At 33.8% G+C, this 144,179-nt stretch overlaps 8 protein-coding genes, 3 long non-coding RNA genes and 2 pseudogenes across 17 annotated transcripts; 12 read left to right on the top strand and 1 right to left on the bottom strand.

The window, feature by feature from the left end:
* The first annotated feature begins 1,460 nt into the window (after positions 1–1,460).
* LOC146924341 (ethylene-responsive transcription factor 3-like) lies at positions 1,461–2,557 on the top strand. The gene is made up of 2 exons (XM_085709380.1): positions 1,461–1,563; positions 1,685–2,557. Exon 2 carries the CDS (start codon positions 1,687–1,689, stop codon positions 2,494–2,496), a length of 810 nt encoding a protein of 269 aa, XP_085565506.1. The 5' UTR covers positions 1,461–1,563; positions 1,685–1,686; the 3' UTR covers positions 2,497–2,557.
* Positions 2,558–11,591: 9,034 nt separating this feature from the next.
* LOC146924340 (ethylene-responsive transcription factor 3-like) lies at positions 11,592–13,014 on the top strand. The gene is made up of 2 exons (XM_085709379.1): positions 11,592–11,715; positions 11,824–13,014. Exon 2 carries the CDS (start codon positions 11,826–11,828, stop codon positions 12,669–12,671), a length of 846 nt encoding a protein of 281 aa, XP_085565505.1. The 5' UTR covers positions 11,592–11,715; positions 11,824–11,825; the 3' UTR covers positions 12,672–13,014.
* A 21,220-nt stretch (positions 13,015–34,234) lies between these two features.
* Positions 34,235–35,213, top strand: LOC146924339 (SKP1-like protein 1B). The gene is made up of 2 exons (XM_085709378.1): positions 34,235–34,493; positions 34,767–35,213. The coding sequence occupies exons 1-2, from the start codon at positions 34,350–34,352 to the stop codon at positions 35,091–35,093; spliced, it is 471 nt and encodes a 156-aa protein (XP_085565504.1). The 5' UTR covers positions 34,235–34,349; the 3' UTR covers positions 35,094–35,213.
* A 3,936-nt stretch (positions 35,214–39,149) lies between these two features.
* Positions 39,150–98,993, top strand: LOC146924335 (E3 ubiquitin-protein ligase BRE1-like 2). 6 transcript variants are annotated; one of them, XM_085709370.1, is made up of 20 exons: positions 39,150–39,212; positions 39,346–39,463; positions 44,126–44,287; positions 44,467–44,554; positions 44,637–44,867; positions 45,001–45,168; positions 49,144–49,337; positions 92,841–92,924; positions 93,038–93,157; positions 93,318–93,504; positions 93,588–93,748; positions 94,304–94,375; positions 94,710–94,786; positions 95,446–95,637; positions 96,094–96,166; positions 96,265–96,351; positions 97,015–97,152; positions 97,266–97,468; positions 98,117–98,279; positions 98,720–98,993. In XM_085709370.1, exons 2-20 carry the CDS (start codon positions 39,353–39,355, stop codon positions 98,855–98,857), a joined length of 2,649 nt encoding a protein of 882 aa, XP_085565496.1. In that variant the 5' UTR covers positions 39,150–39,212; positions 39,346–39,352; the 3' UTR covers positions 98,858–98,993. The 6 variants fall into 6 exon arrangements, with proteins under 6 accessions (XP_085565496.1, XP_085565498.1, XP_085565494.1 ...); XM_085709372.1 differs by lacking the exons at positions 92,841–92,924; positions 93,038–93,157; positions 93,318–93,504; positions 93,588–93,748 and adding exons at positions 49,419–49,502; positions 49,615–49,734; positions 49,870–50,056; positions 50,140–50,300; XM_085709368.1 differs by having other exon boundaries at positions 39,150–39,216.
* Positions 40,165–43,202, bottom strand: LOC146924338 (uncharacterized). The gene is made up of 3 exons (XR_015010101.1): positions 43,068–43,202; positions 42,366–42,429; positions 40,165–40,382 (listed from the first exon to the last, which is right to left on the bottom strand). It is a non-coding gene; the product is annotated as an uncharacterized LOC146924338 (long non-coding RNA).
* Positions 79,473–81,042, top strand: LOC146924337 (uncharacterized). Its single transcript, XR_015010099.1, has 3 exons — positions 79,473–79,655; positions 80,553–80,666; positions 80,904–81,042. It is a non-coding gene; the product is annotated as an uncharacterized LOC146924337 (long non-coding RNA).
* LOC146924336 (uncharacterized) lies at positions 87,839–90,257 on the top strand. Its single transcript, XR_015010100.1, has 3 exons — positions 87,839–87,972; positions 89,345–89,516; positions 90,092–90,257. It is a non-coding gene; the product is annotated as an uncharacterized LOC146924336 (long non-coding RNA).
* Positions 98,994–100,354: 1,361 nt separating the features above from the next.
* LOC146924334 (triacylglycerol lipase-like protein) lies at positions 100,355–105,793 on the top strand. The gene is made up of 5 exons (XM_085709377.1): positions 100,355–100,716; positions 100,796–100,868; positions 101,873–101,937; positions 102,033–102,145; positions 105,291–105,793. Exons 1-5 carry the CDS (start codon positions 100,600–100,602, stop codon positions 105,559–105,561), a joined length of 639 nt encoding a protein of 212 aa, XP_085565503.1. The 5' UTR covers positions 100,355–100,599; the 3' UTR covers positions 105,562–105,793.
* A 3,439-nt stretch (positions 105,794–109,232) lies between these two features.
* Positions 109,233–112,490, top strand: LOC146924333 (triacylglycerol lipase 2-like). 2 transcript variants are annotated; one of them, XM_085709376.1, is made up of 10 exons: positions 109,233–109,303; positions 109,527–109,591; positions 109,748–109,849; positions 110,074–110,214; positions 110,601–110,711; positions 110,796–110,939; positions 111,051–111,091; positions 111,505–111,584; positions 111,694–111,789; positions 112,029–112,490. In XM_085709376.1, exons 3-10 carry the CDS (start codon positions 109,778–109,780, stop codon positions 112,343–112,345), a joined length of 1,002 nt encoding a protein of 333 aa, XP_085565502.1. In that variant the 5' UTR covers positions 109,233–109,303; positions 109,527–109,591; positions 109,748–109,777; the 3' UTR covers positions 112,346–112,490. The 2 variants fall into 2 exon arrangements, with proteins under 2 accessions (XP_085565502.1, XP_085565501.1); XM_085709375.1 differs by having other exon boundaries at positions 109,278–109,591.
* Positions 112,491–115,150: 2,660 nt separating this feature from the next.
* On the top strand, positions 115,151–120,386 carry PDIL2-2 (PDI-like 2-2). The gene is made up of 9 exons (XM_085709367.1): positions 115,151–115,329; positions 116,688–116,846; positions 117,691–117,804; positions 118,143–118,306; positions 118,421–118,520; positions 118,852–119,028; positions 119,118–119,263; positions 119,650–119,796; positions 119,886–120,386. The coding sequence occupies exons 1-9, from the start codon at positions 115,207–115,209 to the stop codon at positions 120,061–120,063; spliced, it is 1,308 nt and encodes a 435-aa protein (XP_085565493.1). The 5' UTR covers positions 115,151–115,206; the 3' UTR covers positions 120,064–120,386.
* Positions 120,387–121,732: 1,346 nt separating this feature from the next.
* Positions 121,733–123,334, top strand: LOC146924331 (epi-neemfruitin B synthase L1AT-like). Its single transcript, XM_085709366.1, has one exon. It carries the CDS (start codon positions 121,824–121,826, stop codon positions 123,177–123,179), a length of 1,356 nt encoding a protein of 451 aa, XP_085565492.1. The 5' UTR covers positions 121,733–121,823; the 3' UTR covers positions 123,180–123,334.
* Positions 123,335–139,212: 15,878 nt separating this feature from the next.
* Positions 139,213–140,488, top strand: LOC146924330 (akuammiline synthase 1-like; annotated as a pseudogene).
* Positions 140,489–143,307: 2,819 nt separating this feature from the next.
* Positions 143,308–144,179, top strand: part of LOC146924329 (akuammiline synthase 1-like) — a 1,833-nt pseudogene continuing 961 nt past the window's right edge.

Below are 144,179 nucleotides of genomic sequence, written 5' to 3'. Positions count from 1 at the left end.
TTATATTGTATGTAGTCTAAAAATACATTTGACTGATTTATATTTAAAATTCATGAAAGTATTTAATAATTTTTAGTAAATAATAATTTGTATAACTATCGATTCAAAGATTAATTGAAAAGAGACATAGGAGTGTGTTCCTTCTCAAGGTAACAAATTCGATTATCTCTGATGTTAATTTGGTTGAACTATTTTAACTTCTTAAAAAAAGATTAATTGAAGAGTTTTTTAATTGAAAAGCCAAAGAAACTGAATTAAATTGATAAGAGTTTATTTCCGACACAAAAAGTTTACAAAATATAAATCAATCAAAATACACATTTCACGAGAATTACATCACCGCATCCAAAAACAAGGAAACACAACTTTAAAAGAGTAAGATGCAGAAACCTCGCGAAGAGTCGCGATATAATATAAAGTTAAACGACTTTCCACCGACAACTTATAACACGTAATCTCTTTAACTTTTATCATTAAAATCTAATTGACAAATTTGTTTTTATTTAAAAAAGCATATAAATATCTTAAAAAATTAAATTCACAAAATCTGAATACCAATTTTACCCTTCCCTCCCGAAAATAAATGGATAAACATGTAAAAAAACGAGATTCAAAGCTTTTGACAAAGGGTATTAAATGATATATAATTATTGTCTTTTTTAAAAAAAATATTCTCATTTCGATTTGGAATATAAGTAAAAATTAAATTGTATTTAGTCTAAAACTACATTTGACTGATTTATATTTAAAATCCGAAAAAGTATTTAATAATTTTTATAACTATTGATTCAAAGATTTATTGAAAAGAGACATAGGAGTTTGTTCCTTCTCAAGGTAACAGGTTCGATTATCTCTGATGTCAATTTGGTTGGCTAGTTTAACTTCTTATAAAAAAGTTTAATTGAAGAGTTTTTTAATTCAACAGCCAAAGAAACTGAATTAAATTGATAAGACCTTATTTCCGACACAAAAAGTTTACAAAACATAATATAATCAAAATAGATTGTTCACGAGAATTACATTACCACAACCAAAAACATGGAAACACAACTTTAAAAGAGCAAAATGCATAAACCTCGCAAAGAGTCCCAATTTAATATAAAGTATAACGACTTTCCACCGACAACATATATCACGTAATCTATTTAATTGAAAAGTCGCGGTTTAGTATAAAGCATAACAACTTTACACCGACCACGATTATTAGGTAACTTCTTTAATTTTTATCATTAAATTCAAATAGACAAATTTGTTTTTATTTAAAAAAAATAGATAAATATGTTAAAATAATAAATTCACAAAATTTAAATACCAATTTTACCCTTCTCTTCCTAAAACAAATGGATAAACATGTAAAAAATTAAAATCATTAATTCTAAATACCCATGTTACCCCGACCCTCTTATATGGTAACTGACCATCAACGGTTATATAAGAGTCATTTGGGACAGGTAGAAATCACATCAAAGAAACCAACTGGGTCCCTAAAACAAAAAACACTCTAATTTTGGGAGAGAGAAAAAAGTTGTTTTTTTTTTTTGTGCTGTCAAAGGAGAAATAAAGGTATGGTGAAGAAAATTTTTGTTTCAGAATCAATTATTCATTATTCATATTTTCAATTCTCAAATAAATAAAAACTTAATTTTTTCTTCTTCTTCTTTTTTTTTTTTTTTTTTTTTTAAAGCGATGGTTCGAGTGAAAAGAAGAGATTATAGGCCGAGGAAAATCGTAAATTTCTCGACATCGACGGAGGTGAAAGAAATCCGTTACCGAGGAGTAAGGAGGCGACCATGGGGTCGATTTGCTGCTGAGATTCGAGATCCCTGGAGGAAAATTCGAGTCTGGTTGGGGACTTTTGATACCGCTGAAGAAGCCGCGCATGCTTATGATTCAGCTGCGATTAGATTTCGCGCTTCGAAGGCGAAAACTAATTTCCCTATCCCTGAACATATCCTTGCGGCGGCGGCTGAGACTGCAGCTGCGGCCGCTCAAAATCCTCAGCCTCCGGTTGCTGCTGTTGATAACCGTCAGGCTGAGGTTTTGAAATTTGTTGAGCCTGAGGTTGTTCAGGTTAATTGGCCTACTTCCAGCGGTATGAGTAGTACTGTTGAGTCTTTTAGTGGGCCTAGGATTGTTCAGGTTGTTGGTTCTTCCTCTTCTTCTGCTGTTTCCAGGGTTCCTACTGTTGCTGTTGGTGCTGCTGGGGCTCGTGCTGGTGAAGATTTTCATAGTGGCTGTGATTCATCTACATCTGTTGTTGATGACGAAAATTGTGTTATTCTCCGTTCTCCTGCTGCTTCAGTGAGGAAGCCTCCGGTCCAGGCTCATGCTCCGGCCCAGGCTGATGTTCATGCTCCAGCTCAGGTTCCGGTTCAGATTCCAGCTCAGGTTCAGGTTCCGGCTCAGGCTGAGGCTCAGGTTCAAGCTCGGGTGTTTGCTATCGATCTGAATTTACCTCCACCGATGGATGATGAAGAACATTTATTGTATCTTTAGTTCTCATTCTTCCGTCGAATAATATTCTCATCCATAATAAAAATAGTCAATTCGAGAATGATCTATAAAAATCAAATATGTCCTCAAGGATCACATTAATGGGAAATAACACAATATAACAAACCAATATGCAGTGGGATTAAAATTCCTCCAACTTGTTCAAAAAAAAAAAAAATTCCTCCAACTTGCAAAACTCTACTAGGAGCAACAACAAATATATATCAGTAATTGTAAACAAATAAAACACTCATGAGAAAACTGTTATTTTAACGTGGAAAATCGCACAATGCAAAGGGTAAAATTCATAGGTTATTCAAACCTCAGAAATAGATTTGATATAATCAAATAAAGACACAAGAGAGTCTCAGTGTGATGCAAAAATCTTACAAATGAGAACAAGAAAAATGAAAAATACCCAAATCAGTTACTTTAGTGTGAAGCCAATATCTCTCTGCTCATACTTCTTATTGTCGAGCTGGACCGTGAAAATGAAAAACCAGGTATTACGAACCGGCTCTCCAACAGTGAGATGATCCAACGATTAACGAATCTACAATCAATATTTTACTGTGACAGGTTTGAGAAAAATGGGTTTTGCTTTTGATGTCCTTTTCTTTCTTAGGTGGTTACTTTTCTCACCCAAAAAAAAAAAAAAAACACTCTCCTGACAACCCTAATATAATATGACTCTTCTCCACTTGTATAGAGATATGAACTACAAATTTTGAGTCTTCCTCCACATTGGAAGGGAGCACACTATCGATCGAACACACATCAGTCTGGTAGATCATTAAGATTAAGATTATGTTGATAGATATTACAATTATAATAATGTTGCATAGTATTGAAAAATAGGGCATGGCCACCAGTGTTATGTTATGTGATAAGTGAAGGATGATTTAACATGGATAGTTTACGTCTTGTTGTTAGATATTATGATTAAGTTTTTCTTTTTTTTTAAATTCATGTGTACAAAATTATGGCAATTAGAGGATGGAATGAATTTACATTTAGTTGTATGTTGATGATCTTAGCATTTTTTTTTAAGTCTACATTGCATTTGTTTTTTAATGGCATATACATATATGAAAAGGAGAAATCTCTTACAAGTGTACAAACATTTATAAATCATGAATACAACTACTAAGTCAAGTAATAACAAATTCAATGGAGCTCTCCCACAAAAAAACAAGAGTAAAAACTGAAAGTCTGAAACAACGTCAAAAAACCATCTAACCTCCTATCAGGATCAACCAACCCCAGTCGAACAGGAGGAAGACTAAGAACAAACCCTACGGTGCATTGTTATTGAGTATTGCAATTATGGTGTTATTGAGTATTGCAATTATGTTATAATATCTTATGGACTTATTTGGGGTAAGAATGAACCAGGTTATTAGTATCTTAAGATATGTTGCTCGTACTTGATATAATCTAGTTGCATCTCAATTTCAATAGAAAAAAAAATGAATTCAATCACTGCATCTCGATTTTGGATTCATTCTTATAATATCTTAAGATGTGTTTTGTGTATCTATTTTGTATTCGGAGATGAATCCCAACACTGATCTCGATTCATTGCAGCATATACATTACGATTTATAATAAGAGTTTATTTAAGATTTGGAAAATATACTAGGTCATTAATCATGTTGAGAATATGGTCATAATTTAGTTTTTTCAATTAACAACCTTTTAGATTTGGTTTTGTTGCTTCAAAGATCATTCGCATATACATTATTGACACAATGAATTCTCGCATACATTTGATCATAAAACTACAAATTTAGTAAGACTGATAAAACTACAAATTTGATGATAATTACAATGAGATTCTTACTCAAAATACAGTATCGACACAATGAATCACTCGCATTCATTTTAGCAAAGACTTGAAGTACAAATTTGAAGCAAAATAAGAATAAAGGTAAAATCAAAGTAACATAACATGCAAAACATCATCACACCATCAACAGAGTTAGATCTCAAATCGAACAGTGATGGAGGGACTAAAAACAAGTCATGGTGGTGGCTTCCGAGGAGGACTTGGAGGTTGATTACGTAAATGAGATCATCATCATATGGCCAAGATTGAGAGGGCGCCTCGATGATGTGGAGGATGGTCGACTTGAGTGAGACTTACAATGATTGTTTCCCCTTCATCTTCTTCAACCAATTTGCAACGAAGCCATGTTGACCAACACCGAAAAAGCAGGAGAACATGAAAAGTAGCAAGGCTACCACCTGCAGAGAATAAATAGTTTTATTAATAACTTTTTCAGATAAATCTATTACTCTAATAACTTTCATTAACAACCACAATTTTTGTAAAATACTCTTATATTAAAGGACGGAGGGAGTATGGAGTAGTATAGTGGTTTAAACAAGGATTTCATTAGTAGTTTGAAAATGTCAAGCTTTCATAAATTTTTAAATGTTATCTTGCCATGTAGTCCGTTCCCGTTGAGATTATGAAGCTTCATCAGAAAATATTAGATAAAATGTACTTGTCAATATTTCCTTTGTATAAGTATGAAGATGAAGATATTACTCAACAAGGAAAATAAACAAACAAAATTAGGCCATTAAATTGTAATCTTTGTTTTAAGTCTACAACTTGTTTTTTTACAATCATCCATTTCAAAGGTTACATAGTATAGGAAGCATATGATTAAGTGCGTTTGTTTTGGCGTTAAAAAAACTTCAGATTTTTTTTTAAATTCTCTACAAAAAAACTCTGGATTCTTTTAAAAAAAATCAACAACATTATGCTTAGGATTGTTATCAGAGATAATATAAATTGACAACAAGATCTTCAATAGATTGAGGGGTGTTAAAAAAATGATCATTGTGCCTTTACATGGAATACTTTGCAGCTAGCTTTGATTCTTGCTATTTTGTGAAAGTAGAGGGTGTTCCTATCGCCATCTTTGAATTTATGGACCCTTGAAATTTCCTTCCAAAACTGATATTGAATGGTAGAGCATAGTCTAACTGAAATTGAGCTTGTACTTCTATATCCTTACCAGATCCTCTCTAGCATTTTCTGGCTTTGTCAGCAAAGTTTTCATATTGAATATTTTTATTACCAGATCCTCTTCCAAAGGGTTGTCAACTTTGAATAAAGATCATGAGATGTGATAGGCTTGTCACCTTTTATTCAAAATCCAGCGAACTCAAAGATTAAATTTGAAATCTTCCACTCCTTTCAATCTTGACAAATGGTTTCAAAAGATCGCGAGGATGTCACAAGCATTCACAAGAGCTTGTGCAAAGGTGCGAGTGGTTGTGCGGTTGGCAGTAGGCGGAGCATAAGGCGGCAGAGAGGCCAAAAAAGACCATGGCACAATGATGGCCATGGTTACTTGCGCTCCAAGAAAATCAATAAAACCATGGTTTCAGAATTCAAAGGATAATACATCAGCCACCATTAATGACCGTATATATGAGGAAAACTAAAGATATAATCATATCTCATCACCACAGGTGTCAAAACGAGCTACCCAACCTATTTATTGCTGGTGCTTTCCCTCAAGAAAAAAAAACCTATTTATTGTCAGTGCTAACGGGCTTCAGGCTTTATCAAAGCCGACAAAAAAAAACCTATTTAATGTAGGCTCTAAAATTACTATCCAAGTCCGGCCATGTAAAGGCTACGTGCTTAATAGATCAGTCCATATTTATTTTCATTTTTGGAAACAATATTAAAAGTCCTACAAAAGTTCTTATAAGCATTATTTTTTCAATATAAAAAATAAAAATAAAATAAAAGAGTATAAAAAAATGAATGTTTTTGGTGGCGCAACCCCATTCAAATTTACCAATCTTACGGTCTTTTCAAGTTTTACGATTTATAAAAACTTGAAAAAAAATTTAAAATAATACTCATTTCAGTTTTATATATAAGTAAAATGTATTTAGTCTAAAATTAAGCTACATACATTTGAGTGTTTTATATTTAAATTAAAATCATAGAAAGTATTAGATAATTGTTATTAATTAATAATTTTTATATTTCAAATCTTAATTGAACTGAGACCTATGAGTGTGCTCATTCTCAAGGTCAGGGGTTCGATTATCTTCGATGTGAATTTAGCTAGACTAGTTTAACTTCTTAAAAAAGATTAATAGAAGAGTTTTTTAATGGAAAAGCCAAAGAAATTAAATTAAAAATACATAGTTCACGAGAATTACATCACCGCAACCAAAGATACGGAAACACATCTTTAAAAGAGCAAAATGCAAGAACCTCATAAGGAGTCGTGATTTAATGTAAAGTAAAACAACTTTAAACCGACAACGTATATCACGTAATCTTTTGATTTTTATCATTAAAATCAAATAAACAAATATGTTTTTTATTTAAAAAATAGATAAATATGTTAAAAAATTAAATTCAAAAAATTTGAATTCCAATTTTACCCTTCCCTTCCGAAAATGAATGGATAGACATGTAAAAAAAGTGATTCAAAACTTTTGACAAAGGGTATTAGATGAAATTTAGTTATTAATTTTTTTTCAAAATAATACTCATTTCGGTTTTCAATATAAGTAAAATGTATTTAGACTAGAGCTACATACAATTGACTGTTTTATATTTAACATCCGAGAAAGTATTACATAATTTTTATAACTATTGATACAAAGATAAATGGAACTGGGACCTAGTGTGTTCTTTCTCAAGGTTAAGGGTTCGATTATCTCCGATGTCAATTTAGCAGGACTAGTTTAATTTCTTAAAAAAAAAAAGATTAATTGAATAGTTTTTTAATAGAAAAGTCAAAGAAACTAAAACAAAAAGTTGACATATTTATATGGACTAAAAACATATTTAACCCTTAAATTAATAAGACCCTTTTATCGACACAAGAAGTTCACAAAACATAAGTCAATCAAAATACGCGGTTCACGAGAATTACATCACTCAACCAGAAACAAGGGAACACAACTTTAAAAGAGTAAAATGCATAAACCTCTCGAAGAGTCACGATGTAATATAAAGTTAAAAGACTTTACACCGACAACATAAAGAGTAAAATGCATAAACCTCTCGAAGAGTCGCGATGTAATATAAAGTCAAAAGACTTTACACCGACAACATATATCACGTAATCTCTTTAAATTTTATCATAAAAATCAAATAGACAAAAAACAATTATTTAAAAAAATAGATAAATATTTTAAAAAATTAAATTCTCAAAATTTAATAAATAAGACCTTATTTTGACACAAGAACTTCACAAAACATAAGCCAATCAAAAAACACAATTTACGAGAATTACATCACTCTACCAAAGACAAGGAAACACAACTTCAAAAGAGCAAAATGCAATCCTCATTAGGAGATGTGATTTAATATAAAGTAAAATGACTTTACACCGACAACGTATATCTCATAACCTCTTTTACTTTTATCATTGAAATCAAATAGACAAATATGTTTTTATTTTAAAAAATAGATTAATATGTTAAAAAGTTAAATTCACAACATTTGAATACCAATTTTACCCTTTCCTTCCGAAAACAAATGGATAGACATGTAAAAAAAGTGATTCAAAGCTTTTGACAAAGGGTATTAAATAATATTTATTTATTAATTTATTTTTAAAATAATACTATTTCGGTTTTAAATATAAGTAAAATGTATTTAGGCTAAAGCTACATCCATTTGACTGTTTTATAAAAAAAATTTGCTAAAATTGTTTTATGCTTAAAATCTGAGAAAGTATTAAATAATTTTTATAACTATTGATTCGAAGATTAATGGAACTAGGACCTACTGTGTTCTTTCTCAAGGTTACGGATTCGATTATCTCTGATGTCAATTTGGTGGAACTAGTTTAATTTCTTAAAAAAAAAGATTAATTGAAGAGTTTTTTTTATTGGAAAAGCCAAAAAAAAAACTGAATTAAATTGATAAGACCTTATTTCCGACAAAAGAAGTTCACAAAACATAAGCCAATCAAAATACACAATTGATGATAATTACATCACTGCAACCAAAGGCAAGGAAACACAACTTCAAAAGAGCAAAATGCAAACCTCATAAGGAGATGCGATTTAATATAAATTAAAACGACTTTACAACGACAACGTATATCATGTAACTTCTTTAACTTTTATCATTAAAATCAAATACACAAATATGTTTTTATTTAATAAAAAATAGATAAATAAGTTAAAAAATTAAATTCACAAAATTTTAATACCAATTTTACCTTGCCTTTCGAAAATAAATGGATAGACATGTATAAAAAAGGTGATTCAAAGCTTTTGACAAAGCGTATTAAATGATATTTAGTTATTATCTTTTTTCAAAAATAATACTATTTCGGTTTTAAATATAAGTAAAATGAATTCAGTCTAAAGCTACAAACATTTAATTGTTTTATATTTAAAATACGAGAAAGTATTAAATAATTTTGACAACTATTGATTCGAAGATTAATGGAACTGGGACCTAGTGTGTTCTTTCTCAAGGTCACGGGTTCGATTATCTCCGATGTTAATTTGGCAGGACTAATTTAACTTTTTAAAAAAAGAAAATTTGAAGAGTTTTTTTTTATTGGAAAAGCCAATAAAATGAATATAATTGATAAGACCTTATTTTCGATACAAGAAGTTCACAGAACATAAGCCAATCAAAATACACAATTCATGATAATTACATCACTGCAACCAAAGAGAAGGAAACACAACTTCAAAAGAGCAAAATGCAAGAACCTCATAAGGAGTTGCGATTTAATATAATGTAAAACGACTTTGCACCAAAAATGTATATCACATAAGTAAAACGACTTTGCACCGACACCATATATTACGTAACTTCTTTAATTTTCATCATTAAAATCAAATAGACAAATGTTTTTTATTTAAAAAATTAGATAAATATGTTAAAAGATTATATTCACAAAATTTAATTACTAATTTTACCCTTCATGTCCGTAAATAAAAGTGATTCAAAGCTTTTGATATAGGGTATTAAATCGCTCAAAAAAAATATAAGGTATTAAATGATATTTAGTTATTAATTTTTTTTAAATAATACTCATTTCGGTTTTAAAAATAAGTTAAAAGATTTCAGTTTTAAAAATAAGTTAAAAGTAAAATATATTTTTTTGTGGTGGCCAGGGTTTGAACCCTTAATTTTTTTTAAATAATACTCATTTCGGTTTTAAAAATAAGTTAAAAGATTTCGGTTTTAAAAATAAGTTAAAAGTAAAATATATTTTTTTGTGGTGGCCGGGGTTTGAACCCCGGACCTTGTGTATATTATAAATTATCCCTACCAACTGAGTCAAGCTCACGAAGACAAAGTAAAATATATTTAGTCAAACATTAAGTCTTTTTGGCTACATCTTCCTTTGTTAAAAAAAAACAAAAAACTACATACATTTGACTGTTTTATATTTAAAATCCAAGAAAGTATTAAATAATTTTTATTACAATTGATTCAAAGATTAGTTGAACTGAGACCTAGGAGTGTGTTCCTTATCAAGGTCACGAGTTTGATTATCTCATATGTCAATTTGGCTGGACTAGTTTCATTTCTTAGAAAAAAGATTAATTGAAGTGTTTTTTTAATAAGAAAAGCCAAAGAAACTGAATTAAATTGATAAGACTTTATTTCCGACACAAGAAGTTCACAAAAACATAAGTCAATCAAATTACACAGTTTACGAGAATTACATCACTGCAACCAAAGACAAGGAAACACAACTTCAAAAGAGCAAAATGCAAGAACCTCATAAGGAGTCGCTATTTAATATAAAGTAAAACGACTTTACACAAATAATGTGTATCACGTAATCTTTTTTATTTTTATCATTAAAATTGAAAGGAGAAATATTTTTTATTTTAAAAAAAGGTAAACATGTTAAAAAATTAAATTTACAAAATTTGAATACCAATGTTACCCTTCCCTTCTGAAAACAAATGGATAAACATGTTAAAAAAAAGTGATTCAAAGCTTTTGATAAAGGGTATTAAATAATATTTAGTTATTAATTTATGGGTTAAATATGTTTTTAGTCCTTACATTTTGTGCTCCTTTGAAGAATAGTCCCTATATTTTATTAAATGTTTTTAAAATCCTCACATTTTATCTCAGTTATCAAAATTAGTCCCTGCTGTTAATTCTCTAACGGAATGTTGATGTGACAGTTAGTGAGTCCCAATTATTTTAAGGTTAAATATGTTTTTGGTCCCTACATTTTGCGTGACTTTGAAAAATAGTCCTTGCATTTCAATAAATGTTTTTAAAATCCCAAAAATAATAAGGACTATTCTTCAAAGGGGCGCAAAATGTAAGGACTGAAAACATATTTAACCATTAATTTATTAAAAAATAATATTCATTTTGGTTTTAAATATAAGTAATAAGTAAAATATATTTAGTCTAAAATTTAGCTACATACATTTGACTGTTTTATATTTTAAATCCGAGAAAGAATTAAATAATTTTTATTAAATAATAATAATTTTTATAACTATTGATTTTTTTCTTTCAAAAAAAAAAAAAAACTATTGATTCAAAGATTAATTGAACTAAGACCTAGGAATGTGCTCCTTCTCAAGGTCACAAGTTCGATTATTTTAGATATCAATTTGACTATAATAGTTTAACATCTTAAAAAAAGATTAATTGAAGAGTTTTTTTAATGGAAAAGGCAAAGAAACTGAAATTGATAAGACCTTATTTCCGACGCACGTAGTTCACAAAACATAAGCCAATAAAAATACACGGTTCACGTGAATTACATCACTACAACCAAAGACAAGGAAACACAACTTGGAAAGACCAAAATGCAAAAACCTTATACCGAGTCGCGATTTAATATAAAGTTAAACGATTTTAGACCGACAACATATATTACGTAAGTCAAACGACTTTCCACCGACACCATATATCACGTAACTTCTTTAATTTTTATCATTAAAATCAAATAGACAAATTTGTTTTTATTTAAAAGAAATAGATAAATATGTTAAAATGTTAAATTCACAAAATTTAAATACCCATTTTACCCCTACCCTCTTATATGGTAACTGACCATCCACGGTTATATAAGAGTCATTTGGGACAGGTTGAAATCACATCAAAAAAACAAATTGGGTCCCTAAACCAAAAAACTCTCTAATTTTGTGAGAAGAAAAAAAAAAAATTGTTTTTTTTTTGTGCTGTTTTTTGTTGTGCTGTCAAGAGAGAGAAAAAAGGAGGTATGGTGAAGAAAATCTGTTTCAGAATCGATTATTCATACTTTCAATTCTCAAGTTCAAAAAATAAAAAAACTTAATCTTATTTAATTTTTTGATTTTTTTGTGCAGCTATGGTTCGAGTGAAAGGAAGAGATTACATGCCGAGAAAAAAAATTGTAAATTTACCAGTGGTTGCTCGCTACGCCGCGGGATCTACGGCGGTGAGAAAATCAGAAGCGGCAGACCCGATGAAGAGCTCTGTTACCGCGGCGGTTAAAGAAATCCGTTACCGCGGCGTACGGAAGCGACCATGGGGTCGATTCGCTGCTGAGATTAGAGATCCCTGGAAGAAAACCCGGATCTGGTTGGGAACTTATGATACGGCTGAACAAGCCGCACAAGCATATGATACAGCCGCGATTAAATTTCGCGCTTCGAAGGCGAAAACTAATTTCCCTATTCCTGAACATATCCTTGCGGCCGCGGCTGAGACAGCAGCCGCGGCCGCTCAAAATCCTCAGCCTCCGGTTGCTGTTGATAACCGTCCGGCTGAGGTTTTGAAATTTGTTGAGCCTGAGGTTGTTCAGGTTAATTGGACTACTTCAAGTAGTACTGTTGAGTCTATTAGTGGGCCTAGGATTGTTCAGGTTGTTGGTTCTTCGTCTTCTTCTGCTGTTTCCAGGGTTTCTGCTGTTGGTGGTGGTGTTGGTGGAGTTGCTCAAGCTGTTGGTGCTGCTGGTGCTCGTGCTGGTGAAGATTTTCACAGTGGTTGTGATTCATCTTCATCTGTTGTTGATGACGACGAAGATTGTGTTATTCTAAGTTCTTCTTCTGCTGCTTCAGTGAGGAAGCCTCCGGTCCAGGCTCTTGCTCCGGCCCAGTCTCAGGTTCAGGCTCAGGTGTTTGCTATTGATCTGAATTTACCTCCTCCAATGGATGATGAAGAAGTGATCCGCGTCACTACCCTGTGTCTCTGACTTCCCGCTGCTGCCTGTGGACCAATCTGCTGAAGAGATGTTTTTTATGTTTTAATTTTATGAATGTAGTTTATTGAGGCTGGAAAAAATAAGAGAACTTTACATTGTTAGATTATTAAGATTATGATGATAGATTGACATCATTATGAGTATGATTATGAGTATGATTATGATGATGATGTTGTTGTAGTAGATTATTACAATTGAAATAGAGCATGGCCATTTTGTTATGTGATAAATGATAAAGTTGATAATCAACTTGGATGGTTATATCTTTGTTGTTGTAACTTTATGTGAATCCTGTCATGTAACATTGAAATGGAATGGCATATTTGATCTGAAATCTTGTTAGTGTTCTTTCTCTGTTATCTCTTTCTTTTATATCTCTGGTGTAATTAGTAATACCTACACCAACTACTAAAACCAAACACATTTGTATTCTCGGGTTGAGGCTCTGTAGCTTGCTTCAAGCACTCAGATATCAACAAATTGTTTTTCCCTATCTCTCTAAACATTTTAGGATAAACTTCACAACACTCAGATAAATGTGTTTGGTTTTAGTAGTTGGTGTAGGTATATTTGATCTGAAATCTTGTTAGTGTTCTTTCTCTGTTATCTCTTTCTTTTATACAAATGTGTTTACTAATTACCTGTGTACAAAAATTATGGCAAACAGATGATAGAATGAATTTATACAAATTACCTATACTCTGCTTGTTGATCTTAATATTTGTTTAATCTACATTGCATTCTCAGTGAGTGTTGTAATTCTGTTATGATACATGTTACCTGTACTTGTATAATCTAGCTGTATCTAGTTTTGAATCAAAAATGAATTCAATCATTGTACATTGTTTTGTGAATCTATTCTGGATTTAGAGATGAATTGCAACACTGATATTTGATTCATTGCAGTGTGTATTCTTATGATTTAGAATAAGATTTGATTTAAGATTTGGAAAATATACTAGCTCATTAACCATGTTTCAGATCTGAATTCACAATTTAGTTTTTTATTAGCTTTTTAGATTTGGTTTTGTTCCTGCAAAATCTTTGATGAGTGTTTAAAGGGTCGTTTCTTCTTTGTACATCATCATGGAAAATGGATACATCCATAGATATGACATTGGATATGGTAATCTATTCAGCCTTAGTTTGTGTTATTCAAAAAATTTAGTCTTTGTTTATTGCTGCTGTCGAGTCTCGGATCACTATTGCTGGCAATGTAGAGAAACTGGATAGGATAAAGGTTAATTGAATTAAAGTAGGAGACACACTCCCTCAAATCTATGCAAAATATCCTAAACTTAATTGTTGTTTAATACCATTTTATGTCCAAATACCTCAACATTTTAGTTTGCATTTTTAAGAAAATCGCTTGCAAATGCTTCTCTCCTAATAAAATGCAGGTTCTATTCCACTCAATAAGATAGTCTGTGGTAGAAAGTGAGTATTCGTAATACATCAAGTTTGAGAAGCTATCATCATACTTAATTGAAAATGAGTATGTCAAATGTACTTTGTTTAAATATGGACCAAATACATTTGATATTTTACTTTTTTTAAGACAGCAAATAATTGTTTTGGTTGAATTAAATTGATAAGACCTTATTTCTGATACAAGTAGTTCGCAAAACATAAGGCTCTGTTTGGATTAGTGGTCTAGGATGGAATGGGATGGGATGGGATGGGATGGAATGGGATGATATTCCATTGTTTGGATTTTTTAAGAATGGATGGAATGGGATGGAACATGATGGGATCTATACCATTCCATTCCATCATCTCCTCTTATTTTTCTTACCCTCCAATTTGGGAGGTATTGGATGGAATCACTCATTATACTTAGTTTATTACTAATATATCCTTTCAATTTTTCAGATTTCTATAATTCGTTGCTATCTATCGCCTTTCTATTGACCTGCACATAACACACTCTTCCCACACTTGTATCATCGATTTACCTTTATTGATTGACGGCACTGGAGTTTTTAGCATAATAAACTAATGAAAACAAGATTGATGACACTAAACCACTGCATAAAAACAAGATTTTTCAATTGCTACTTTTTCGTTTGTTAAAAATCTATGCACGTAAATTGATAGATAAAAAATACAGGGTTATCAGCTGCTTTTATAATTAAGCAAGTTACATTACTTTTTATTGATAAAAAATAATTTATATAATATTAACAATTTTATGTTGTATTTATCTATTTAAAATAAGGGTAAAATAAAGAATAACAAGTTATAATTCACTGTATTCTCTCAATTTTAATGTTAATAGCTGAAGGGAGAAGAAATTTAATATAAGGTAAAAATATTAATTTTAATAAAAGATAATATGATTTAATTCTACATAATATTGTTTTTTAAACAGGGGTAAAAATGGAATAAAAAAATTATAACTCATTCCATTCCGTTCACTTTCCAAACAGTGGAACAAGTAATTTGTTCCGCTCCATCGTATAATACCCAAACAATGGAATGAAATATTTATTCCATTCCATTCCATTCCGCTCCATTCCGTTCTATTCCATTCCGCTTCGCTCCGTTCTGTTCCGTCAATCCAAACAGAGCCTAAGCAAATTAAAATACACGGTTCACGAGAATTACATCACTACAACTAAAGATAACGAAACACAACTTCAGAAGAGCAAAATGCAAGAACCTCATAACGAGTAGTGATTTAATATAAAGTTAAACGACTTTACACCGACAACATATATCATATAAGTAAAACGACTTTGCGCCGACACCATATATCATGTAACTTCTTTAATTTTTATCATTAAAATCAAGTAGACAAATATTTTTTTTATTTAAAAAAGTGGATATATGTTAAAAAATTAAATTCGTAAAATTTGAATACCAATTTTACCATTCCCTTCCAAAAACAAATGGATAAACATGTAAAAAAAAAGTGATTCAAAGCTTTTGATAAAGGGTATTAAATGATATTAGTTATTAATTTTTTAAAAATAATACTCATTTCAGTTTTAAATATAAGTAAAAAGTAAAATGGATTTAGTCTAAAATTAAGCTACACACATTTGACTGTTTTATATTTAAAATCCGAGAAAGTATTAAATAATTTTTATTACTATTGATTCAAAGATTAATTAAACTAGGACATAGGAGTGTGCTCTTTCTCAAGGTCGCGGGTTTGATTATCTCATATGTCAATTTGGCTGGACTATTTTTTATTATTTTTTGGTCTAGTAGCCTAGTGGCTAGAACTCACACAATTAAATGTGGAGAAGTGAGATGTCCGGGGTTCGAACCCCTGCCGTTGCATAAATTATGCAATGTCCCTACCAACTGAGCTAAACTCACGGGGACTGGCTGAACTTGCTTAACTTCTTAGGAAAAAATATTAATTGAAGTGTTTTTTTAATGGAAAAACCGAAGAAACTGAATTAAATTAATAAGACCTTATTTCCGACATAGGAAGTTCACAAAACATAAGCCAATCAAAATACACAGTTTACGAGAATTACATCACCGCAATCAAAGACAAGGAAACACAACTTCAAAAGAGCAAAATGCAAGAACCTCATAACGAGTCGCAATTTAATATAAAGTTAAACGACTTGACACCGACAACATATATCACGTAAGTAAACCGACTTTGCACCAACACCATATATCACGTATCTTCTTTAATTTTTATCATTTGTTGTGGCTTAACTCATTAAAAAACTCATATATCACGTAACTTCTTTAATTTTTAGTTTTGGTGGCTAAAAGCAAATCGTTCAAATTTTGTCTTTTCTTATCATTTGTGGTGGCTTAACCCATTATCATGTTTGGTTATTCATTTGTAACGAGGTTGTTTTTAACCTTTTTCTTGGTTTCTTTTTTTGTGATGTAAATTGATACTCTTTAGCTAGTTTTTTTGGCACTTCTTGAGTTGAAATTTCCAGATTTTCAGTAATATATTCCATTTTACCTTCTTAAAAAAAAAAATTAGACTTCAACTATGACTTAAAATTTCTGCTAATTTTCATTTAAACTTTTTTCCATCAGAATTGTTCTTCTAATTTGTACTTACATTTTTTAACAGTGTGTCGATCTTATATTATTTATAGAATTTATACTCTTCATAGATCCGTTAGTATAGGTAACTAAATTTTGTTTTAAAAAAAAAAACAATTCTTCAAATACATATCATTAATTAGTTTTTTTTATTAAAAAAAAGTAAGTGTGAGTAGATAAGAAAAGGTATAATTGACAAATTGTATAATTGAAAGATCAAAACAACAGTTAAATATGAAGACAAAATAAGCATCAAACGGTACTTAAAAAGAAACCAGTGGATGCAATTGCTACCGTTTCGTAAACGGTGTCAACATTCATAATATAGATTAAACTATAAATTTCTACTTTGCAGAAAATCTTTTTGAATTAATAGGGTAATTAGTTGAAATGAATCTTCTAAATCATTTTTTAAATAGTACTCCTATGTTCCATTTTAACAATCAATAATAGAAATAACGCAAAACAAATCAAAGAATTAATATATGAAAATTTATATTCTAGCTCAAAACATGTCCATAATAGAAAAGCAAAAGTTACATTACAACTATCAATATTAAGCCACATGAAGAATGGCTAAACAACGCAAAAAATATCAAGTACCGTAAACCCATAATAACTTAGTAGATTCATCAACAATTGATTCAAATCATGCTTGAAGTTTTTGTTCTTTGATTTAATCCACAACTAAACTTGAATTTTGACACTATCACTAATTTTCTTTCCACGAAATCCAAGCAGAAACCAATGCGACTCTTGTTAAATGAATGAAGTACATGAATTGGTAAGCTGTAAGCATGCATAAGTACTTGAAAAGCCTAACTAGCTCAACACACCATTCCATACACTCCTAATAAAATCAAATTCAAACCATTGATGTTGATCAACACTCCTCCTTTACCCTAACTGCATAAGCATAAAAGAGATTCCGTATTAATAATGTCACATGGAGCCAAATTATCCTCATGAAAAGTCTATTCTTTAACAAATTAAACGCCAAATAAATAAGGTCACATCTAAGGAACTACTTTATTCCACTCTAAGTTATTGAAAGCCACTGCATCCTCGGTCACATTTTGAGGTAGCATATGATAAACTCATTTGAGTGAGCTTTGAAGAATGAAAGAAAGCAAATCGATAGAGACGACAAGACAAATTTAAGTAAAACAAGACGATCATCCATTGATAAGTTGTGATTTCGTCCAAGCAGAAGGCCACTTCTTAATCCTTTCATTAAGAGGAAACCAAAATTAACTATTAGTATTGCATTAACCTGCTTAAAATGATGAATAAATTAGTACAATTTTTTCCTTCAAAAGCGACAAATTTAAAAATGAACCGAGATAGTTTTTGGTTAAAGGGGAGGAAGCACCACATGTGTGCTTTATTCCGAAAGGAGCATTATGAATACTTGTTTTTTCTTATTTATGAGAAAACATTACATTTATGTTCTTATTATTTTGAAGAAGCCAACAACTTTTTGTTTATAATCGATGAGGATTTTTTTTTATTTTTTGAGGGGATATAATCGATGAGGATTTTTTTTATTTTTTGAGGGGATATAATCGATGAGGATGTGAATGTGATTCATATTTCACGAAAAATTATATTTTCTTTTTTAAGAATGTGGTCTAGCTCTGAAAAGTATAAGATCCAATTCACCTAAATTTGTATTTCTAAAAACACTTTTTGAAAAGAATAATAAAATAAGAGAAATGCAAGCGACAAACATTTTAATATACACTTTTCAACACACTTTTTTTGATTAGTTAAAATTCACATAGGTCCCACCAAATTTATATGGGTCCCACATGATTTGGTGGGACCCATGTGAATTTTAACCAATCAAAGAGAGTGCGTTGAAAAGTGTGTATTGCTAACATTCCTCATAAAATAATAATAATTTTTAAAAGAATAAAAATGTTAGAAAGATATTGAAATGGGATTCTTCTCTCTGTTGGCATGGATGGATATTGTTATCTTTCCCTTTTATCTCTTAATAACCAAAAGAATCCAACTTTGTAACAATGGTATAACGGAATATCCTTCCACATACTGGTCGATATATTTTTAAAACAAATACACATATATCTGAGAATAAAAACAAGAAAGACCCAACAAAAATGAACCTACTTGTTAAAAATATACTAACAAGACCAGGGAAACAATAGAAAGAAAAAAAAATATCACAATTGTGTCAAGAAAAGGAAGCATATTTCCATTAATATTTTTGCAAGAACTTCTACATTTATATATGCAGTTCTCTCATCACCTTATTTCAAAAAAAAAAAAAAAAAATTTGTACATCTTGCTATAGCTTTAACTGCTCTAACTTGATTTTTTTTTCTTTCTTTTCAATAGATACGTATTAAAAAACATGGTTAAGGTGGACTTTAAAGTAGTATCTATCTATTAATCACAACTTTGATCGCATCTCTAGCTAGTGTCACACACATTATATTTTTTTTTTTTTTTTACATAGCTTGTTACAACATTTTTACAATTGTATATATTCACCCACAAAAACACATTTATACATGAAATATATTATCTTTATCTTTAGTGATCCAGTAGATAAGAAGGTGGGGAACGGGAAGAAAACGAGCTTTTGGACACATAGATGCATGGATTGGAGCTTCCCCTCTATCTGTGAGGTTCTCAAGGCTTTTTTTTCCTTGTCCTCCTATCGAAGTTGTTGTGTAGCATATATGGGTGGGGTGGACGGGGGACAATGGAGATGGGAGTTGGTGTGGTGAAGGCGATTGTTTTCTTGGGAGAAAGAGCGAATTCAAGTTTTGTTGGAGGAGTTCGGTAATGTTCAGTTGTCGAATTTGGAAGATTAGTGGTGTTGGAAACCGGATCCAAAGGGTCTGTTTTCCGTGAGAGCTACCTATATTCATGTGGCTAGACTCCAAGGGGTAATGTAATTTTTTCCCGGGTAGAGGAGTTGGTGGTTAAAAGGTTGTGGTGCAGCCCGACGCCGTTGGTGTTTTCGTGGCAATATGGCAATGTGCATTGTGCAATAATCTGTTGAGAGGAGGGATCATTCTAACATATGGCAATGTGCATTGTGGTCTTTGTGAAGGTAACTATGAGTTAACTTCTCATCTTTTTCTTCGCTGTGACTTTACAATGGAGGTTTGGAAACAAGTTTTTCGGTGGCTACGTCTATTCTTGATAATTCCATTGAACATCTCGTTGTTATTGGCTATCTTACTTAATTCAGACAATAACAAAGCGGTGTGAAATTTGATTTGACATGCAACAATTTGGATATTAGAGAGCAGTGGAAATGGTAAAAAAAAAATTAGAATAATTTAAGTTCATCAGAGGAAGCTATTAATAAGATTAAGGTGTTATCGTGGTGGTTCCTTGTTATGATGCTCATGTTTATTTTAGGAGTGGATTTGGAATCCTAACACTTTGTTTTGCTTTGTTAGGTGGTTGTGTGATTATGGTTGAGGATCTATAGGTTGTCCCTTTCTCCCGTTTTCTGGTGTGTTGTGTAACTGTGCTTGCACAATGTTGTACTTTGGTTCACCTCTAGCACTTCTTACGCTGGTGTGTAATGGTGTTTGATTAATAATATTTGCAATTTAAAAATAAAAAAAAAAGTGTCACACCATATGTTGTTTTTCATATAGCTTGGTAAAATAATTCTACAATTGTTTTCACCCACATGAAAGCATTTATACATCAACAAATATACAGGGGGATGAATTACTTAACTGGTTTGAATTAAGGAATAAATAGTAGGCTTAATTGTACTTTTGCACCCTATATTTTGCCAATTGTGAGATTTTACACCTCATACTTTTAAATGAACGATTTTGCACCCTCTCTTTTACCCCCCTTTCTAGTTTCATGGCCCCTGTTTCAGTGCTGATGTGTCCCATTTTAATGATGTGTCATCAATTAATAAGTCCATGTGTGTAAATTGAATTTTTAAAACAAAAAAAAAATTAATTGGAAAAGGGAGTCACGTTGTCTCTCCCATATTGTGAGAATTGAAAGTGAGGGGTGGAGAGAATGCTTTGTTCTCTCTCCACCGTAGCAACCCCAATTCTGTCGCAACTATCATCTTCCGGCAGCCGTAACAACTTTCCCAACCCCAATTCTGTGGCAACTGTGATGCGTTTCATCGTTTTCGTCGCTTCAGTTTCAACTTGGATTCAGTGTTTGATTTGGTAATCACCTTGCTTTAGATTTTTCGGTTCTGGTTTTCCGGTGGTTTAATCCCGTTATCTGTCACTCGCTGATTCTGATTCTATCTGCTTCGGATCACTGCCTCTGTTTACCATGATTTGTCCATGGAAATTTATTCCACCGCCATTGGCAGCGACGTCAGAATCAACTACCACTAGGCAGAAATCTTTTGCTCATGCAGTTTCAAATACTTGTGATTTACATCTGTGTCAGTTGCCACAAAGATCTATTAAGGGAGATTCGGTGAGCATTCATATCTCTCAAGCAGAATATGAATTACGGAATGGATAAATAGGAATCCATGGTGAAATCTCTGATCGCCATCTTCTTCCTCTTTGCTTCGTTTTTGTTCCTCGTTTTTTGTCCTCTGGTATCGCGGAATCATCTTCTTCCTCTTTGCTTAAATGTTTGATCAGTTTGATAACTATGTAAACGAGATGAAATAAAAACAGGATGAAATGGTTTAGATGATTAGGGTTTCGTTTGGGAGGAGAAGAACAGAAGGTGATTTGCGATGAGAAGCCATGGAAGAAGATCAGACGTCTTAGAGAATTAGGGATTTCTGATTTGGGGGATGTGGTTGGAAATTTATGAGGGTTAATTAGAAGGGGCACGTGACCTTTTTCCTGAAAACCGTTTATTTAATTTTTTTATTTTTAAAAAAAATCAATTTACACACATGGACTTGATTAATTGATGACATGTCATCAAAATGGGACACATCAGCACTGAAACACATGAGGGACCATGAAACCAGAAAAGGGGTAAAAGAAAGGGTGCAAAATCGCACAATTGGCAAAATATAGGGTGCAAAAATGCAATTAAGCCTAAATAGTAATATAAACAATATTCGCGTGAAGGTTGCGGAGGGTAGTTCTAAAGTCTCAGCAGAATAGAGAAATGATATTTGTACAACTTTTTGACAACTTTCTCTCTCATACTCACATTATCTTCTTATTCTCTCTCTTCACTTTTCCCTCTCTATTATTTTTGACCAATCAAAAGAGAGAAAATCAAAGTTGTCATAAAAGTTGTACTAAAGAGTTGTACATATATCACTACTCTAGCAGATATAAGTAGTATGTATGAATTCTAGATGAGATGTTGGTTAAGATCGACTAATGATAAGCTTCATTCTCTCTCTCTCTCTCTCTCTCTCTCTCTCTCTCTCTCTCTCTCTCTCTCTCTCTCTCTCTATATATATATATATATATATATATATTTTTTTTTTTTTATTTTTTTTTTTTTGAAAATATAAAGCTTCATTCTTTATGGTGGTTGAAATCAAAATACGTCACATTCGATTTTGATTACAATTATTGGAGGTTTCACCATTTTGTCTCTACCTCCACCCCCGTCAACATGTATCATTTGACAATTTGACTCTAACCATATTTTGTTTTGATATTTAAATTATAGGACTTTTTTGTTCAAATTAAATCAATTGAAATCGATATGAGAAACCGATCTTTTTTTTTTTGAAGAAATTAATCTAACCCACTCAAATTAGTACAGAAGAGAATCAAACATGAGACCTTAAGAAGAACATACTCCAAGGTACCAAGTCAACACCAACATATCAACCTAAGGAAAAACCGTTCATTACTTGCATGTTCAAACACGTGCACAAAGTACTAACATAATTTTTTTTTAAAGGAAAAGTACTAACATAAATATAACTATGACTTTATTTTTATACATGTTTTATGTAAAAGAAATTACATTGCCAACAAAATATGGTGGCATTTCACATGGGAAGGTATAAAATGTTCCCACCATGGGAAAATTTCACTTTAATCATTAGATTAATTGAAGACCACAATTTTATCATACACTTCCAGCATTAGATTATTTCTTTTACACCTTCCACCACCCTTTTCTCTCCTTCCTCCCCACCACCAGCAACATCAAACAACCTATAAAAATTCCATAAGCTGTAAAAATTGATCTTATCCTTCTTGAATAAAAAATCAAGAGACCCATCCGGTGGTGATTACATTTAATTCAATTTGTTAAACTATTACATGCTTATGTGTTGGTCTCACTCGTGTCCAATGTGTGCTTCTGTGTTGGTGCTTTGTAGGAGAGAGATGACTAAATCACTGTATATAAAAGGTTTGAAGGATTGGTATATAGATTGAGTATTAGAAGTGAACACTTGTTGAAATACAGTACTAGAGTTTCTATTTTTGTTGCTATTTGATACTCATTAGTCATTATAGTTAATTTTCACAAGAGCCTTTGCTTGCTAATATAGAGCCATTACCAATTCGCGTCTAAGTCACAAATCTACTTGACTGGTTAGAAACACAGCAGGACACAGACATTTTTGTTGCTCGGAATAGAAGAAAAAATCTGGTGGTGTGTTTGATGTTGCTGGTGGTGGGGAGGAAGGAGAGAGAAGGGTGGTGGAAGGTGTAAAAGAAATAATCTAGTATTGGAAGTGTATGATAAAATTGTGTTCTCAAATTAATCTAATGGTTAAAGTAAACTTTCCCATGGTGGGAACATTTTATACCTTCCCATGTGAAATGCCACCACAAAATATAACTAATTATACTCTGGTCACTATTATAAGCAAAAAACTACTTTTTAAGTTCATTGAATGAAGGATGTATGTGATCATTAATATAGGCCGTATACATCATTTATTTAATGAACCTAAAAAGTAGGTTTTTTTGCTTATAATAGTGACTAGAGGGAGTATGTCGCTATATTTAAAAAATAGAAGTGTTGTAAATACGATTGTAATGGTCTATAATACAATTTACCAATTGGTAAAAAAAAAAAAAAAAACTTAACCATGGTCAAGATTGAGAGAATAAATTAAGCATTAAAGTTGGAATTCTTCTCATCGCTTAATAGAATTTATTGAAAACTAAATTTGTCTATCGGTACACAAGTCTTAACTCAATTGACAAAAATGTTGGAATTGTTAAGTTGAACACCGGAGGCTTGAATCTCGAATTCTCCACTTGTTTTTTTTTTTTTTTTTTTGAAACGGCAAAAATTTTATTAGCCAACAAGCCCGTGCGAGAAGCACTAATAAGCTTGGGTGGGAAAAAAAATACAAACAAGGGGAAATCGGTTGCCATACAATCCGTGGCTCGAACAAAAACCCCTTAAAAAACCACCCGAACACAAGAAAACAAACCCAAGAGTAATGACGCAGAAATATACGAATGACAGCCACATGCATACCCCTGCGTCACCACCAATTTCTACCACCCACCCAACAACAAAAACCAACCAAAACTGCCGCTGAATGAACAAACCGAACCTCCAGAACAGCACTGCAGAAAATTCCAGCAACAAAACCCAGCTTACCTGAACCGCACAGAAGCAGGAAAGTAGCAGACCAGCAAGAGCAAACCTACATTGGCAACAGCAAACAAAGGCAGCAACAGAGCACAAGACCACAAGCCACGAAACCAACATGAAAAGGGCAGCACTCAGATCACAAAAACCATGACAGTACACTGACCAACAAAACGCAGAACACCAGCCGGCCGAGGAACACATCCGAAAAAGCTACTCCCCAATGTACGCCTTATCATCTCATCAAACAATCAAAGGGACTCCATTCCCACTCGTAAAACAAACAAACCGGTCCTTTGAATCTTCCCAATAACCATCTCCAAGACAAAACCTTGATCTCATCTACCACTTCATCCCACCTAGTGACACCGTCATTAAAAATACAATCATTCCTCGCTTTCCACATAGCCCAAATTGCCGCTTGCCAAATCATTCTCAAGCCCTTTCGGATTTTTTTGTGCATCACGCCACCGCTCCAACACTCCCAATGAATCACCAAGTTCGGAGGCATTATAAAAATGAAATTCAACCATTCCATTAATTTAAGCCAAATTTTCCTAGCAACCTCACAATGAAGGAAAATATGTGAAGTTGTTTCGGGCATCAAACCACACCAAACACAATTGGAGCCAATATCCGGAGGCAAACAATGTCTAATTTCCAAGTTCACCCTAGTTGGAATTCGGTCTAAAAGTGCCTTCCAAACTAAGGCGGACACTTTGGAAGGAACTCCGGACTTCCAAATATTACAAAAAACACGTTTCTCCTCCTCCGACATCGAACTTTCATCCCTCCCACCCCCTTCCAACTTGCCATACATGGATTTCACCGTAAAGACCTCTTCCTCCTCCAATTTCCACCTCCACCTATCCTCCACATTACTCCTCACAAAACCCTCCAAATCACCCAACAAATTGTTAAGAAGATCCTCTTCCCATACAAACAATCGGCGTCTCCAACTAAAAACCCACCTCCCTCCGTCTTCATTCTCCTCCCACAACTCATTAACCCTTGCCTCTTGTTGATTAGAGATAGAGAAAAGTCTATTGAATTTAATCATAAAGGAAGTATTTCCCCTCCACGCATCCCTCCAAAAATGAGTACTAGCCCCATCCCCTACATTCCTATCTATCTCTTCATTAAACCAATCTTCCTCCCCTTTTTTATCTAAATTCACAATGTCCTTCCACCACTTTGAGGCATTAATTGGGCACAAATCCTCACCGACACCCATCTTAGTACCAACCCTCCTCCCATACCGCTCCTCAAGCACCTCCTTCCAAAGAGCCTTGTCCTCATTCAATAACCTCCACCTCCATATAGCTAGTAAACTTAAATTCATCAAACGCACATCCTTGACCCCAAGGCCTCCAAACTCCTTCGGTTGGCACACCTTACTCCACTTAACCCAATTAATTTTCCTACCACCCTCCACACCTCCCCAAAGGAACTCTCTTTGAATACGAACAACCTTCTTCCACACTTTAACCAGCATTTTAAAGAACGAGACATGGAAAATAGGAATAGCATTCAAAACGGAATTAAGAAGCACAATTCTCCCTCCAAGACTAATATACTTATTACCCCATGAATTCAACTTTTTCGCTAGATACTCCAAAAGGGGGTCCCAAGTTGCCACTCTACCCGGATTACCTCCTACCGGCAAACCCAAATACCGAAACGGAAAGCTCCCTTGACTACAATTCAAAAAGTTGCACGCCATGTCCATGAAATCCACATCCACATTGATTCCCATTAAACAACTTTTATAAAAATTCACCTTCAATACGGAGACCATTTCAAACCCTCTAAGCACGGCTTTCAAGGTCCATAAATTTTGAACCGATGCCTTCCCCATACAAATAGTATCATCGGCGTATTGAAGGTGAGAATACTCCTTCCCATCCTCCTTCATTTTGAACCCTTGGAACAAATTTAAACGAACAACATTCCGCATCAATCCACTAAAGCCTTCCGCCACCAAAAGGAAGAGGAACGGAGCTAAGGGATCCCCTTGTTTAAGACCTCTATGAATATTGATTTCTTTCGTTGGGCTTCCATTGACAAGAATAGACATACTACCTCCACACACACATGCCTTTATCCAAGCTATCCACTTAGGACACAAACCTACCCTCTTCATCATATAAACCAAGAATCCCCAATCCACCGAATCGTACGCCTTCTCAAAATCAACTTTAAGAATCAAACATTCCTTTTTAAATTTTCTAGCAAAGTCCACAATTTCATTAATAACCATCACCCCGTCCACCAAATTCCTCCCTTTAAGAAATGCCGATTGATTTGAGGAGATAATAGGATTCATCACCTTTGCCAACCACCTCGCCAAAACCTTAGCCAAAAGCTTATAAAGACACCCTAGGAGTGATATAGGCCGAAAATCCTTCACTTCTAAGGGAGAATTGACTTTCGGAATCAAGGCCACAAAGTAAGCCAACATCGCCTTAGGGATAACCTCATTCCCATGAAATTGATCGAACATGATCCTAACCTCCCCTTTTAACAAATACCAAATTTTTTTAACAAAAGCGAAATTAAATCCATCCGGGCCCGGGCTTTTGTCACCATCACTATCTTTGATCACATCCTCAATTTCTTCAAGAGAGAAAGGCGCCACCAATCCCACATTATCCTCCTCACTAACCCTCTCAAACGGCACCCCATCTAATTTCGGTCTCTCCCACGGAGAATCCGCAACATGATTAGTAAAGTACTCCACCACAACCCTTCTAATCTCCATCGGAGATTGCACCCACTCCTCTCCCTCCCTAAGAGCCTTAATAGAGTTCCTACTTTTCCTCAAATTAACACACTTATGGAAATACTTGGAATTAGTATCCCCTTCCTTAAGCCATTTGGATCTCGCTCTTTGTGCCATATTAGAGTCTTTAGCTTTTAAAAGTCTCCAAAGATCCCGAAACAAATTTTTCCGTAAATCCACCTCTTCATCACCCAACCCTATTTCCTCCCCTTTAATATCCAAGTCAAGAATGTCTTCCACAACCTTTCTCACCCTACCCTCCATATCACCATACACTCCATAGTGCCAATCCTTAAGAGTGAGTTTCAAATCTTTTAATTTTTCTTTCAAAACAAAACTCATCCAACCTTGTCGATGTGACCCTCTCCAAGCCTCCTCCACCACCCTTTTAAGATCATTATTTTCCATCCAATAGTTATTAAAACGGAAAGGTCTCGGTCCCCAATCCCACCCGGCTTCTTTAAGAACAAGCGGACAATGGTCGGAGACATCTCTAGGGAGCACCCAAAGTGAGGAGTCTCCCCACAACTCCCCCCACTCTTCGGAAATAAGCACCCTATCAATACGACTCATCGCTCTCCCATTCGGATGATACCACGTGAAGCGCCTTCCCAACACATTCAAATCCTCCATCTCAGTTTCCCTCACAAAAGAATTAAAAAGAATTATCTCTTCCCGTTGAGTGGAAGATTGCACCTCATTGATACCTCTTCGTTCATCACTACAACTTACCGAATTAAAATCCCCAAGAAAACACCAAGCCCCCTCCCCCATCGTCCTTCTTAACTCCACGAGCCTCTCCCATAACCTTCTCTTAGCCGGTAAATCACACTTGGAATAAACATTAACTATATAGCATTTATGCTTCAACACCCCCCACTCTAAGCACACTCCTACATAACCTTCTCCAACAAAAATAGAATTAGTGTTATTATTAATATTGCTCCAAATAGATAGAATACCTCCGCTATTGCCTTCGGAAGGAAGAAACACCCAATCGCAATCCACCCCTCCCCAAAGCTTGTGACAAAAAGACGCCGTGATATCCTCCATCTTTGTCTCTTGAATAGCCAAGAATTCCACCTTGTTGTTACGGACCAACTCTTTAATCTTACTCCTCTTTGAAGCACCCCCCAACCCTCTAATATTAAAGGTTGTAATAATCATTAGTTAACCGTTCTCCTCTCCCGAAAAGCCTTCTTATCAACATCTCGCACCTCCAAATTTTCCAACCTATCCTTATTTGCACCTTCCGAAGTAGTGAAAGAAACACCTAACTCATTTTGAATACCAAAAAGAGATGACGCCTCCACCTTCTTCAAAGGGTCGACTCCTTTCACTTGCGACGGTGTTTCCGGAACTAGAGTGCCTTCTTCATCATCAAGAATTAATCTAAGCCCCGACGCCGGAGACGCCACAATTCCGGGCTCCCTACCACTGTACTCTTGTTCACAATAAGAAGAAGTTGAGCTAGCCTTTTGATTTTTCTTCCCCTTCCCTCTACTTCCCCTAACCAATTCCGCCATGTGGATCATTGAAGAATTCCCCACAAGAGGTGCTTTCCCCCCACCTTGTTTCTTCTTAAGTCTACTTTTAGCCTTCTGCATCACTTTTCTATCTTGCTCCTCCTGTAAATCCCCCACAGAATCACTAAAATCGGAAAGGTCGGAATCCTCCACCGCAAACCGGACATGGCTGTTTACTCTTCCCACCTCCTTAGACTTAAACCCCTCAGAAACAGCAACTTCAGCTGAAGCTTCCACAACTATATCCACTAGAGGCCCATTATCCAAATTAGACCCAATAAATGGTGGGTCCCGTTCCTTCAAAGCTGCAGAACTGGTCCCCACCACTGGAACCTCCTCACGCGCGCTAACTTTACCATCTGACCCCACCCGCGCGTTTCCGTCACACGCCTGACTAGCCTCCACCAACCCCACCACCAGGTTTCCCCCACGCGCCCCAACCACACTCCTTGTACCCTCATCTGTCCCCAACTCCCTTTGACCCACGTGATCATCAAATATTACAGGAGGATTTGGTGATAAAAGCAACTCCTTTTCCTCCAATAGCTGGCCTACCTCATGTCCAGCATCCCCTTGTTCCACGTGTATCTCCAAGATTGGTTCAATTTGAAAATTTTCCCCCAATTGAGGCTCAATGTGGTGACCCACTTGAGAGGTCTTTTCTGCATCCCCCAATTGTCCCTGCAGCGTTATTGGTTGACAATGAAGTACTGGCCCAGCAAAATTTTCATTCCGTACAGACACTCCATGCCTAGGACTTACTTCAGCATCTTCTTCCCAAAACTCAGGTATGAGACCACCATGTCTGTCCCTCTGAGAAGATGCTACGGACCCCTCCTCCCAACCAGCATCCTCGTCCTTCCTCAGAACCACCACCGGCTCCACCTCTTCCATCACCCAAACATCAAAAACAGACCCCATAACCTCCATCCTCAACTGTTCATTAATAAAACTTAATCTAGAAGTATTGACACAAATTCTTGCCAAGTCCAGTCTAGTACAAGTGATTGTTTCCTCATCAAAGTCAACAAAATCTCCAAAAAGAGCTCCCAACTGTTTAAAACATTTTTCATCCCACACATGCAATGGCAAACCAAACACTCTGAGCCAGACTTTCCTCTTTTTCATGACATAGGATGGAGACCAACGAGTAACTTCAGAGAACAACCCTCTCCACCAGGAATCATTCCTCCTAATAGCGTCGTCCACCCCCTGAGGGTCTGAAGCTTTCAAAAGAACCATATTTGCTCCCAACGAGGAAACTTCAACATGTTTCATCCCACCCATCAACAAACCATTCTGCACTTGTTTAGGTTCTCTTTGAAAGGCTAGCACCGCCACAAAACAAGTCTCAAGCACCTTCAACCTCTCCTCCGACGGCCAAACCACCACCCTCCGACGAACCACCGGCAACACTCCTGGGCCCTGCTGCACCGCCTGTTTGAAAGATCTGTCTTTGGATACCACTGCCGCGCTGCCTCCTACAACTTCCTTCCTAACCGGAGCCACTTCTGACCTCTTGACCTCTCTCCCAAACCTGGCTATGTTAACCACCAGCTTTGTATTCCCCATCCAAACCTCCCTCAGCCTATTGCCTAGCTCCTCCACATCCCTTACATCTAGGAACTTGACAAAATCAAACCTTCGACCCCTTCTATCACATTTCAGAGGAACGTACACTTCATCAACGTTACCAAAGCGCAGGAAAATCGTCCACAGCACTGAAACCTTAAAGCCTTCTGGTAGATTAGTAAAGAAGAAAGAAACCATAGGTTGCTCTCGGTGGTGAACAACACGTCTCTTCTCTTTGCCTAAATCCCCTCTCTCATTTGTGACCCTAGTTGTCCCATTCCCCCCCTTACTTTCTCTCTCTACGTTACTCTCACTCTCTCTCGAATTCTCCACTTGTGTGTGTGAGTTTTCAATTCTTATTGTCATTTTGTCTATCTAAAAAGATAATCTATCAACACATAACAAAACTTACATGACAATAGTGAAAACATTATTTTGCTATCTTATAATTAGTAATGAATGTTTATGAATATTCTTTATTATAAGGTTGTTTATCGAGAAAGCTATAAAAATTAATCACAATTAATTGTTTTTATAAAAAAGAATCACAATTAGTTGTTAAGATTACAAATAATATCTTGTTTTATTTTTAATTTTACTAAATTGCTTCAATTAATGAAAAACTTTATAAGCAACATGGTATAATGTTAATATAACTTTGACCTTTTTTCCTGCCTTTTGGGCGGTAAGAATAATTAACGTATTTTGCCTCGTAATCCCCACCTCGATGTAAATCATGGCTTATAAATACCATACCCTTATGTTCCAATTTTCACAACACAATTTTTCTTTCCCAATTTACCATCATGTTTTCTTTCGCACTTCTTTTCTCAACATGGGAAACTTTGCCCTTGCACCATGAATTTCCTGCAAGGGTTTCTATCTTGACGGTGAATAGCCTTTCAAGGCTTAATATTCCTTATTACCTCCATTTTGAATTTTGGTTGATACCAGAGGAGGAAGCACTTATCCTCCAAACATGTGTAGGTTATAACCCAAGTTTTCCTTCAACACTCATGTTGAATTAAGGCAGTTAAGGAAACACAGTGGTTATTCATGAGGAGGTGGAAATTGGATCTCTACTCTTTCTTGTGTTTGATTTGAAGTATTAATCTGCATGTGTTGCAGTTCATCATAGTTAGCACAAGCATTCTTTCCTCATAACTCTCACATTGATGAAATTTCTCGAGTCTATATTGCACACATAGAAAATCTAATCTAGGATCACACTTGTTTGGATGGTGGAGCTTTTCCTTCCTTTTTAGGGGCTTCAAGAGCATTCTACCATATAACTTCGTTGTTGAAGATATCTTTTTACCTTTTAACTTATGATTATAGTTTGTTGAGGCTGGAAAAAAAATAAGAACTTTACTATTTTAGATTAATAAGAATAAGATTATGATAGTTTATTTGTTCAAAAAAAAGATTATGATAGTTTATTATGATTATGTTGATGTTGTAAATCATTGAATAATAGGGAATGGGCCATCTATATTATGTGATAAGTGAAGGTTTATTCAACTTGGATGGTTTGTCTTTCTTGTCGTAAGTTTATTTCCTGCCATATAGCATTGAAATGGCATTGGACCTTATTTGATCCGATGAGTAATGTTAGCAACATTCTCTTTTTAACACTCTATCTAATACTCACATTTTTATTGGTTTAAATCATTGTGGGTCTACACGTTGAAAATTGAACCCTCACAAAATGGTGAAACATACAATGATTTCATCTAATAAATGAGTAAGTGCATATTGTGTTAAAAAATGAGTGTTTCTAGCATTCTTCTTGATCTGATTGTTATAGTGGTTTTCTTCTTCAATATCTTTTAAGTTTTTTTTTTCTTTTTCAATTTCTTGTGTACAAAGGCTATGGCAATCAAATGATAGAATAAATTTACATTATGGCAATTAGATTTTTTTTTTTGAGTGGGCAATTAGATGATAGGATAAATTTACATTTTACTTATACTATGCCCGTTGATCTTTGTATTTGTTTAGTCTACGTTGCATTGCCATTGAGTGTTGCAATTAATTTTGTTATGATATCTTATGGATTTTGAGGTAAGAATGAACCATGCTATTAGTGCATGTTACTTTTTTTTTTGGGATAAAATTAGTGCATGTTACTTGTACTCGGATATAATATATTTTTATATTTATTCAACGCATAAATGAATACAGTCACTGAAAATTATTCTCTGGATCTATTTTGGATTCATAGATGAATCGCAATACTGAATCTTGATTCATTGCAGTATATATCTTACGATTTATAATAGTATTTGATTTGAAAAATACACTAGGTTTTTTTTTTTTTGAAGGAAGGTTATTAATCATGTTTTGAATATGGATTCACGATATAGTTTTCCATTTAATGAATAACAACTTTTTATATTTGGTTTTTCTCCTGCAAAATCGTTGATGTGCATATAAATGATTTGATATTTAGAGCATGGTCACTTCTTTGGATATTATCATGTAAAAGGGATACATCTATAGATTTGATATTATATATAATCTAATCAAGCATGTTATTCAAAAAAATATAGTCTTCGTTTATTGATAGTTTCTATTCTCGAATGAAACTATCGCTCGGAATGTCGATAGATTAGATAGAGGTTATGAATAGGATTAAGGACTATGAAACACAATCATTTTTAGGATTAGGCGTGTCACATGTGTCACATTGTTCGACATCTGTGTGACACTCGTATCGTACGTGTCAGACAACTCAGATAAATGTCCCAAATGACTTATATTTTTTCTTTGGTTCAAAACTCTTTGAAAACTTCTCAGAACACATCTCAAAAGGTTAATGATGTATTGAAACAATGTTAATCAATGAGAGTTTTTTTCTTTTTTTAAAGATATTAAATTTGATTATAACATTTTCAGTTTTTCTCATAGTGGACAGATAAACAAAGGTCAACTATTATTGTATCGTGTTTTATAACTATTTTTAATGTAAAAAATTATTCAATTAGATGCATATATACTTTGATTCTCAACTTAGATCTTTTATTAATAATATTAATATTTTATTTAATTATAGTAAATGAATGTGTTTGTATAGCTATGTTGGTTTCCTATGTTTCTTACATTTGTATAGCTATTAAAAATACCTTCATTTATGTTAAGAGTTATAAATGTGCACTACGTTAGGTTTGAAAAGTTGAGGAATGCTAACAACACTCACTTTTCAACACTCTTTATAACACTCACTCTTTTATTGAATGAAATCAATGTATGTCCCACCACTTTGTGTGGGTTCAATTTGCAAAGTGTAGTCATAATAATTTAAACCAATAAGAAAGTGAGTATTAGAGAGAGTGTTGCTAGCATTACTCTTAAAAGGTTATCGTCATCCTCTTTTTGGCCTTAATTATAATAAAAATCGTCAAATGCATTTAGTTTAAATATAGACCAAATACATTTGACCTTTTACTTATATTTTAAACTGAAAAGAGTAATTGTTTTGGTTGATTTCTTTTGACTAGAAATATACATTCTTCTAGACCCCAAAAAAAAAAAATACATATTTTTATAGACAAATTTATTTAAATGTGTAATTGAAAGAATGAAAAAGTCAACCTAAAATATCATATCACATTTTTTTTAGGGAATATCATATCACATTTATATATTGTTAAAGAATACAATTAAAATAACATGAAAACTCAATTGATTTGGTCGGGTGGTGTTGGCATAAAACCATGAAGTGTGCTCCTCTCAAGATCTCAGGTTTGATTATCTAATGTCAACTTTGATGGACTAGTTTGACTTCTTAAAAAAAATGAAGTGTTACTTGAAAATGACTTAAATGGGAACCAATGTTATCTACTTTTATATTTCTTTTCTTCTCTTATATCAATTATTTGTATGTCCTCGTGAGTTTAGCTCAGTTGGTAGGGACAATGCATAAAATATGCAAGGTTCGAAGTTCAAACCCCGACCACCACCAAAAAAATTATTTGTATCACATTGTTGCCAGCTAAGCGCATTACTTTGGTCAATTGAACCTAGACTATTAATCTCAAAAACAAACAAAAATATCCTCATACCATATTTGTTGGCTTTGATTTATATAATTTTGTAGAATAAAAATATTAGTAGTTGTTTAATTATTGGAATGAGATATTATATAATTTCAATCCACTCACTCTATTTTCAAACTCAAGAAAATAAATTTAGAGTTTAGAATTTTTATCTTTTGAAAAGGGGAAGAACGAAATCATGTCATCGACGAGGAAGATCACCCTGAAGAGTTCCGACGGCGAGACCTTTGAAATCGACGAGGCAGTGGCATTAGAATCACAAACGATCAAACTTTTAATCGAGGATGATTGTGTCGACTATGGTGGAATCCCTCTTTCAAATGTACTCCCTCCGTTCCTTTTTAAGTGTCACTTTTGGAGAAATTTTTTGTTCCTATTTAACTGTCACTTTCAAAGTTCAATGCAACAATAAATGTTGTTTTACCAACATTACCCTTAGTTATTTATTGTGGAGAGAGAAATATATAAAATAAGATATTAAATGACTAAGGCTATTATAGTAAAAGTATAGATTATTGTATAAGAAAAAGTAACATTTATTGAGTGTCTTGGTTTGTGTAAAATGTTAAAAAGTGACACTTAAAAAGGAACGGAGGGAGTAACTAGCAACATCTTGGCAAAGGTTATCGAGTATTGTAAAAAGCATGTGGAAGTTGGGAGTTCCGAAGAAAAACTCTTGAAGGATGATCTCAGGGCTTGGGAAAGTGAATTTGTCAAGGTTGATCAAGATACACTCCTTGATCTGATCTCAGCTGCAAACTATTTGAACATCAAGAGCTTGTTAGATCTTACATGTAAGACGGTAGGAGAGATGATGAAGAAAACGACACCGGAGGAGATTCTCAAGACTTTCAGTAGTGCTAATGATTATAGTCCTAAGGAAGAAGATGATGTCCATTTGGAAAATCAATGGGCTTTATAACGATTGTAAAATAAATCAGTCAATTTAATATCTAGCATCTTAATGGTTGGTTTGGCACCACCTGCCATCAAATACACCTTGTACTTGCATTGTTATATCAATATAGTTTTATTTTCTTTACTTTTTTATATTCTCTTTATTTTCTTGACGATTGAGTAGTTTTTCTAAGTCTTGAGATCATGGAAAGTAGTCTTATGAAAAAAATTCCAAAAATCCCTATTTTCATTCTTTTACTTAGGAAATCTAATCCCCTAATTTAACCCTATTGATTTTCAAATAGAATTATGGTGTGGTTGTTAGAACTTGGCTGACCACGTTAGATTTGGTTTAAGCACAACAAGGTCTAACAATCATTTATAGATATTATCAACGAAGGAACGATAGTTGGAGTTGATAATTAGAAGATTGAAAGATCCTAGACGCCATAATTCACTAAAATCTTAGGAAACCTTCTGATAAATGAAAATGAAGGTAGGTTGATGGAAATATAAGGTTAAACAAAATGTTTGAATCATGAGAATAAACTAAGACTTATTGGAATGTAAAAATGGATATTTAGACTTAATTGTCCTTGTCAATTAAGTTAGATATGATAATAGGTAACCTTATTGATGAGGAAATTCTTTATAACTAGAGATAGAGTAAATGAAACAATAGAGAATATCTCATACTTAGGTGTATATATTTCTGAGGTAAAAGGAAGAGATATGACTTGGATCGTTCATTATTACGATAAACTCTAATGATTATGACGCACTTTCCCTCATTGCATATTTTCATAACAAACATCACATTGTTTTCTAATCATCTTGCATCCTTTATAAAAATACAAAAAGAAAGTCTTTATTTGCATACTTAGGAGAGAAAAATGCCACCTTTAGATTCACAAGACCCTGTGGGATCAGTTCTTTATTGCAACGATAAAATCGTGCACTTGCATGATATCAAAGGTGAAATTTGTCAAAATTTGGGAACTTCTTAAAATAGAGATAATATTCTTTTCCACGATTTGGGGTCTCTGGCTTGCTCCTTGATCATAAATATAGGTGTTGCATCATGTACTGGTTTGATTCTTGGGTGTTGGATTTGTTTCTGACGACGACGTTGTTCATCGTGAACTTCGCTTTTTGTCATCTGTTCGTTTGTTGTTTCCAACATGGGTTATTGTCTTTGATATCTCCCTCAGTGTGTTTCTTTGGTTTCTCAACAGTGGTGGTTGGAGCTGCCGTCACTAATGGTGCTACTTTTGATGGATCTATATCCAATCCTCTCATGGCCTTCCTCGACCAGTCATGGCTCGTAGTGGTTGTTTCAGTTTTGATAGTTTCCGTTTTCCTTATACTGGTGGTGGGTGTGTGATTTCTGGTTCCCTCCACCACACCAATTGACTTGGATTGTGTTGGCTAGAAATGGTTGTTATAGCTTGTTGTTATTTTGTGGATCTGTTATCATGATAGTGGTTGGGTTCACTATCAGCTTTCAAGGGTTCGAGTTTGTTTGGACTTGTCTTTAGTTTGTTGCTAGTGATCATTTGTGGACATATGAATGAGAATGCGGATTTGCCGGATTGTACATGTGGTGTGTGTGTGTGTTTGCATGTTGGTTCTTAATCCTTTTTGTGTTAGTCTATGAAATCTTCGGGTTGTTTAATATGTTTATGTTTGTTGCTTGTTTTGTGTCATGTTTTATGTTCCCCAATATTTTGTACTTTCTTTTTTATTTTAATTTATACAGGGTGTGCAAATGATTCCCCATCTACCCCCATTTTCCAAAAAAAAAAAAAAAAACAATGAATACACATCAAAACTTACATGCCAAACGATAGTAAATTAGAAAAAAAATTAAGAAAGACATTTTCTTGCGATCTTATAATTAGTCAGTAGTTGTGAGTGTTTTTTAATATACTTTACTATAATATTTATTCATTAAACTATAAAAATGAATCACAATTTATTGTTAAGAAAACAATTTGAATCAAAAAATATGTTGTTTGAATATTTAGAAAAACAATTTAAACCGATAAAGACTTCATCTACATGTTGATTTAGCACATTGATTTGGCCAATTGCAATCAATTCTTTTTTAATATAATTTATTTATTTAGAAAGCTAAAAAAGTAAACGACAATTAATTTTTAATATGAAAAAAATTAAAATTTAATAAAACTTAATCAAAATTAACTAGTAAGATTATAAATGAATCATATCCGAATTTATTTTAATTAAACCCTTTTTTGACCGGTTATAAACAAATAAATAAAAATTACTTGTATTGAAGATTGGTTGATTAATGATAATAGTTAACTTTGTTTCGGTCAAAAAATAAAAATAAAAATTACTTATTTTTTGGTCAGACATAGTAAAAAGTAAATCCTTATTTTGACCAAAGAAATACTGAAAAGGGATTTAGTTTTTTTATTTACATTTTGGGTCAAAAAAGGTTTTTTTTTATCAACACATAAAAGGGAAGTTTTTTTTTTGACTAAAGGAATTTTTTTTGAAATGTTTTTTATTTGTTGCAAAAACAAGTAATTACCAAATGAATTTGTTTTTGAAAGGTTGAATAATTTTTTTTTTTTTTTACTCATTATTCTTTTTCTCTGTTGATATAATATGTCTCATAATTATCTAAATCGTTGGCTAAGCACATCAGTTTGATGCATTAAATTAGTTTTTTTATATAATTTATTCTAAGATTTATTTATTTAGAAAGCTAAAATATAAATCAAAATTAATTATCTATGATAAAAGAATTAAATTAAAATTATATAAAAAGAATCATAATTGGTCGTTAAGATTAGAAACATTAATATTTTGTCAAAAAAAAGTAAAATAGAAACGATACCTACAATAGAGTTGTTTTTTGACAAGAACCTACAATTGAGTTACTTTTTTAGTTTTCCCTTATTTAGTTGAAAAAATTAAAATTAAAATGTAATAAAAGAAAATCAAAATTATCTGATAAGATTATGAATGATATCTTTTTTTTGTTTTCCGATTATAAATGATATCTAATTTTATTTTAATTATATTTTTTGACCAATAAATAAATAAATAAACAAAGTTTTTATTTTTTAGGCAAAAATAATAAAAAGTAAATCCTTATTTTTGACTAAAGAAATATTGAAAAGGGATTTTGATTTTTTATTTATTTTTTTGTCAAAAAAGGATTTTTTTTTTTAACAACACATAAATGGGAAGTTGTTATTTATTTTTTTGACTAAAAGAAAAAAAAAATTGACTAAAGGAAATTTTCATTGACTTTTTCTATTTTCCCTTATATTTTGTATTTACTTTTCTATTCTTTTTTTATTATTATCTCGAGCTTTTTGAGATTCAAATGGACGATAAACTCTCGTTAATAATTTTAATGAAGTTGAATCTCCAAACTCGAATTCAAACTCGAGACTTTGATTAAATTAGAACATATCTGTGTCATTTTATCTAAGTATTCTTGGGTATTTACTAATTACATGAATATGCCCGGTAAACATAACTCAATTAGTAGTCGGAAGGACAATAGTATTATACAGAGGTTGAGGTTGAAACTCCGAACTCCCCACTTCTCCACATTTAAAATGTGTGAGCCCCAACTAGTAGATCATTTGATCAAAAAAAAAAAAAATTCAATTAATATATTACATTAGTGTACAATTATTTTATAGATGCATCCAATGACGCACGTTTTCATATTCATAATTGACTGGTTTCTTCAAAAAAAAAAAATCATTAGTTGACCGATAATACATCATTGAACGCATGTAAAATAATTGTACACCGACACATGATGCTTTATAAACTTGAGTTTAATTGTGGTAGATTGATGGTCTAAAATAGTTTTGCAGACACAACTAATCAAAACATTTAGAATCGTCACATCAATTAATGATTTTAATTTATGAGGGATGACAATTCAGAATGTTTTGATTGGTTGTGCGTGCAAAACTATTTTGGATTGTCAGTCATTAGTATTAATTATCCTACTTTACATTTTACACTGACGGTGTATAAATGAAATCATACCTCATATAAATGGTTACAATGTAACTGAAATTTGAAAACTTCAAAAATTTAGACAAGTGTGTATCAGAATCCAGAAGCTAGATTCTACAGTGAAAGAGTTGGTGCTTATTTTCTACTCTGTTTTCTCTTTCTCATTCTCCATTTCACGTTCTTCTTTTCGAACTCAACACCTCTCACAATTCTTCATCTTCCTAATGCTCCTTTTCGTTCATTTTTCTTCAAATTTTCAGAATCGAAATGGAAAATTCAGATCACGACGAACCAGACAAGAAGAAGCCTCATCTTCTCACTCCCGTTTCTTCCCGCGTCTCACGAAATTCAAGCAACCATTCTCCTAACAGTAAAAATGTAAACTTTTTTTTAATCTTTTTTTTTGTTATTAATTGTTATTTAATCTTGTTTTGTTATTGATTAATCATGTTATGAATTGGGTTATTGATTAATTGATTATATTGTTTTGAATTTTGTTGTTAATTGGATTTTTAGAGCTGATTGGTTTTGTGGGCACCTGCTGAATTGGGTTTTTAGTTCATTGTGAGTTGAATTTTTGGTAAAAAATTGATTTTTGAAAGAAGGGGTGAGGTGGGGTGGTTATTTGGTTTTGTTTAGTTAAGCGCTTATAGTGTAAGTGCTTATCATATAAGTAAAACTACTGTTCATATAAATATAGTTTGTTTTTATAAGACACTCTGATAAGTAGGGGTGTGCAAAGTTAAAACCAAACCAAAACCAAAACCAAAACCAAATATTGGTTTTGGTTTTGTTCCTGAAACCACTTCACTAAAAACTGGTTTTTAAGTACAACCAGTTTGGATATGGTTCAGAACTGGTTCAGAACCGGTTTGAAACTAGTTTGTCAGAAAAACCAGTTTTTTATTCAAACCAGTTTTTTTATTCAAAATCCGGTTTTAATCTAGTTTCCAAAAAAAACTAGTTTTCCATTTTTTTTTTCAAATTCTAAATTTCATTCAATAACATATATCTACTTCAAAAAGAATCAAACTGGTTTTAAAACTAGTTTTCCACAAGTTTTGTAAGTCACGACAAAATCAATTCAATCATTGTACACCAATAATAGTTACAATCATCCAAAAAACTAAATAAATCTTGCGAATTGTGATGCAATCATCCACCAAGAAAGCTAAAAACAAATAGAAATGCAATCATCCATCCTAAACCAAGACTCTTAACATCATTGGCAGTGTCAAATTCTGGAATTGTTTTGCAATAGTTGGACTCATTCCAAACAAGTAGCTACCAAACCCACCTACACAAAAAAATCAACAAAGGCAGTAGAGTTGGTCTAAGCTTGCAGTCACCTTTTGTTTAAATTGAATTGCCATTTTCTGCAAGCCTGAGACAAAAAATTCAAAGAAAACTAAGGATGAGGACACAAATGTGATTACAAACCTCAATATAAATGTGTTCATAAACTTAAATATATACCATGTCACAAGCAAATCCTATAATTTATACAGGAGTAAAACAACATAGCAAGAAAAGACAAGGCATACATTTTTATGATCAAATTTAATCTATTCACTATTGTTTCTTTCTTACTGGGTTCTCTCTAGTTAATTACACTTGTTCTGGTATACAAATAAACCATAGTTGTCAAAGCGGAAACGCGGCGCGGCGCGGCCACCCCAAAAATTGACGCGGCGCGGTATGCGGGCGCGACGCGGGGGCTATTACATGACGCGGAGCACTAATATATTTAATACTAAAATACTATAATGTTGATTTTAGTATTAATATAGATGAAAAATTAAAGATTATTAATTCATTTTCACTAATAATTAGTTTATTTTCAATTTTAATAAAAACTTAATTGATTTTTAGTATTAATATAAACGAAAAATATACTTAATATTAACATTTAGTATATTTTTATGAGCTTATTCATAATTAGTATTATTACACATTGTTACTTATTTAAATTAATTGATATTTTTTAAAAGAGAAACATAACTAATTTTTTGGTCTAACACAAAGAAAGAAAAAAAGGGGGTAAAGAAAAAGACTGTTGTTAAATGGGTAAAGAAGTCCAAATCACAAAAAGATTGGGCCTAGCCCAATACCCTACTATAAAACAAAATAATAAAACCTAACTTTCTCCTCTTTCTCTAGCTGCCGCCAGCCATTCTCTGTTCTTCTTCATCTTTCATTTCTTCTCATTGTAGCTGCCGCCATACCTCCTTCTTCTCCAACCATTCTCTGTTCATCATCATCTTTCATTTCTTCTCATTCTTATTTCATTCCGATTCAGATCCAGCAGTTCCGATCTCAGATCCAGCAGATCCGATCTCAGATCCGGCTTTTTCCGACCTCAGATCCGGCTTTTTCGACCCTGAAAAGTGCTTTTAGTGAAAAGCGGCCGCCTTGACCCGCTTTTGGTCCGCCCCGCTCCACCGGATTGCGGCCGCGAAACCCGCTTTCTCCAAACGCGCTGCGCGGTGGCGTTGTGACGCGGCAGTTCATTTTTGGCCGCTCCGCGCCGCGATAGCGCCGGGAGCGGCCGCTTTTGACAACAGAGAAATAAACTATTGGTAACCTTGATATAGCTTCATTATCAGTATACACAAACAAACAGAAGCAAAACAATGGCCAGATACTTGACCAAAACGTCATCATAACATCATATGCAGGAAACTACAAAATGATGCACAAAAACATACATACATTTTAGACATCAAATCCAAAACACATAGAACTCTCTATCAACCAGCAACATTCACTTAACAGCCACCAATTAACAAAACAATCAGTAATAAGAGAAGATCCATAACAAACCTAATAAGAGTTACACCTGTAATCAAACATTCAATTAATTTCTCTAAGTTCATAGTTTGCACTGAGTAAGAGTTACACCTGTAATCAACATTCAAACCTAAATGGCCCTATCTTAAAGGCTACAACTTAAAGTTTTTTTCATGAATAGCAGCATTATATCCTAGGCAATGATCAGAATCTGAATCTGAATTCAAAACATAAAAAGAAAAAAGAGCATGGCATGAAACATAATTTATTATATAACACAACTTGTGGCATGCACTTATAAACAGACCTCAGACCACATTCAGAGTACAAACTTACAACTGAAAATCAAACTAGCTAGATCAAAAGAGTGACAAGATTCTCACACTCAGAATCAAGCTTGTTTTAACAGAAAGTAAAAAAATAAACAAACAAAAGAGAAAATAATTACAACAATAAGTATCTCTGAAATAATATTGGATGGGAGAAATACCTTCAATCATCATCAAGCCTCAAAGAAGCCGAATGACCATCAAAATTTAATTGAGAAAGAATATCTGCAAAACACAAACATTTCATTACGTATAACAAACTAGAAACATATCAGAACTAATTTGCTATCTTAAATAATTCAAGTGCTAAATTAGTGATCAATTTTTTATAGTTGCATATAGAGATGAAGTTCAGAGTAAACATATATATGCAGCCCTCAATTACAGGAATTCCACCATCAAGTTAACAACAAATGAACCAACAACATGATGAGTTTCACCAATTTAAAGCCAATTTTATCAAGTTAACAAGTTAACAACATGATGAGTTTCATCAAGTTAACAACAAATCACACTATATTTAAAGCCAATTTTATGTTGAGCTGTTTCATAATCCAGCAGAATTATCAAGCTTTACATTTACAATTCAACACATTCTTAAAACCATTTGAATGAAAAACCTAAAAAACACATAAATCAAATCATTGATTTCTAATCAGAATCTCACAAATGACAACAACACAAACAAGCAGATTTCTAAGATCCATCAAATTAATCCCTAAATAAGTGACAAAACAAAAACTAAACCAAATTAATCACATCACACTAGATTTGGGAATAGCAAATAATTGAAATCTCATGCAAAAACAAAACCCTAGATTTTCATCTAAAATCAAAGGCCAAAGTGAAAATCAGCGGTGTACCTGGAAGACAGCAGAGGAAGGAGAGATGGGAGAGTAAGAGGATTGAACACTACCGGTGGAATAAACAGCGATAGCAGCTTGAACGAGTAAGAGGATCTCGAAGGTAGATTCAGCGGAGGCTTCGATGTCGCCGGAGTGTTGCTTTGCGGTCCATTCGCCGCCGGTTTTGTATGAGAAATCAAGTTTCCGGCGGAGTGTTGATTTCCGTTGAACACGTTTGAGATTTGGGAATTGGGAAAAGAGAAAGAAAATGGAAATGAAATGGTTAAAACTGGATCCGAATTTTAACCGGGTTGGATATCCAACCCGGTTAAAATGGGTTGGTTGGTAACCCATTTACAAAAATCCAGATATTTTAAAATGGACTGGATATGGTTATGGGTTTGGGCCTAAAACTGGTTGATATGCACACCCCTACTGATAAGCTTATGGAAATAAGCTGAAAATTTTGATTTTTAAAATAAGGGGGTGGTGGGGTGGCTGTTTGATCCTGCTTAGTGTTCACTAACTAGGGTTTTGTTTGGATACACTACTTAATTAACCGCTTATAGTATAAATGGTTATTATATAAGTCAAACTGTTTTTCATATAAACTATAAGTTGTTTTCATAAGATATTCTGGTGAGCTTATGAAAATAAGCTGAAAACATTTTATGGACATATTGTTAGTTGTTTCTGTAAGTTCGTTTAAATGGTTTTTGCAAGTGTTTATGCTAGAAGATAGGTTTAAATAAGTCGATCCAAACAGGCTTTAGGGTCAGGGATGTGAAGAGTAGAAAGGATACAGTATGTTATTATGTATGCTACTTGTTGCGTGCTTAATATTTTTGAAAGGGGACGTTTTTTCATGTCAATGAAAATCCTTTATTTTTAAAACGTGGTATATGTTTTTCTGAAACGGGAAAAGATATGTATGGGCAAGGGTTTTTCGTAAGTTCTCTCAAAAGTTTTAAAACAGACTGGCTGTATCAGTGTGTGGTTGCAGCAAGTAATTTTTTAACAATGACTTCTTTATATGTTTTACTTACTTACGCAATAACTCGAGATGCTTCCTCCAGGCTGATGCAGGTGTCTTACAGCTCCAGAATCAGCAGCTTGTTCAGCAGACAGAAGTCCAGAAACAGGCTATACAAGATCTTGAAGAAAAAACTAAAGAATTAAATGAAAGACAAAATTCGCACGATGACATATTAATTGCAATCAACCAACACTGGGATCAGGTTATTGTTTATTATCATGCTCCTGTTTTTGTCAATTCTTCTCTCTATTCATTTTGTTATTTCCTCTTTCAAATGTAAATGGCCATTAGTAGTGCATGTTCTGGTGACCCAGTTGGCTAGATAATTTTGTCATATTCTTGAACGATGTGCACATTGGTTTGACTTATTTTCTTTTGTAGCTGGTTGATGATATGGCTCTTCTCGGGATACAAGCTGGGAGAGGAAAAGATTCTTTGAAAACTTTGGATTACCTTGATAATCCTGAAGGTACTTTAACACACACACACACAACAAGTTCTTTTATGTAGTATTAAGGAAAAACAATAGACTGACTTTACTTTCTTTCTAGGTTCCTTTCCTTCGTGTCCTCCGGATGATCTACTTCTATGTAGATTAATCCAGAAAGATTCTGTGGAGGGAGGCAGTAATGACGAGATTACTAATTACGTTGAGGAAGCCCTTGCTTTGCGTCGGTTATCTACTAGGGAGTTGTTGAAACTCATTCAAGATACTGTTGATATTCATATGGAAAGAATTGAGGATATAGGTCAGGTCTTACACGAAGATTTATCCACGGAAGGTATAATACATATGAGATACTATGCAATGATTGTATTGAATTGATAGTTTTCTACCATATATCATAGATATTGTATTGCTTAAGGAAATATGTATAATTGATTTTTTGTTTTTACTTATACTTGGGTCTGTAGATGTTATTATCAAAATGTCTAAGATTGATGATATGACGAAAAAGGAGGCCGACAATTTTCGTGAAGTGATTGATACTCTCCATGCAAAACACAAGGAGTATACTGTTGGTATCCAGAATTATATAGACGAGTGCTCACGAGATCAATCTGACATAAAACAACTTACAGGTATTTGAAATGTTACTTTTTTCCTTTATTGTTTTAACCACTTCAGTTATTATGAAGTTTAGAATAACTCGGTATGAATTTAAAAGATATTGATTATCATATAATGTGGGTTTTAAATGGTAGCATGGTTTAGTAAAAGGAAGGTTTCCTGTTGTTTAATTATAGTTGTTAGTTATAACTATAAGTGACAATATTATATATGGTGTATGTGTAAATCTACAATTTGATCCTTAAGAGATTTTTTTTGAACATCAATTTGGATGATTTTTGGTAACTACATGACATCAATTTGGCCTGTGTAAGTAGTGACTTTTTAAAATATCATCCGACCAAATTTATATAATAATCTTTTGAGGGCCAGATTGGATGTTTTGAAAATCTTTCGAGTATCAAAATGGGGTTTACCATAAAATTATGTTGGGGCATCTCTGGCTGCTATAATTGTACAAAGAACTTCTTCGGCACAATGTTCATTTCTTGTTATTTTGATGTTAAAATAATATGGAAGGATCTCATGAAATTAATATTTTCGTATCTTAAAACAAAGGTGATCTCTGAGGATTGATTTTCATAATTCCTTATATTTCATGATCTGTTTCCTCATTTAATCAGGACTGAGAATCCAGTTAAAGTATAAATAAGGATTGGTAGTTTGTCTCTTGTAAATCTCATATCAAGTAAAATTTAATTTTAGGGCATTTATTATCTCTTTTTTCTCCATGTTTAGATGAAAAGAAAAGGGACAATTAGAGAAGCTAGTTAGAATATATTCAATAGTTGGAGCAATTAGAGATTTTGGTTAATTTGAGGGCATATCAGTTAGATAATTGGAAGTATGTTTGAAATTTATGTAACTGTGCAAAAAACATCACATACTCAAATTATCTAGATAAGTTTTTGTAAAACACCTATCACATAGTAGGTGAGAAAGAAAGTGAGAATAGCCTTCCCCCTCAATTTCGCTCTTAGTGAAACTACTTTTTCACAAATTGATACAACTTCAAGAGCTACATCTTTCCATCATCCCAATTTTTTTTTAGATAAAGCTATGATCATCACACGTAACACAACTTTGATACCTTTTCTCCATAAACATGCAATACTGTAAGAAACTAGGAGATTCAAACATAGACACTTCATATCTAAATAGATAAAATGTGATACGCAGACCAGTCTCTTATTTGGCATTTTCCATCTTAATTTCCAAACCATTCCTATCAATAATACATTTCCACACCTGTAGCTTGTAGCTTGAGCTCATCGGTCCTAGTTAGAATTGTCAAGGATACAACTTGCATTATCACCAAACTCCAATTTCAAATTCAGTTCCTTCTCCCATTTTGACGTAAATCAGCCTTGCCAGCCTAAAACTGTATTTAAAATGAATATGTAAAAGAAGGAAAAAAAATCGTTGTTAACATGAGGTGACTGCCAATATTTTATATCGATCCAATTCAGCGATCCAATGTTAACAATGAACATCAATGGGAAATAGGATGTAAAAATTCTACAATAGGGAAGAAGAAAGTAACAATTAAAATTGCAATATTATAAAAATTTTGATACAATTTTAAACAAGTTTTATGTAAAACAATTTTATGTCAGGGAGCATATGTGAACTTGCCGTGACGTTTTTGATCCCCTGGGTTATCCCATGTGAGCGTCTGCAGTTATGAGGCATATGAATATCGAACTCCTAGGCATGATAATGTGATCATAGGGCTGTCCACGATTGATGATATTTTCGCTGCAGTTGTATTTTGCAATGGTTCGATAATTGACGATGCACATGTTTCCATTGGCAAACTCTGTTTGGGACTGTTACTGCATACTGCTATTCTATTTTGAGCATTCTAGTCACTTTCCGCATCACTTGTTTCTGCATAGTTTACACTTTGATTGAAATTTCTAAAATTGTATGTCATCTTCTTGGGATTGTTATCATTGGAATGTTTTATAAATTTGATCAAACAATGTCAATCTAATGTACTGATATAGAGGTGAGTGTCACGTCTATTTTGAATACATTATGTTGACGTTGTTTGACAAAATTTCTGAAACTTCTAGTGATAACCACCCAACAAGACAACATACAATATTACAACTCGCAGTCAAAATTTAAACTATGCAAAAACAAATGGTCCAGGAAGCGACTCAAATGTTGAAAATATAATAATAGAATGCGCTCTACCAGCAACTTAGCTAGGAAATGGTTGTGGAAGAGGTAAAGGAAGAGAAAGAAGGTCTAATAGACTGAACGAGCATCTGGAACAGAAGAGAAAACGAGGCAGTGATCCCAAGGTGGGGATATCGGGGTAGACAACACCCAATTTTTCGTAGACCAAGAAATCTACAAAACGCTGAATACATTAATCAAACAAGTAACAATCACAAACAGAGTTTGCCAATGGAAAAGTCCATTGTCAGTTGTCGAACCAGTGCAAAAAACAAGTGCAATAGAAAATCATTTATCGCGGTCAACCCTACAATCACATCATTTTGCCCAGTAGTTTGACATCCATATGCCTACAAAATTGCATGATGCTCGCTTGGGATAATCCTGAGGAACAAAAACGCAACCCCACGTTAACATATGTTCCCAAACATTGGATCGCTGAATTGAATCCATATAAAATATTGGCGAAGTCTCCAAAGGTTAATGATGATTTTTTTTTTCTTCTTTTATAATTGGTTGCTTATACTTTTCCTTCTTTTATTGTCTACACTGTTAAAGAGGATTTTTCTCTAGTTGAGAGTTACATTAATACTTCTTGGGTACATATTTGTAAGACTTATTGTCATTATTTATACAGGTTTGAAATTGAATTCATCACTCTTACTGAGTTGAGGATGACTCTGATTTTAGGATAGAATATTTTATTATTTTCTTTCTTCTGTACTTATCGCCGTAGTAGTGTGTGATTATGAAGATAAATTTTACTTCCTCTTTTTCTGATTATAATTTAGCATTTTTGTGTATAGCTGTATCAAAGCTTGTGCTTTCAAATCACCAGACACAATATTCAGTTTATCCATAGTTCTAATTTCCATGTATTTATAATTGTAATTTTTTATTTGGAAAATTATGGAACTGAATTTTGTTGTATGGAAATATATAATGTAGGAGTTAATTTGATTTTGAAATCCTTTAGATTTTAACTTTTTATTAAATAAAAATCTAAGCAAATTTGGTTAATTTGAATTGATTTGATTTTCAAATCTGAAGTTTTTTATGATGAGTTCCAAACATAATTTATGTATAAAATCAAATTAACTACAATTTTAAATATTCCAACATAAACCATGCAGTAATTTGAATATTTAGGCAAATAGGCTAATGCACAATTAAATTGTTTTTATGATATTTATCTGATTTTTCGACGAAGGGAATCATAATGAAAGCTATTGGGAGATATAATATAATGCAAAAGTAACATTGGCCTCAGTGGTGGACACAGTTTTGGAGTCGTATGCCGAGTAAGGAGAGAGAGTGCTACTGAAATTTTCTGTAATTAAGATTATCAACCCTTAAAAAAGTAAATTTGCAAGAGTTACAAGGAGTAAAATTAGTTTGGTTAATTAGGAAAACAGTGTTTTAAAAAATAGACGGAACTGGCCGGTTTGTTTGATCTTGGTTACATTGCAGTCTGGTTGAACCTCGATTGGTTTGACCAATTTTTTTATTTTCATTTTTGTATGCACTTCATTTATTTTTTCAATACTTTCTTATTTATCTATTTGTCTTTTGATTCAACCATGAATAAACTGATTGAACCAAGTGAACCAATTACCTTGAGGTTTCGCCGGTTCAACATCCACTCCGGTTTATAAAACATCGGAATAGATATGACCAGAGGTAACACATATTTATGCACAAATATTTTTCTATGATTCTAGAGATCTTATTGGCTCTTATAAATTTGGTTGATGGCTTTAAAATAATTGTCTCTTGAGAGTTTATTTTTTTTATTAAAGGAGAGTTTGACAAAATCGTGGCCGAACTTGAAGAGAGTAGAAGAAAACTAGTCAGTCTGAAAATGCAAAAGGATGCAGCTATGGGAATGAATTCCTCCAATGCTGATGCAGTGAACGGAAAATTGACTCCTGAGAAGCCTGCAGAGAGAGCTATGGGTTTGTCCGAGTTGAAGAATTCAATTGAAGAAGCGAAGGTTTTATTTTTTTGATTTCTTCCCTTCTGTCATTCATTTGTCGATTCTCTGTCTAAGATTTATGCTTGGCTGATATCATAGATAGTGAATACTGATCGTCTTTCTGAGCTTCAAGATTCACGGGAAGAAAATCAAATATTGACAAAGCAATTTGAGGAACTTCAGGTTTGTAAATTTGAACTATCTGCATCGGTTTTGTCATTATTTCTTCAGTAATTGAGATGCATTGACCCAGGGTTCCATCTAAAAGTATCTTTTCATGTATGTTTATTTCCAGAATGAACTAAATGATGATAAGTATGTATGCACTTCCCGAGTATACTCTTTGGCAAAGGATCAACTTCAACATTGGATTGCTGAATTGGATAGATTTAAATCATTGACAGAGTCTCTGCAGGTTAACAGTGATTTCTTCTTTGATAATTGTTTTTTTTTTTTTTGTGTTAACAGTGATTTCTTGTTTCTTCTTTGATAATTTTTATTTTTTTTGGTTGCTTCCCCTTTTACATATTCTTTTCAAATAAAATTTTAGGCTAGCAGGACTAACGTTGCAAAACGGGAGAAGGAATTAAATTCTAAATTGGAGTCTGCGGTTAATGCAAGGCATATCCATGACATTTCTGACTCTAGGACTGATGAGCTCAAGATTCAGTTGCAAAAGTGTATTAATGAAAGGAATGATCTTGAAATCAAGATGGAAGAGGCCAAACAAGATACTGGTCTGTGTATCATATTTTCTCTATTTAGATTTGCTGTGTGTATGTTTGGATCTCCTCATTTCTTACAATATTAAATGTTTCAGGGAGAAAAGATATCAAAGCTGAGTTTGGTGTGATGTCTTCAGCCTTATCTAAAGAAATGGGGATGATGGAAACACAGTTGAAGCGATGGAAAGATGCAGCTCATGAAGCTGTATCATTGCGTGCGAATGCACATTCGCTAAGAGAGAAATTGAGTGGGAAGGTTATTCACACAAACTGCCATTTCATTTTCTTTCTCACCTTCTTTGTGATAAGTCTTTTACAGAAAGTTATCTAGATAATTTGAGTCTGCAATGATCTTGTTTAGTTACTTTTTCATAGTATAGAGGTTGGAAGCGCAAGTCTTATAAGCTGTCTTAATTATTGTTAATTTTTAAGAAATTGTTCACTCAAATGATAGTAGTTTGGAAAAAGTCACAATAAATGTTAGTGGCATCAAAGCCTATCTAAGATTTGTCCCCCCCCCCCCCCCCCCCCCCCCCCGCTATCGGGTCGCTCTAACCACACACTAGATGTCCAGTCCTGTGTGTGTTTGAGAGTCTCACGTTGGATGCGATTTGGTCTGAAAACATATTTATAATTGGTGGGAAGTCATCACTCATCACCTTACAAGCCGGTTTTGTAAGGGTTGAGTTAATTTTGAAGTTACCTACTAAACTGGAATTCATTTTGTCGATTTACACCTCTTTGAATTTAACGACTTCACAAATTATGGCTGCTGGATTATACTGCCAGAGGTTATAGGCGTGTTCTTGTCCTTGAGTTAATACTATTTAAGCATTAAGGTTTATTGATTCCTTTGTGTTGAAGCAGACAAGCGAACTCAAGAGCCTTGCAAACAAATGTGCTGAACAGGATTCGGAAATAAAGTCGTCAAAAGCAGTGGGAAGTTCCTTTATATGTAGGTATTTAGTTCTTCAACGCCTCTTATATTTTACCTTCTAAATTTTAGAGCATGTCTCTGACTAAATCAGATTTGATTTCATTGTTTTTCTTTTCCTTTGTTAGTTGTGTTTTGCATGTGTGTCTGCAACTATACTTTCCATGATTCTCAAACATTATCTGCATTCTGATTTTAGAGGCCTTCAAGATTGTCTCTAATTTCAAACAACTCATTAAGGTGTTTTGTTACAGATTGAAAAGTTACAGGAGGAGAATCAGGAGTTAGAATTTGTTTTGGACATGTATGGCCTGGAGGATTATCAGAAAAGGTATGCTGATCTGAAGTTGTTCAGTAGTGGCAGAGTTTAGTCTAGTTGATGTAATTATTGGACTCGTTATTCTATGTTGTGTTTGGGATGATATACCGAATTAATCCGTTGGAATAAGTAATGAAAAGAAGCACCTGCCTGTGTTTAGATGTTAATAAAAAAATATTTTTTTCTTTGCTACAAGATGTTAAAATTTTTGCTTTTTAACAGAATGCACATAATGTCATACTAGTTCCAATCGCCATAATGTTTTTTATTTCCCTCTTTTTTGCCCTTGCACATGTTTAAAAGCTGATGATTGTCCCTGACCTCCTGTATTCAAGTTTTGGTGGATTCTGGATGAAGAAACTTGCTTTGTTTGTGGTCTATCTTCATTGCTTTGCCTTATTATTTTATGTACCACTTGCTGATTTTAATGATGTGCATGAATTGGTTCCACTCTTCCTTTAAAATTCATTTATTTTTTCAAGAACTTAATTATAGAAAGCCTCAAATTTTGTCCGCCAATGGTTCTAGTACTTTCTTTTGCAAATCTTATTTTCATATTCTAATCCCTGGAGGATGGCAAATACATACTTCAAATGGGTTGATTCTTGAGCAAGAAAATGCTGGTAGAGAATTATTTCTCTAGATACTATCATTTATGGTGCCCAACTTCTTACGGTTTAACTATCCAATTGAACTTATGATAAATGTTTTATTGCATTTGGTAATTGACTTGAGGTTTTGTTTCACATTCAAAACAAAATGTTGTTCTTTTCTGTCTACTTGGATGATTCATTCTGAACATGCTACGAACTTGATTCCAGCTTGCCAGAAGTTAGAGAATCTGAAAGTAAAGCTCGCTCTCAAGCTGAAATGCTGAAAAAAGCCTTAGATGAACATGGTCTAGAGTTGAGAGTAAGAGCTGCTAATGAAGCTGAAGCTGCTTGTGAACAAAGGCTTTCTGCTGCAGAAGCTGAAATAGAAGAGTTAAGGGCCCAGTTTGATGCAAATGAAAGGTTTGTGTTTATGTACACTACTCACTGATTATGGATTTGCTGCATTGACAAACTGGTAGAGAATTTTTTTTTTTTTTTCTTTCGCTTTTAGTTCCATATTGGTGGTTTTTTATGGTGATGAGGAGTGAAAGGAAGATGAGTTAAAAGTTTATGTAGAGTTCAAGGACTTTGTTCTTTGGCCGATATATTGTGCTCCTTTAGATAGCGTCTTCATAGTTGATACATTCTTTCAAATTGGTTGTCTTCATATGAATGGAATAAACGATTGTAAAAACTGCCTCCGCTTATCAATCTGTTGATGCATTCTTTGACCATGTTTTATCTGCGCTACTATTCAGAAAAAATTTGGAGATGACCGAGGCTATTAAAGCTAAAGAGGCTGAGGCAGAAACCTATATATCTGAAATCGAGGTTTACTCTTCTTCATGCTCAAGCTATATAAACTGCTGTTAGTTGATGAGTTTGCTCTAACTGTCTTTTCTTGTAATACGATTAAATGTTTTCCTGTAGACTATTGGTCAAGCATATGAAGATATGCAGACACAGCACCAACGTCTATTACAGCAAGTGGCTGAGAGGGAGGACTGTAATATCAAGGTATGTCTTCTTATCACTAGTAGTTGTAAATGCTACCTTTCTGTGTTCTTCACCATTTTTCCATGCCCAACTCCTGCAATGTCTAGGTTATTGTCTAGGCTTTTGCTAACCTGGTTGATGAAAATTAATGCTTCATATTTGTAACTAATATATTAATTGTTGAAAAACTGTTTTTGTATAAAATGATTTTGAAAATATATGGGCCAATTTACTTTGCAAAACTTTTTTTTCATTTTAATTACAAAAACGTTATAATTTTTTTACTCTGTTTCTTTGTTTTTCATAGGTTTATATAGGAAAGTGTGAATACAATAAAAAGTTATTTACAAGGTTTCTAATGTTACTTTGAAAACAGAATACAATTGCCAAACTACCAAAGAAGATTTATATAATAAACTATAATAAATGACCCATGATAGAATTAATGTTACCATATCCGCGAGAATCAATTTTGGACCAGCCAGCTGATAATTTATTTTGGTGAGGTACCTTGACAATTCTATTTTCTCAGTCCTGGTTGATTTTTACTTTTAGAAAGGATGAAATCTTGTTCTAAACATAAGCTTAATATGCATAAAAAAGTCATGATATTTTTTAAATAATTTATACCGCTCTCTAAATAAATAATTCCATTTGGTGTTGGTGAGACTTTGTTTTTATCATATTGCAAACTTTATGCAGCTTGTATCAGAAAGCGTGAAGGCAAAACATTTACATAGCACTTTATTGTCTGAAAAGCAAGCCTTCTCTGATCAACTTCAAAAGATTAATTTTTTGATAGAAAATTCAAAGAAGAGAATTACAAATAGTGAAGAACAGGTACTATTTCCCCTGCTACTTAGCCCCCTACTAATATATCTTATTCTGCTAAACAACTGTGCTACTGCTCGCTGTTTTAAACAGTTATTTGAACTGAGCAGATCAAATCAAACGCATTCTATCAGAAGCTGCTAAATGTACTCAAGATGAAAAACACCTCGCAGCCGCCTTAGAGTTTGCCAGGTGGGAATTGGCAGATGCTGAGAAGGAGTTGAAGTTGCTCAAGTCTGTTGCTTCAGCTTCAGAGAAAGAGTACGAGCAGATTCAGAAAGATGTGGAAGCTTTTGAAAAGGAATTGGATAGTGAAAGGTATTTTTCTCTCTTGGTCATTCAATCAAGTCTGGATCCAGAACAGATTTTTAAACTACTCTACTCTCCATTATGTTAGGTTTAGTGTGTTTATACAGTTTTAATTCTAATGATGTTCCTAGAGCCTCCATGAGTTTGTGTAAACTGAGGGGGATCAATAATAATCTTGGAGCTCAAGAGCCTTTGTAGTTGGTATATGCTTCAATTCTGGTGTCGGCTTACTTTCTCATGGTTGCTTAGTTTGTATAAAATCATATTGTATAAAACTCAACAAGTTTTCGCACTTAGGTTTTTCAAAAACATAAAGAAAGTAGAGTTTGGTTAAACATGTAGATTTTAAGATGGCATATTTTTGCAGACCCAAAATATCAAACTGATCCATCTTTTGAGATATACGTCTTTACACGAGGTGAAATGCAAGTGCTATAGTACGAGTACTCTATGTCTTGTTCTGTGTCTGGATTCTGGAAGTTTGGTGCAGAATTTGGACTTCATGTGATCTGTGTTAATGTTATGCATCCATGAAATGGTTGATTTTGGAAAATGATTGTCTCATATGAAATGCCCTCTCAATCGGCTCAAATATACTCATCCAATTATATCGTGCAGGAGTTCACGGAAGAAGCTTGAGGAAGAACTAATGGAAGTGAATAACCAAATTGCTGAGCTGAATTCGGAAGCCAAAAAAAATGCAGTACAACAACTTGAAGAAGAAATCAGAGTTTGCAAAAACATGATCAAGTGTACTGTCTGTTCTGACCGTCCAAAGGAGGTAAAAATAGGCCAACTTATCTAACTACAGTTCTTACTTTTATGGTAGTCAAATTAACTTGAGATTGTTTGGAAGAGCTTATGTTAACTTATCTCACTCTCACATCTTAAGCGGGTTTTTTTTTTTTTTTTTTTTTGTATTTGTATTTGTATTTGGATGCATTCGTAAAAATATCTTATGACCTATTCAAATGTTGTTAGCTTATTTAAATAAATTCTTCATCGTAGCTTACAAACAAGAGCTAAATTATGCTCTCTAGTATAGTTTATTGAATATAAGCGCTCAATTAAGCTATTTCCCCAAATGAACACTTGGTGTCTTTTGCATTATCTAAGAGTTTAATATGGTATTTGGCAGGTTGTGATTGTGAAGTGCTATCATTTGTTCTGCAATCCATGCATACAAAGAAATCTTGAACTCCGTCACCGCAAATGTCCTGCCTGTGGAACAGCATTTGGACAGAGTGATGTTCGCTTTGTTAAAATATAAGACCGAGTCACCACGCATTTTTTTTACACTAGACCTTTGATTTATTGATCACTATTTTTAAGAATTAAACCTTAGACAAGGGCTCCTTCTTCCTTCCAATGCATCTCCTTCAAACACCGCCACTTCCCCTTCATCACCAATTATCATTCCACACTCTTTCCCTCCTTACAAATCAGAGTGCCATAACCCCTAGAAAAGATACTCTAAAATCAAGTTCACTTTGAACACCTTGCACGCTCATCACTACTGAGAATACTACATCAAACCAAATATTGTACTCCTTTCCTCTTTTGCTAGTACACTCCATCGAAACTTGCAGTCATCATTGTAAATCAAAATGGACTCACCACTAAGATACTCATTTTATGCCACAAACAACACCCTCTTGGATTCATCATTAACCACAAGCCATATCATGAATCCAAACTATGACATCTCTTTGAAGGAATTTTTTTGAGTGAAGGCTCATTCCCAGACGAAGCCACAACTCTTTAGAATGAGGACATTCGTGTAAACAATGAAAGAGGTCTTCCATAGGTGATGAAGAACGGGTGCAACTTGGGGAAGCTGCCATGTTGCAATGCCGACATACATTTGTAGGGAAGGCATTATGGTGACAAAGCCAGATAAAGTGTTGTAGCTTTGATGGGACTTTAAGTTTCCAAATCTAATTCATGTTGCAATTAACATCCCAAGTTCTATTTTGTTGGAGAAGCCAATGATACCCACTTGAGCAAGAATAAACACCTTGTTTTGTATGCTTCCAAGTCCACTCATCCGGAAGCCTCATGCCCAGTCTTACAGGGGCATGTATCTGGTGTATATAGTCACGAACTTCAAGTGAAAGCATTGTACCAAGATTATGAAAGTCCCATCTACCATCAATGTATACATCTCGTAAGCACAATTCTGCATCATTAATGTGAACGATTGGGACAAGTTGGCAGAGAGGTCCCAACCTAGTCCAATCCATGTACCGTAGAGACTAATCACCCGCTCCATATCAAGAAAATTGAGTTGTTTATATTAGTTTAATTGAATCGAGTTCTAGCTGGAAAAAAAGTTTATCATAAAGTTAAGTTAAATTTCAAGCCGATCTAATTCTTATTGGATCGAGCTAAGCTGAACTAAGTTCCACTCAGCTCGTCTCGTCTCTTACCTTATATGCGCATACATTGTACTCTCTATATGAGAGGTTATAAGATTGGGTAATGTCATTGCTTTGATTAATTATTTATCTTGTCCTATTTTAATTGGCATGGTAACAATATGAAATTATGTGCGGTAAAGAACTATACCATTCAATTTAAATTCCATTAAATTTTGTCAAGAAAACAATTTGAATTGAAAAATATGTTGTTTGAATATTTAGAAAACAATTTAAACCGATCAAGACTTCGTCTATGTTGTGTCTAGAAGGCAGCATAAGAAAGATAAACTTGATTTGGCTCATTGACTAAGAACATTGATGGCCCATTGGAATAATTTCTTTTTTTAATATAACTTATTTATTTCTACCAAATGTAACACTCATACTAAATTTATCTAGAATATTTAGCAGGTGCGTTAACTTAATACTAGATACATTAAAATTACAACATAATTCGGCCAAATGAATATATATACATCAATACAAGTTCGTACATCTGATAAAATGCCAACTGTCAAATACATATGTCTGGTACATATATGAATACATGGAAAAATATCTCAAGCTGGTACGAAACGAGCGCATGATAATAGCTCATCCAGCTCCTCTTGCTACGAGCAACCTGTTGGAACAAAATGTGTTTAACAATGAACCTTAAAGAGTTTTGATGATAACAAGGTATTAAAAATTGTAAAATTGGACTAGCTAATATTTGTTCAAGTGTACAGGACCACAGTTAAAAAGTTACATCATTGATTGGTTCTGAATGAGCAAATAAAGAGCAAAAGAAAATGAAGCTTAGATGATTCTGAAGGCAATACGCTCCTGAAAGTAAAAGCGCTCCTGAAGTCAAGCTGCTCCTGAAGATAGTAAAAGCGCTCCTAAAGACAAGAGGTCCAGAAGCCACAATTATCAGAAGCTGCACCATCAGAAGCTGCAGTAGTTGTTTCATCAGAAGCTGCATCATCAGAAGCTGCCTCATCAGAAGTCATTTCACCAGAAGCTGAAGATCAACTGGATTTGCAAAAGATTCAAAGATTGAAGAATCTACATTGCAAAAGCTGTCTATTGGATTCGAAAACCTAGCAGAAAATTAGTGGAACATTGCAACGGTCATTTCAAAGGTGTTTGAAGGCATGTGCTTGCAATTTGGACGAAAGCGTTGACATTGTACTATTGTACGAACTGTACAACCACCTTCTCCACTACTCTGTTTTGTGTCCACGCTACAAGACAAGAAAACAGCTCCAGAATACGGTTTCGCCTGCATATATGTTCCTTTGGATAAGGAATGGATTTCAAATTGGTTCTTCATAGGACAACAACCAAATCAGGCAAAAGATCATTGGTGAAAGATCAAGCTTCAACAACGACTCTTTGGTGTGCTGGCAATTTCACAACGTCTCTTCCACACCTCTATATAAAGGAGTGAAGACCTAGAGATTTGGTAATGCAAGAACGCTGAACGAAAGACTCACAACATTTTTACAAGTGCCAAACCTCTGCTGAAATTGTTCTGCATTCACTTAGAATTTCTGTGTCTTAAAGTCATATCTTAGAAATTCTTAAGTCCATTGAGTCTGTATCTGATTTGTATTGTGAGCACCTCTGATTGTATATCAAGTGTTCAACCTTAAACAATTTTCTGTGTAATTTTGTTTAGTTAGGAAGTCTCTTGCAATTGTGCTTGAGCAGGAAGTCTCTTGATTGTGTTCTTGAGCAAAGGAAGTCTCTAGCTTGTGTGCTTGAGCAAAGGAAGTCTCTTGCTTGTGTGCTTGAGCAATTGTAATCAGATATTACTCTTAGTGAAATCTCCTTGGAAGTGCAAGGGGGACTGGACTACTTCCGGATTGTGGAAGGAACCAGTATAATTGCTTTGTGTCGTTCTTCTTCTCTCTCTCTGTTTTATTCCGCTGCATTTAGATTCTGATTATCACTTCAGAAGCTGTCTCGCTTAGCTTCTGATCAGTGTGTTCAGTTTTTAGGAGAAACGAAGAATTTTTCTAAAACACAATTCAACCCCCCTTCTTGTGTTTTTCTCACCTTCAATTGGTATCTAGAGCCTTGGTCTGTTGTGTAACACTTAACCGTGCAACAGTCAAAGATCTGAGAAAAACATGTCTATTCCTCCTCCTACTGGTTCTGGTGATACTAGCTATAAAAATGTCTCACATGATTATAGTGATAGTAAGAAATCCAGTGTTGGAAAAGTTCCAAAGTTCAATGGAGATGCTGAAGAGTTCTCTTGGTGGAAGACCAACTTTTACAGTTACATCATGAGCCTAGATGAAGAATTATGGGATATTCTGGAAGATGGTGTTGGTGATTTAGTCCTTGATGAAGAAGGAGCTGCTGTGGATAGAAAGAAACATACTCCAGAACTGAGGAAACTCTACAAGAAGCATCATATTATCAGAGGAGCTCTTGTCACTGCCATACCCAAAGCAGAGTACATGAAGATGAGTGACAAATCCACTGCTAAAGCTATGTTTGCTTCTCTCTGTTCAAATTATGAAGGGAGCAAGAAGGTCAAAGAAGCAAAGGCTCTTCTGCTTGTACATCAGTATGAGTTATTCAAGATGAAGGATGATGAAACTATTGAGGAGATGTACTCAAGGTTTCAAACCTTAGTTTCTGGGCTACAGATTCTAAAGAAGAGCTATGTTGCTTCTGATCATGTAAGCAAGATACTCATAACTCAGAAGCTTACCTGCCAGATGGAGACCAAAAGTGACTGCCATTGAGGAAGCTAAAGATTTAAACACTTTAAGTGTCGAAGATCTTGTTAGTTCTCTCAAAGTTCATGAGTTAAGTCTTAATGAACATGAGTCTACTAAGAAGAGTAAATCAATAGCTCTTCCATCCAAAGGCAAGTCATCAAAAGCTCTCAAAGTGGTTGAATCTGAAGAGGAAGAACAGTCAAGTTCAGATTCTGAACCAGATGCTGCTGAAATGGCCATGCTCTCAAACAGACTTCAATATCTGGCCAAGAAGAACAGAAAGTTTCTCGCCAAAAGGGGTAACTCCAGAAGCTCAAGGAAAGAAGATCAGAAGGGATGCTTCAACTGTAAGAAGCCGGGACACTTCATTGCTGAATGCCCTGATCTTCAAAGAGAAAAGTCAAAGGACAAGTCAAAGAGGTCTACATTCAAACCAAGCAAATTCAAGAAGCAGATTAAGCAGAGTTTAATGGCAACCTGGGATGATTTGGGTAGTGAATCTGGATCTGATAAAGAGGAAGCTGATGAAGATGCAAAGGTAGCTGTTGGGTTGGTAGCAACAGCAACTTCAGAAGCTGGATCAGATTCAGACTCAGAAGATGAAAACGAGGTATGTCTAAGAGCAGTGCCAAAGCAAAGATCATGGTACCTAGACAGCGGTTGCTCAAGACACATGACAGGAGACAAGTCCATGTTCCTCAGCCTAACAATGAAAGAGGGAGGAAATGTGAAGTTTGGAGGAAACCAGACAGGCAAGATCATAGGTACAGGAACTATTGGTAACTCCTCTACCTCAATTAATAATGTATGGTTGGTAGATGGTCTTGAACATAACCTTTTGAGCATTAGTCAATTTTGTGATAATGGTTATGATGTGCTTTTTGAAAAACCCAACTGTACAGTAATCAACAAGGAAGACAAATCCATTGTGTTCAAGGGAAAGAGAGTTGACAATGTCTATAAAATCAATTTTTCTGAACTGGCTGATCAGAAGGTGATTTGCCTACTATCAGTGAATGATAAGAAATGGATGTGGCACAGAAGGTTGGGACATGCTAACTGGAGGTTAATCTCTAAGCTTAGTAAGTTACAACTTGTGAAAGGGCTACCAGACATTGACTATCATTCAGATGCACTCTGTGGTGCATGTCAGAGAGGGAAAATTGTGAAATCATCTTTTAAAACCAAAGACATTGTTTCAACCTCAAGACCTTTAGAATTACTCCATATTGATTTATTTGGACCAGTGAGTACTGCATCCTTATATGGAAGTAAATATGGATTAGTCATTGTTGATGATTACAGCAGATGGACTTGGGTGAAATTCATAAAAAGTAAAGATGTTGCGTGTGATGTATTCAGTAGCTTCTGCACTCAAATTCAATCTGAAAAAGAATCAAAAATTTTGAAAGTCAGAAGTGATCATGGTGGAGAATTTGAAAATGAGCCATTTGAAACTTTTTGTGAAAAACATGGAATTTTCCATGAATTCTCTTCTCCTAGAACACCACAACAAAATGGGGTTGTAGAGAGAAAGAATAGAACTTTACAAGAAATGGCCAGAACCATGATTGATGAAAACAATTTACCAAAACATTTTTGGGCAGAAGCAGTGAATACAGCATGTTATGTTCAAAACAGGATCTATATTAGACCTATTTTGCAGAAAACAGCATATGAACTCTTTAAAGGAAGAAAACCCAATATCTCTTACTTTCATCAATTTGGATGTACATGTTACATTCTGAACAACAAGCTCTACCTAAAGAAATTTGATGCCAAGGCCCAAAGAGGAATCTTTTTAGGTTACTCTGAAAGGTCAAAGGCATACAGAGTGTATAATTCAGAAACACTCTGTGTTGAAGAATCTATGCACGTTAAATTTGATGACAAGGAGCTTGAAGATAAAACTTCAAAGCAAGGTGAAAGTTCTGCAGAGATACAGGTTCCTGAAGCTACTCCAGAACCTGATCAGATAGCTGAGTCTGAAGATAGTCCAGAAGCTGAACCCACATCAGAAGCGCAAGATGAAGCTGCTTCTGATGAAGCACAAGATGGCTCACATCAAGCAGATCCTCCCAGAAACACATTCAAACACAAGTCTTCACATCCTGAGGAGCTAATCATTGGAAACAAAGATAGTCCAAGAAGAACAAGATCACATTTCAGACAAGTGGAGTCAATGATCGGACTAATCTCAATGATTGAACCTACAACAGTTGATGAAGCACTTTCAGATGATGGATGGATCCTAGCTATGCAAGAAGAGTTGAATCAATTTCAAAGAAATGATGTGTGGGATCTGGTACCCAAACCTCAGCACAAGAACATTATTGGAACAAAATGGGTATTCAGAAACAAGCTGAATGAGCAAGGTGAAGTAACAAGAAACAAAGCCAGGCTTGTTGCACAAGGGTATAGTCAACAAGAAGGCATTGATTACACTGAAACGTTTGCTCCAGTTGCAAGATTGGAAGCAATCAGGTTACTTCTTTCCTATGCAGTTAATCATGGCATAATATTACATCAAATGGATGTCAAGAGTGCATTTCTAAATGGTGTCATAGAAGAAGAAGTGTATGTCAAGCAACCTCCTGGATTTGAGGATATTAAATATCCTGACCATGTTTTTAAACTGAAGAAATCACTATATGGCTTGAAACAAGCTCCCAGAGCTTGGTATGATAGACTAAGTAATTTCTTAATCAAGAATGATTTTAAAAGAGGACAGGTTGATACTACACTCTTCAGAAGGACCCTTGGGAAAGATATTCTTGTTGTGCAAATATATGTTGATGATATAATATTTGGTTCTACTAATGCATCTCTTTGCAAGGAATTTTCTGAGTTAATGCAGGATGAATTTGAAATGAGCATGATGGGAGAGCTGAAGTTCTTCCTTGGCATTCAAATCAATCAATGCAAAGATGGAGTCTATGTTCATCAATCAAAGTACTCAAAGGAGCTTCTGAAGAAGTTCAAACTTGAAGATTGTAAAGTGATGAACACTCCAATGCACCCTACATGCACCTTAAGCAAAGAAGATGAAGGAGCTAAAGTAGATCAGAAGCTGTATAGAGGTATGATTGGTTCTTTGTTATACCTCACTGCATCTAGGCCAGATATTTTATTCAGTGTATGCTTGTGTGCAAGATTCCAATCAGATCCTAGAGAATCTCATATGACTGCTGTCAAGAGAATCTTCAGGTATTTGAAAGGAACAACTAATCTTGGACTCCTTTATAGGAAATCCTTAGATTATAAGCTAATTGGATTCTGTGATGCTGATTATGCTGGTGATAGGATTGAAAGAAAGTCAACCAGTGGCAATTGTCAATTTCTGGGTGATAATCTTATATCCTGGGCTAGCAAAAGACAAACAACTATTGCTATGTCTACAGCAGAAGCAGAATACATTTCAGCTGCAAGTTGTTGTACACAACTACTTTGGATGAAACATCAGTTGGAAGACTATCAGATAACTGCTAACAGTATTCCCATTTATTGTGATAATACTGCTGCTATTTGTTTGTCTAAAAATCCAATTTTGCATTCAAGAGCTAAGCACATTGAAATCAAACACCATTTTATCAGAGATTATGTTCAAAAAGGAATTTTAGATATACAATTCATTGATACTGAAAATCAATGGGCTGATATATTTACTAAGCCTTTAACTGTTGAAAGATTTGATTTTATAAAGAAAAATTTGAACATGCATTACGTGTCTGATTAGATGTTTGCTTGCTCTTGAATAGGATTTTAGGTTCTGAAGTTAGTTCAGAAGCAGTAGTCCATCAGAAGCTCTTTATTGAGGTTCTGAGGAAAACTCGCTTCTGATGATGACGTCAGCATCTGAAGTCCAGAAGCTGGATTTATTGCTTTCGAATAGTTGAATTAGTGGAAACGTTGGGAGTTACTTTTTAAAGGTAACTTCTGGCCCACTAACTTGGTAGTTACTCTGTGAACTTCTTACGTGGCCTGTATGTGTTGGTGTATAACTAAAAGGGCAATGATGATTTAATAGCTTTGAAAGTACTTTTCATGCGCCCCCAATTTTGTCATTAATGTTATGTTTGTTTGTCTCTTTTGAATTGCAATCGTTTTACTTTTAACACTTTGTCAATTCACACACTACTCACTCACAACAAACACATTTTGCTCTCAAACCTCTTGCGAAGTAAGCGCAAAAACCTTAGAACCCTAAATTCTCTAAATCTTCTTCAATCATCATCAAATGGCATCATCAAGCTCGCAACAAGAAGTTTCAGTATCTACTTCACGGATGGTCCCTGAATATGACTACAAAGGAAGAAGCATGAAATTGGAAGAATGGGAACTACAAGTTCAGATAGAGAATCCAGTGGATTTCAATTCTCTGACTTTTCATAAGTGTTGGATCAGGAATTTCTATGAAGAGCAAGGACTCATGCATTACTTCAAAATGTTGAATGGACCAACATATGAAGCATTGGTCAGGCACTTCTGGGTTAGAGCAAAAATTTATAACAAAGCTGCATCCATAGCTGAAGAAAGTCATATGGTTCTGCTCTATCCAGAACTGGAAGGAAAATCAAGAGAAGAAATGGGTCTTGCGCCGTTTGTTGAAGATGAAATCAGATCAAGCATCTGCGGTATTCCAGTGAGAATTGCACAATGGCACATAGAGTCTGTTCTTAAGGCTGAAGCTTCTGGATATTACTCTGGAATTGATCTTTCAGGTGCTGCTGAAAAACGCATTTGGAAAAAGCAAGCCAACTTGGTGATATACAATTCTGAGAAGGAGAAGAAATATGCTGAATTGAGCATGGAAACTAAGATGCTTCTGAAGATTCAGAATGAGAACCTGTTTCCATGTGGTGACAGTGTGAAACCAAATTTAGCTCAGAAGGTCCTTCTCCAGCACTTCATCAAGAAGGAAAAAGTGAACGTGCCCAAATATATGTTCAAGTACCTCATAGAGTGTCTAAAACAGAGTCAGCTACTGGATAAACCCTTGGTTCCTTATGGAAGACTCTTATCAGAGATTTTCTATCAAGGAGGTGTCTTGGATTGTTTAAACAGAACTCAAGGCTACACAGATCAGCTGCTGGATACAAAGACTGGAGCATTTATAAATGCTCAAACTCTCAAGAATATGAAGCTGATCACCAAGGTCACCAAGCTTAAAACTGATCTAAGTGAATCTCTTGTTGTATCTGATCTTATGAGAGATTTTCCACCCATCTGCAAACAGGATCCTATTGAAGTGCAGATGAGGTACATCAAGGAACACTATGAGGCAACCAACAAGATCATCAGGTTGGATGAAGTACCTGAAGAAATGTTTGGTGGTGCAGTGCCTCTAGCAAAAGGCAGAAGGACTAAAAGGAAAATAACTGCAGAAGAATATCTGGAGGTTGAAAGGACTGTTAAGAAGGCAAGAGTTGCTTCTGACAAGCTCAAGATTGGTGGATCATCAGTACCATCAATTGAAGAAGCTATTGAAGACATGGATTCCAGGATGATCATGGATGTTGGCATTACTCTTGATCAACCTGCAATACCAAAGAAGAAAAGGAAGCAAGCAGTAAGGAGGACCAAGAACTTTCCTCATGTTTCTAAGAAGACTGAAGCTGCTACTAATGTGTCAGAAGCTATTGAAAAAGCTATGGAGATTGCTTCTGAGCTTCAAGAGAGGGTAATAACAGAAGCATCACAACTTCTTAAAATTCCTGACACTGCTAAAGATGATTGCTCAGAACTCTCTACTACGGGTAATATTTTCACACACTCAGAACCTGTAGTACATGAGATATCCAGTGACTCTCCTTCACCTTCTTCAAAATCCTCATTATCATCTTCAGATTCTGATGATGATATACCCATAGCTCAACTTGTTAGAAAACCAGTAAAACGCCAGTCAACATCAACCAATACCAACACAAAGCCATCTCAGTCAAACACTTATGAACCAGTTGGTCATATAATCAATGAGAAGTTGACTGAATTGGCTGTGCAGAGAGATAGAGTCATCAATAATATCTTTCACCTTAACCCTCAACCTCTTAACATTCAACCCCTCAACATGATTATACCAGAAAATGTTGAGACAACCTCAGAAAAAGCCTCTGAGACAACTCCAGAAGCAGCTGCTTCTGATAACGTTGTTTCAGAAGACCCCCCACTACAAAAACCTTCATCAGACAAAGCCTTTTCACCCCCTCAATCCTCACCCCCTACAACTTCATCACCCCCACAACAACAACCAATTGTTCCTGAACTATCTGTTCCTGAACAAGTCACTCCTCAAAAGACCGTTCCTGAACATTTTGTTCCTGAACAACCAGTTACTAAACCCACTCCTGAACCTGAAACTGCCGCTCCTAAACACATTGTTCCTGAGCTAACCTCTGAGGATGATCAAAATGATCATGCCTCTGATATGGTAGTTGACCCCACTCCTGACCAACCATCAACCAGCCAATCCGTAACTACAAATGACCAATCATCACCAAACCTACCAATTATTCCCTTAGCCCCTCCAAAACCCTCTAAACAACCTTCACCTCCCACCATATACCTGGATTCTCAAGTTCTAAAGGATGTGTGGGAAGATATTGCTTCTGAAGTTCTCAGACTGATAGCAAGTAGAAATGACCTGGGTCATACAATAAGCTATCAGAAGCAATGGAGAAGGATCAAGGAAAGGGTCGTCAACCTAATTTCAGCGCTGCATGATTCCTGTATTGAGGCTCAAGAGCAAGCCAAGCAGAAGCTGGAAGATTGGTTGAATGGCATAGAAGAGAATACTGGAGATGTTGAAGTTCTTGGTACTTGGGTGAAGACTCCACTCAGTATCAGAGGCAAAGCACCTGATGAATTCCTGCCTAAGGAACTGCATCTGAGTATTCCTTCTGAGATCCTGGAGAAGATTGATGCACCTAACCTGGCTATAGCTCAGGAGAACAAGGTGCTCAAAGAAGAAAATGAGAGGCTGGAAACAGAGCTAATAGAGCAGAAGCTGAAGATATCAAAGTTGGAAGCTGACATGCAAGAAGCCAAGATCAGAGAAGACAACTACAGAAGAGATATGGACAAGAAGTATGCTGATGTTCAAGAGCTTCTGAAGAAGATTTTAGAGAAATAAGCCAAACCCATAGTTGCACACTTTTAGCTTATTTTTCTGTCTTTTTAGGCTTTTGACATTCTTTGTTCAATTCTGCTTCTGATTTAATTCTTTTTGCTTCTGATATTAGATGCTTCTGAATTTTTCCTGCTTCTGAAAATCTTTAACTGTTTATACCTTGTATGTTATTATTTGCTATGTCTGTTTATTTAATCTTTGAAGATGGTCAATGTGCTTTAAAATGATTTGAATTATGCTCTGAACCTTTAATCTTATGTTTTTCTCATCTCTTCTTTTTGTTTATGTCTTTTTGCTAATGACAAAAGGGGGAGTATATGTGATAGTATTTAAAGGCTCTGAGCCCCATTAATTAATGTTTGAAAATTTTGAAAATTTCTATCTCTTTTTATCGGTGTATCAAAAAGGGGGAGTATCAAATTTCAAATAAAAATTAATTGAACCATTCTTCTTATCTATAAGTCAATTCTTTCAATTTTTTTTAAGCTCTGATATTATTGTGCGAAAAATGAATTTAATTAACCTGGATAGAACTTAGGGGGAGCTTACAAACCTCACCTTAAAAACTATCAGACTCAGGGGGAGTTAGAGCTTACAAACCTCAGACTCTGAGCTTACAAACCTCAGAACCCCAAGGTCAACTTGTTAATTAGATTAACAACAATTGATCAATTTTAAATACTATTGTTTGTCATCATCAAAAAGGGGGAGATTGTTGGAACAAAATGTGTTTAACAATGAACCTTAAAGAGTTTTGATGATAACAAGGTATTAAAAATTGTAAAATTGGACTAGCTAATATTTGTTCAAGTGTACAGGACCACAGTTAAAAAGTTACATCATTGATTGGTTCTGAATGAGCAAATAAAGAGCAAAAGAAAATGAAGCTTAGATGATTCTGAAGGCAATACGCTCCTGAAAGTAAAAGCGCTCCTGAAGTCAAGCTGCTCCTGAAGAAATAGCGCTCCTGAAGTCAAGCTGCTCCTGAAGATAGTAAAAGCGCTCCTAAAGACAAGAGGTCCAGAAGCCACAATTATCAGAAGTTGCACCATCAGAAGCTGCAGTAGTTGTTTCATCAGAAGCTGCATCATCAGAAGCTGCCTCATCAGAAGTCATTTCACCAGAAGCTGAAGATCAACTGGATTTGCAAAAGATTCAAAGATTGAAGAATCTACATTGCAAAAGCTGTCTATTGGATTCGAAAACATAACCGAAAATTAGTGGAACATTGCAACGGTCATTTCAAAGGTGTTTGAAGGCATGTGCTTGCAATTTGGACGAAAGTGTTGACATTGTACTATTGTACGAACTGTACAACCACCTTCTCCACTACTCTGTTTTGTGTCCACGCTACAAGACAAGAAAACAGCTCCAGAATACGGTTTCGCCTGCATATATGTTCCTATGGATAAGGAATGGATTTCAAATTGGTTCTTCATAGAACAACAACCAAATCAGGCAAAAGATCATTGGTGAAAGATCAAGCTTCAACAACGACTCTTTGGTGTGCTGGCAATTTCACAACGTCTCTTCCACACCTCTATATAAAGGAGTGAAGACCTAGAGATTTGGTAATGCAAGAACGCTGAACGAAAGACTCACAACATTTTTACAAGTGCCAAACCTCTGCTGAAATTGTTCTGCATTCACTTAGAATTTATGTGTCTTAAAGTCATATCTTAGAAATTCTTAAGTCCATTGAGTCTGTATCTGATTTGTATTGTGAGCACCTCTGATTGTATATCAAGTGTTCAACCTTAAACAATTTTATGTGTAATTTTGTTTAGTTAGGAAGTCTCTTGCAATTGTGCTTGAGCAGGAAGTCTCTTGATTGTGTTCTTGAGCAAAGGAAGTCTCTAGCTTGTGTGCTTGAGAAAAGGAAGTCTCTTGCTTGTGTGCTTGAGCAATTGTAATCAGATATTACTCTTACTGAAATCTCCTTGGAAGTGCAAGGGGGACTGGACTACTTCCGGATTGTGGAAGGAACCAGTATAATTGCTTTGTGTCGTTCTTCTTCTCTCTCTCTGTTTTATTCCGCTGCATTTAGATTCTGATTATCACTTCAGAAGCTGTCTCGCTTAGCTTCTGATCAGTGTGTTCAGTTTTTAGGAGAAACGAAGAATTTTTCTAAAACACAATTCAACCCCTCTTCTTGTGTTTTTCTCACCTTCACAACCTGCTAATCTGTAAAATAAATAAATTGATTAGGATGAGACATGATGTCTCAGAGAGTTCCACATATCCTAGGTTGTAGGCAATCTCAGGTGTAACGCCCACTTTTTAATTACTTGATTTATTGGTTTACTTATTGAGCCTATAAATATATTTATATATATTTATATGAATTATGTGATGAGATGTGAATATTATATGATTTCGTATGATTTTATGTGGTGGGAACATTTATGTGATTTTATATGGTTTATGTGCCGTGATATTTATGTAATGTATTTATGTGAATATATTTGTTATTTGTGAGAGATATATTTAATTTAGAAATAAATAAGATTATGAGAAGTATATGATTTTGTGAAGTTGTTACGTTGGGTGACTTATTTTATTTAATAAATAAAATAAGATATGAAAAATAAAATAAAAATATTAGAATTTGGGCTGTGGTGTGAAAAGAGTATTTTTAGAGGTGTAAAGAGAAATTAGAGTGAGGTTATAAATAGAAGGAGTTAGGTTGAGAAAAGTTTTTAGGCAGAACGTACGTTTTTGGAGAAAAAGGGAGAAAAGTCAGAAAAGAGGAGAACAAGAGGGAGGCCATCGATTTTCATCTATAACCAGGTAAGGGTGAGACTAACTTTCAATATTATTAAGAGTATGATTCTGAAAAATGGATTTAGCATGATTAGGTTGAGTTTTGTGAGAATTGATGAATTAGGGTTTGAGGGAGTTTGAGGATTAATTGATGAAAGGTTGTTAGATTGATGAAGAGACTGTAATTAGACCTTAGATAATCCCCATAATGATTATCAGAAGTAATTTTTGAAGCTAAAACTATGTGATTAGATGAGATGTCGGTGAGTTTAAGAATTAGGGTTGTGAGGTTTTGGAAAACGATTTTTTTGAGTGGTTTAAACTTGAATTTTTCTGTAGAATATGATAGAGCTTAGTGTCTGGAGCGCGTAGGCGAAAACGGCATCGAAAACGGATCAACGGTTTGAGTTTTACGGCCGAAAACGTGAAAGGTAGAAAATCTGAAGTTGTCTGTCGAACTATGAACGTGCCACGATGGAAGCCCAACGTGCCACGATTTTTCCAGAACCGAAACCATTTTTAGGCTGTCCAAACGTGCCACGATGGTACCTCAACGTGCCACGATGCAGTGTTGACTTAAACTATATTTGACCCATTTTTATGCCTCTAAAGGGTTCCTAAGATGTACAGTAAGGCCCCAAATCAATAAGCTTAATGAGAGGGATTTAATTAAGGGTTATAGGAGTAGTTCCTTGCCATAGTGTAACCCACCTTGCGAGTAAGTGATGCTTAGTTGCCTTGATTAGTTTCCTTGCGATCCTTTCGCACATGTAGTCTTGAGATCACCTTGGGATAGGGATGAAAGTTGTTCATGAGATTATAAAGTATTCAGAGAGCTTAAGCTAAGATGATTTTATGTTAGTAGAAGATGATGAATGATAATAATATATGATTAATATGTGATTTATAAAGATGTTTATAATGTTGTTTCTCATTGAATGATATTGCTATTTTATGATGCTAATTATGTGCTGCTATGTTACTATTACTATTGAATTATGATGATTAATGAGACGATTAGTGTGCTAATGCTATATGATTATTATGTGACTTATGTGCGATGTTTATGACGTTGTTGCCTATTGATTGATGTTCATTATTATGCTATTCCTGAGTTATCATGTTGCTGTTAATTGATTATGTTGCATGAGTCTACTTGAGATGTCGTCCAATTTGTTGGAGTCTTTAAGAAGTTGTCCATTTTAATGGAATTGTATAAGATGTTCATGTTGTTGTTCAAGTTGCATTTAGAGTTGTGTTGTTGCATAGTCAGCGATGGGGGCTTAATGCCTGACAGGTCCTTTATGACCTTAGCGATGGGGGCTTAATGCCCGACAGGTCCAATTATGACCTTAGCGAAGGGGGCTTAATGCCCGACAGGTCCAATTATGACCTTAGCGAAGGGGGCTTAATGCCCTGGTGGTACCACATGCATGTTGAAGTTGTCTAAGTTGTTGCGAAGTTGTCTAAGTTGTTGTTGAAATTGTCTAAGTTGATGTTGAAGTTGTCTAAGTTGTTGTCGAAGTTGTCTAAGTTGTTGTTGAAGTTGTTGTTGCATTGCAGAGTCGTCGTAACTTATTTTTAATGAGGATCTAACGATTTGATGATGATGGTTGTTTATGCTTTGATTATGTTTTGATGATGATAGTTGTTTATGTTTTAATGATGATGTTTGATGATGATAGTTGTTTATGTTTGATTATGTTTTGATGATGATGTTGTTTATGATTGATGATGATAATAATATGATACTAAATGAATATTAATGCTGATGTTATGATGTCTTGAGTTGTTAAATATATGATGATACTTGGTTATGATTTAAAGGTGATTTTGCTTATGAATTAAGAATGATATTTGTTTACGAACTAATGATGATATATGATGATAATAATTAATTATGATTTGTTAAGATGCTAAGTGATAAATGTTTAATATGTTAGAGATGTCTTACGTTGTTAAATGCATTTTGATGAATTATATGCTTAATTTGTTGACTGTGAAATCTCACCCCTTCTGCGTATATGTTGCCTCGACCGTGGGTAATGTGCAGGTATTAAAGATTAGAAGTGTTCGTGAGAGGACTCCTCACTTGTGTCTAGGTGCTCTGATACGTAACGGGATGGGGCTTGCTTTCTTATCTATTCCTTACGTGTCTTTATGAACTTTTTACGAATAAGTATTGAATCAAATTATGAGATTTTCGAATAAGGCCTGTGTGCCAAGACTTTGTTCATGTTGAACTATTTCCGCTGCGTATTTCCATACCTTTATGATGTTGAACCTGGAAGGATATTTATTAATATCTATTTTATGACTTAAAAGTAGTATGTGACATTCCGTTTATGAATTAAATACTCTGATTTTAAATGAAATTTTCAAGTTGGGAAAACGGGGTGTTACAATTGGTATCAGAGCAGGTCGGTCCGTCCGGCCAAGTAGTAGAGTCGTGTCAAGCCACGTAGTGTTGTGTAATAATTTTACATTGTCTTTTGTTGTTCTAACTCGTTGTTTGTTGTATGTTGTTTTGAATTGTTGTTTGTTGTATAGACTAATCCAGAGTTGTTTGCAGGAGGTTTAATTTTCGAGGACGAAAATTCTTTAAGTGGGGGAGAGTTGTAACGCCCACTTTTTAATTACTTGATTTATTGGTTTACTTATTGAGCCTATAAATATATTTATATATATTTATATGAATTATGTGATGAGATGTGAATATTATATGATTTCGTATGATTTTATGTGGTGAGAACATTTATGTGATTTTATATGGTTTATGTGCCGTGATATTTATGTAATGTATTTATGTGAATATATTTGTTATTTGTGAGAGATATATTTAATTTAGAAATAAATAAGATTATGAGAAGTATATGATTTTGTGAAGTTGTTACGTTGGGTGACTTATTTTATTTAATAAATAAAATAAGATATGAAAAATAAAATAAAAATATTAGAATTTGGGCTGTGGTGTGAAAAGAGTATTTTTAGAGGTGTAAAGAGAAATTAGAGTGAGGTTATAAATAGAAGGAGTTAGGTTGAGAAAAGTTTTTAGGCAGAACGTACGTTTTTGGAGAAAAAGGGAGAAAAGTCAGAAAAGAGGAGAACAAGAGGGAGGCCATCGATTTTCATCTATAACCAGGTAAGGGTGAGACTGACTTTCAATATTATTAAGAGTATGATTCTGAAAAATGGATTTAGCATGATTAGGTTGAGTTTTGTGAGAATTGATGAATTAGGGTTTGAGGGAGTTTGAGGATTAATTGATGAAAGGTTGTTAGATTGATGAAGAGACTGTAATTAGACCTTAGATAATCCCCATAATGATTATCAGAAGTAATTTTTGAAGCTAAAACTATGTGATTAGATGAGATGTCGGTGAGTTTAAGAATTAGGGTTGTGAGGTTTTGGAAAACGATTTTTTTGAGTGGTTTAAACTTGAATTTTTCTGTAGAATATGATAGAGCTTAGTGTCTGGAGCGCGTAGGCGAAAACGGCATCGAAAACGGATCAACGGTTTGAGTTTTACGGCCGAAAACGTGAAAGGTAGAAAATCTGAAGTTGTCTGTCGAACTATGAACGTGCCACGATGGAAGCCCAACGTGCCACGATTTTTCCAGAACCGAAACCATTTTTAGGCTGTCCAAACGTGCCACGATGGTACCTCAACGTGCCACGATGCAGTGTTGACTTAAACTATATTTGACCCATTTTTATGCCTCTAAAGGGTTCCTAAGATGTACAGTAAGGCCCCAAATCAATAAGCTTAATGAGAGGGATTTAATTAAGTGTTATAGGAGTAGTTCCTTGCCATAGTGTAACCCACCTTGCGAGTAAGTGATGCTTAGTTGCCTTGATTAGTTTCCTTGCGATCCTTTCACACATGTAGTCTTGAGATCACCTTGGGATAGGGATGAAAGTTGTTCATGAGATTATAAAGTATTCAGAGAGCTTAAGCTAAGATGATTTTATGTTAGTAGAAGATGATGAATGATAATAATATATGATTAATATGTGATTTATAAAGATGTTTATAATGTTGTTTCTCATTGAATGATATTGCTATTTTATGATGCTAATTATGTGCTGCTATGTTACTATTACTATTGAATTATGATGATTAATGAGACGATTAGTGTGCTAATGCTATATGATTATTATGTGACTTATGTGCGATGTTTATGACGTTGTTGCCTATTGATTGATGTTCATTATTATGCTATTCCTGAGTTATCATGTTGCTGTTAATTGATTATGTTGCATGAGTCTACTTGAGATGTCGTCCAATTTGTTGGAGTCTTTAAGAAGTTGTCCATTTTAATGGAATTGTATAAGATGTTCATGTTGTTGTTCAAGTTGCATTTAGAGTTGTGTTGTTGCATAGTCAGCGATGGGGGCTTAATGCCTGACAGGTCCTTTATGACCTTAGCGATGGGGGCTTAATGCCCGACAGGTCCAATTATGACCTTAGCGAAGGGGGCTTAATGCCCGACAGGTCCAATTATGACCTTAGCGAAGGGGGCTTAATGCCCTGGTGGTACCACATGCATGTTGAAGTTGTCTAAGTTGTTGCGAAGTTGTCTAAGTTGTTGTTGAAATTGTCTAAGTTGATGTTGAAGTTGTCTAAGTTGTTGTCGAAGTTGTCTAAGTTGTTGTTGAAGTTGTTGTTGCATTGCAGAGTCGTCGTAACTTATTTTTAATGAGGATCTAACGATTTGATGATGATGGTTGTTTATGCTTTGATTATGTTTTGATGATGATAGTTGTTTATGTTTTAATGATGATGTTTGATGATGATAGTTGTTTATGTTTGATTATGTTTTGATGATGATGTTGTTTATGATTGATGATGATAATAATATGATACTAAATGAATATTAATGCTGATGTTATGATGTCTTGAGTTGTTAAATATATGATGATACTTGGTTATGATTTAAAGGTGATTTTGCTTATGAATTAAGAATGATATTTGTTTACGAACTAATGATGATATATGATGATAATAATTAATTATGATTTGTTAAGATGCTAAGTGATAAATGTTTAATATGTTAGAGATGTCTTACGTTGTTAAATGCATTTTGATGAATTATATGCTTAATTTGTTGACTGTGAAATCTCACCCCTTCTGCGTATATGTTGCCTCGACCGTGGGTAATGTGCAGGTATTAAAGATTAGAAGTGTTCGTGAGAGGACTCCTCACTTGTGTCTAGGTGCTCTGATACGTAACGGGATGGGGCTTGCTTTCTTATCTATTCCTTACGTGTCTTTATGAACTTTTTACGAATAAGTATTGAATCAAATTATGAGATTTTCGAATAAGGCCTGTGTGCCAAGACTTTGTTCATGTTGAACTATTTCCGCTGCGTATTTCCATACCTTTATGATGTTGAACCTGGAAGGATATTTATTAATATCTATTTTATGACTTAAAAGTAGTATGTGACATTCCGTTTATGAATTAAATACTCTGATTTTAAATGAAATTTTCAAGTTGGGAAAACGGGGTGTTACAATTGGTATCAGAGCAGGTCGGTCCGTCCGGCCAAGTAGTAGAGTCGTGTCAAGCCACGTAGTGTTGTGTAATAATTTTACATTGTCTTTTGTTGTTCTAACTCGTTGTTTGTTGTATGTTGTTTTGAATTGTTGTTTGTTGTATAGACTAATCCAGAGTTGTTTGCAGGAGGTTTAATTTTCGAGGACGAAAATTCTTTAAGTGGGGGAGAGTTGTAACGCCCACTTTTTAATTACTTGATTTATTGGTTTACTTATTGAGCCTATAAATATATTTATATATATTTATATGAATTATGTGATGAGATGTGAATATTATATGATTTCGTATGATTTTATGTGGTGAGAACATTTATGTGATTTTATATGGTTTATGTGCCGTGATATTTATGTAATGTATTTATGTGAATATATTTGTTATTTGTGAGAGATATATTTAATTTAGAAATAAATAAGATTATGAGAAGTATATGATTTTGTGAAGTTGTTACGTTGGGTGACTTATTTTATTTAATAAATAAAATAAGATATGAAAAATAAAATAAAAATATTAGAATTTGGGCTGTGGTGTGAAAAGAGTATTTTTAGAGGTGTAAAGAGAAATTAGAGTGAGGTTATAAATAGAAGGAGTTAGGTTGAGAAAAGTTTTTAGGCAGAACGTACGTTTTTGGAGAAAAAGGGAGAAAAGTCAGAAAAGAGGAGAACAAGAGGGAGGCCATCGATTTTCATCTATAACCAGGTAAGGGTGAGACTAACTTTCAATATTATTAAGAGTATGATTCTGAAAAATGGATTTAGCATGATTAGGTTGAGTTTTGTGAGAATTGATGAATTAGGGTTTGAGGGAGTTTGAGGATTAATTGATGAAAGGTTGTTAGATTGATGAAGAGACTGTAATTAGACCTTAGATAATCCCCATAATGATTATCAGAAGTAATTTTTGAAGCTAAAACTATGTGATTAGATGAGATGTCGGTGAGTTTAAGAATTAGGGTTGTGAGGTTTTGGAAAACGATTTTTTTGAGTGGTTTAAACTTGAATTTTTCTGTAGAATATGATAGAGCTTAGTGTCTGGAGCGCGTAGGCGAAAACGGCATCGAAAACGGATCAACGGTTTGAGTTTTACGGCCGAAAACGTGAAAGGTAGAAAATCTGAAGTTGTCTGTCGAACTATGAACGTGCCACGATGGAAGCCCAACGTGCCACGATTTTTCCAGAACCGAAACCATTTTTAGGCTGTCCAAACGTGCCACGATGGTACCTCAACGTGCCACGATGCAGTGTTGACTTAAACTATATTTGACCCATTTTTATGCCTCTAAAGGGTTCCTAAGATGTACAGTAAGGCCCCAAATCAATAAGCTTAATGAGAGGGATTTAATTAAGGGTTATAGGAGTAGTTCCTTGCCATAGTGTAACCCACCTTGCGAGTAAGTGATGCTTAGTTGCCTTGATTAGTTTCCTTGCGATCCTTTCGCACATGTAGTCTTGAGATCACCTTGGGATAGGGATGAAAGTTGTTCATGAGATTATAAAGTATTCAGAGAGCTTAAGCTAAGATGATTTTATGTTAGTAGAAGATGATGAATGATAATAATATATGATTAATATGTGATTTATAAAGATGTTTATAATGTTGTTTCTCATTGAATGATATTGCTATTTTATGATGCTAATTATGTGCTGCTATGTTACTATTACTATTGAATTATGATGATTAATGAGACGATTAGTGTGCTAATGCTATATGATTATTATGTGACTTATGTGCGATGTTTATGACGTTGTTGCCTATTGATTGATGTTCATTATTATGCTATTCCTGAGTTATCATGTTGCTGTTAATTGATTATGTTGCATGAGTCTACTTGAGATGTCGTCCAATTTGTTGGAGTCTTTAAGAAGTTGTCCATTTTAATGGAATTGTATAAGATGTTCATGTTGTTGTTCAAGTTGCATTTAGAGTTGTGTTGTTGCATAGTCAGCGATGGGGGCTTAATGCCTGACAGGTCCTTTATGACCTTAGCGATGGGGGCTTAATGCCCGACAGGTCCAATTATGACCTTAGCGAAGGGGGCTTAATGCCCGACAGGTCCAATTATGACCTTAGCGAAGGGGGCTTAATGCCCTGGTGGTACCACATGCATGTTGAAGTTGTCTAAGTTGTTGCGAAGTTGTCTAAGTTGTTGTTGAAATTGTCTAAGTTGATGTTGAAGTTGTCTAAGTTGTTGTCGAAGTTGTCTAAGTTGTTGTTGAAGTTGTTGTTGCATTGCAGAGTCGTCGTAACTTATTTTTAATGAGGATCTAACGATTTGATGATGATGGTTGTTTATGCTTTGATTATGTTTTGATGATGATAGTTGTTTATGTTTTAATGATGATGTTTGATGATGATAGTTGTTTATGTTTGATTATGTTTTGATGATGATGTTGTTTATGATTGATGATGATAATAATATGATACTAAATGAATATTAATGCTGATGTTATGATGTCTTGAGTTGTTAAATATATGATGATACTTGGTTATGATTTAAAGGTGATTTTGCTTATGAATTAAGAATGATATTTGTTTACGAACTAATGATGATATATGATGATAATAATTAATTATGATTTGTTAAGATGCTAAGTGATAAATGTTTAATATGTTAGAGATGTCTTACGTTGTTAAATGCATTTTGATGAATTATATGCTTAATTTGTTGACTGTGAAATCTCACCCCTTCTGCGTATATGTTGCCTCGACCGTGGGTAATGTGCAGGTATTAAAGATTAGAAGTGTTCGTGAGAGGACTCCTCACTTGTGTCTAGGTGCTCTGATACGTAACGGGATGGGGCTTGCTTTCTTATCTATTCCTTACGTGTCTTTATGAACTTTTTACGAATAAGTATTGAATCAAATTATGAGATTTTCGAATAAGGCCTGTGTGCCAAGACTTTGTTCATGTTGAACTATTTCCGCTGCGTATTTCCATACCTTTATGATGTTGAACCTGGAAGGATATTTATTAATATCTATTTTATGACTTAAAAGTAGTATGTGACATTCCGTTTATGAATTAAATACTCTGATTTTAAATGAAATTTTCAAGTTGGGAAAACGGGGTGTTACATCAGGGATCCTAGGATAGCCATCTGTTTCTAAACTTAACCCAATTTAGGTTTATACAATTTGATCATGCATAACTGAGCGATCAGGGATAACTAGGATCGCTGTCTGAAATATTATCATGATTCAAGCTAAAAAAAAATGAAAATTAATTTTTATATGAACAAAATAAAAATTTAATAAAAAATAATCAAAATTAACTAGTAATATTATAAATGAATCATATCCGATTTTATTTTAATTAAATCCTTTTTTGTCCAGTAATAAGCAAATAAATAAAAATTACTTATTTTTTGGCCAAAAATAATAAAAAGTATATCCTTATTTTGACCAAAGAAATACTGAAAAGGGATCTAGTTTTTCTATTTTTGTTTTGGGTCAAAAAAGGATTTTTTTTTATCAACACATAAAAGGGAAGTTTTTATTTTTAGCAACCAAATAAAAATTACTTATTTTTTGGCCAAAAATAATAAAAACTAAATCCTTATTTTGACCAGAGAAATACTGAAAAGGGATTTAGTTTTTCTATTTTTTTTGGTCAAAAAAGGATTTTTTTTTTATCAACACATGAAAGGGAAGTTTTTATTTTTAGCAACCAAATAAAAATAACTTATTTTTTGGCCAAAAATAATAAAAAGTAAATCCTTATTTTGACCAAAGAAATACTGAAAAGGGATTTAGTTTTCTATTTTTTTTTTGGGTCAAAAAAGATTTTTTTTATCAACACATAAAAGGGAAGTTTTTATTTTTTTCAACCAAATAAAAATTACTTATTTTTCGGCCAAAAATAATAAAAAGTAAATCCTTATTTTGACCAAAGAAATACTGAAAAGGGGTTTTGTTTTCTATTTTTTTTGGGTCAAAAAGGATTTTTTTTAACAACACATAAAAGGGAAGTTTTTATTTTTAGCAAATAAATAAAAATTACTTATTTTTTGGCCAAAAATAATAAAAAGTAAATCCTTATTTTGACCGAAGAAATACTGAAAAGGGATTTAGTTTAATTTTGTGATGTTTGGTTATCTTTCACCCTTGTGCTGCTGCCGTGCTTTTGAACATGCTGAAGCTATTTTCATAGAAGCTGCTATTCCTAGCTTCTAGGAATCGATTTTCAATTCTAAGGTTTGTTTTTCCCAAATTCTCTCTCTTACCCTTGATTATGAACTATACCTTCCCCATCATTAGTATTGCAATAATATTTTAAATTTGTATTGCACTTTATATTATATTCTCTATTTGTAATTTTAATTGAGCACTTCATGTTTAATGTTTATTCTCAACATGTATTTTTATTTAAATATTGTGTGATTAACAATTATATTAATTTAGTAATTTTATTGTCAATTAATCAAAAATAAATGAAGGATGAAAAAACTAAATAAATGTAAAATTTGATACACACGCTCACACTCACATGTTAAAACACATTTTGGTCTTTTACACATTTAAAAGCAATTCTGACTCAAAACATCCAAACAACATTTTTCATACAAATCATTTTTGTTTTGGAGGTAATCAAACATAAATAACTTTACATTCAACTCACTTTTAACCAAAATCAATTCTATCAAAATCAATTTTTTCCACTGCACAATCAAACACACGCTAATACATATATAACCAACGTGATAATTTTACACTTTACACCGACTACGTGTAAATGAAATCCTCTACTCCCTCCGATCACATTTATAAACAAAATCCAACTTTTTAGATATTGAATAACCAATGTATTTGGACTATAATTATGAACGGATACGTTAGTTATTCAACCAACCTAAAAATTGTTTTTTGGCAGGAGGGAGTATATATTTTGTAATGTGCTTTCTCTTTCTCCTTTTCCATTTCTCATTCAACAGTTTCACAATTCTGCATCTTCATTCTCTTCTTCCTAATGCTTCTTTTCGTTCATTTTTCTTCAAATTTTCGATCAACCATATACAACCAACCATTCTCCTAACAGTAAAAATGTAACCTTTTTCCTCTTTCTTCTTTTTGTTGTTGTGATTAATTGTTGTTTAATCTTGTTTTGTTAATGAGTAATTATGTTATGAATTGGGTTATTGATTACATTGTTTTGAATTTTTGTGTTAATTGGATTCTTAGAGCTGATTAGTTTTGTGGGCACCCATTGAATTGAATTGGGTAAAAAATTGATTTTTGAAAGAAGGGGTGAGGTGGGGTGGAATTTTGATTTCGTTTGATTTTGATTTTGTTGAATAAACAACTTTAATAAGTGATTTTGGCCTGTAAGTCACTATAAGTTGTTTTTGTAAGATAAAAATAAGCTGAAAATTTTGATTCTGCTTAGTGCTCACTAACTAGGGTTTTGTTTGGATAAACAACTTAGTTAAGTGCTTATAGTATAAATGGTTATTATACAAGTCAAACTGTTTTTCATATAAACTATCAGTTGTTTTTATAAGGTATAATGAAGAGCTTATGAGAATATTGTAAGCTGTTTTCTTAAGTCCTTTCAAATAGTTTTTGCAAGTGTTTATGCTAGTAGATAAGTTTAAATAAGTCAATCCAAACGGACTCTGTGGTTGTGAAGAGTAGAAAGGATGCATCTAATGTCATGTGATTCTATACGCTATGTTATTATTATGGATGCGTTTAATGGACTCTCTATTTGTTGTGTGCTTAATATTTATGACAGAGGGTGTTTTTTCATGTCATTGAAAATACTTCATTTTAAAAAACCTATGCATGTGTTTTTGAAACAGAAAGAAAAGTATGAGCAATGGTTTACCGGCTTTGAAATTCATTAAAACTATCCGTGTTTGGTTGTCATCAAGTCATTTTCTAACGATGATTTGTTTATAAGTTTTATGCTTTTCATGCATGACTGGTGATGCTCCTTCCAGGCTGATGCTGATGTCTTACAGCTCCAGAATCAGCGGTTTGTTTAGCCGAAGAAGTCCAGTAACAGGCTATATGGACGATGACATATTAATTGCAACCAACCAACACTGGATCAGGTTGTTATTTATTATCATGCTCTGGGTTTTGTTGATTCTGCTCTCTATCTATTTTGTTATTTCCTCTTTCAAATGTAACATGGCCATTAGTAGTACTGTTCTGATATTGAATTGAAAATACATATGAGATACTATGCAATGATTGTATTGAATTGATAGTTTTCTAGCATATGTCATACATGTTGAATTGTTTAAGGAAATATGTATAATTGATCTTTTGTTTTTACTTAAACTTAGGTTTGCAGATGTTATCATCCAAATGTCTAAGATTCATGAAATGACGAAAATGGAGGCCGACAATTTTCGTGAAGTGATTGATACTCTCCATGATAAACACAAAGAGTATATTGTTGGTATTCAGAATAATATAAACGAGTGCTAACAAGATCAATCTGACATAAAACGCCTTATAGGTATTTGAAATGTTACTTTTTTTCTTTATTGTTTTAACCACTCCAGTTCAGTTATTATGAAGTTTAGAATAACTCTGAATTTAAAAGAGAATTTAAAAGATATTGCTTATCATGTAATGCGGGTTTTAAATGGTTAGCATCATGGTTTAGTAAAAGGAATGTTTCCTGTTGATTAATTATATGTGTTAGTTATAACTATAAGTGGCAATATTATATATGGCGTATGTGTAAATCTCCAATTTGATCCTTAAAAGATTGTTTTGAACATCAATTTGACCTTGGAAATATTAACAAGGATGATTTTTGGTCACTACGTCTACATGACATCAATTTGTCCCCTGTAAGCCATAATATTTGTTAAAATATCATTGGACCAAATTTATATAATAATCTTTTGAGGGCAGATTGAATGTTTTGAAAATCTTTTGAGTATCAAAATGGGGTTTACCATAAAATTATGTTGGGGCAACTCTGGCTGCTATAATTGTACAGAGAACATCTTTGGCACAATGTTCATTTCTTATTATTTTGATTTGATGATTGGTTAATGTTAGAATAATATGGAAGTATCTCATGAAATTAATAATATTTTCGGATCTTAAAACAAAGGTGATATATGAGGATTGATTTCCATAATTCCTTATATTTCATGATCTGTTTCCTCATTTAATTAGGAGTTAGAGTTAGAGTCTGGTTTAAGTTTAAATAAGGATGGTAGTTTGTCTCTTGTAAATCTCGTATCAAGTAAATATTAATTTTAGGGCATTTATTATCTCTTTTTTCTCCATGTTTATATGAAAAGAAAACGGACAATTAGAGAAGCTAGTTAGAATATATTCAATTAAGTAGTAGGGACAGTTGGAGAAGTTGGTTGATTGGAGGGCATATCAGTCAGATAATTTGAAGTATGTTTAAAATTTATGTATCTATGCAAAGAACATCACATACTCAATTATCTAGATAAGTTTCTGTAAAAGACCTATCACATAGTAGGTTAGAAAGAAAGTGAGAATAGCCTTGCCACTCAATTTCGCTCTTAGTGAGTCTACTTTCTCATGCAATGATACAACTACAAGAGCTACATCCTTTAAACACTTCAACTGATCTTCCATCATCCCAATTTTTTTTAGATAAATCTATGACCATCACACTCAACTTTGATAAATTTTCTCCTTTAAACAGGCAATATTTCAAGAAACTAGGAGATTTTAACTTACACACTGCAAATTTAAATACAAAAAATGTGATATGAAGACCGGTATCTTGTTTGGCCTTTTCCATCTTAATTTCAAGATCATTCCTTTCAATAATACCTTCCGTTATTGAAACTCAAGCTCATCGGTCCTAGTCAGAATTGTCAAGGATACGACTTGCATTATCACCAAACTCCAATTTCAAATTCAATTCCTTCTCCCATTTTGCGACATTAGCCTTGCCAGTCGAAAATTGTATTTAAATAGAATATGTAAACGGAGAAACAATTAATAACATATCAATTATAAAAGAAGGAAAAATATCATCGTTAACATGTGGAGACTCTGCCTATATTTTATATCGATCTAATTCAACGATGCAATGTTAACAATAAACATCAATGGGAAGTAGAATGTAAAAATTGTAAAAATTATACAACAAGGAAGTAAAGTGTAACAATTAAAATTGTAATTTGTAAAAATTTTGATCATACAATTTTAAACAATCTTTATTCAAAACAACTTCATATTTGGGAGCATGCGTGAACTTGGCGTGACGCTTTTGATCCCCCGAGTTATCCCACGTGAGTGTCTCCAGTTTAGGAGGCATATGGATGTCGACTCAGGCATGATAATGTGATTGTAGGGTTGTCCGCAATTGATGATGTTTCTGCTGCAATTGTATTTTGCACTGGTTCGACGATTGACCAGGGATGTCAAACTCTATTTGTGATTGTTACTTGTTCGGTTCATGTGTTCGGTGATTTGTACATATATTGGTCTACGAGAATTTGGATGTTGTCTACCCAATAACCCCACCTTAGGATCACTACCTCGTTTTCTCTTCTTGCCGAATGTTCGTTCGAACTATTAGGCCTTCTTCCTCTTCCTTTACATCTTCCTCTTTCACAACCATTTCCTAGCTTAGTTGCTAGTAGAACGCATACTGCTATTATATTTTTAGCATTCGAGTCACTTTTTGAATCACTTGTTTCTGCTTATTTTACACTTTGATTGAAATTTCTAAAATTGTAGGTCATCGAGGGATGATTATCGCTGGAAGTTTTATAAATTTGGTCAAAATATGTGAATTTAAAGTTCTAAAATAGAGGTGAGTGTCACGTCTATTTTGAATACATTATGTTCACATTGTTTGACTAAATTTCTGAAACTTCTAATGATAACCACCCAAGAAGACGACATACAATTTTAGGAATTTGAGTCAAAGTGTAAACTATGCAGAAACAAGTGCTCCGGAAAGTGATTCAAATGTTGAAAATAGAATAATAATATGCGCTCTACCTGCAATTGAGCTAGGAAATGGTTGTGGAAGAGGTAGAGGAAGAGAAAGAGAAAGAAGGCCTAATATGCCGAACAGGCATCTAAAAAGAAGATAAAAAGAGATAACGCTCCGAAGGTGGGGATATCGCAGTAGTCAATGCCCAGATTCTCGTAGATCAATATTTGTACAAAACATCGAGCAGATAAATCAAACAAGTAATAATCAAGAACGTGGTTTGACAATGGAAACAAGTCCATCGTTAGCTGTCAAACCAGTGCAAAAAACAAGTGCAATAGAAACATCATCAATTGCAGACATCCATCTCATCACATCATCCTGTCAAAGAGTTTGACATCCATATGCCTACTAAACTGCATGATTCCCATTTGGGATAACCCTGAGGAACAAAAACATCTTGCCATGTTCACATATGTTCCCAAACATGACACTGTTTTGCATAAAACTTGTTTATAATTGTATTACTAGAATTTTTACAATTGTCACATTCTACTTTCCATCGATGTCAGGATATGTATAAATCACTGAATTGGATCAAAATAACCAAAGGTTAACAATGATTTTTTTTTTCCCCCTTCTTTTATCATAGATTTTATTGGTTGCTTCTCCTTTTACATATTCTTTTTAAAAAGAATTTTAAGTTAGCATGGCTAACAACGCAAAATGGGAGAAGGAACTGAATTTGAAATTGGAGTTTATTGAAAATGAAGGTTTTTTCCTTGACAATTCTGGCTAGGACTGATGAGCTCGAGCTTCAGTTGTAGAAGTATATTATTTGAAAGGAATGATCTTGAAAAAAAGATAGAAACTGCCAAACAAGATACTGGTCTGCATATGACATTTTTTGTTTTTAGATTTGCAGTGTGTACATTTGAATCTCTTAACTTCTTACAATATTGCATGTTTTAAGGAGAAAAGATATCAAAGTTGAATTACATATGATGGCCCTAGCTCTGTCTAAAAAAATGGAAATATGATGGAAAAGCAGTTGAAGCGATGGAAGGATATGTAATTTGCTCTATAGATTCTTGTTTTCTCTATAGTTTCTTGTTTACACTGTTATAGAGGATTCTTTCTCTGGTTGAGAGTTACATTAATACTTCTTAGGTACATATTTGTAAGACTTATTGTCATTATTTATATAGGTTTGGATGTGAATTCATCACTCTTACTGAGTTGAGGATGACACTGTTTTTAGGATAGAATATTTGATTATTTTTTTTCTTCTTCTGTACTTATCGCCAAAGTAGTGTGTGATTATGAAGATAAATTTTACTTCCTCTTTTTTTGATTATAATTCAGGAAAATTATGGAACTGAATTTCTGTTGTATGGAAATATATTGTTGATATGTGACTCAAAAATTGATTTTGAGAAAGTCAAGAAATGTGACACGATTTGGCAACCGTGTCACGATTTCTGATGCTGAATGCGAGGTTGCTCATGAAGCCAAATCGTGACACGATTTGGGAAAATGTGACACGATTTGTGGATAAGATTTGTGTACTTTGGGTCGTACGCAAGGAATCGTGACACGATTTTGGCAACCGTGACACGATTTTTCCCGGATCTGAACACTATACAAGCATTCTTTGACCCATTTGTTGGGTAAGCTTGGTGAATCTCATGGAAACCAAAGGAGGGGACTTTTAGGGTTTTAGATACTAAAGGTTGAGGGTCTTTGGGTGAGGTTCAAAGCTTCAAGATGTGAATCTTGGAGAACCAAAAGAGGGGGCTCTTGGGAAAAGGGTTGGTGCCTTTTGGGGAAGATTCATGGGGTTGGGAAACACATGAGTGAAGAGTCTTTTGTGAGCAACTTGGGTGAGTCTTGTGAAACCAAAAGAGAAGATTCTTAGTGAAATCAAAGGCTAAGGGTTGGTTCTCTTTTGGGAGTTAGATTCTAGAGTTGGGAAACAATTGTAAACACCTTGGGAGAGTGAAAATTCATGAGTGACTTGTTCATTGGTGAGATTGGGAAAATGGGTAGAAATTAGGGTTGTTCTTTGTTAGCTTGTTGAAGCTAATTTCTTGTAACCCATTTGTATCTCTTTATAAGAACTCATTGATAGTGGATTGGAGAGATCAATCTCCCCCAGAGTAGGTCAAGTTGGACCAAACTGGGTGAACATTTCTTGGTGTTGTTATCTTTTCTTTACTCTCTTTATCTTGTTTATTCCTTGGTTGGATTGAGGTTTTGCTATGCACTTGGTTTCTAAATTAGATCTAGATTGTTGTTATTGCTTGTGGTTAATTTGGTTGTTGGTTGCCATTGATACTGGCTCCACGAATCTAAATTTCATTGATGTGAAGATTGGAATTGACCGAATTCACAACTTATATAATGTAGGAATTGATTTGATTTTAAAATCCTTTAGATTTTAGGTTTTTATTAAATAAAAATCTATGCAAATTTGGTTAATTTGAATTGATTTGATTTTCAAATCTGAAGTTTTTAATGATAAGTCCCTAACTTGATAATTAATTTATGGATAAAATCAAATTAACTACAATTTTAAATTTTCCAACATAAACCTTGGAGTAATCTGAATATTTAGGCAAATAGGCTAATGCACAATTAAATTGTTTTTATGATATTTATCTGATTTTTCGACGAATGGAATCGTAATGAAAGCTATTGCGAGATTTACAATAATGCAAAAGTAACATCGGCCTCAGTGGAGGATGCAGTTTTGGAGTCGTATGCCGAGTACAGTAGGGAGAGATAATGCTACTGATTTTTTCAGTAATTATGTGAATTATAAACGATTGAAAAAAGTAAATTATCAAGAGTTACAGGCAGTAAAATTAGTCTGGTTAATTAGGAAAAGCAATGTTTCAAAAATTACTCCGAACTGGCCGGTTTGATCGGTTGATTTGAGAACCAAACAATTTGCCGGTTTGTTTGATTTCGGTTACATTGCAGTCTGGTTGAACCACGTTGATTTAACCAAATTTTTTATTTTCTTATGCACATCCTTTAGATCAAATGGAGGAGAGTCAGGTTAAAAGAGGTAGAGGAAGACCTAAGAAAACCATTAGAGAAACCATTAGAAAAGATTTAGAGGTCAATGAGTTGGATCCAAATATGGTTTTTGATAGAACACTATGGCGCCATTTGATCCATGTAGCCGACCCCACTTAGTGGGATAAGGCTTTGGTTGTTGGTTGGTTTTGTTGGTATCATATATTTTTTCAACACTTTTTTTTATTTATCTGTTTGTCTTTTGATTCAACCATGGCTAAACCGATTGAACCAAGTGATAATCTAATCAACCTTTGTTTATGGTATTCAAAAAATATAAAGAATTTTTTATTGCTACTCTTGCGTCTCGAATGACTATTGATTGCAGTGTATAGAAGTTGGATACAAGTTAATTTAATAGAATTAAGAATCATACTCACTCAGGTCAACTTGTGAAAAGTTCCTACACTTGAGGTTTTTTATTCTGGTTTTTTATTTGTATTTTTTAAGAAAGATATTATTTATATGCACTTTTTTTTAATCCATAATTTATATGCACTTATTAGTAGAAGCTCACATCCAACTTGATCAAAACAAAGACGAGAAACACTACTAAATTAGTAATACGTGTGATTATAATAAAAATCAAACGCTTATAATAATGTGATAAAAAGCTAACAAAAATGTGATAAAAAGTTAATTAATATACTTTCTTATTGTATTATTTTACACATTTATTAAATGATGTGTTGTTACGTCAACTAATGAATATAAAAACACATGAGTTGTCATATTCATTATCTGACATGACAATACATCATTAAATACATATATTAATATAAATAACTATTCACCGACTAATTTAACTCGTCTTATAAATGACAAGGTAAGATAGTTTTACACTTTACACAGACGATATATAAATGAAATCCTCTATATATTTTGTATTGTGCTTTCCATAAGGGTTACAAAATTTGAGAAATAAACTGATAATTGTGAATTGATGATTATCAAATGAAAGGTAAAATTGATAGATTAGAACTCAATTAAAATTGATGTTCTTATTACGGAGAAAGGAAAAGATAGAAGAAGACCAAGTTATAACTAGAGTGTACCAAAGGGAGAGATGAGAGATTTATCATTTTTCATTCATACCCATCATTGATCATCAACTTTCTATTCATGCACGATCCAAACTTCCTTGATCTTAGAATCATGAGCCACATGTCCATTTACCTCAACCAATTATGTCATGCCAAGTGTAATTCTTCATATGCTATTTTGAATCATAACACTTTCTCTTTCTCCTTTTCCATTTCTCTCAACAGTTTCACAATTCTTCATCTTCATTCACTTCTTCCTAATGCTTCTTTTCGATCATTTTTCTTCAAATTTTCGATCAACCAGATACAACCAACCATTCTCCTAACAGTAAAAATGTAACCTTTTACCTCTTTCTCCTTTTTGTTGTTGTGATTAATTGTTGTTTAATCTTGTTTTGTTAATGATTAATTATGTTATGAATTGGGTTATTGATTAATTGATTACATTGTTTTGAATTTTTGTGTTAATTGGATTCTTAGAGCTGATTAGTTTTGTGGGCACCCATTGATTTATTATGTTATGTTGATTATATTGTTTTGAATTTTTTGTTGGATTGGGTTTTTAGTTCACAGTGAGTTAAATTTTGGGTAAAAATTTGATTTTTGAAAGAAGGGGTCAGGTGGGGTGGAATTTTGATTTTGATTTTGTTTAATAAACAACTAAAATGTGTGATTTTAGCTTGTAAGTCAAGTTGTTTTTTTATAAACTATAAGTTGTGTTTATAAGATGAAAATAAACTGAAAATTTTGATTCTGCTTAGTGCTCACTAACTAGAGTTTTGTTTGGATAAACGACATAATTAAGCGCTTATGGTATAAATGGTTATTATACAAGTTAAACTGTTTTCCATATAAACTATAAGTTGTTTTTATAAGATATTATGGAGAGCTTATGAGAATAAGCTGAAAACGTTTTATGGACATATTGTAAGCTGTTTTCGTAAGTTCTTTCAAATGGCTTTTTCAAGCGTTTATACTTTATACTAGTAGATAAGTTTAAGTAAGTCAATCCAAACGGACTCTAGGGTTGTGAAGAGTAGAAAGGATGCATCTAATGTCATGTGATTCTATACGCTATGTTATTATTATGGATGCATTTAATGGACTCTATATTTGTTGTGTGCTTAATATTTATGACAGAGGGTGTTTTTCCATGTCATTGAAAATACTTCATTTTAAAAAACCGGTGTATGTTTTTTAAACAGAAAGAAAAGTATGAGCAACGGTTTTACCGACTTTGAAATTCATTAAAACTATCTGTGTTTGGTTGTCATCAAGTCATTTTCTAACGATGATTTGTTTATAAGTTTTATGCTTTTCTTGCATGACTGGTGATGATCCTTCCAGGCTGATGCTGGTGGCTTACAGCTCCAGAATCAGCAGCTTGTTTAGCAGACAGAAGTCCAGAAACAAAAACAGGATATACTGGACGATGACATATTATTTGAAACCAACCAACACTGGATTGGGTTGTTCTTTATTATCATGCTCTGGTTTTTGTTGATTCTGCTCTCTATTCATTTTGTTATTTCCTCTTTCAAATGTAACATGGCCATTAGTAGTACATGTTCTTGTATTGAATTGAAAATACATATGAGATACTATGCAATTATTGTATTGAATTGATAGTTTTCTACCAATATATCATGGATGTTTTATTGCTCAAGGAAATATGTATAATTGATCTTTTGGTTATACTTATACTTAGGTTTGCTGATGTTATCATCCAAATGTCTAAGATTCATAATATGACGAAAAAGGAGGCCGACAATTTACGCGAAGTGATTGATACTCCATGCAAAACACAGAGTATACCGTTGGTATTTAGAATTATATAAACGAGTGCTCACAAGATCAATCAGACATAAGACGCCTTACAGGTATTTGAAATGTTATTTTTTTTTTCTTTATTGTTTTAGCCACTTCAGTTATTATGAAATTTAGAATAACTCAATATGAATTTTAAAGATATTGATTATCATATAATGCGGGTTTTAAATTGTAAGCAGCATGGTTTAGTAAAAGGAAGCTTTCCTGCTGCGTAATTATAGTTGTTAGGTATAAGTATAAGTGGCAATATTATATATGGTGTCTGTGCAAATCTCTAATTTGATCCTTAAAAGATTTTTCTGAACATTAATTTGACCTTGGAAATATTAACAAGGATGATTTTTGGTCACTACATGACATCAATTTGGCCCCTATAAGAAGTAACTTTTGTATCATTGGACCAAATTTATATAATAATCTTTTGAGGGCCAGATTGAATGTTTTGAAAATCTTGAGTATCATAATGGGGTTTACCATGAAATTATGTTGGGGCATCTCTGGCTGCTATAATTGTACAGATACCATCTTTGGCACATTGTTCATTTCTTGTTATTTTGATGATTGGTTAATGTTAGAATAATATGGAAGTATCTCATGAAATTAATATTTTCTTATCTTAAAACAGGTGATCTCTGAGTATTGATTTCCATAATTCCTTATATTTCGTGATCTGTTTCCTCATTTCCTCATTTAATTAGGACCGAGAGTCTAGTTAAAGTATAAATAAGGATTGGTTGTTTGTCTCTTGTAAATCTCATACCAAGTAAATATTAATTTTAGGGCATTTATTATCTCTTTTTTCTCCATGTTTAGATGAAAAGAAAAGGGACAATTAGAGAAGCTAGTAGAATATACTCATTTAAGAAGTAGGAACGGTTGGAGAAGTTGGTTAATTGGAGGGCATATCAGTTAGATAATTGGAAGTATGTTTGAAATTTATGTAACTATGCACAAAGTATGTGAGACAAAAATTGAGAAGGAAGGAATAAATATAATATATCTATATGAGTATGAATGCAGAGCCTGCTACATCGGTAAGGAATCTCGATTTCACGAGGAAACTTTTCCATTTTGGATAGGGTGGTTGGCATTTATTTAGGAGATTGTTCGCAATAGAACTGCCTAAGAAGAAAATAATAGACCAATTCGTAAAGAAAGTTATCTTTTCTTTTACATTTTGAGGACGATGTGAAATTGATAAATAAATTTGCAAAATCATCACGATCACCGTTAAAAAGATCAACTTTTTCGTCAAATCGATTGCATTATTTAACTTTGATTGATTGTTCTGGTCCGAAGGAGGAGCTGTTTTTTGAGATTCTGCAGTGACCTTCGACATTGAGTTAGAACAAAGAGATGCAAACACTGTTATTCATGTTATTTATATTAATCCAAAATCCTGGGTTGTCTATGTTATGGACCGCCTTGATCGCACATAACAGTTTACCATCATGTGTTAAATCATACATATATCAATCTAGCAATTCAAAATGCTGGGTTGTGTATCCTATAAATAAGATAGACAACCCAACATTTTGAATTGCTAGACTATTATATGTATGATTTAACACAATGATAGACTGTTATATGTATGATCTAGGTGGTCCATAACTAGACAACCCAGTATTTTGGATTACTATAAATAACATATGAATAACAATGTTTGCATCTCTTTGTTCTAACCCAATGTCGAAGCTCACTGCAGAATCTCAAAAAACAGCCTCCTCCTCCGGACCAGAACTATCAATCAAATTTAAATTATGGAATTGATTTAATGGGAAAATTGATATTCTTTTTAACAGTGATCGTGATGAGTTTGCAAATTTATCTATCAATTTCACATCCTCCTCAAAAAGTAAAGGAAAAGATAACTTTCTTTAAGGATTGGTTTGTTATTTTTTTCTTAGGTCGTTCCATTGCGAACAAGCTCCTAAATAAATGCCAACCATCCTATCCAAAATGGAAAAGCTTCCTCGTGAAATCGAGATTCCTTACCGTTGCAGCAGGCTCTGCATTCATACCCATACAACTATATTATATTTATTCCTTTCTTCACACTTGCTTTCTCACTTACTTTGTGCATGATTACTTAAATTTCAAACATACTTCCATAGTTTTAACTTCCATGTTTTTATAATTGTAATTTTCATTTTGAAAATTATGGATCTGAATTTCTATTGTATGGAAATATATAATGTAGGAACTTAAGATTTTATCTTTTTATTAAATAAGAATCTACGCAAAGTTGGTAAATTTGAATGGATTTGATTTTCAAATCTGAAGTTGGTAAAGCTGAAGTTTTCCTAACACGATAATTAATTTATGGATAAAATCAAATTACCTTCAATTCTAAATTTTCCAATATAAACCTTGCAGTAATCTTGAATAATATTTAGGCAAATAGGCTAATGCACGAATAAATTGCTTTTATGATATTCATCTGATTTTTCGACGAATGGAATCATAATGAAAACTATTGTGAGATTTAAAATAATGCAAAAGTAACATCGGCCTCAGTGGAGGATGCAGTTTTGGAGTCTTATGTCGAGTAGGGAGAGATTATACTACTGAAATTTTCAGTAATTAAGTAAATTATCAACCATTAAAAAAACATAAATTATCAAGAGTTACAGGGAGTAAAATTAATTAGTCTGGTTAATTAGGAAAAGCAGTGTTTTAAAAATTAGACCGAACTGGCCGGTTTTGATCCTTTGATTTGAGAATCAAACAATTTGCCGGTTAGTTTGATCTCGGTTTCATTGCAGTCTGGTTGAACCGCGATTGGTTTAACCAATTTTTTTATTTACATTTTTTTATGCTTTTCATTTATTTTTTCAATACTTTTTATTATCTATTTGTCTTTTGATTCAACCATGGTTAAACCGATTGAACCAAGTGAACCAATGACCTGGAGGTCTCGTCGGTTCAACATCCACTCCGGTTTATAAAACATCGGAATAGATATGACCAGAGGTAACACCCTGATATTTATGCAAAAGATAATTTTCTATGATTCTAGAGATCTCATTGGCTCTTATAAATTTGGCCAATGGCTTTTAAATAATTGTCTCGAGAGGTTATTTTTTCAATAATTAAAGGAGAGTTTGACGAGATCGTGACTTAACTTGAAGAGAGTAGAAGAAAACTAGTCAGTCTGAAAATGCAAAAGGATGCAGCTATGGGTATGAATTCCTCCAATGCTGATGCAGTGAATGGAAACTCGTCTCCTGAGAAGCCTGCGGCGAGAGCTATTGGATTGTCCGAGTTGAAGAATTTAATTGAGGATGCCAAGGTTTTACTTTTTGTGATTTCTTTCCTTGTGTCATTCATTTGTTGATTCTCTGTCTAATATATGTGCTTGGCTGTTGTCATAGATAGTGAATGCTGGTCGTCTTTCTGAGCTTCAAGATGCACGCGAAGGAAATCAAATATTGACAAAGCAATTTGAGGAACGTCAGGTTTGTAAATTTGAACTATCTGCAATGATGTTGTCATTATTTCTTGAGTAATTGAGATGTATTTACTCTAGGGTTCCATGTAAAAGAATCTTTTCATGTATGTTTATTTCCAGAATCAACTAAATGATGATAAGTATGTGTGCACTTCCCGAGTATACTCTTTGGCAAAGGATCAACTTCATTATTGGATCGCTGAATTGGATAGATTTAAATCATTGACAGAGTCTCTTCAGGTTAACAGTGATTTCTTCTTTCTTCTTTTATAATTGATTTTTTTATTGTATTTTTTTTTTGTGTTAACAGTGATTTCTTGTTTGATATTTGATTTTTATTTATTTATTTATTTTTTGGTTGCTTCTCCTTTTACATACACCTTTCAAAATACAATTTTAGGCTGGCAGGATTAACGTTGCAAAACGGGAGAAGGAATTGAATTCAAAATTGGAGTCTGCTGTGAATGCAAGGCATATCCATGACAATTCTGACTCTTGGACTGATGAGCTCAAGCTGCAGTTGCAAAAGTGTATTATTGAAAAGAATAACCTTGAAATCAAGATGGAAGAGGCCAAACAAGATATTGGTCTGTATATCACATTTTCTCTATTTAGATTTGCAGTGTGTATGTTTGGATCTCCTCATTTCTTACAAAATTAAATGTCTCAGGGAGAAAAGATATCAAAGCTGAGTTTCGTGTGATGTCTTCGACTTTATCCAAAGAAATGGGGATGATGGAAGCACAATTGAAGCAATCGAAAGATGCAGCTCTTGAAGCTGTATCATTGCGTGAGAAAGCACATTCGCTAAGAGCGAAATTGAGTGAGAAGGTTATAATTCACACAAACTGCCATTTCATTTTCTTTCTCATCTACTTTTTGATAGGTCTTTTACAGAAATTTATCCAGATATTTTGAGTCTGTGATGATCTTGTATAGTTACTTTTACATAGTATAGAGGTTGGAACCGCAAGTCTTATAAGCTCTCTTAATTATTGTTGTTAATTTTTAAGAAATGGTTCACTGAATGTTAGTGCTTTGGAAAAAGGCACAATAAATGTTAGTGGTATCAAAGCCTATCTAAGATTCGTTGCCCCCCGTTATCTAGATGTCCAGTCCTGGGTGTGTTTGAGAGTCTAAAGTTGGATGAGATATGGTCTGAAAACATATTTATAGTTGGTGGGAAGTCATCACTCATCACCTTGGGAAGTCATCACTCATCACCTTACAAGCCGGTTTTGTAAGGGTTGAGTTAATTTTGAAGAGTTACCTACTAAACTGGAATACATTTTGTTGATTTACACCTCTTTGAATTTAATGACTTCACAAATCATGCTGGCTGGATTATACTGCAAGAGGTTTATTGATTCCTTTGTTTTGAAGCAGACAAGCGAACTCAAGAGCCTTGCAAACAAATGTGCTGAACAGGTTTCGGAAATAAAGTCTTCAAAAGCACTGGTAAGTCTATCTTTGTGTTTTCGTTACCCGTAGGTATTTAGTTCTTCAACGTCTCTTTTGTACAGCAAATGATAATAATTGCCATTTTCCTCATTTGAGATTAAATTTAATTGAGTATCTCTTATATTTTACCTTCTAAATCTTAGAGCATATTTTTGACTGAATCAAATTTGATTGCATTGTTTTTCTTTTCTTTTCCTTTGTTTTGTTGTGTTTTGCATGTGTATCTGCAACTATACTTTCCATGATTCCCAAACATTATCTGCATTGTGATTTTAGAGGTCTTCAAGATTGTCTCTAATTTCAAACGACTCATTAAGGTGTTTTGTTTCAGATTGAAAAGTTACAGGAGGAGAATCAGGAGTTAGAATTTGTTCTGGATATGTATGGTCTGGAGGATTATCAGAAAAGGTATGCTGATCTGAGGTTGTTCAGTAGTGGCAGAATTTAGTCTAGTTAATTTATTGGACTCGTTATTCTCTGTTGTGTTTGGTATGATATACCGAATTAATTTGTTGGAATAAGTAATGAAAAAAAGCACCTGCCTGTGGCTGTTGTGCATGCCAAATTCTATGTTAGGTGTTAATAAAAAAGCCTTTTTTTCTTTTGCTACAAGATGTGATTTTTTTTTTTTTTTTTTGCTTTTTAACAGAATACAGATAGTGTCATACTAATTCCAATCTCCAGAATGTTTTTTGTTTCCCTCTTTTTCCCACTTGCTCACGTTTAAAAGCTGATGATTGTCCCTGATCTCCTGTAATCAAGTTTTGGTGGATTCTGGGTGGAGGAACTTGCTTTGTTTGTGGTCTTTCTTCATTGCTATGCCTTATTATTTTATGTACCGCTTGCTGATTGTAATAATGTGCATGGATTGGTTCCACTGTTCCTTCAAAATTCATTTATTTTTTCCACCATTGGCGCTAGCACTCTCTTTTGCAAAACTATCAAATTGAACTTACGATAAATGTTTTATTGCATTTGGTAATTGACTTGAAGTTTTGTTTCACATTTAAAACACAATGTTGTTCTTTTCTGTCTACTTGGATGATTTATTCTGAACTTGATTCCAGCTTGCCAGAAGTTAGAGAATCTGAAAGTAAAGCTCGCTCTCAAGCTGAAATGCTGAAAAAAGCGTTAGATGAACATGATCTAGAGTTGAGAGTAAGAGCTTCTAATGAAGCTGAAGCTGCTTATGAACAAAGGCTTTCTGCCGCACAAGCTGAAATAGAGGAGTTAAGGGCCCAGTTTGATGCAAATGAAAGGTTTGTGTTTATGCACACTACACTGATTATGGATTTGTTGCACTGACAAACTGATAGTGAAATTCTATTTTTTTCATTCGCTTTTAGTTCCATATTTGTGGTTTTTTTATCTGGGAGTGAATTTTCTGGTGATGAGGAGTGAAAGGTAGATCAGTTAAAAGTTTATGTAGAGTTCAAGGACTTTGTTCTTTGGCCGATCTATTATGCTCCTTTAGATAGCGTCTTCATAGTTTTTTGTTTTTTTAATTTTTTGTAACAGTTGTCTGATGCAGGTGCTCATCACGCATGTTAATATTGCTGTCTGACAGAAGCAATGTTTTTCTTTTTTTAGCATTATGTTTCTTTGTTAACATTGGTTGTCTTCATATGAATGGAATAAACGATTGTAAAACCTGCCTCTGCTTATCAATCTGTTGATGCATTCTTTGACCTTGTTATATCTGCGCTACTATTCAGAAAAAATTTGGAGATGACCGAGGCTATTAAAGCTAAAGAGGCTGAGGCAAAAATCTATATATCTGAAATCGAGGTTTACTTTTCTTCATACTCAAATATATAAACTTCTGTTAGTTGATGGGTTTGCTATAACTGTCTTGTCTTGTAATACGATTAAATGTTTTCCTGTAGACTATTGGTCAAGCTTATGAAGATATGAAGACACAGAACGAACATCTGTTGCAGCAAGTGGCTGAGAGAGATGACTATAATATCAAGGTATGCTTCTTATTACTAGTAGTTGTAAATGCTTCCTTGCTGTGTTCTTCACCATTTTTCTATTCCTAACTTCTGCAATGTCTAGGTTGTTGATGAAAAATTAATGCTTCATCTTTGTAACTAATATTTGTTGATGAAAAATTAATGCTTCATCTTTGTAACTAATATATTAATTGTTGAAGAACTGGTTTTTTTTTCCCTTCATTTTAATTACAAAAACGTTATCATGTTTTTACTCCATTTCTTTTTTTTTTAAAGGTTTTTATAGGAAACTGTGAAAACAATGAAAAGTTATTTGTAAGGTTTCCAATGTGAAACTAGCAAAAGAAGATTTATATGATAAATAAACAATAACTAGTGGCACCCTTTTCGAAAAAACAATAACAAATGATACATGATAGAATTAATGTTATCATATCTGCTCGAAAAAACTTTGGACCAGCCAGCTGATAATTCGTTTTGGTGAGGTACCTTAACAAATCAATTTTCTCAGTCCTGGTGGATTTTTACTGTTTGAAAGGAGAAAATCTCGTTCTGAACAGAAACTCAATATGCATAGAAAATCATGATATTTTCTAAAAAAATTTATACTTCTCTCTACATAAATAATTCCATTTGGTGTTGGTCAGACCTTGTTTTTATCATATTGCAAACTTTATGCAGCTTGTATCAGAAAGTGTGAAGACAAAACAATTACATAGTGTTTTACTGTCTGAAAAGCAAGCCTTAGCTGATCAACTTCAACAGATTAATTCTTTGATAGAGAATTCAAAGAAGAAGATTGCAAATAGTGAAGAACAGGTATTAAATCCCTTGCTAGTTAGCCCCCCCTACATATATTTATTTTATTTTGATATTTTGCTAAACAACTGTGCTGCTGCTCACTAATTTAAACAATTATTTGAACTGAGCAGATCAAACGCATTCTATCAGAAGCTGCTAAATGTACTCAAGATGAAAAACACCTCACAGCCGCCTTAGAGTTTGCCAGGTGGGAATTGGCTGATGCTGAGAAGGAGTTGAAGTTGCTCAAGTCTGTTCGTTCAGCTTCAGAGAAAGAGTACGACCAAATTAAGAAAGATGTGAAAGCACTTAAAAAGGAATTGGGTAGTGAAAGGTAGTTTTCTGTCTTACTCATTCGATCAAGTCTGGATACGGAACAGATTTTTAAACAGGTGGTGTATTCACACCAGGGTTCAAACTACCCTCCACTAAGTGAGGTTTAGTGTGTTTATATCGTTTTAATTCTAATGATAATCCTAGAGCCTTCGTAAGTTTGTGTAATCGATGAATTAGTGATATTGTTTTGGGGTTAAGGAAATGGGGGGGATCAGAAATAGTCTTGGACTCAAGAACCTTGGTATAATAGTCAGTTCTGGTGCCGGCTTACTTTCCCATGGTTGCTTAGTTTGTATTAATACTTCAAGTTTTTGCAATCAGGCTTTTCAAAAACAGAAAAAAGTTGAGTTTGGTTAAGTATGTTGATTTTAAGATGCCGTATTTTTGCAGACACAGAATATTAAACTGATCCATCTTTTGAGAGTTTTCTCTTTACTCGTCTAAGTGAAATGCAAGTGCTATAGTACGAGTACGCTATGTCTTGTTCTGTGTCTGGATTCTGGAATGTTTGGTGCAAAATCTACCCTACATGAGATATGTGTTAATGTTATGCATTCATGACAGGGTTGATTTTGGAAAATGATTATCTCATATGAAATGCCCTCTCAATTGGCTCAACACATACTCATCCAATTATGTCATGCAGGAATTCACGGAAGAAGCTTGAGGAAGAACTAATGGAAGTGAATAACCAAATTGCTGAGCTGAATTCTGAAGCCAAAGAAACTGCAGTACAACAACTTGAAGAAGAAATCAGAGTTTGCAAAAACATGATCAACTGTACTGTCTGTTCTGACCGTCCAAAGGAGGTAAAAACAGGCCAACTTATCTAACTACAGTTCTTACTTTTATGGTTGTCAAATTAACTTGAGAGTGTTTGAAAGAGCTTATTTGAACTTATCTCACATCTTAAGCAGTTTTTTTTTTCTCTTAAAAATAATTGATGACCTATTCAAATGTTGCTTTTTGCTTATTTAAATAAAATTCTTCATCATAGCTTACAAACAAGAGCTAAATTATGCACCCTAGTATAGTTTATTGAATATAAGCGCTCAATTAAGCTATTTTCCAAAAGAACACTTGCTGTCTTCTGTATTATGATTGTTTTAAAATGGATAAATTACAAAACTAATTTGGCATATTTTATCGGACTACCATTTATGTAGACTAATCTTTTTGAACTTTGAAGAAGGCTAACTAAAACTTGTTGCAACAGCATTATCTAAGAGTTTAATATGGTATTTGACAGGTTATGATTGTGAAGTGTTATCATTTGTTCTGCAATCCATGTATACAAAGAAATCTTGAACTCCGTCACCGCAAACGCAAATGTCCTACCTGTGGAACAAAATTTGGACAGAGTGATGTTCGCTTTGTTAAAATATGAGACTGAGTCATAACTTGTGTAATGATAACCTTGTGCTATTTAATGTATTGGATCCTTTTTCATTGTTGTTTGTTTGTCCTTGATAGTACTTTGTAGACAGGCGTTCTTATCCAATAAGCAATCAATTTTCAGATTATAGACATTGTTGGTATTTCTTGTTACTTCGTTTTGTGTAAGCTATTGGTAGCATCAATTCACTCACACGTAGCATACTAGGTGCTGCTACATTGTGAGGCACCATGGTTTTACCTCCTACAAGTTACTTTAATCACAGAAATGTTGTTTGAAAATAATCTGGGACAACAAAAGTTGACAACTTTTTTGACAATTTGATAACTCATTAACATTATTAACATGATTTTAGAAGGAAGAAGTTATCCATATGTGTAAAGTTTTGGAATTTTTGTTGCCCTAAATTGTTGCTGTTCAAATAACATTTTTGTTTAATTTAGGATTTCTTGACCCATATGCATGATTTTTTTTGGGGACACTACTAGACCTATGATTTGTTCATCTTCACTTTTATAAGAATTAAACTTTACACAATGACCCCTTCTTCCTTCAATGCAGCTCCTCCGAACGGCGAACACTGCCACTCTCCCTTCATCACCGATTGTGTGTATATACAATCTTAATTTAGTTTTTTTAAGGGTTGAATCACATCATAGAGTTAAAGTTTGGTTCTCGTTTGTTGAGACTCTTTCCCCTTCCAAAAAAACTAAATTAAGTTTGTACATACACATAAAAAAAGAAGCTTAAATACACTTTTAATCCATCTATTTTACCGTGTTTACTAAAATAGTCTTCCTTTTTCGAAATCAAATTATTTGGCATGTCAAGTTTCATACTTGTTGCCATTTTAGCCCCTCAATGTGTGGTGATGATAATTTTTTTCGACTTTATCAGCTTTTGGTTGAAAATTTTCATAGCTCTCCCTTTCTTCTTGATTCTTATTCTTCTTCATTTCATTTAATTCTGAAAGCTTAGAGTTCTCAGACTTAGATTCATAATTTCATCGTTTTGTAATTTATGTCTGCCACATCAGCATATTCAATACAATGTCAATTAAAAACTTGTTGCCCACAACTAACTTTTAAGGCCAAAGTTTTAGTTGTGAACAAAACTGCAACAAGTATAATATACGACCACCAAAAAATTGAATTTAAAAAAGGAGACTATGCTCATGACTTTAATAAAATAGTAGACTAAAAGAGTAAGTAAACCTAATAACAAATAAAAATTGATTAATACCTAATAATTTAAAACAATAGATCTTAGTCAACAAAATTAAAATAATACTAGTAGTTAGTCTTTTCACACCATAAATGTTTTGAATAATTACCCAAATCATTTGAGGTAATTGATTAATAAGTTTTATCTGCGATGAATGGTATAGAAGTATCTAATATCTAATTCTTGAGTTGAACAATTTTTTAATTATCTCCAAAGCGTATAATCTCATCTTTTTCAAAATCAAAGGGTTAACATTAAAAAATATTTATACCAAACTTATATATAAATAATTAAATCAACAAAAATTGACGTATTTGATCTAAATTTTAAAACGAAATACATGACACAAGTTTGTGAGAAATATAAATGGAGCAATTAGTTAGACTTTTGAATGTTTCATGGCATATATCTCTCTCTCCTCGTAGTAGATGACTCAAGGTTTGAAGAACGCAACACAAAGCAGTAACAGAATCGTGTAGTATTGTAGAATGCGATAGATAGTAAGAATAATGCAGCGATTAAGGAATTTGAGATCAAGCTCCTCAAATTCATTCTCCGTTGCTAACATTAAACGCAAATATCTCAATTCATGTGCTGCTATTCAAGATACTTTTCATTCCACTAAGGTAATTCGCTCCTTCTTCTTCTTCTTCTTCTCTCTCTCTCTCTCATCGATTCTTTCTCTCTCATCATTTTCTGTTACAGGATACGTTTGAAAGACACCGCGTTGTTTTCACGGTTGGAACTTCCATTGCATCCGTCGCTACTGCTTTCATCGGTTTGTTTTTTTCACTCTTCGCACTTAAATTACCATTTTACCCCCCCTGAAATTGTAGGAGTAGGACATTTACACCAATAGGCAAAAAATGAATAAACCACAACATTGTTTGCCGAACTTTGTATGCACTTTCAAACAGGTCTTACTCTGATTCTGTTAAATTTTATTCATATTAGTCATTCTAAAGGTATGTTAGGGACTAAATTGTTAATATAGTAAGTTAAGTTATAGGGATATAATTGATATTGAGTGGTTAAATATAGGGACCAATTTGATATAGTTTAATAGAGTTAGGCACCTTTTTCAAATATTCATATTCATAATCTCAAGGGCCTGCCTATTTGAGAGCATTCTACAAGGGTCTGTTTGGATTGGCCTTTTTTTGAGCTTATGCAAAACAACTTATGCAAATAAATAAGTTTTTTTGTATTATTCATAAGCTTGTCAAGGTAGTTTATGAAAAAACAACTTATGAAGATACAATTTTCATTTCTGAAAACTTTAAATTAACATAAAAGCTTAATTATTTGCATAAGCTATTTTTCACAAGCTTATTTGATAGTTAGTGGTTAAATATAAGAACCAATTTGATAGTTTAATTTAGCAGAATTAGAGACCTTTTTGAAATATTCATAATCTCAGGGACCTGTTTGAGAGTGTCCTACAAAGGCAAGGACTTGTGGAAAGACCCTAATTTTGATGAAGTCGGGCAACTTGGTCCTTATGTTAACTCGTAAATAATAATTTGACAGCAAGGGATATACTTCAGGGACTAAATTTCTATTAAGTAATATAATTTATGGAGTAATTTGAGGATGATTTTGATGACAAGTTATCAGAAGGACTAAGTTCAACATAATTCAAAGTCAGGGTCTTTTTTGCCTATTCACATAACTCGGGTGTAAATGTCGGACCCCTGTAATTTCAGGGGATGGATTGGTGATTTACTTCAACCTGATTTGATTGTATATTTGATTTTTTATTTTTTTGGTTTAAAATTTTAGGGTATTCGTTGCGGCATGTACATGAAACAAGAGTTAATGAAAGGCTCCAATCCATTGAACAAGCTGTATATATCTATGTCTCTTTGGTTTGATTATGTTTTTAATGTTTTTTGTATTACTTGCTTTCATTTAATTATGCTTTGTTTGTGTTATTTGATAGATGAAAAGCAATGTAAATCTTCGACATTCTGAAATCAAAGATATTGTTGGTCGTCCTGGAGGGGTCAGTATTCCTGCTTGTGCAGCCACTGCCGGAACCACCTTACTTATCGGGTTTGTTTCATTTTCCTTGAGTGTTTCCTATGATTAACTTCTTTTTATAGCCAAATTGGCAGTGGTTAATTTGTTAGGGGGAGGGGGATTCATTAGTCGGAGGGATCGAACCTTGAATGTCCTATATAACACGACTTCGGTGTCTTAGGCCTAATTACCACTGAGCTACTCCTTCTGTGACTCTGCCAATTGTTAGTTAACATCATCTCACTGTTGAGTATTACAACGATCTATTTCTTTCGTTGTTTTTCAATGCCTGTTGTGATTTTAACATGGTATCATCTAGTTTTATTATTAGGGCTGTTGAAAAGTATAAGAGAAAGATTGATTGCAATTTTATGGAACACATACAAGTATCAATATTTACGAATAATTGAATATCATTGACAATTATTGAGAGTGACTTGCCGAAACATGGAAAACTGTAGCATGATTGTTGTTGTTTATTATAAATAAAAGATTGCTGACAGTTGTACTTGTTTAATTTACTTGGTCAAAGTTGGAAAGGATTTGGCGGGTTTTCATTATTGTATATTCAGCATTTTTTATGGTAAGCTGGAAAGCTTCAGCAAATTAATAAAGAAAGGGGTTTACTTATCTATGTTCAATTCAAAACTAACATGTTAATTATGTATGTTATTATAGTTGAAAGTTCTACCTTGGGCTACTCATTTACTTGATCTGTTATTCAAATCATTTTGAATCTTTTATCTCGCAGGGTAGGTGGATTAAATTAGGTTGCATTTTACTTATGAGTGTTAGCTGTGACCAAAGTTCACATACAATTACCTGCAAATTATAGAGAGACTAAGCTCATAAGTCATACTGTGTTGTTTTGGAAGAGAGTATTGTGCAGAGATTGAAGCCAGGTCTCCACATCACAAATTAATTTAGTTCATGGATGCTGTACTTGCCTGAAACACTGATGGAGAAATATCAGTGGAATCAGAAAGACCTACGCATGTTTTTTTTATCGATTTAGAAAAGACATATGATAGAGTACCTGGAGATATGTTGTGGGAGGGTTTAGAAAAGGAAGAAGTTTGCATTGCTTAGATTTGAGCACTCAAAAGTATGTATTAAGGGGTCATGGCTAGTGTGAGAATACAAGTAGATTACCCATAACTATAAGTATGCACTGAGAGTCAATTTTAAGCCTTTATCTATCTTTTCATCTTGGCTCCAAGACATGTTTAATAAACATGTAAACGAGACAATACCACAATGCACGTTTTTTTTTTTTTTTTTTTTTTTTGCAAATGATTGGGAGTTGTGGGAAAAAATGAATGGAAGGTTCAGGAATACAGCTGTAAGCCTTAGAAATACACGATTTTTCATTAAGTAAGAGTAAGGCAATATACATGAAATGCATAGTTGACAGTAGATAACAAATACTATAGCTTAAAGGTAAAAATTGGAGAACATGTAATACCCGAAGTCACATACTTTCAAGTACAGTGAAAAGAGATAGAAATGTATAATGTAGATGAAATCAAGGAATTTTTTTAATGTAATCTGGGATAAAAAGTATACCACTAAGCTTAAAAGAAAATTTTGCTATATAGCTACTAGACATACAGTACTCTATGGAACTTGATGATTAGTTATAAGGAGCTAAAAATAAAGCAAACTAAATTTTATAGAGATGAAAATGTTAAGATTTAAGTGGACAAAGAAGACAAGATAGGATTAGCCAGTTAGGAATACAGTCTTTAGGATGAAAATTGGGATCGCTTCTTGTATAAAAGATAGTAGAATCTCTACTTAGCTGATATGGACAATATGTGGAAGAGGCTCATATAAGCTCTGGTAAGAAGGGTTGACCGAATAGAGAATTGTCCAATAATTAGGGGTTGCAGGAGAATGAAAGAGCTAGATTTGCCTCAATTGTTTGTCTTTTCCCTTCAGCCTTATTCAAGTTAGCTTCTGCTATTTTTAGAGTTTGTTGTGCTTCTTGTGGATCAATGTCAATGCTCTTTTCCGCATCATTTACTAAAATAGTGATCTCATTATTGCCTATTCTAGCAAAACCGCCCATCAGAGCCATCGTTACCCATTGTTGGTTGGTAAGGCGTATTTTCAAAATACCTGAGATTTAGAACGAAAGACCAAACCATTAAGAGAGATTTAGAAGTAAACTGACTATCTTTGAACTTAATATTTTCTGATCTATGTAGTCAAACCACTAGCATGATAAGGTTTGGTTGTTGTTGTTTTTGTTATACTTATGATAGCTCAGTATATAGTTTGCCTTACTAAACACTTGTTTGGTTCAAGTTTCCAACCACTGCCACTCACTGAGGAAATGAAAAACAGTGATAAAAAGAAAGTTAAATTTTGAAAGTTGGAAACAGATTAAACATTTCTTCAAATCTGCTTCTTAGTAACCTAAATTTCAGTTGTGAACCTTGTGATGTGATTGAATTTACTATTCTAACAAAACATTCAAGTGATTCTACTGACCCTTGATTTTTGTGTTCTTCTCACCTAAATTTGAAATCGACCCAGCCAGTCATAGCTGAAGATAATTACTGCCAAATTGTTCTGGATTTGTTTTGGTTCTTTCTTTTATGTAATGAGGAAATGTATTCACAAGGTAACACTGCAGGATGTAGGCAAATAAACTAAAAGGGTATAAAAATGGTTTCTTGAAGTCCAAATTCTTTTCTCCATATGATAATGGTGTCCTGAACATAAATTTGATCCTCGTGGACAACATAAATAATCAAGGCTGTGAAGATTTATTTTGGTTTTAATTTCACTAATATAGAAGGACTGTGAGTGGGAGGAAAATGGGGCCTCGTGTGGGAGGGGGTAGGTCACTCTACATTATCACAGTCCGTTTCTTTTCTTTGTTTCCTGTATACTTGGACATATAAATATAATAGTCATGCTTCTGAATTGGAAATACAGAACTGGTAATGTGTTAGTTCTTCACAAGTGAAGCATACAAAATGCATAATCAGTAGAAGGAAATGTTTTCAAATTATAGATAGCATGCCAACTAGATATTAGAGTCACATATAAAATTCTATCGCAGTTTCCGTGTGTTGAGAGTATTGAGTTTTGGTATTTTGCAATCAATGAATTCAAACGTTTTAATTTCCTTGTAGTCTTAATTTTTAAATTTAGCTTATATATGCAGATATGGATTGGGATGGCGAGGTGGAAGCTGGTACACAACCAAGAAGTTCAAAAGGGAGCAGATGAAATTGCTAGGACAGATTAAACCTAGAAGATGGCAAATGCTTGGCAAGTTAAAACCTAAAGGGTGGCCAATGCTTGGGAACATAAAACCTAAAGGGTGGCAATTCAAGTTCCCTAGAAGAACCAAAGTGCCGGATACTGCAGTGAAAACATCTGAAACGACAATAAAGGATGCATCATCGACACATATTGCTGGAAAACCCAATTAGTATCAATACATGAATTAGTCGTCTAATCAGATAAACTGAGGAGCAATGTAGTTATAACCAATTATAGCCAGATTTTGCACTGGTATTATATTATTTTTTCCTGCTGCTCCTTGCCCTTAGCTTCATGTTCTTCATCCTTCATGTGAAGAGTGTCTAAGATGCTCATGTTTTATTTTGATTATGAAATTTATAATGAAGGAAATGCACATACCTTACTTTTGGTGTTTGACAAGTACATTTTCAATTTTCGCTTTTGTTTACTCTACTTTCATTGATTTTAAGATTGTTGGGATAGTAATTATGTGTTCCTGCGGAATGACCAAGTTATATAACATGTGTTATGTGTGAGATTGTGTTCCTGCAGAACTTCAAACCTTCATTAGCTCCGGTGGCCATGTCTTATGCCTGAGATTGTGAAGGAAATGCAGTGTTTCTTCTCTGGTGGAAACAAACAAAAAAAATTGAGTGAGTAGGCAATTTCCCCCCGAAATTGTAAGTTTCATCAATTACCCCCCTGTAGTTAACGAAACATCAATTACCCCCCTGAAATTGCATGACGTTAATCAATTTACCCCCTCCGTCAATTTTTCTGTTAACTGTTTACGGTTATGATCAATTACCCCCCTGAAATTTTACACTTATGTGCAAAATGGCCCCTGAACTTGAAAAATTAAAAAAAATTGAAAAAATATTAAAAAAAAAATTAAAAAATTCTGGAAAAATGAAAAAACAATAAAAAAAAATATTAAAAAATTCTGGAAAATTGAAAAATTAATAAAAATGAAAAAAATCTGGAAAAATTAATAAAAATAAAAAAATCTGAAAAAATAAAATAATCTAATAAAATGAAAAATAATGAAAAAATTCTGAAAAAAATAAAAAAGATTAAAAAATTCTGGAAAAAAATAAAATTTCTAAATTTCTAAAAAAATTAAAATTCTGGAAAAATAAAATTTTCGAAATTTTAAATTTTAATGAAATTCTGGAAAATAAAAATTCTGGAAATTCTCGAAAATAAAAATTCTGGAAAATAAATTTTAATGAAATTTTAAATTTTCGAAAATAAAAATGAAATTCTGGAAAAATGAAATTTTAATGAAAAATTTTCGAAATTTTTGAAATTTTCATTAGTATTTCTCAAAAATTTTCCGGGAATTTTTGTGTATTTATAAACTGAGAATAAGGGAAAAAATATGTGTATTTATAAACCGAGCTTAGGTTTTTTATGTATTTTTCGAAATTTCAAAATTTTCATTAGTATTTTTTCCGGGAATTTTTGTGTATTTATAAACCGGGAACTTTTTGTGTATTTATAAACCGAGAATAAGGGAAAAAATACACTGAAAAAACCTAAGCTCGACATATATACTAATCAAAATTTCGGAATTTCGAAAAATACATAAAAAACCAGAATTTCAAAATTTCGACATATATACTAATCAGAATATTTTTTATTTTCCAGAATTTTTTCATTATTTTTCATTTTATTAGATTATTTTATTTTTTTAATCATTTTTTATTTTTATTAATTTTTTCAGAATTTTTTTTTAATTTTTCCAGAATTTTTAAATTTTTTCAGATTTTTTTTATTTTTATTAATTTTTCCAGATTTTTTTATTTTTTTCTGTTTTTTTTCATTTTTATTAATTTTTCAATTTTCCAGAATTTTTTAATATTTTTTAAATATTTTTCCAGAATTTTTTCAATTTTTTTCAAGTTCAGGGGCCATTTTGTACATAAGTGTAAAATTTCAGGGGGGTAATTGATCATAACCGTAAACAGTTAACAGAAAAATTGACGGAGGGGGTAAATTGATTAACGTTATGCAATTTCAGGGGGGTAATTGATGTTTCGTTAACTACGGGGGGTAATTGATGGAACTTACAATTTCGGGGGGAAATTGCCTATTCACTCAAAAAAAAATTGATGTTTTTCCTTTTATAAGTCTAAAAAGTGAAATGCTCATTTCAGATACCAGGGTAGCGGGAGTCAAATGTCAAGTTTATTTTGAATAATTTTCATTATTAGATTTTGTTCCACATATTGGATTGATATAATGAATCCAATATTCTAAATCAAATTAATTAAATTGAATTGGTTTGATGCCAGTTTCCAGCCAGGAACTTCAAAGGTTGAAGTATTATCTTTTCAACCAAGAAAGACACTGGAAACGGTCAATAAAATCAAATCAAATTAATTTAATTGATTCTGATTAGAGTGAGCATTCAATTTATTATCAATTTTTTTTTAAACCTTTGCCATATTATTTGGATGTTTAAAACTTTTTTTATGGGTATTTTTGAACTTGTAAATATATCTATATATAAAAAGAATATAAATGTAATTTCTTTTAATAATTTACATTTATTTTAATTTTAACCCGATGATCACCACCGAGGTTTAACACAAGTGGTTGGTGCATAGAATGTGAGTGTTGTAAACCTTAGAGTAACGAATTTGATTCCAAATGATACAAAAAATCACAATGATCAGGACTAAACTTTGATTTTAAAATATGTTTCAAATCAAACTAAATCAATTCAATTAACCTATTTAACTCAAATTCAATTTAATACATGTAAAAAATTAATTACTAAATATGATTGATTCAAGTTTGGTTTTATCCCAAACTCATATCAACCCATCTCATAAACATCCCCTATGTAAAACACTTGCTCAATAATTAAAACAAGAAAAAGAAACAAATTATCATAAGTAGAAAACATAACATAATAATAAAGAATGTTCATCTGCCGATTCAAAAAAAAAATAACTCATCAAATATTTGTTGAGTATAACACTTTCTTAATAGAGGCTATCAATTGCATAACATTTGGAGTTTATTTGTTAACCTTAAGCCATAGTACATGTATAAACTCCATTATAAGAAAATCCTCTATTCTAAGTTTCCATCGCCTTATTTGGAACCTAGGCATTGTTTGTTTTGTGAGACAAAAAGGAGAACTATTACACAACATTTTCTTCAAGGCACATGTTTTGGCTTTTTATATACATTACATTGGTCCAGTCATGGGTCCCCTCTGAAATCAATAACCATCCATCCATTTCATGTTAAGCTAAGGAATCATGTCAATAAAGTCCAAAACTATATAATATTTTAACATAAATGCTAAGAAAACACACGCACTTCTTAGTAAACTTTGAAATTTGATTTGTATACACTTTCGGCGTAAAAGTTTTACATTATCAACAAATCACAACTAATCTAATAGAAGAGTTTAAAAGTAGTTATAAATACGGTTACATGTTTTTAATGAACCGACGATTATGATTGATTGATGATGTAAAGTATTTTTACACAAACAATATATACATTTTTTTTGTGTGTATATATACAAATTAAATTCATATACTTTTTCTATTAGTTGAAATTAACATTAATGTGGGACCTGCACAATTTAATGAGACTAACTTGAATTTTTTTAATAAAAAGAGTGTATGTTAGAGATTATATTGCTAAGCATGTCAACCAACATTTCAAATTGAAGGTGGTGTGTTCCATGTCTAACGCGATACAAGATATATAGTTACATTTTATGAAATTATTGTTATTACCAGTATCTACATGTCAACATCGTATGCGGTGTTTGGAGGAGCTCAGTTTATTTTGCTAGCAATAGCATTCCTCATAGTTTGATAGTACCAATGTAGACCCCACACTAGCATTTTTTATACCACTAGGTCCAATCTATTGACAAAAGGGTGGTTCAGAAGCTATCATGTGAGTAACTTTTTAATCTTTAATTTTATTTTTTCCTTCCTGTGTTTTTATTCTGTTTTCTGTTCATATAAATAATGCCTTAATTAAGAAGATTAATGCATCAGAAAATACAAGATGGCAAAGTCATCACTCTTAATAACACTTGTGATTCTCTTCTGTGGTTTAACTCTTGCATCAAGAACAAAAATCTTACCCTTAAGCACTATTACTGCATTGGCACCAGAACTCAATGATGGTGTTTGTTCATCACTGGTGAAGACACAAGGCTATGCTTGTGAAGAACACTTGGTACTGTACATTGCTTTCATATGTTTCTTTTTTTTTTTTTTTTTTATTAGAAATCAGCAACATTTAGAGCAAAAAGTGTCTTCTATGTGTATATAATTGTTTTTAGAACAAGCAATAGGTTCTAACTAGCTTCTTTATGTATGTAATTGTTTTTAGGTGACAACAAAAGATGGTTATGTTCTTAACATGCAAAGAATTCTACCAAGAGGGAAACCTGGAAATAGTATACCAGTTGTGCTACAGCATGGACTATTCATGGTTAGGCCGGATTGATTTATTTGAGTTTATATACTTACATAAACATGTGTGATACTGTTCGAGAGAGCTTATAAAAATAGCTTATGACATGGCCATAAGTTATTTTCGTCTTATTTTCATGAACTCTCGAGGAGAGTTTACGAAAACAGTTTGACTTTAGTTTATCTTTTGTTATAAAAAATAGTTTATAAATAAGCATTTATATGATTGGTGTGTTTTTGTAGGATGGTGTGACATGGTTGTTGCTACCGCCAAGTCAATCTCTTGCATTTCTGTTGGCAGATAATGGATTTGATGTTTGGATTGCTAACACGCGAGGAACCAAATATAGTCATGGACATACATCATTTTCTAATAACAGCTCGGTAAGTTATGTTTTTTTACTATATTACATGGTTTTAAGTTACGGTTACACTATAAACATTTTATATTGTGGAAAAAGAAGTCAATGTGGTCGAAATTGCAGTTGCGGTGCCATTGTGAAGATCTCAAAATGCTTTATGTTGTGGCCGCAATTGCCGTTGCAGACCACAATTTAAAAGAATATGTTACTGCATTTCTCTGGTCATGAAATTTAGTTCAATTGAATAAGCAAAATCATCCGCGGAATTATTATAGGACGTTCTCAACTTAGTCTCTGGAATTCTTAATATTTCAAAATTGTCCTTGGAATTGAAAATCTCGGATCATGATAGTACTTTTAGGTAGTCCAATTTGATTCCATTGGTAATATCAGGTTTCCAATGTTTAGGATTATTGGAATTGGTCATGGGATGAATTAGTAGCATATGATCTTCCAGCAACATTCCAGTACGTGCATGATCAAACTGGACAAAAACTACACTATGTTGGTCACTCACAGGTGATTAATTGCTGATTTTTTTCAAGTTCTCCATATATGCAATTCGATGTGATAAAGACTTAAGATTGTTGAATTGTTTTGTAGGGAACTTTGGTTGCATTGGCTGCTTTTTCCAAAGATCAACAACTGGACAAGTTGAGATCAGCTGCCTTGCTTTGTCCAATTGCTTATGTTGGTCAGATGACCTCACCAGTGGCGAAAAATGCCGCTGACCATTTCGTTGCAGAGGTAACACTTGTTGATAAATGTGTTTTTTTTTTCACCAATTGAAATAAAATAGATAAATTGTTGTTCAAAATTCAAATATTAACATTGAAAATTTGTATTTCTTCTTAACAGTCACTGTACAAATTGGGAATTTTTGAATTTAGCATTAAAGAGTAAGTAATTCTTATTATCTTTTTTTTGTTTGTAATTATCATTCATTAATTTGCATATGGTTAAGAAGAATGCTACCTTACTACTTCCTTGTAGCTCAAATTTTTGGATTTGGATCGCCTGCAGTCACAATCTCACTCGTTCATGCAATCAATACATCGCTAGTTGTTGAGATCAAACGATCCATATTTCAATGCACCGAGCTTGAAATTCGGACCACATGATCTTGATCCAACAGTTACCGGTTGCTGACTGTAGGCTATGCAAATCCCAACTTTTCTTGTTGTAAGACATTAGATGAAATTTCTCAAAATTCCACGTGTGTGATAAAAACAGAATCAGAATCCTTCCTGATGTATAAATTTACTTTGTATTGAATGTGAGGTTGAACTAATATTTCCATGTCACACATTAGGGGATCTGTTGTGAAGTTTCTTAAGGACATGTGCAAGGGCACATCCATTGACTGCACCAACTTGTTTACATCTTTCACAGGTTTTATGCATGTTCCAATTTAGCAATAAATCCTCATACACCCTTACCACCAGAAAAGGTCTATTTTTTACAGTTATCACCTACATTGATACTATTATCATACTTTCAGGTCCAAATTGTTGCGTAAACCCTTCGATAATGAATACTTTTTTGGATCATGAGCCTCAGCCAACAGCAACAAAGAACATGATCCATCTATCTCAGAGTAAGTGGTACTATTTTCAAAAGGATTTAATTGATTTGCAAAGAACATGACTGAATATTGTGATTTGTTGACAGCATAAAACTCTTTACATTGCCGGAGTAAAAAATTTAAATTCTTTTCCTAATTCAAAGACAAGAATATACTAGACTACTAGTATATCTTATACTTCATTGTTAACAATTGAAGAATTGTTTGTTTCGTAAGAGGGGAATTGAATTTTAATCTTATGGATATGACAGTGATAAGGGAAGGAACAATAGCAATGTTTGATTATGAAAACAATGACGAGAATACAAGACACTATGGACAATCCACTCCTCCAATATATGACATGACAAGACTTCCAAATGTTCCACTCTTCGTTAGTTATGGAGGGGCCGATGCTCTTTCTGATGTTAAAGATGTGCAACTTCTGTTAGAAAGTCTCAAAGATCATGATGCAGATAAGCTTGTAGTGCAGTATAGAAATGATTATGCTCATGCAGATTATGTTATGGCTCAAAATGCTAAACAAGATGTATATGAACCTCTTATATCTTTCTTTAAGCTTCAATGATAGTTAAAGAACAACATATAGTACACCTTATAGAAAAATTTCAATTACTTTGTTTCCATATCAAAGAAGTTCATAGTAGAGAAATTTCATAATGTAAGCATATAGAAGATATTGTTAAATGAAAATCCAATATACTTTTCTGTTATGTGGACATCTCTAGTAGAATGTCACTTCCCTGGTAGAATTACATAACTTACAATACTTGACCAATTATTGTGTGATTCACCAAACACAAATCGTACGTGCCATCGGCTAAAACAATGAAATTCAACTCTTCATTGCTCACTCTCATTGAAAAGTTGGCCAACAGCATTCAACCCTACCATGGGCACTTTCTTGGTCAAGGCCATCAGCCAAGCAAAGGCTTTCAACAAAGATGTTTGCTTCACCTTCTCTTGTTTACTAGGCATAGAAATCAACTCTGGAATCTTGTGTCCTCTTATGAAGCCCCAAGTTGTATTGTGACACCTAGAGAACGGTAGGGTGTGTAACAGCTGAGGCCTCAAACGGCTGCACACCCCATTTCGTATCTCACCTGTCAAGGCGACAGCAACATTTTTCAGATTACCCATCATAGCAAGGAAAAAGGGTACACCCCCGAATCCTTTCCATTCGTGCAGAAGACTATTATTATCGTCTTCTTCGCTCTTGAGCCCTCAATTGCTTAAATTACTGTTGAAATAGGGGTCAGTTTTCACACTTCCACTAGGCACGCCGAAAATGCCGAACCCACCCAGATTCTCGACGACATTAGACACGCTCATCAAAATCATCTGTCCGAGCTGAAGATCAGCAATCAAGCATTTGCTAGTAGCATATTAACTACTATGTTCAACAATTCTTGGTGCTGAGGGTAAATTTATTATTCCCTCCAGATCAAGGTTGACTGAGTAACTCAATCGAAAGTCCAACATGAAACAATCTTCTCCGGTGAGCTCATTTGTCTCACGCAAAGAATAAGGCACACCCCTCATTCCAGCAACAACCTCAGACAAATCTTCAACAACACCCACTTTGATGGCTATATTAGTTATGTTATTCCATAACCTTTCACGGTTCCCATACACAGGCTGTGTGCCAACAAGATCATTATGTTCATCGGTAATAAAGACGACAAGATCATCCTTAGCGAACACCAGATTTTTGTAAATGTTGGCTTTTCCAAACCGCTTTTTTGGATACTCATCACACATTTCAACACACTCCCAAATCTCCTCGTCAGTAAAGTGACAAGAATCAACAACTCCATTCTTCATCAGGTTGTCCATGTTATCAACAAAGTTCTTGTATTTAACCTTCACACAAGTAATGTCCTTGTATTGATACTTCACCACATTAGCTGTATCAGCCAGGCTATAACTCATAACCACGAGATATCCTTTGAGGAACACATGCCTCGTGTTAGGTCTAGCGAGGAGACGCGAATGTATGTAAAATTACAGTGTTTGTTCTTAAGCTTCTATTAGGAGTACAATGTCAAAAGGTACAAAATCTTTTTTTTTTGGTAAGCTTGAGAACGGTCACAACTGGAGTAATACACAAATACATGAATACACAAAACTAGTATAATATTAAAACATAGTATGGGTGCAAATGCGATACGCCACAAATACATGAATACACAAAACTAGTATAATATTAAAACATTATGGTAAACATTTCATATAAAAATTTTCAACACATTGTTTTAAAAGACAAATAAATTATAATATACATTTTTTTTAACAAGAAATTATATAAAATGTATTATAGTGAATTGTTCGGGGACGGGTCCTCACGAGACGGAGGGTATGATCTTCGTCCCCATCATCGCACTAGCCTGGGGGACTTTCTCTCCCATCTCCGCAGGGAATAATTTTTCTTCTGCGTATCTCCAAACAAAGCGATCTCCGTTTTATTGATGGAATTGACATCCCTATGAGAAAAGTATGTCACAAGGGTTGAAGAAAAACAGTAACTTTTGTAAGTACTGAAGTCTATTGTTTTGGGCATACTTATTTTTATTTTTTAAAAACAAACAATTAAGTTTGCTAAGCTATTACACATAATTTTTTCTTACAAGCTAAATACTTATTTAAGAAAAACAAAAAATTGGATAGGTAAACCTAATTTAGGGAAGGAAAAAAATAAAAAGAAAATGTTCGTCAAATTAAGCAAGTTTTCTACCCTTGAATATGTATTATGCAACCAAGTTTCCTTGTGCATTTTGTTTATTTATCTAAGGTTTCTTCTATAAAAGACATTTTCACAATATAACATTATTCAAATATTTAAATCCTTTCAAAAAAAAATTATTCAAATATTCAATAGACGTTTGTTTCTCTTCCTCCTTGTTCCTAGGTTGTAAATTAAAAGTTGTTTTGCAAAAATGTTGTGTCAAATTGTTTTACAAAAGCATTAATGTTACTATTTCTATTATACCCTTAATTATTTATTACTTTATCTTATTTTAATTCTTTATTTTTTTTACTCATAACTTATTTTTTTCGAAAACACTAGTTATATTTTTAAATTTATGTGAAATAAGTAAAACAATTTATAATTTGGGATGAGAGACTTAATATAACAATGGAAAGACCTAACATTATCTTGTAAAACAAGAATAAGGTGACATAATTATTATTTTTTTGCCAAAATAATTAATTTATTGTTTTTCCAAATTTTATGAGACCACCCATAAAGTTTTTGTCCAATGAGATTAAAAAGATTTGAATTTTTAACAAATATTTACACACGAGAGATGACGTGGCAATCTTTTATTGGATGACACACGTTGCAATAGAGAGTTCCTTCTTCTCTTCATACAAGAACGCCATTTTCATCACTCGCAGATTCATCCATCAATCTACGCTTCTTCAACAATGGCGAAACTCTCATTCATTGCTGTAACTATCTTTCTCTTCAACAATCTCATCCTTTCTCACGCTCTCTACGGTTCTTCCTCACCCGTTCTTCAACTCACTCCTAACAACTTCAAGTCCAAGGTTTAATCTTTTTTCAATTTTTCATTGACCCAGTTCGTGATCCCACTTTTTTAGCTGGTTTTTTCAAATGGGTATTGCGTAGAATTGTTAAATTTTGTAGTTTTATGCTTGAAAACTATCTGGGTGTTTTGTGTTTGGAATTTTGCTATGTTGCTGTATTGTGGTGTTTCTGTTTTTGTTGATTAGTGTGTGAATATGGTTGATTTTATGATTCTGGGTTTTGTGGAATTACAATTTTTTGATTTGTGTGATATATATAATGTAACAAATCTGTTGATTCATACTATTATGCAAGTATGTGTTAATGTTGTGTTTTATCATCTGAAAAAAATTAATAGGTTTTAATTCATATAAATTCTTAAAAAGATCTTTTAATTCATGTGTTAATATTATGCCATAAAGCACCGGCACTCTTCGGATTAGGCGTGTCCGACACAGACACTGACACATTTGTTTACATGGAATTATGTCATTTTCTAAAATTATTATCGGTTTCCACATGTCAGTGTCCATGTCGTATTAGGTGTCCGTGCTTTCATAGATGTTGTGTATGTTTCGTTCTGTGGTGAGAAAAATTGATTTTGAAAGAATTGATTATGTGAAATTGATTAGCACTAAAATTTAGTTGAAGGTAAAGTGATTTTATGTTTGGATAGGTTCATGTGAAAGTGAGGTGAACAATAAATTTGAGTGTAAAAAACAATACCAGAATTAGAAGCTACAATTTCCAGCTTCAAGTAGAATCTACTTTGGAGGCAAGATCAATTATACTCTAAAAAAAATTCTAGAATTAGAAGCTACAATTTCCAGCTTCAAGTAGAATCTATTTTGAAGGCAAAATCAATTCTACTCTAGGTGATTCATTAAGGACGTTTCGATTTAATCATAACTACTTCTAAAGTCACACATATGATTGCATGTGATTCATTGCTGTAAATATTTTTATACTAACTAAACTCAAATTAAGGTCTGTTTGGATTGTTTTATATGAACTTATCTATTTACATTAGCACTTATAAGACTGTTTGAGAGAACTTACGAAAATTGCTCATGACGTGTCCATAAGTTGTTTTCCCCTTATTTTCATAAGCTCTTCAAGATAGCTTATGAAAACAGTCTATAACTTGTATGAAAACATTTTGATTTTATTTGATCTTTTGTTATAAAGATAAATTATACATATGCACTTAATTAAGTTGTTTATCCAAACAGTCTTTTATACTATTGTATTATGATTGGACTTTGATATGATGAAATACGAGCCCCTCCCCAAGAAAATACGAATAATTTTTATGAGTTAGCTTTTTCTAGTTTGTAATGCATCAGGTTTTTATGGGTGCCATTTTGAATAATGTCAGGTTCTGAATTCAAATGGAGTTGTTCTTGTTGAATTCTTTGCTCCATGGTGCGGGCACTGTAAGGCTCTGACTCCTATATGGGAGAAGGCAGCTACTGTATTAAAGGGTGTAGTTACTGTTGCAGCACTTGATGCTGATGCTCACCAATCTCTGGCTCAGGTTTTCCATTGTTCATTTCTTCATTCCTCAGATTCAGTATTTAAATTTAAATGACATATATTAAAGTAAGACTATGCTGCATGTGTTGTTTTCATCTTACATTTAACCTTTATGAATATGAATGTGTTATTATATGTTTCACATTTCTGTACAATGTACACTGGAAATACATACCTTTGATGGACCACGGACGATGCAAAACATGGTATTGAACCTGTTTAGATTGGTTTATTCGAGTTAACTATTGACATAAGTACCTGTTAGACAGTTAGGGAAAGTTTATGAAAACTGTGTATGCTCTATGATAACTTATGAAAACAGCTTATAGCTTATATGAAAAACAGGTTGAATTTGTTTTATCTTTTTTATAGAAATAGTTTCTACATAAACACTTATATGATAAGTGCTTAATTAAGTTGTTAATCCCAATAGGGTCAAGTGTCCTCCTGTAACTAACGTCATCATTTTGATCATTTTAGATATAAAATTGTTTGATGTTTTAGGGCATGCCCAAGATCCTACCATGCTCTACATATTGTATATCCTTATATGTAAAGTTTTTCCTTCGTTACATTCCTAGTCTTCCCATTCTATGTAAAGCAACCAAAGAATAAATTACATTAGTGAATAAGAATATGTTTGTTGAGATTATTTATTTTCCTGTCGCTTACATGACATTTGTTATTGTTTGCATGATGAAATATTTATTCATCTAATGCTTGTATCTTTCTTCTGTTATGATTTACATGTTCGGCTATTTTCTTCATTTATTTTATTATAACTGTAAATTGCAAAATTTGAAAAAATCATTTAGATTTTTGTGTCTTTTCTTAATTCCCTTCAGGAATATGGTATTAGAGGATTTCCAACTATAAAGGTGTTTGCACCTGGAAAACCACCAGTTGATTACCAAGGAGCCAGAGATGTTAAACCAATCGCAGAATTTGCACTTCAACAGGTTTGTTGGAATCTCTTCTTGGATGTTTTAACATTTCCCTCCCTAAAGTTTCAATCAAATATTTCCAACATGTGTAGTGTTACAATTTGGATTTTGGATAGAGTAGATAGATGTCTTCTTTTTGTGGAAAACAACAATTTCTTGTACTTTTATGAAAAATTACTACAAATAAAGGAGAATTTGATTAATAACTTGAAAGGGAAACTCTTCTTGCAACATCACTTGGTAGTGTACAAAATTTCAGCAGAGTGAGAATATCAATGTATTGGGATTAGGGTTGACTGTTCAGTGACTACTGCTTGTAATATTGTGTGATTATAGTTTATTTGCATGTACAGGTAAAGGCTCTTTTGAAGGAACGGTTAAATGGAAAAGCAACAGGTGGATCAAATGAAAAAAAAGAAACCACCGCTTCTTCTTCGGTAGAACTGAACTCTAGTAACTTCGATGAATTGGTTATCAAAAGCAAAGAACTTTGGATTGTAGAATTTTTCGCACCTTGGTGAGTACTTCCTATATTTCAATTATTTATTACCTGACTGAACATGTAATTCTACTTTCAGATTTGCAGTTTCTAAATCTAATAACAAATTTTGTCTTTTTTTATTTCTCAAAGGTGTGGCCATTGTAAAAAATTAGCTCCTGAGTGGAAAAGAGCATCCAATAATTTGAAAGGGAAGGTTAAACTGGGTCATGTTGACTGTGATGCTGACAAGGTAAGCTTATGGAGTATATCTAATCTCATAGTAGTTGATAAAAATTAGAATCAGTTTCGTCAAATAGCGGCTATAGCGTAGCAGAATTTTAACAAACTGTTATTGTTCGGTGATATACAATTTAGTAGAAAGTGTTGTCAAATAGCCAGCTATAGAAGCACTATAGCACTGTAGTGGAACTTTAACAAACCGCTATTTTTCGCTATCTGCATGATGATCAAGATGATCTCAACCTTACTTTTCAATTTATTTATATTATTAGTGTTCAATATTAAGCTTTTTATTCTGCCTTTCAGTTTATATTATTCTGACAGGATATTTTTTTTGTCAGTCTCTAATGAGCAGGTTCAATGTTCAAGGATTCCCAACAATCTTGGTATTTGGAGCCGATAAAGATACTCCAATTCCTTACGAGGGTGCTAGAACTGCATCAGCCATCGAATCATTCGCACTAGAGCAGCTGGAAACAAATGTTGCTCCTCCAGAAGTGACAGAGCTATATAGTCCAGTGAGTGTTTGTTCTCCTGCAAACTTTACTTGATTGTACACTGATTTGAAAGAAAGAATATAAGATATAAACATGAGTGTTGTCTATAGGATGTTTTGGAAGAGAAATGTGGTTCTGCTGCTATCTGTTTTGTTTCCTTCCTTCCCGACATTTTGGATTCCAAGGCGGAGGGGAGAAACAGATACCTTCAGCAGTTATTAACAGTTGCAGAGAAGTTCAAAAGGAGTCCTTACAGGCAAGTAAAAAAACATTTTGCTTACATTTCATAGTTCATACTTTCACATCCCTCTATGACTCATGAGTTAATCTTTCAAATTCAACTTTTTCGGTTTATACTATTGATTTTGTAAATGCTTTACAAACATGTTTAAATCAAGATAAAAGGCAACATGCATTGTCAGTGTAAACTAGTTTTACACTGACGTTCAATGTGAATCGTGCATGTTGCAGTTATTTTTAAATTGCGGTTGCAAAGTGTACTTACATGGAAATATAATGGGTTCTCATTGGATATCAGTGTAAAACTATTTTGCACCAACAATGCATCTTCATCAAACTCTTAAATCAGTCTTTGTTGACGAATGCTTAATGGTTTTTTGTTTGAATTTGGGTCTTGAACAGCTATGTATGGGCAGCTGCCGGTAAGCAGCCAGACCTTGAGCAGAAAGTTGGTGTTGGTGGGTATGGTTATCCAGCATTAGTAGCCTTGAACGTTAAGAAAGGTGTTTATGCTCCTCTCAAGAGTGCTTTTGAACTTGACCAAATTATGTAAGTCTATTTTTCTAATTTTATGCTAAATAGTTGGCGCTTTACTGAAGCAAACAAGTACTTGAACTTTATTGATTTGTTTTCTTCAGAGAATTTGTGAAAGAAGCTGGACGTGGAGGCAAAGGGAACTTGCCCCTAGGTGACACTCCTCCCACCATTGTAAAGACAGAACCATGGGATGGAAAAGATGGAGAAATAATTGAGGAAGATGAATTTTCTCTTGAAGAACTCATGGGAGAAGATGCCTCAACCAAAGATGAACTATAAGGAAACGCGAAACTAAGTGTTACAAAATTAGTCTTGAAGTCATTACCAGTTTTATGCTATAGGAGATGATAGTATGTAGAATATTAAAGGGAAATGTGTGGTCTTAAAGATGATTGTCCTCGCTGTTTTTCAGATTTTTCTTGTTCGGAATTAAAGACTAGTATAGTGATGAGTGGTCTTTTGAGGAGCTTCATGTCATTCTCATTCAGTGGTACAACATACCTCAGGAAAATGTTGGCATGTTGTTATTTTCATTTTTCCCATTAATGAACAATTGATTGAACATTAGTACGAGAAGACCTGGTTCTTTGGATCGTTCCTCATTGACCATAGCCGGTTGTGTGCAACATTCAACACTTTTAACTACACTCTTCTATTTCTTGATTTTTTTTAAAGTAGCATAGTGGCTTGAAACTCGTATTAAGGTGAATAAGTGGGAATTTGAAGTTCAAATTTTGACCCCTTTATAATGCAACGTTCGAGCTATGTTTACGGAGACTCTATTTCTTGAAATTTATATAATAATCAAACTTTTGTACCGCCTACATGCATTAGTGAAGTGTTTAGAAGATGGCGAGACTCATTTCCATTTACGAGTCTATATAAATTACTCCCTCCGACCCTATATCTAAGCCCCTTTTGCATTTTTCACTTCTCTCAAGAAAAGTTGTTAGTGCAATTAATGTTTCTATTTTGGGTGTTAATATTACCAAATGAGTTATTTATCAAGGTCTCTTATTCGGGGGAAAAATTGGGGATTGAATATTGATGAACTTGTTTGCTATTCCGACTCCCTTCATTGTTTCATGTTTATGCCGTTTTAATGTTAAGGACTTGATTGAGCAAATTAATACTATATTTTGTCACACTTTTAGAGAGGGAAATCAATGTACGGATTATTTGGCCAAGCTTGGAGCCTCCTCGGATAATGATTTTATTTATCATGCCTCCTATCCGGATAATCTCTTGTATTTTCGGAAGATGGACGCATGCATAACTTTCTTTTCTAGAGGGTAGTTTGTATTTGCTTTCTCTTCTCGTTTTCTTTTTTCCTTTGTTGTCGTGTTTAGCATAGTAGCAAAAAAAACACAAATGGATTGTTTGTGTCAATATAGAAAAGTAGTCAAGTTCAATGAAGAGTCAAGTCGCGTAAGTACATGTGAGATGGTAAAAGGTTGCGCGAGTTTGAACATGTAATTTAATTCCTCACATATCAACATGTGCGTGTGTGAGTTTCGCTTTTAGGCTACTTAGAGAGGGAAAAAATGAAGAGTAAAGTCGTCTAGGTAAATTTATACGAAACCTAACTATTGACCATTGTGACAATTAATCAATAAAATAATCTATGCAAGCTTCATCTTTTTGACTGGTACTACTAATAAATAAATCTGATACTATATGCATGTTTCAAATAAATATAATAAATCTTAGATCTGAATAACGCACGCTAAAGCTGAATGTCACCGAAACGAATAACAGCGTGATTGACTATTTTCGAATTTTTCTTTTATAGGATGGCACATGTACAACGTTACCTCCTAAGATAATAACACGTTGGTGAGCGCTAGTATATAATTATAATTCATACATGTGTTCATACTTTAGACTGGTCTTGATCTTGTAATATAGCTTTTATAATTCAAGCACTATATAAACACTTGTGCTATAGTTACATTCAATCAATATACGAGTCACTACATAAATTGTACTAGTCAGAATATTCAAATATTTCATCAGTTTGAGAGGCAATTCATTACCATATGGAGATTGAATTACTTTCAAGAGAAACAATCAAACCTTCATCACCAACTCCTTCTCATCTCAAACTTTATCCACTTTCTTTCATAGACAACATTTATTTCAGTAACTATGTACCATTGCTTTACTTTTACAACCCAAACAAGAGTATAGACCAAAATTCAAAAATATCACAACTTCGAAAATCCTTATCTCAACTTTTATCTAAATACTATCATTTTGCTGGTAGGATTAAAGATAAAACTACCATTGAATGTAATGATCAAGGTGTGTTATTTTTGGTCACAAAGGTAAAAAACAAACTTTCAGAGATTCGCCAAAATCCCACAGAAAAATTGTTAAACCCTTTGTTCCCTGATGAATTCCAATGGAAAGAAATGGATTGGAGTGCAAGTTTTATAGCCATTCAAATAAATTGGTTTGCATGTGGAGGAATGGTAATAAGTATTTGCATTAGTCACAAACTTGGTGATGCTGCAACCATTTTCAACTTCATGAATGATTGGGCCATTATCAACCAAAAGTTTGAGGAAGATGAAAAAGATTTAGTAGTATCACCCTTAAGTTTACTTGATGTAGGAGCAACAATTTTTCCACAAAGGGATTTGCCTATCTTCCCAGAAATGGTGTTAAAGAGAGAAAACAATGTGGAGTTTAAAAGATTTGTTTTTCAACCTGCAATGATCAAGTCTCTGAAGGCAATGGTAACTTCTAGTTCCATGCATTCTCCTACACGCGTACAAGTTGTAACTGCTTGGATTTACAAGCATGTCGTTTCAATTATGGGGTTAAATTTTCAGACGGCTTTGTTTTGCATGGCTGTGGATCTTCGAAAAAGAATGGATCCTCCGTTGTCTGAAAAATGTGTAGGGAACATGGTTTGGTTTTCGTCTATGATGACAAATAAGAAGGAAATGGAATTAGAGGAGTTGGTCTGCAAAATACAAGAAGGGTTATCTGAGTTTTGTGAAGATTATCCTAAAATGTTTAGAGAGATAGGGAAAAACAATTTGTTGATATCTGAGTGCTTGAAGCAAGCTACAGAGCCTCAACCCGAGAATACAAATGTGTTTGGTTTTAGTAGTTGGTGTAGGTTTCCAATGTATGAAGCAGATTTTGGATGGGGAAAACCAATATGGATCACCACTACCGGTTGTTCATCAAGGAATTATATTGGTCTAATGGATACAAAAGATGGAGATGGCATTGAAGCTCTTGTGAACATGGAAGAGAAATATATGGCTAAGTTTGAACATGAATTTAAGCTTCTTCAGTATTCCTCTCGTAATCCAAACAATGTTGGATATGATGACTGTCTGCTCCATTCATCACCTCGGGTTTCCACAGTATTTCTATAGTATTTTTATCTTAGCTCAATTTTAGTAATTTTCTGTTTTTGTTTCAGTTTGTTATTTTCTATAGTATTTTAGGGTTTGTTATTTACCTATTTAAGCTTAACATATGTAGAGGCAACTTTTATTCAATCAGTAATATTTTAGAGAGTTTTTCTCAATTTCTGGTGGATTCCGGAACCCTATTTTCACAAGTTTGTCGATTGCAAACTTGTTTCTTTTCAGTCTAGGTTTAGCGCTTGCTAGCTTACGCTTCTGACTGCGTCAGTTGGTATCATAGCAGGTTTCTCCTGTTCTTTTCCTAACGTGATCAGCCATGGGAGATCAACTGATGACGAGGGCAGAGTTTACAAGCATAACCGCAAAGCAACTCTTACCACGACCATCAAAACTCAATCAGATCAGATGGCAGTGTTGACAGCTAAGGTTGACGATGACAACAACAACAACAGAAACAATCCGAACAGGGGAGGAGGATCAATTCCGGTTATTAGGGTTCGTAATAATAACCATACTATTGTTACGTACCGAAAATCAAAACATATCCGTGGATCCGATTTGAAATACTATGAGCTAAGATATTAGAACAAGTTGAAGGATGATTACTACAAGTTTAAAATCTCCAATTCGATATATCGTTGTCCGTTTTGTTACAACAAAGATTACTTCTTGACCGACCTTTTGAGACGTGCTTCCAGAATGGCAGGTAACTCGCGTAAGACAGTTAAAGATATTGCTAAACACTCTATTCTGATAATGTATATTCAAAGGTATCTTAATGTTAATGTCGATGAAACATTTAACATCATTAATAATGACACAACTAAAAGAAATGATGCATCTGTAGTTGGAACTAATCAAATTATCGAGGAGACTGATGAGAACGTGGAACTGCAAACTCACTTTTCAGATTCTCAATCAATTAGAAACTTTCATATGTCAGATGTAAATAGTTCTTCCAAGAAAGATAAATCTTGTTTCCCTCATTCTGATTTGGTGAGCATTGTTGTTGAAAATATACAATCAGAACCTATTTTATTCACAACTTCCGAATATTATGAATCAGAAATTGAAGGCACGCCATCCAGCCAGCTTCCCAAAACTGTTGAGTTTCAAAATATAAATGATAGGTGTTGCGGATTCGTTGTGAAAACCACACCAATAAAAACTTGATGCGTGGAGCAAATTAATACCAAGCAATCAATCAAGCGAGTTTCAAAATATAAATGATAGGTGTTGCGGATTCGTTGTGAAAACCACACCAATAAAAACTTGATGCGTGGAGCAAATTAATACCAAGCAATCAATCAAGCGGGTGACAAAATAATTCAAACAAAAATAAACAGCAAGAGAAGAGAGAAAGAGAACACAAGAATCTGTTTACCCAGTTCGGTCTAATGATGACCTACTCTGGGGGAGAGAGCAGCTCTCCGTTCCACTATAATGATATGAGTTTCTTTACAAAGAGGTATTGAGTCACAAGAATCAGTCTTCAAACCTAATTCTACCCAAGTCCCAGCCTCTTCCCGTGACCAAGAGATTCAATCCTAATAGTGCTTTGTTCAAGGTGAATCAAAACAATCCCAACCCTAGTGTTGTTGCCAAGAGAAATTCTCTATAAACCCTAGTTTGTATGTTGGCTTCTAAACCCTGTTTTCTACACACAAAATCATCTGATACAAGGTTTATATTTATAGTGGAAAGTATCCCCAAATAAATTGGAACAAAATCTACGCTGAAATACGTTTCTGTTTTTCTGCATCAGCGTACCATCGTAGTACGATATAACTCCATCGCACTATGATTTTTCCAGTGACGAACCAAAGAACTGAACATCCAACATCGTACTACGATGCTTGCCATCGTACTACGATTTCCCAGAACTCCAGCTTCCAAATTTTGAGTCACTTTCAACATTTCTCCACCTTGACTCTAAATTAGTGATGATGTCAATTTAACCATCAACCACTTTGTTGCTCTCTCCAACCTTCATCTATTCTTCTATGAAGTTAATCAAGTCCAAGCAATGCTTGAATCTTGATCTTGGTAATGATTTGGTGAACATGTCTGCTGGATTTTCTTCCGATGCCACTTTCTCCACCATGATCTTCTTTGTCTCAATCATGTCTCTAACAAAGTGCAAACGAATGTCAATGTGCTTTGTTCTTTCATGATAGACCTGATGATTTGCCAAATGAATGGCACTTTGGCTATCACAATATATCTTCACACACCCTTGACTAATCCCCATTTTTCCAATCATACCTTTCAACCATATGGCTTCCTTGACCCCTTCAAGGGCAATGTACTCTGCTTGAGTTGTTGAAAGAGCTACAACTGATTGTTGATTTGCCTTCCAAGTTACTGCTGTACCGAACAATGTAAACACAAATCCTGACAAAGATTTTCTAGTGTCTACGTTACCTGCATAGTCCACATCCACATATCCTTCCAAAGCATCCCTTCCTGGTTGTGACCTTGTATACTTCAGACCACCTTTCAAAGTCCCATTTAAATATCTCAGAACCCACTTCAAAGCTTGCCAGTGCACTTGACCCGGATTTGCCATAAACCGACTTATCACACTTATTGCATAGGATAAGTCTGGTCTACTACAAACCATACCATACATGATGCATCCAACCCCACTTGCATAGGGAGTACCCTCCATCTTGCTGTTCTCTTCATCGGATTGAGGACACTGCTTTGTTGACAACTTTGTGTGATGACCAAGAGGAGTGCCAACGACCTTAGAATCTTTCATTCTGAACCGTTCCACCACTTTCCTCAAGTAACCTTTGTAACGCCCTCCTTTTTATTTAATTATTTTTATTAAGTTAGAGTCTATTTATGTGATTTATTTAAATATGTGAGGTGTTAGTATTTTATTAAGTGGCATTATTCTATTATTTATAAGAATATGAGAATTATTAGAGTAAGTAGATTTGGAGGTAGTTTTGAGATTAGATGTCTTTTTATGATTTCGTCGATTTATTTTGATGAGTGGTATTTTGTTATGTTATATGTTGGTATTTACTAGCATAATATATTTGTTATTTGTTAGAGATATATTTGTTATTTGGTGTAGAAATATATTTGTTATTTGTTAGAGATATATTTGTTATTTGGTGTAGAAATATATTTGTTATTTGTTAGAGATATATTTGTTATGTGGTGTAGAAATATATTTGTTATTTGTGAGAGATATATTTAATTTAGAAATAAATAAGATTATGAGGAAAAGAGTAGTTTTGAGGTGTAAGAGAAATAAGAAGGTGTTATAAATAGAGAAGTTAGGTTTTTAGAAAGAGTTTTACGTTAAACCGCTTTTTGGAAAAGAGGAGAACAAGAAGAGAAGAGAAGAGAAAAGTCAAGAGAAGAGGAGAAGACCTTAGGAAAGAAGAACGCTGCTGCTGATTCAGGAATTAATCTAAGGTAATCAAGATTAGAGGCGTCGTGAGTGGACTCCTCACATGTGTGTCTAGGTGCTCTGATACGTAACAGGATGGGACTTGACTTTACTTCTATTCCTTACGTATTGTTTATGAACTTTTATGAATAAATATTGAACTAAGACTTATGAGATTTTCTGATGAGGCCTGCATGGCAAAGACTTTTTATGTTGAATGAACTAATTCCGCTGCGAAGTTTTGAAATACTTATGTTAAATGATTTTGAAGAATAAATTGTTATTTATTCAGTTTATGAATTTTTAAGAAGTGTAGCATTCCGTTTAAAGTTGTTAAACTCTGATTTATATTTAAGAAATTTTCTTGTTGGGAAAACGGGGTGTTACAACCTTGCTGAGATAAGAACAGCTCACCTTTGTTTCGGTCCCTTATGATATCCATACCAAGTATCCTCTCTGCATTACCAAGATCCTTCATCTCAAATTCATCATTCAATCTTTTCTTGAGCTTCTGAATCTCTTGCATGTCAGAACTTGCCATAAGAATATCATCTACATAAAGGAGAAGGTAGAGAATGACTTTCTCATTCCTTCTCATCATGTAAACACAACTATCATAGTTGCTTCTCACAAAACCAGCCTTTACTAGGAACTCATCAAACCGACGATACCACTGCCTTGGACTTTGCTTCAACCCATACAAAGATTTCTTCAACAGACATACTTTTGAATCATCTTCTACGAAACCTTCTGGTTGTTGCATATAGATAGTTTCTTCCAACTCTCCATGTAGAATTGCGGTCTTCACATCCATTTGTTCTAACTCAAGATCATACATGTTAACAATCGCCATAAGTACCCTTATAGAACAATGTTTTACCACCGGTGAAAAGATTTCATTGTAATCAATCCCTTCTACCTGAGTAAAACCCTTTGCTACAAGTCTTGCCTTATACCTTGGTGCTTCGACCCCTGGTATACCTTCTTTCTTCTTAAACACCCACTTGCTTCCCACTACCCTTTGATTCTTAGGTAATGAAACAAGTTTCCAAGTCTGGTTCTTTTCCAATGAAAGTATTTCCTCATTCATTGCATTCAGCCAGTCCTTGCTTTCATTGCTTTCTAATGCTTCCCTGAAGTTCTTTGGTTCCGAGTCTTGCAATTCTTCAGCTGCATTCAAAGCATAAGATATGAGGTCAGCATAACCGTATCTATCAGGTGGATTAATTTTTCTCCTTATCCTATCTCTTGCTAGCTGATAGTCAGGATCCATTTGGCCTTCACTCTCATCAGGTACTGGAGTCTCATCCTCCTCTTCCCTTTCATCAGTGGTAGGATCCACCTCAAACTGAATTTTCTCTACCCCCGTTTCTGAGCTTGTATCCAGGTCTTTGCACTTCATCCCCATGCGGGTCTCATCAAAAGTAACATCCCTGCTTATAATAAATTTTGATCCTCCAGGTTCCATCTTCCACAGTTTGTAACCTTTCACACCTTCAGGATAACCCATGAAAATACACTTCACAGCTCTAGCATCAAGTTTGTCCTGTCTGACATGAGCAAATGCTAAAGCTCCAAAAACTTTCAAGTTAGAGTAGTCTGCCGGTCTCCAACTCCAAACCTTCATAGGTGTCTTGGGATATATCCCTGTTGATGGACATATGTTAATCAAATATGCTGCAGTACTAACAGCTTCTCCCCAGAAACTTTTGGACAATCCAGCTCCCAACAACATACACCTCACACGCTCTAACAAGGTCCTGTTCATTCTTTCAGCAAGACCATTCTGTTGAGGTGTGTATTGTAACAGCCCAGGTGGGTCCCGCACCTATTAGTGGGGCCGTCCCACTACCCCGGCACTGTCACTCACAAGCTTAATCACCACCCTCCTTCTCTAGTAGTGTTTTTGCCTCCCGTGGGAATCGAACCTAGTACATGGGGATAAGTACTACTTCAATGCATTCCCACTACCAATTGAGCTAGTAGCTCAATTGGTAGTGGGAATGCATTGAAGTAGTACTTATCCCCAGGTACTAGGTTCGATTCCCACGGGAGGCAAAAACACTACTAGAGAAGAGGGGTGGTGATTAAGCTTGGGAGTGACAGTGCCGGGGTAGTGGGACGGCCCCACTAATAGGTGCGGGACCCACCTGGACTGTTACAAAAAAAGGCGCCTTTTTTTGTAACAGCCCGGGGCCCACCCGGTCTCACTATTACTCACAAGCTTAATCACCACCCCCTTCTCTAGTAGTGTTTTTGCCTCCCGTGGGAATCGAACCTAGTACCTGGGGATAAGTACTACTTCAATGCATTCCCACTACCAATTGAGCTAGTAGCTCAATTGGTAGTGGGAATGCATTGAAGTAGTACTTATCCCCAGGTACTAGGTTCGATTCCCACGGGAGGCAAAAACACTACTAGAGAGGGGGGTGGTGATTAAGCTTGTGAGTGACAGTGCCGGGGTAGTGGGACGGCCCCACTAATAGGTGCGGGACCCACCTGGGCTGTTACATGTATGCCACGGTTTTATGCCTCTTTATACCTCGTTTCCTGCAAAACTCATTAAACTGCTCTGAAACAAACTCCAGGTCATTGTCAGTTCTCAACACTTTCTGTTTAGTTCCAATCTGATTTTCTATAAGTGTATGCTATTCTTTAAATTTTTCAAAAGCGTCACTTTTATTCTTCAGAATGTAAACCCATACCCTTCTAGAATAATCATCAAAAATAGACATGAAATATGAACCTCCCCCATGAGTTTTAACTGATGCTAGACCCCAAAGATCCGAATGAACATACTCAAAAGGCCTACTAGATTTATGCACACCCACCCCAAACTTCACCTTGTGTTGTTTGCCTAATGTGCAATTATCACAGAAATCTAGTTTGTTCAATTTTTCATTCCCTAGCAAACCTTGTTTAGCTAGCTCAACTAAACCCTTCTCACTGACATGACCTAACCTTAAATGCCACAATTTAGTTATGTCCAGAGTGTCTACACTAGCAACCGATGCATGACCTATAACAGTAGAACCTTCTAAAATATATGAACCATGTATTTTAGACCCTTTAGCTATAACTAATGCACCATGAGAAATTCTCATCATACCACGTTCAATTCTAGTACAATAACCTAGACCATACCTTGAATTTTGCAAGCCTTATTATTACCAAGGCGAACAACTCCACCTTCTTTCAGCTCCAATGTTTCAAAGTACTCCTTTCTCGGATAGATGTGATAAGAGCACCCAGAGTCCAAGACCCAGCCCTTTTCAGGTTCCCAACTTGTCACAGTTAGTGCTCCAGCACTCTCATAACCTTCCTCTCCACTTGCAATCTGAACGGATGGATTACCACTTCCATTGCCCTTTCTCTCCGGACAATCCTTCTTGAAGTGACCATAGTTGTGACAAATAAAACATTTATACTTTGTTTTATTATCACCACCCTTTGACCTAGACTTTGATCTGGAATTCTTGCCTTTCCCCTTTCCTCTGTTTTCACTTCTCCTCCTTGAGACATTCAAGCCTTCTCCACTATCATCAACCTTCAACTCTTTGAACTTGGTTAACTCTTTGGTTCTCAAAGCTGCTTGAACTTCCTCCAAAGTGATAGTGCCTTCTTTGCCATAAAGCATTGTATCCTTGAAATTCTCAAAGGACTTAGGTAAAGCACACAGTAGGTGTAAGGCTTTATCCTTGTCATCCAGATTTACATCTATGTTCGCCAAATCATCAATAATCTTATTGAATTCCGTCAGTTGCTCCATTATAGGTTTTGACTCCACCATTCGGTAAAAGTAGAGTTGTTGTTTCAGACATTGTCTATGTGCCAAGGACTTGGTCATGTACAATGAATCAAGTTTATTCCACATAGCACAGCAGTAGTCTTCCTTGCTACCTCTCTCAACACCTTACCCCCAAGACACAGAATGATAGCACTGACCGCTTTATCATTCATCTCCGCCTTCTCAACAGGTGTCAGATGCGCAGGCATCTGTGTTTCTCCCTTCAGTGCTTCAACACACTTTTGTTGAATTAGAATTGCCCTCATCTTTACCTTCCACAACCCGAAGTTGTTACTATCGGTAAACTTTTCAATATCCCACTTCGAACCCATGATACCTGGTTATTGATTTGACCTTTGCCCCACGGTGGGCGCCAATTGTTGCGGATTCGTTGTGAATACCACACCAATAAAAACTTGATGCGTGGAGCAAATTAATACCAAGTGTGACAGCCCGATTTTTCGCTAGATATATTTTATTATTTATTTATTTATGTTTGTTATATGTGCTCTTATGTGATTAATTGCCTCTGTGTGTATTTTGGTTGGGATTCGTAGAATTCGGTGTTAGAAGGGTATTTTAGTCATTTTGGACTAAGGGGTATTTTGGTCATTTTGAGGGCAGGGGTAATTTTGTAATTTTGATGAAGGTTACTTTTAGTGCTTAGTGAGGGTTTTATTTTACTAAGTGTTGGAGAGTGGGGTAATTATTTAGTTTACCGTTAAGTGACCGTTAGCGTTGTATTTTACCGTTAAGTGAGTAATAACATTTTGGGTTAGAATAGAAATGGGTTAGGCCCATTAAAACATTGTGAGTTGAGCCCAATTGAGTAGAGATTATATAAACACTAGTTGGTAGTGAAATTGGGGTCTTACAAACATTTCATTTCATTTCATTTCACAATTAGAGAGAGTTAGAGAGAAAGCTCAAGAGGAGAAAAAGGGTTTTGAAGAGAAGGAACTAGAGAGAGCTAGAAGAGGCTAGAGAATCAAGGGTTGGAGCTAAAGTGAGGCACTAGCTAGTGATTGTGGAGAATTAAGGTAAGAGGGTTAGGCTTCACTCATAATTTCATAACTTTTCTCTTTTACCCATTTTCATGAAATTGATGAATTGGTTTTAATTGATGTAAATTCGTGCATAATTGCTGTTGTTATGATTGAGAACATGATTAGTATGATAATTGTGTTGTTGTTGTTGAATTTGTATGTCAAAATGAGTAGAAATGAGCATAGTATGTTTTTGGATGAAATTGATGAATTGTGAAGTTGTGGTTGATGAATTATGAATGGATTCATGCTCAATTGTTGTTGTTGATGATTTGAATCATGTTGTTGATGGTTTGATACATTGGGTATCATTAATTGTGAATTGGTGATGAGAATTGTTATGTTGTTGTTGAAAATGGTTGTTGTGAAAATTGGTTTTGATTAGAGAAGAAAACTTGTTTTGAGAAAATGAATTTTCAAAGGTTTGTATAACTTATTCAAATACTACGAAACGTGTGAGTTTGATGTGTTGGAGCCTCGGGTTATGCCTCAGATCAGTTTTGACATTGAAGGGTTTTAAACATCCGATTTTGGGGCGAAAACGGCATAAACCCGCGGCCGAAACGCGTGAAAACGCACGTTGCGGAGCGCTGCGCCTGAGCTAGGGCGCTAGGCGCCCACACTCAGAGAGCTAGCGCCCGGCGCTACACTCCTGGCGCCAGGCGCCCTGCACAGGGCAACGTACCCGTTGTTCCGTGTTCGGGGGGTCGGGGGCAGTCGTGTAGGGGTCCGTAGCGACCGTTTGAAGGTGTTCTTGTACTGTTTTCACTTACTTTTCAACTGGAACATATTTGGCTTTGTTGAATGTTCGAATTTTCAAATGGTTTGAAACTTGGGATTTTCCTCAAACGACTTAGGCTAATTTTGGGATTAAGGCTTGTTTGCTTATGATTGGCCTAGGCTCTTGTTCATATGATTTTAAAAAGTAGTTGTGGTTGGTTCCACCAAGTCTTAACTTGTTTTGCTTGAACATGAGAGTTTTTGTGAAAAATGATAAGGTGAGACGAACTTTGAGTTTTTATTTGAATTTGTCGTGTTTGGCCGATGAATTGCTTGTGTAATCTCTATTACACACATATGTGACTTGTGAGAATACATGACATAGGCAATTGAGCTTGTTTACTTGGTTTTGACTCAAATGTTCAATTAACTCAATGTTGTGATTTTAAGAGACGAATTTAACTAGAAATGACTTTTGAGAATTAATTGATGGTGAATCCTTTATGGAGAGTTGTTATATGTTATGTAAAGATGATTGGTGGTGTATTTATGTGACAACTACATGTTGTGGAATTTTTGAATATTGTTGGTGATTGTATATATGATATGTGGCGGTGAATTGTTAATGATTGCATATATACAAGTATTGGTGATGGTGAGGTGATTATTGTTTGTGTGAACATATGCATTTGTAGTTGAGTCATATGTTCATGCATTCATGACTGATGGTGGTGGATTTTATATCCAAGACTGATGGTGGCGGATTTTATATCCAATTGAGGTGAGTACGATGTTTTTGTTGCATCGAAGGTGACAACCTTGAGGTGTTTCGGTACCACATGCATCTAGAGAAGAGTCTAGAACATTGCATGCATTTGAATAATTGATGAGTTGTGTCATAATTGAATATATGACTTGGTGAATTTGTGTATTGGTGAAATTTGGTGAATGTTGTGATTGTGTGGATTGGTGTATATGTACATTGGTGGATTTTGTGGATGGTTGTGACTAATTGTATTATGCTCTAATTGCATGTCTTAATTGTTTGTGCTTATACACTTGGTGAATCAATTGATGATGGTTATTTTAATAATAATGATGAGGTGAGATTTGTATATGTATATATACATATATGATGTGGTGATGTTCTTTGATAATAATGATGGCTTGCTTATAACTTCGATATGACGAATTGTACTTGTTGAGATAAGCATGCTAGATGAGTAATGAAGTGAGTAATGTTTTCATTGTTTGATGTTGATAAATGATGAGCTTTTGTTGATGACTTGATTAGAGGTTGAATATGCATGCTATGCTATGATAATAATGTGATAGCTTGAAATGTAAGTGATGGGGGATAATAATGATCATGTGATGCTAGTGTTCTAGGAGGGAAGGTTATGTATATGTAATACGTGTATGATACACTTGTTGATATGAACTTGGAATGATTGTATGGAATGATTGGAATGGTATGAGAATCATGAATACTGTGAATACATGTATGATTTGTTATTTTGTATTCTTGAATATATCTTTCATTTCCAATGTTCTTGTTTAAATCTTTTATGGATTATGATGATGTAATGCTAACCCTCAGTGGTCTGTGGTGGACCGCCTACCTCTCTGTATGGATGGGTAGACGGACGGCATGCAGGATGCTTAGTTGTTGCTTGTTGATGCCGAGGAGTGGAGTTCCTCTTTTTCATACAAGTGTCTAGATTAGGGCTCTGATCTAGGATAGTCCTTGCATGTTGTTTCATTTTGACTATGTATCTTGGAGTTGTTGATATATTCTGTTATTTGGGATTTGGAGAATACAATTGTATTTTATTGAGATTGGGAGTTGTTTATGGATTGTATGTATATGTTCCGCTGCTATGTGATGTGACATGATCTTTATGCATGTATGTATTGTGGTTTATTCGAAGACGTAGCATCTATTTCTAGAATATGTTTGTATATTCGCGCGTTTTACCGCTTATTAGAAATAGGGTGTTACACCAAGCAATCAATCAAGCGGGTGACAAAATAATTCAAACAAAAATAAACAGCAAGAGAAGAGAGGAAGAGAACACAAGAATCTGTTTACCAAGTTCGGTCTAATGATGACCTACTCTGGGGGAGAGAGCAGCTCTCCGTTCCACTATAATGATATGAGTTTCTTTACAAAGAGGTATTGAGTCACAAGAATCAGTCTTCAAACCTAATTCTACCCAAGTCCCAGCCTCTTCCCGTGACCAAGAGACTCAATCCTAATAGTGCTTTGTTCAAGGTGAATCAAAACAATCCCAACCCTAGTGTTGTTGTCGAGAGAAATTCTCTATAAACCCTAGTTTGTATGTTGGCTTCTAAACCCTATTTTCTACACACAAAATCATCTGATACAAGGTTTATATTTATAGTGGAAAGTATCCCCAAATAAATTGGAACAAAATCTACGCTGAAATACGTTTCTGTTTTTCTGCATCAACGTACTATCGTAGTACGATATAACTCCATCGCACTACGATTTTTCCAGTGACGAACCAAAGAACTGAACATCCAACATCGTACTACGATGCTTGCCATCGTACTACGATTTCCCAGAACTCCAGCTTCCAAATTTTGAGTCACTTTCAACAATAGGAAGATTGTCATGCATGATGATGTACGTGTTCATGAAGAAAAGGCTTCTGACTCTGGGAAAACATATTCAGATCTGTTGACTTCAGGAAAGTTGTTGTGTTCGGATCTTGAACCTTCTTCTTCTCATATAAGGCTCGCATCAGATGTGATGGAAGAAGAATTTCTGATGGGTAGCGGTGAAATGGGAGAAGAAGAAAGTGGTGGCGGATCATTTCCTTCAATCAGCACTGACGCAATGAAACATGTGACCTACTTCTACGAACCAAGCATCGACGATTATTACTACGATCAAGGTCACCCAATGAAACCCCATCATATTCGCATGGCACACAATCTAATCAACCACCAAGTACAATCACAATCTTCAGGTTTTCTGTTCCTAAAAAATTCCCTAAAATTTCTTTTCAAGAGTAGTCCCAGTATAAAACCATCGTCAAATCATTACCAGTTGTACACATCCAAAGAGATTCCCAAGAATCTGTTTCATAACCCAGCTTGGTCTAAAAGGATTCAAATTAGTGCACTAGTTTTTGCTTCAAATGTGAGTTCTCAAGCTCCTATATGTTCAACATGACTTTATATCCATTCCAAATTCAATATACATTTGTTTCATGAAAATGGTCAAGTATGGACTACCAATTACCCCTTTTTCTTACTTTGATGGTCATCAAGGCACTATCCATTTGATTAATATCATGGACTTTGATATCTATGCAACCGCCATGAATCATATTGTTATTGAGATTTCTTGAATGGGTGGGATACTAGTAATGGGGTATTTTCTCTAGTAAACTGTTATACTTCTTTTTGTTTTTTTTTTTGTCAAATGCATCTAAAGGTCTTTAAGTTTTTCGTTTTTCCTAAAGTGGTCCTTTAAGTTTCAAAAGTCCCAAACAAGTCATTTTAGTTTTTGAATCTTTTCAAACAAGTCCTATTGTAGATAGCATAGTTGGTAATTGCTTCCTTGAACTCATCTTTGGTACCAAATCTGGCTCCTAACACCCACTTAAAATTAGTCATCTTTTTAGGTATGACAAATGGTGGATAATGCTCTTTGTTGCTATCATCTGAATCATCATCATCATCCTCTAAAATGACTTGTTTGAAACGATTCAAAAACTAAAAGGACTTGTTTGGAACTTTTGAAACTTAAAGGACTTGTTTGGGACTTTTGAAACTTAAAGGATCACTTTGGGAAAAACGAAAAACTTAAAGACCTTTAGATGCATTTGACCTTTTTTTTTTCTTTCCTTAAAGCCAAACCCCCTGATTCGAAGCTATGGAGTGGAAACCTTCTGCTTGAGCTAATTTTCTATGAGAAAATTGTCAATTTGAGCCTTTGGTCTACCTTTAGGAAATGCAAAACATATTTCTTTGTTCCAGGAAGCTTATGTTGCTGCCGTATTTTTATCTCTTCCATGATAATTGTTACGAAGAGGTTCATAGTCAATATGATATTAGTTTGCTTATTAACTGTTTGTCTTCATATCAAAAGCGGCTATGGTGCACCTCTGAGTTGTTTTATAGTGCCATTCAGGGGCGAATGGCTTTGCGTGAGAAAAAAAAAATTAAAGAAATAATATAGTTTTGTATGTAGCTACCCATTAGAATAATGCTGATTGTCCCGAGAGCAGATTTCAAGAATCTGTCCCGAGCGTGTATTCACCCCACTACCAGCTTTTTTTTTTTTTTTTTGAGAGGACCCCACTACCAACCCCACTACCAGCTGAATTCCACCTAACTCCCATCATCATGTGGTTCCATGTATTGTGCCATATTTTGATGAAACTTCCCACTATATTATTCACCTCCTTGTATTGTGGAAAAGCATGGGTTTTTATTGGTTCAATTGCTGTCGGGATGGTTTCGGGAAATACTGTTTCGGGAGATATAGCACTGCTGTTAATGAAACGACAAAGAAGAAAATAAAATCTAACAATAATTATTTATAAAAGTTGAGCTCTATAACGTTTTAATAAGTCAAATTTATATATAATTGACACTAAATTAAATAGATTATTGATATTCATTTATCAACATCATCTCTCTTTAAACCAACAAAATTATTTGAAGTAGCCAAGTAATATATTAATGGGACGTTATAGAGCTCAACTTTTATAAATAATTATTGTTAGATTTTATTTTCTTCTTTGTCGTTTCATTAAATATAAGTTTAATATATTAGTTTTTAAAATACATTTTATTTCTTTTTTATATTTGCCCGCCTCGTAAAAATTGTGTTAGCTTCGCCGCTGGTGTCATTGATTATCCATGGTTTTCAAAGAGAGAGATTGTAGAGTACTTGGAACATGATGGACTGGGTCATGTTTCCAAATTGACTCATATCCTGCGTGGGAAATCATTGGAAGTTCTCTTCGTAGACCAAGAATATTATCAGAGCAATTTTTGATAAAAGAAAAGCATAAACTTAATCAGCACCGAGAACCTGTCAGATTACATTATGCTGAAGTTCTTGCTGGTACCAAGGAAGGCCTACCTGCTGATTTGGCCCAGCCATTAATTGTTGGGCAGCGTGTTATTGCTATTCATCCAAAGACAAGGGAGATTCATGATGGAAGTATACCGACTGTTGACCACTGTAAGTACGATTAAAGATGGAGGATATAATCCAGCAACTTCGATTTTGAAAGTCACTACTTCATCTAAAGAAATGGAATTAGGGTTGATCTTTCTGAGGTGTACAAAATTTCAACATAATACAGGAGAAACAAATCTCTTACTCAAGAACTAAGCACTGCAACTCCTTTTTCAAATGAACTTTGTTTTCCTTCAAAGTACTCTAGGTCCTTCATCATCCAATTTATTACTTGTTTATGGAAACAACATTGATCATCAAATACCACGATTAAAGTCGAGGCTCAAATGATGGATCTAGAAAGTATTTAAACTAAACCATCTTGGCATTTCACTCAATGGGATTCAGGAAGGTGGTCTCTTGTTCATTGGAGGAGTCAAACATGCATGGGAAACTCTCTTTATCAAAATGAGAACTCGAGGTCGAGTTCTTCAAAGGTGGAGGAGACTGATGTAGGAGGGTTTCCACTGTATTTCTATAGTATTTTTATTTTAGCTCAATTTTAGTAATTTTCTGTTTTTGTTTCAATTTGTTATTTTCTACAGTATTTTAGGGTTTGTTATTTCCCTATTTAAGCTTAACAGATGTAGCCTAAGAGACAACTTTTATTCAATCAATAATATTTTAGAGAGTTTTTCTCAATTTCTGGTGGATCCGAAACCCTATTTTCACAAGTTTGGCTGCTTGATAAAGTAGCTTTTGACCATTATTAGACAACACAACCACCCAAATGATATGAAAGCCTACTATTGACCATTATCCTTGTACTATATGAATCAAAATAAAATATTTTAGGGTGTCTTTGTTTTAAGTTATATCTTTATACTCCTTCGTGTTTTCACATATTGGTCACTATTGACCAATTATATATATATAGTATCCCCATTGTGACAAGTTAATCAAAATAAAATAATCTATGCGAGCTTCTTCTTTTTGACTGGTTCTACTTATAAATAAATCTGATACTATATGCATTTTCAAAAGCATTGTAATAAATAAATCTAATAAATTCTGAATAACGCACACTAAAGCTGAATGTCACTGAAATGAATAACAACGTGATTGATTATTTTTGACATTCTTTATATACATCCATCTATATTTATATTATTGGTATGAGCAATACTATATCTCTATAAAAATAACAGTAAGAATTCTTCAAGAATAAAGAACAGCCAATCACAATGCACTATTTGTCAAAATTCAATGAGGTGTGGCTCAAAAATAGTAAGAGAACAAATAAATCATGCAAACAAAACTTATCAGTTGTGTCTTGAAAAAATTTTGATGCTATTTTTCTAGAAAAATAGCATTTTCCTATTGGTATTTGTTTTTTTATAGTATGGTATAACGATACTTGTATTTCTTTTATCAAACACACATTTTATTTTCTTAAAATAATAACACGTTGGTGAGCGCTATATAATTATAATTCATACATATGTTCATACTTCTTGATCTTGTAATATAGCTTTTATAATTCATGCATTATATAAACACTTGTGTATAGTTATATCAATGCATACATTCAATCAATATACTCCATCCGTTTCAAAATGAGTGTCGCTTTAAGCTTTGGCACACAGATTAAGAAATAGAATGAAATAATCATTGGATATAACGTTTTTACTAAACTGCCCTTACTTTATAAGAAAAAGACAAAATTAAAGTTGCATTGAAAATTGTGTGAGAGAAAAGTAAAAGTATTTATTGAGGGTAAAATTGGAAGAAAGAAATTAAAGTTGTATTAAAAATGTAAAGTGACATTCATTTTAAAACAATTTTTTTAGCTAAAGTGACACTCATTTTAAAACGGAGGGAGTACAAGTCACTACATAAATTGTACCAGTAAGAATATTCAAATATTTCATCAGTTGGAGAGGCAATTAATTACCATGGAGATAGAATTACTTTCAAGAGAAACAATCAAACCTTCATCACCAACTCCTTCTCATCTCAAATATTATCCACTTTCTTTCATAGACAACATTGTTTCATGTAACTATGTCTCATTACTTTACTTTTACACCCCAAACAAGAGTATAGACCAAAATTCAAAAATATCACAGCTTCGAAAATCCTTATCTCAACTTTTATCTAAATACTATCATTTTGCTGGTAGGATATTAAAGATAAAATTACCATTGAATGTAATGATCAAGGTGTGTTGTTTTTGGTCACAAAGGTAAAAAACAAACTTTCAAATATTCTCCAAAATACCACAGAAAAATTGATGAACCCTTTGTTTCCTGATGAATTACAATGGAAAGACATGGATTGGAGTGCAAGTTTTATAGCCATTCAAATAAACTGCTTTGCATGTGGAGGAATGGTAATAAGTATTTGCACGAGTCACAAAATTGGTGATGCTTCAACCATTTTCAACTTCATGAATGATTGGGCCATCATCAACCAAATGCTAGAGGAAGATGAAAAAGAGTTATTAGTATCACCCTTAAGTTTACTTGATGCAGGAGCAACAATTTTTCCACAAAGGGATTTGCCTATTTTCCCAGAGATTGCGGGAAAGAGAGAAAACAATGTCGTATTTAAAAGGTTTGTTTTTCAACCTGCAATGATATATAAAGTCTCTTAAGGCAATGGTAACTTCTAGTTTCATGCATTCTCCCACACATGTACAAGTTGTAACTGCATGGATTTACAAGAATGGATCCTCCATTGTCTGAAAAATGTGTAGGGAACATAATTTGGTTTTCGTATATGTTGGCAAATAAGAAGGAAATGGAGCTAGATGAGTTGGTCTGCAAAATAAAAGAAGGATTATCTGAATGTTGTAACGTTTATCCAAAATTATTTAGAGAGAAAGAGAACAATAATATATCTGAGTGCTTGGAGCAAGTTACACAATCTTATTCCGAGAATAAAAATTTGTTTACTTTTAGTAGTTGGTGTAGGTTTCCAATGTATGAAGCAGATTTTGGATGGGGAAAACCAACCTGGGTCACCACTACTGGTTGTTTTTTAAGGAATGCTATTTTCTAATGGATACAAGAGATGGAGATGGTATTGAAGCCATTGTGAACATGGAAGATAAATATGGCCAAGTTTGAACATGATTTTGAGCTTCTTCGATATGCCTCTCTTGATCCAAACAATGTTAGATGTTAGAGATAATGATTATGTGCTCCGTTCTTGAACTCTCTCATTTCATTCTTAACATGTGGATCCATATTATATGTAATGTGTGGATGCAGATAAAGTTCTTCAATAAGTATTTATTCTTTTTTCTTAAAATTTCTTTTAATTAATTAGTTATAATTGACTTTTGTTTAGTGAATTTTGCTCAAGATTGATTTATGGCTCTTGAGATATTTGTTTCCAATATATTTCTTTTAAATGATAAAGAAAAAAAAATTCAAACATATATATATATATATATATATATATATATATTCATATCGTGTTCGTTACATTTTTTTATATTTAAATTTATTTTTACCTATTTGTTACATGTGTTATTTGTACTGAAAATTGAAGACATTTTTAGAAAGAGAAAAAGTCAGCACAAAAAAGCTGAAAGATGTTATTTTTTTTATATATAGTATAGATGAATCAAAATAAAATATTCTAGGGTGTGTTTGTTTCAAGTTATATCCTTATACTCCCTCCGTATTTTCACATGGTCACTAATAAGAAGAAGCCTACTATTGACCAATATATTATCCTCATTGTGACAAATTAATCAAAATTAATAACTTTGAAGATTTTAAAACACTATCCAGATTTACAATTTAAGGACTCATTGAAAAAAAGGAAAATGCTAGATCTAGTGAAAGGCACTTTCACGGCATTTTCATGACATGAGGTGGCAGGATGTGATTCGCTATTATGACACATGACAACCATGTTTTCCGTTGAAGTCAAAGGAACACTAATATTTATCTCTTTCACGCTCGTCTTTATCTCTTTCACACAACTACATAAGCACATCGCCTTTCACCTATTTTTTTTCATCCCAGCTTCGTGCTGCAATATACATTGAATAGCAGGGCCGGACCCTGGGGTTGCAAACAGCTCTACCGAACTGGGCCACCAAAATTTGGGGGCCCAAATTTTGTTTTTTTTTTTTTTTATTAATGCATGTGAGGTAAATATATACTATTAACGCGGAAAAACTTTCAAGCATGTAGATATCGCCCATCGGTAGCAATCCATGTTGATACTCTCAAGGACTTGAGTTCAACTCCCACCCACCCTGGATTCATTATTTTTTCATTCCCACCCACCTTGGATTCATTATTTTTTTTTTCATTCCCACCCACCCTGGATTCATTATTTTTCCCACCCACCCTGGATTCATTATTTTTTCATTCCCACCCACCTTGGATTCATTATTTTTTTTTTTCATTCCCACCCACCCTGGATTCATTATTTTTTCATTTAATTATTTTTTTTGTTCTTTTTTTTTTTTTGGTACAATTTTTTGTTCTTTTTCTTTTGGGACTGTATTATTAACAAACACATTAGAACTTTTTTTTTGTTCGTTTCATTTATTCATGTTACATTTTTGGCCCATACTTATAGTATAAAATAACAACAAAGCTCTAAAAATAAAATTATAATTATTTTCGTAAAAAATAAAACAAAACAAACACTATAAACATTTTTTCCTCTTTAAAAAAATTGAGTTTTTTTTTTTTTTTTTTTGCTAAGGGTCTCTCTTTATTTTGAGAACTGGACCACAAATTTCATAGGAACGGCCCTCTTGAATAGCCTTTACCATGCCAAAAATACATTCTCGTTTTCATGCTGATATCAATCAACCGAGCCTCGTTATCATCATTGTAGATGTATTTGCTGAGCACACTAGTTGAGGAACTCGATCTAAGCATCGTCGGCATCGTTTCGACGTCGGAGTAGTTCTTAAAATTAAAGACAACGTCTGTGTGCTTATAATCTTTCCATAAACTGTGTGCTTTGTGGTGGTACTACATACAAACTTGACAGTTATTTGTTTTCCTCCTTATGTCTGATGTTGAAGAAGGTGGTGATGGAATTGTACCAAACCATGACAATTTTCATAAGAAAATTGTACTGCTTCATCAATGGAAATTGTAGCAACTCTAATTTTCCATAAGATTTTATAAAAGAGCTCCACTTTATTGTAACAAAAACAAAGGCTGAGTTAAATTGTGAAATTTCACGAAATATTCCTTCGCTCCTTTACTGCATATAGCAGCGCTCGAAAAGAATTATTATAACACACTCTCTTTCACAATATTCTCAATACAGACTATTTTATTTATTTTACTTTATTTTTTTCCGAGATAGATATAAAGAGAGAGGGAGAGAGTGGAAGAGATAGTGAGAGAAAGAGAGAAGGGAGAGAGAGAGAGTGAGCACGAGGGGAGAGAGAGAGAGAGAGAGAGAGAGAGAGAGAGAGAGAGAGAGAGAGAGAGGAAGAGAGTGAGAAAGGAAGAGAGTGAGTGAGTGAGAGAGAAGGGAGGAGAGAGAGGAGAGAGATAGTAAAATCATAAAAGAAAAAACAATCCTAAGAAATCTTATGTTTTCATGAAAGACTTTTTCATGTTAAAATTTAACGGGAGAATCCCACAAAATCCAATTTATTAAACAATCCTTCAAAATTTGAATGAATTTGAATAACACAAGACTTTTTTATGTGATGTTCATTAAATACCACAAGACATTTTTTAAGTGACAAAGAATCTTGATTGAATACCACAAGACTTTTTTTTTAAATTGGAAAGACAAAGAGTTTAGATTGCATAGCACAAAACTTTCTCATGATAAAAAGGTCTTTTAAAATCCCTTATAATTATAATCCAATACACCCCCAAATAATCTACGCAAGCTTCTTATTTTTGACCGGTAAATAAATCTGATACTATATGCATGTTTCAAAAGCATTGTAATAAATAAATCTAATAATTCTGAATAACGCACACTAAAGCTGAATGTCACTAAAACAAATAACAACGTGATTGTTTATAGTATGGTACAACGATACTTGTATTTCTTTTATCAAACACACATTTTATTTTCCTAAAATAATAACACGTTGGTGAACGCTATATAATTATAATTCATACATGTGTTCATACTTTAGACCGGTCTTGATCTTGTAATAGCTTTTATAATTCATGCATTATATAAACAATTGTGCTATAGTTATATCAATACATTCAATCAATATACGAGTCATAGCATAAATTGTACTAGTAAGAATAATCAAATATTTCATCAGTTGGAGAGGCAATTAACTACCATGGAAATAGAATTACTTTCAAGAGAAACCATCAAACCTTCATCACCAACTCCTTCTCATCTCAAACTCTATCCACTTTCTTTCATAGACAACATTGTTTCACGTAACTATGTGTCATTACTTTACTTTTACAACCAAAACAAGAGTATAGACCAAAATTCAAAAATATCACAACTTCGAAAATCCTTATCTCAAGTTTTATCTAAATACTATCATTTTGCTGGTAGAATTAAAGATAAAATTATCATTGAATGTAATGATCAAGGTGTGTTGTTTTTGGTTACAAAGGTAAAAAACAAACTTTTAGAGATTCTTCAAAATCCCACTGAAAAATTGTTGAACCCTTTGTTCCCTGATGAATTACAATGGAAAGACATGGATTGGAGTGCAAGTTTTATAGCCATTCAAATCAACTGCTTTGCATGTGGAGGAATGGCAATAAGTATTTGCATTAGTCACAAGATTGGTGATGCTTCAACTATTTTCAACTTCATGAATGATTGGGCCATTATCAACCGAACGCTAGAGGAAGATGAAAAAGAGTTATTAGTATCACCCTTTAGTTTACTTGAC

This window comes from Medicago sativa, chromosome 5 (assembly GCF_051527215.1).
Source record: "Medicago sativa cultivar Bolivia chromosome 5, Bolivia_mono, whole genome shotgun sequence".
In the NCBI taxonomy this organism is placed as follows: Eukaryota; Viridiplantae; Streptophyta; class Magnoliopsida; order Fabales; family Fabaceae; genus Medicago; species Medicago sativa.
The sequence above is the reverse complement of the archived record's forward strand: the minus strand, read 5'-3'. Positions and strand labels throughout refer to the sequence as shown.

Bases quoted from the DNA above. Each gene is read 5' to 3' on its own strand.
- LOC146924339 (XM_085709378.1), top strand. From the start codon at position 34,350: ATGTCATCGACGAGGAAGATCACCCTGAAGAGTTCCGACGGCGAGACC. The intron at 34,494-34,766 runs GTACTCCCTCCG...AAAGGAACGGAG, and splicing joins GTGGAATCCCTCTTTCAAAT to GGAGTAACTAGCAACATCTT.
- LOC146924334 (XM_085709377.1), top strand. From the start codon at position 100,600: ATGCAGCGATTAAGGAATTTGAGATCAAGCTCCTCAAATTCATTCTCC. The intron at 100,717-100,795 runs GTAATTCGCTCC...TTTCTGTTACAG, and splicing joins ATACTTTTCATTCCACTAAG to GATACGTTTGAAAGACACCG. The intron at 100,869-101,872 runs GTTTGTTTTTTT...TTAAAATTTTAG, and splicing joins CGTCGCTACTGCTTTCATCG to GGTATTCGTTGCGGCATGTA.
- LOC146924333 (XM_085709375.1), top strand. From the start codon at position 109,418: ATGGCAAAGTCATCACTCTTAATAACACTTGTGATTCTCTTCTGTGGT. The intron at 110,215-110,600 runs GTAAGTTATGTT...TCCAATGTTTAG, and splicing joins CATTTTCTAATAACAGCTCG to GATTATTGGAATTGGTCATG. The intron at 111,092-111,504 runs GTAAGTAATTCT...GTCACACATTAG, and splicing joins TTTGAATTTAGCATTAAAGA to GGGATCTGTTGTGAAGTTTC.
- LOC146924331 (XM_085709366.1), top strand. From the start codon at position 121,824: ATGGAGATTGAATTACTTTCAAGAGAAACAATCAAACCTTCATCACCA.
- LOC146924341 (XM_085709380.1), top strand. From the start codon at position 1,687: ATGGTTCGAGTGAAAAGAAGAGATTATAGGCCGAGGAAAATCGTAAAT.
- LOC146924335 (XM_085709370.1), top strand. From the start codon at position 39,353: ATGGAAAATTCAGATCACGACGAACCAGACAAGAAGAAGCCTCATCTT. The intron at 93,749-94,303 runs GTTATAATTCAC...GTTTTGAAGCAG, and splicing joins GAGCGAAATTGAGTGAGAAG to ACAAGCGAACTCAAGAGCCT. The intron at 97,469-98,116 runs GTAGTTTTCTGT...TATGTCATGCAG, and splicing joins AAGGAATTGGGTAGTGAAAG to GAATTCACGGAAGAAGCTTG.
- LOC146924340 (XM_085709379.1), top strand. From the start codon at position 11,826: ATGGTTCGAGTGAAAGGAAGAGATTACATGCCGAGAAAAAAAATTGTA.
- PDIL2-2 (XM_085709367.1), top strand. From the start codon at position 115,207: ATGGCGAAACTCTCATTCATTGCTGTAACTATCTTTCTCTTCAACAAT. The intron at 116,847-117,690 runs GTTTTCCATTGT...AATTCCCTTCAG, and splicing joins CTCACCAATCTCTGGCTCAG to GAATATGGTATTAGAGGATT. The intron at 118,307-118,420 runs GTGAGTACTTCC...TATTTCTCAAAG, and splicing joins GTAGAATTTTTCGCACCTTG to GTGTGGCCATTGTAAAAAAT.